Raw genomic sequence first — 119,567 nt, 5'->3', positions numbered from 1 at the left:
CCCCCTCTCCTCATCCAGCCTTCCCCCAGTCTCTCATAATAGCAGCAGGCAGAAGCATGCTTGTAGGGGACAGAGGGGGAACCTGAGAGAGAGGAGCTCAGAACATGTAACCCAGGGCCACCCCTTAATACGACTTTGCTGAGGTGCAACCTGCCCTGCAGGAATGTCCGTGACTCCTCCCACGGATGTCCCAGCAGGGAAGGCAGCACCACAACAGCTTGTATTGTTTTCTCAGTGTGACTGTTGCACTGGCAGACGGTGCAGCGTGACTGGTTGCAGGGGAAGTGATGGGCCCTGGAGGCAGCCTGTGCCCCATAGCATCTGCAACCCCTGCAACGATAGTATTCCCTACAGACTTACCTAAGATTAATAAAAGAAACATCTAAAGTAAATTTAAAACAGTGTTTGAGTACTCCTTTATACTGTATGACATCTTAAACACGGATTAAAATGGGTGTTACAGTGAAAGTGGTATTATGATGAAATGAGTAATTTTAATGCATTTTTGTGCTAAGAAAATATTTGGTAATACAGTAAGCAGTAGCAGGGAAGGTTATGGGTGATAGAAAGATGGAGCACTGTAAATCAATATTGTATATTATTATAAACTGGATTAATGCTGAGATTGTCTACATTGTATGCATTACATTATCTAGGATTTCAGTTAATCAATTTATGCTCTCTGTACTACATGCCACTGTATCTGTTATTGGTAATAATCTATATAAGTAATATTAAAGTATATATTGACACAATGGACACTGGAGAGCACAACATCTGTGAGTGCCCATAACATTTTACATTTCGCAAATGCGCATTGTCTCTCTGCCAGTGGTTGAAATACTACCATTACAGGAAATGCAGGTGTCTGCAGGGCTAATATGAGAAAGGTCATCAACCACCCCACATCCTGCAACAATGTCAGAGCATGTGCAGAGAAACTCAAACTGCCTCACTGTGTACATACTGGCCCCTGCACATGCTCAGAAGAGCATAGTGCTTAGGAAAGACACCACCACTCCTTCTAAAAAAATGTTTGCTGTGGAGTAACATAAACTCAGGAGTACTACAACATTAGGATCATCTCCTTCCTTTATTAATTTTATATTTTAATTTGTTTTTCATTAAAATACTGCTTGATTCATCCTCTTTGTGTGTTAAATCATAACAGTTAGAGGACACAGAAGGCCTGATTCAGAGCCGGACGCTCTGACCAGAGCGCTCGCTCTGAATCTGGCCCGTCCTACCTAAAATTGGAGCGGCCTCCTGGCCGCTCGCGTAGCTGTGGGTGACCAACCACAGCTGTAGCGAGCGGCCAAAAAGATGGTCGCGATGGTCAAGACCATCGTGACAATCGGGCTTGCGACGAGACCCTTGTGGTAGGGACTCATCTGCCGCAAGCCCGGAGTGCTTTTGGCTCTATCAGAGCCAAAAACACCCCCACTGACATCACTAGTGATGTCAGTGGGGCCGGACCCAGACGGTAGGCGTTCCCATGGGAACGCCTCAGTCTGGGCAGCCACGCCCCTGGCACACCCACCAAAGGGGGCGTGCTGTCAATCACCATCGACTGCACGCCACCTTTGGTGCGAGACCTGGAGCGACGGCTTCCCCATCGCTCGCCGGGTCTCGCGCATGCGCACGACGGAGCAGCCTCCGTCGTGAGCATGCGGACTTGGGCAACATCGACCCGCTTGCGAGCATACAGTGCTCGCGAGCGGATCCGAATGAGACCCAGAGACTGTCTTTATTATAAGTGTCCGTTTTGTGTGCTTCACTGATTTCATAACATTATTACAGGGGCAGAACTACTGGTGGTGCAGCTAGTGCACTGCATCTGGGCCCACAGTGATGAAGGCAGGCTTGTGTGATCTGCCGACAGCTGGGCTGTCAACTCACCAGTATGCAGTGCTGATTTTAAGAGCGGGCATTGGGTGAGTCGTGGATGCATACATAGCACTCCAGTGGCACATCCCTTTCCCCAATGGACCAAATCTTAACCTGCAGCTGCAACCTACTTCCTCCTGAGACCCAGAAACAATACTTGTGCCCGTATGTGCCTTGTAACCGGAGCTGCTGAATTTGGCAGCTAGAGCAGCAGCACTATACTCCTTTAGCTCTCTAGTCAGTCTAGAGTAGAGATGAGCAATTCAGTTTTCCTGGCAACCAAATACACACAAACTTTGGGGTTCTGAATTGAAACGAGTCTCAGATTGGATCACTTTTGTTGTTCTGAGTAGTACCAAGTCCTGGCTCGGGTCTTCCCGCAAGCCAGCACTCTGGTCTAAATAACAAATCTTGCGTGTTTTTTATTGTATATACTTTAAGTCTCTTCCTCAGTTGCCAAAACTGGTCAAAATTTACTGGAAATGAATGTCATTGGTGTTAATAATACTACAGCTGTTTTTATTGTTTGTTTTAAAAAAATTCAAACCAACACCAAAAAAGTCACCAGGCCAAACTATAACAATTGAGGATAGTTTTGCCAAAACCAAAACACGTGGGTCAGCATGCTTCTCTAGTCTAGAGTAGACTTTCTGCAGTTTATGTGACAGATAAGGAACAAATCAGCAGTTTCCGCCTCCCGCACTTCAATTGACCTGCCTTCTGGGTGCTACATGCAACATGCAGGGAAAATACCAAGGCGCTTAACATACAGTGTTATTGTGTATCTGCAGCAGTTAATAAAAAAAGGGGATGAATTGCAACCCCACAAGAGATCATAAAACAAGCAGAAACTGCGCTAGTATACACATAAAAATAGGCATAAATTTGAGGACTTCCGGTTCCGGGTTCATGGAGGAAGCAGCTCTGTGAGAGAGCTCCGTTTCACTCCCGGCAACATTCCTTTTTTCAAGACTATTTCAGCCTCCATAGCAGCACCTACCTTCTACTCCTGACTTGTGGATCCAGCAAGACATCGGCAGAGCTGTCTGGCCCGCCGGGAAATATAAGCAGACGCAGCTGTTAGCTGCGGGACTGCGGCCACATGGGCGATGCCGGAATGGCGGCAAAGTAAGAGCCGCTGAAATCTGCTCCCCCCCCAGTTACCTAGCAGTATTCTTTGTAGCAGCCGCTACTTGCCGTGGAGCTGTGACCGCGAAGGTGACGCCAGTCGGGGAAGACAGCAGGCCAGCACAAGATAAGTGCCGCCATTTTAGGCCCCCCCCCCTTACCTGGAAGAGTCTTGCAAGCCTTTGTTAGCAACGAGGTGTAATTAAGTGTGGGGTGCCAGACAGAAGTGGCAGCAGTGAAATAGCCACTATTGCAGGCTTCCCTGTGACATTTACCAGCTCCCACAGACTCCGGGACTTATTAATAGTTCGGTCTGGCAGACTGATGTGAAGGAGCATCTGGCAGCTTTATTAATAGCTGCGCTACAGCAGGACACGAGGGAGCCATTCAACACAATTATAACAGGGACAAGCCCTTCACCTGGACAGCGGATTAGCTGAACGCTGAACGCAGTGGGAGAATTATGTAGTGTACTACCCCTAACTTATCTCTTACTCTCACCCAGAAGAGGTCTGAGACCCCTGTTACCATTCTTCTCTATAGGTGTGCAATTACTGGTCACGCTTTAACTACCACCGCTGATTGACCGCAGTACTATTACAGTTGACGCATGCTGCCTATTTTCCACGGAGACGATGACATTCTGATCTCCCCCATTCTCTAGCTCTTTGTTTGAGCTCCCCACAGAAAATAGGGGGGATTTCATTCTTATATAAGTCTCCATAAGCGTCTTAGAATTATATTCTATTCATAACCACCAACACAAGCAGTGCGCAGAGTTGTTACCTTTAATATATATATCAACACATCTCAATTGTGCTTGTATGAAGATGTACCTGCAGTCCCAGGCCTCAGCTATCCCTAAACCTCCACGTCAAGAAAAACACCGTGTAAATAACGGCATGGCATCAGGTGACGAACCAGAGGTCACTCCACCAGCTCACAAAAATGTTGCGGCTCATGTAGAAGATCAGGCTCGTGGTCCTGCAGACTCTATTACCTATAGGGATGTAGTATAAGCAATCAAAACCACAATGACGCCTCTTCTCTCTCAAGCTGTGTCTGACATCAAAGATCAAATTCAGCAATTATCAATAAGGGTCTCTGACACAGAGAAAAAATTAGGGGCCACATTCCAGGATGTATTTGATTTAAATGGGCAAATGCAAGTTCTACAGAAAGATAATTATTACCTGCGAAACAAGTTAGATGACATTGAGAATCGCTCTCGACGCAACAACATAAGATTGGTTGGTTTACCTGAATCGATAAAAGGCCCAGCACTTGCTCATTTCGTTAGAAATACTCTCCCTTCTCTCCCAAGAAATTTCTGAGGTCTGTACGGACTTAGTTATTGAACGAGTTCACAGAATAGGACCCAATCCTAAACCGACTGACTCACGTCCAAGAGTGGTGTTGTTCAAATGTCTCAATTACTTGCACAAGGTCGCCTTCTGGACAGCCTCGTGAGCAAATAAATCCATCATATGGGAAGGGAAACGGCTATATATCTTCCAAGACTTCTCCGTCGAATTATCTAGAGCCCACAAGGCATTTTCACCGTTATGCTCACAACTAGTCAAAAATAAGCGCAAATTTGCACTCATCTACCCTGCTAGATTAAGGCTCTTCAAAGGAGATTCTTACAAGGATTTCACGAATCCAGATGATGCGGCCGGTTACCTTAATGAAGAATCACGAGCTTCAGCTGAAGATATTTCCGACCTCATCCCACCTTGATATTTTTGCTAGAAGCAATCTGATAAGATGTGTCATAGTGATTGTCTCTTTTTTATGCTTTATCTTCTCTCAGCTTCTCCTTTATCACAAATCTGGACTCTAGTATTCCTTGATAAGTACTATACTTAAGTTTATATCGCTCTAGTAAGCTCCTTGTATGCTCACTGTGGTCTCACATATATTTAGTGATTTTTCTATTTTTCTCTCTAAATTTCCGCAGCGTGTATATATATATATATATATATATATATATATATACTTTACATGATAGTTATTTAGATACCTTTATTATTACTATCATTATCATAGTTTTATGGCCGTATGATTATCGTCGCTATATGAAACTGTTACATGTGTTAGCCGGGATGTTGTGGAGCCCTCCTACCCGACATTCTTTGCAGATAATGTTGCTTCGTTTAGCAATGTTTAATATTTCAATGATAATTTTTCTTAAAATATTTGGAGGTTCCAGAGACGGTAGGGTCCCCCAGGCCTTATCTGAGAATGAGGTTTTGGGATACTCTCCTATCTCATTGATAATTCATAGATTGTTTTTTATAGATCTATGCATTTATATGTTTGATGTCTCCCCTCCCAGCCCTTGTGTTCTAGCCCTTCCCCCCTTCTTCTCCCTGCAGCTAATTGGATCTTTGCCTGTAATTGCATGGGACGGTCATCTTATTCGCTTTACTGAGGAAAATGATAGAGCTTAGAGTGGGCTCCTGGAACATTGGAAGTCTCAATTCCCCTGCAAAACATCGTAAGATACTTCTATATCTTTCTAAATTATGCATTGACATCGCTTTCCTACAAGAAACCCATCTCACACCACAAGAAGCGACTAAGTTGCAAATGCTAGGATGGGCGATCCTTGCAGCTGCCCCTTTCAATTCAAAAGCCAGAGGGGTTGTGATTCTCTACAAAAAAACTTGGCAGTTGGCTGTTTCCTCTACATACTCAGACCCAGAAAGTCGCTATACGATTGCTTCCATTTCCCTCTCTAATAATAAATTCACATTATGTAATGTTTACGCTCCAAATCAATATTCTAGAGCCTTCATGCAAAAATTACTAGCCGCACTGACTCCTTATTCCCACACATCTTTAATTGTTTGCGGAGATTTTAATTTAATCTCCTCCTCATTCCATGATAAATCCTCCTCAAATGCCCGCTCCACGTCTCTCCCTAAAATAGGAATACCTTTTCTCTCCAAACAGCTCTTGTTGGTAGACGCGTGGAGAGCACTTCACCCTACAGAAAGGGAATTTTCCTGTTTATCAGCAGCCCATCATACTTTTTCAAGGATTGATTACATATTAATTTCTTCCCCTCTTCTCCCTAGGGTTAGTATATCTGATATGGAACCTATAGCCCTGTCGGATCATGCTCTAGTATGGATCGTTTTGCATATACCTACTGATAGTAGCCCGACCCGCCAATGGAGATTCCCAAACCACCTTTCCAACTCTCTCACATTTTGTAATCATTTGGAGGCGGCTTGGGAGGACTACAAAATTCATAATGCCTCGTATGCCACTTCCGACCCTTCCCTTTTTTGGCAGGCTGCTAAAGCATTACTGAGGGGATTTGTTATTTCATATGTTTCCTCCCTTCGTAAACAACAAGCAGACAATTACATAAAATTTCAAATAGAACTTTCAGCCTCTTTCCAAAGATATAAACAATCCCCTTCCCTTTCTAATAAACAGGAATACCTCACTGCAAAGACTCATTTTGAAGAGCACCTAAGTATTATGGGTGATAGGTTGTTATTTTCGTCTAATTACCGTTTCCATAAATTTGGTAACAAAACGGGTCGCCTCTTATCCAATATTTTAAACAGTAATAGATCCCCTATGGTAGTACATCCTCTCAGAAAATCGAATAATTCACTTACAACGTCCAACTCCCAGATAGCGGATATAATGCACTCATTTTATGAATCCTTATACTCCTCCCCATTAAGTGAACAAGCCTCCTCAGATTCAACCCCTCCTTCAGATTTGGTTAACTGGAGTTCACTTCCTTACCCACAAATCCCTTCAGACTTAATTTCTTCGTTAACGAACCCTATTACTACGGCAGAGGTTACTAATGCAATTAAACATCTGAAACCGGCAAAGGCGCCAGGACCAGATGGTCTCAGTGGGGATTTTTATAGGCTATTAGGTCCAAAAATATCTGATGCCCAGACTTCTTTTTGTAACCATATAGTAACACAAAACTCTATTCCGGCCCATTTCAATTCCGCTTCAATCAAAGTCTTGCCAAAATCGGGAAGAGATTTAACATCCCTGGGCTCTTATAGACCGATATCCTTGCTGAATCAGGATTATAAAATCCTAACAAAAATTTTAGCTGATCGTGTCAAATTACTTCTTCCACATATAATACACCCAGATCAGACTGGTTTTATCCAAGGTTGTCATTCGGTCGTTAATGTTAGAAGAGTAATTTCGGCCCTTCACACATTATCTCAATCAAAAATGTGAACTCCAGGTGCTATTATTTCTTTAGACGCCGAAAAGGCTTTCGACCTTATCTCATAGCCTCATTTATTTCACTCCCTTGCTAAATTTGGTTTCCCTGATTGCTTTATCCGTTGTCTTAATATTTTATATAACAATTCACAATCTCGAATCTCATGCAATGGATTCTTATCCCCCCTTTTGATATTCTTAGAGGAACCAGACAGAGTTGTCCTCTGTCCCCCTTACTATTTGCCATTGCCATTGAACCCTTGGCAATTGCCCTGTGATTATCCCCCTGTTTCTTGGTATAGAGATTGGATCTGTGACCCTTAAGCTGTCCCTCTTTGCTGACGACATGATCCTCTTTATATCAAAACCGGATATATCAATCCCAGCTGTTTTAAATATCATGTCGTCTTTTGGCTCATTTTCAGGATATAAAATTAACCTAGACAAATCGGAAGTCATGTATTTGCCTATTTCTTCTTCCCTTAATGTCAGAGATTCTATTTTGTTTACATTTTAACCTCCCACCAACGAAATTAAATATCTAGGAATTCGTATCCCTTCTGATATCTCGCAACTGTCTAAAGTCAATTTCCAACCATTAATAAATAAAGTAAACACCTTATTAGTTTCCTGGAGACTCCTGCCTTTGTCCTTACTGGGTCGTGCAGCAGTTCTCAAAAGTGTGGTGTTTCCCAAAATATTCTATATTATGCAAATGATGCCGGTTGCACTCTCTACATTGGATATTAAACACATTCACTCTCTTATGTCCCATTTTTTATGGCAAAATAAAAGGCCCAGAGTGGCTACTAAAAAATTAATGACCCAGCGTGATAGCGGAGGCATGGGTATACCTGATCTCACCTCTTACTCCTTAGCAATCTTCTTTTGGTACATTCTGGATTGGCTAATGGAAACCTCTCATTACTCGGAATATCAGTTAGATTCTGCTTTGTTTGCCCCTTACTCCCCAGGAGCTTTGTTACACACCAAAACATCTGATATCCCGTCTCATCTCTTTTCAAATATATGTTTTCTAGATACTTACCTTTCCTGGCTTAAGATAAATAAAAAAAATGGGATGAAACCATCGTGTAACACCTTTCATTCCAATATGGGGGAATCCGGCTTTTCCCCCTTCCCTATCCAACACACAATTTTCATTGTGGAGAGAAAAGGGATTGCGGATCACTGCGGCTGTATTTGACCCTGGAGGGTTTTTAATGCAGTTCTCGACCTTACAAAATAATTACCAACTGCCCAATCACCAGTTTTACATGTTTTTACAATTGCGTCACTATATAACTTCATTACCCTTGGCAATGTCCTCATCATCTCAATCTGATCCATTTATTCCTCTTTTCAACAATCTTTCACATAATCCTTACCATTTAAAACGTATATATTCTGATTAAGTTAACAGCCCTTCTGAATCATATAGACAGCAGTTATTTAATTCTTGGAAACAATATATACATACTCTTGATTCAGCTGAATCAATATTTCTGAGATATAGCTCTTCTCTTAAAATATTGCAATCTTCTTATCTACAAGAGGTACATATCCGCACTACTTATCGAATGTATATTGCTCTGGCTCAGTGTAGACATATGATCGCTTCAGAATCAGGTTGTTGCCCCAAATGTCATGTTTCCACAGCCAAATTTATACATTGCTTTTGGGAGTGTGGCAAAATGAAAAAATTTGGTGTAAGTTAATATCATATCTAAATAAACCATTTTCCCTTTATTTAGTTCCAGACAAGTTGGCTTGTCTTTTGGCTAACTTTTCTGGCTGGGATCTGGGGGGACGGAGGAAGCAGCTAATTCCTTTACTTACACTTTTTGTAACTGTCGCCAAAAAGATCATTTTAATTCACTGGGTTTCACACTCAACACCTTCCTTAATGGAAGTACATCAGAAAATGCTCCAGCTGATGTATTTCGATAGAAGATCTACAATCCCTGATATTCAATCTGGAATAAAACGATTCCACTGGAAATGGGGTATCTATATTGATAGTTTGGAGGAATCATCTCAGGTCAAAATATATAAAATATTTGAGTCAACAACTTGGTTTTTATTGAGGAACTTGATTTGATCTGATCAGTCGACTAACCTCCCAGCGTATTTCCATTCCCTTCCAGTATTCTCCCTTTTTAGGGTGTTTACCACAATGCTGATTTTGATTCAAGTTGTTGAGGTTGTTGAGATACTCCAGTGTTCCAGACCCGATAATCGTTTAGTATTTCAATCGCTGTGATCCTCAGTCCCATATGATAAGTCCTAGTCCTTGCATCCAATATATATCTCTAATCCTCTCCTACTCTCCTCCTGTGTTTGCCTAATGTATCACACCTTCCCTTGTCTTGTAAGTCTGAGTCTGTCTTAGTCTGTCTCTGTTCCATATGTCTTTCATTACTTAATTCTTTTTATTGTATTTTTATTTTTGTTTCTTTTCTCCATTCCCATAGGATTCATTACTCATCAGGTTTTAAAATATTAGACCTTTATTATCCTCTGATATACCTTATAAGCACTTGATAGATATATTGTGTTCTTATCGAACGGTTGTCACTGTGTCCTTGTTCTTATAGTTAACGGATTTAAGGCTACATTATATGTAATATTTAGTACAAAATCTATTTGTATTCTCGGCTATGTAATTTGCCTCTATAAACATTGTTATACCAATGTTTGATTTATGGAACAAGATTTCTGTCTATTGTATATTCTGAAAAACTTAATAAAATGTTTTGAAAAAAAAAAAAAAATAGGCATAAATTTAATAGATCAGATGAGAATAACATTTAAAGATTATACAATACACAGTCGAATAAATCAAAAAACACATCTACAATGCGAGCAATATAAGGAGTAATGGAGCAATAAAAATGAAAATGAAAAATAAAAAAACGATGAAGTAAAAAAATATGTATAAATATAAAAATTGTTATATATTAGTACAGTGTTCTCCACTGATAATAAATGTCCAGCTGTACTGCATTCATTCCGGAATAAACGCAAGTAATATACAGCTTGCAAAAACTCCAAATGTCACAGTTGAAAAAAAGAGGGGGGTGGGTTTGTTTTGGATCCCTCAATTGAAATTAATCAGCTACCTGTGGTAAATACAATGTATCAGCTGTCCATATCATGGTCTGTATCAATTGGATTGTTGCAGGGCTAAAGAGTTCTTGTAGGAGCCACTTAAGAGCTAACAACCACAGAGCATCTCATCAGCCGTCACAGCACCTCAGTTCGGAGCGTGAGTATTACAGACTGTAGTTAAATGGAGCGGCTTATACTTGAGGATTGTACTCATGTTGTGAAAAAAAGTCATTTGGAAACCACACGTCTGGAGGGTGCTGGAGAAATACCAATAGGTGGAAGGCGCGGCCGCAACTTGATAGTGTCCATGGAGTGGAAAGGCAGCGGGTGCACAAACAGACCGGCAGGTTGATACTGGAGCCAGTAACAACAGCAGTGGCAATGGAGCAAAACTGGGCAGCTACGAATTTCGTCCCGGTCTCGACCCTTTTTCAAGCTGCTTGAAAAAGTCTCGAGACTGGGACGAAACGCGTAGCTGCCCAGTTTTGCTCCACTGCCGCTGCTGTTGTTACCGGCTCCAATATCAACCTGTCAGTCTGTTTGTGCACCCACTGCCTTTCCACTTTGTGGACACTATCAAGTCGCGGCCGCGCCTTCCAACTATTGGTATTTTTCCAGCACCCACAAGACATGTGGTTTCTAAACGGCTATTTTTCACAACGTGAGTACAATCCTCAAGTATAAGCCACTCCATTTACCTACAGACTGTAATACTCATGCTCCGAACTGAGGTGCTGTGACGGCTGATGGGATGCTCTGTGGTTGTTAGCTCATAAGTGGCTCCTACGAGAACTCTTTAGCCCTGCAACAATCCAATTGATACAGACCGTGATAAGGACAGCTGATGCATTGTATTTACCAAAGGTAGCTGATTCATTTCAATTAGTTGATCCAAAAAAAAAAAACCCCTCTTTTTTCCAACAGTGACAATTGGATTTTTTGCAAACTGTATATTACTTGCGTTTATTCCGGAATGAATGCAGTACAGCTGGACATTTATTATCAGTGGAGAACACTGTACTAATATATAACAATTTTTATATTTATACATATCATTTTTTTTACCTCATCTTTTTTTATTTTTCATTTTAATTTTTATTGCTCCATTACTCCTTATATTGCTCGCATTGTATATGTGTTTTTTGATTTATTCGACTGTGTATTGTATAATCTTTAAATGTTATTCTCATCTGATCTATTAAATTTATGCCTATTTTTATGTGTATACTAGCACAGTTTCTGCTTTTTTTATGCTACATGCAACATGCTCTAGATGCTGCAACCCTGGAAGCGTTAATTCACTGTAGTTAGGCTGATACAGTGTAGGACTGGGCTGATTCCATTCTCTTCAATGGTGTTCTCATTGCTAGACTTTGAAATGGAGAATGTCTGCTGTATAGAACTCTACACATAATCTCCCCTGCTGTAGATCAGTCTGTTTGGTAAACTGAGCCTCAATGACTGATCTCAGATCCTCCATTGTCATTGTGTAAGACTTGGTGTGCTGCAGTCATTTCTTCTTAAATGTATTAGTTTATAGCTTCATCAGTGTAGGACTGTTGGTTTTTGTATATATATATATATATATATATATATGTTTAAAACAAAACCCAAACCGCCTGCACTCTGTAACTGCAGCCCAGCAAAAGCCTTAGGAACACCACTCCTCCAGGTACACAGATAGACAAAAATAAGCGTTCCACAGGCTCTGTCGCAATATTCAAATCCTCTCCCTTTCTCTTGATGTGGTATTCTCAAGTATGGAAAATAAAAATATAATTATGCTCCACCAAATTATTCATGGCGTGGTGGGAGGCCCACCATGTGTGGATGGGCCATCCTTGTGGTGCCAGACTGGTGACATGGCGATGTTATATTGATGACATTATTTTTGTTTGGATGGGAGATCGTGAGTCCCAGAATTCATTTTGTCAACATCTGAATGAGAATACTTATGATTTTATTCTAACTTTCAACATTAGTCAATTGGAAGTTAATTTTTTAGATCTGACTGTATATATATAGAAGATGGAGAGATGAGGACTAAAAATTATGGAAAACAGACAGACTGTAACTCTTTTATCGATTTTAATAGTAACCATCATGATAATTGGTTGAGGAGTATCCCCCAGAGCCAATTCCAACAAATAAGATGTAATCGTTCAGAATTATCGGTGTATGAGTCGCAAGCTGATATTCTAGAGAATAATTTTGCATCCAAAGGTTATGACATGCAAATAATTAAAAAGGCTAGAATAAATGGTGCAAACTTAAATAGAATGGAGGCCATCTCTAATACTAAGCCGAAGAATGATGAGATAAAGAAAATGATTCCATTTGTAACCAAATACAACAGCCAATATAAACAATTGGAGAAAATAATAACTAAACATTGGAATGTATTAACCAACGACCCTGCTTTAAAAGATCATTTTTCCTCACAACCGAATTTTGTATATAGGAAATCACAAAATATAAGGGATAGAATAGTAAGGAGTGGTGTATCTGATCCCGTTTTATATAACAGAATTACTACAAAAGGTTTCTTCCGGTGTGGTATATGTAGTATGTGCAAATCATGCAAATCGAATACATCTAAGATTACTCATTACCATTCTAAATAAACTAATAAAAGCTTTTTAATAAAAGACTTCATTACATGCAATTCTAAATATTGCATTTACCTATTGGAATGCTCATGTGGCAGCCAATATGTAGGTAGGACCACAAGAATGTTGAAAACCAGATTAGGGGAACATGTGAGAAATATTAAAAAGGGGTTAGAAACCCACAATGTCTCACTACATTTTAAAACTACACATCAATGTAATATTAAAAATATGGGGCCTGATTCAGACCCACTCGCGAGCGGCTGTCTGCTCGCAAGTGGGTCGATGTTCTGGACTGAGCATGCGCACGATGGAGGGAGCTCCGTCGTGCGCATGCGCCAGACGCGACGAGCGAAGGAAAGTCCTTCGCTCGTTGTGTCCGATCAAAGGGGGCGTGCTGTCAATGTTGATTGACAGCACGCCCCCTTTGGTAGGCGTGCCGGGGGCGTGCCTCCCTGACGGGGGCGTTCCCACGGGATGTCAGTGGGAGTGATTTTGGCTCTGATAGAGCCAAAATCACTCCGGAGCTTGCGGTTGAAAACCTCAACCGCAGGCTCCGGCTCGCAAATTCGATGGTCGCGATGGTCTCGACCATCGCGGCCATCAAAATGCATGCTCGTATAGCCTGTGGGTGGTGACCCACAGCTATACGAGCGTCCAGAAGGACGCTCCATTTTCATGGAGGCCGGCCCTCATTCAGAGCGTGCGCTCTGCTCAGAGCGTACAGCTCTGAATGAGGGCCATGGTTTCCTTCTGTGGCATTAAAATTGTGGAACCAAATTGACACAAAGACAATAGAGAAAGTAGATTAGCACAAGAAGAAATGAAGATTATCTACGAATTAAAAACTCAAATACCAAGGGGTCTCAATGTTGACTTTGAAATGAAGTGGTTTTTATAATGTTTATTATGATTCACTTTAATCCTATTATATCATATTTATTTTTATGAAATATAATATATTTAGCTACACTATAGGCATTTTTGGTATATTTATATATATATATATATGGTTGAATAGGTGATTAATTGCATCTTATATTCTTATTTCTATATACCATGGCTGAATACATCCCCCCTCTTTACTTCTCTGGGTACACAGAGATTCTGGGACTTATTATCATCATTGATCGCACACAAAATGGTGCCCGCTCAAACACTAGAGCGGGGATAGCAAAGACAGCTCTCCATGCCAGATAAGACTCTTGGACGACTTCCGGTTTGCATTTCAACTATCCGGAAGTAAACAGCTAAGGTGGGGAAAGATAGGTAGCCTTTCATGCTGGAGAGATGATCTGAGGACTTCTAGCTTGCGGCCCACCAACCCAGACGTAATGCGGTTTAACAACACGGAGTGTATATGCATTCCTGTTCTCTGCTTATTAATTATTAGGACTGGATTTTAACGGACTGGGCAATACGGATTGTGCAATAAGTATTTATGGTTTGTTATTTGTTTACATTTATGTATATGTATGGTTTTGAGAATGTTGTTTTAATATGGTTTGATGTAAATTGGAGACTTTATATGTATATGTAGGGATAATTTTTAGTTATCTGTGAGATGGAATTATCCAGGTTTTAGTGGTTTCTAAAGGATGCTCCTCCCCTTTAATGAGGAGAAGGGGTATAAAAATGTGATATGAGATGGACATTATTACTTCACCCTGAGGAAGGACAAGGAAGGTCAGAAACGCGTTGGTGTATGTATTTTTTAGGACTTTTTTATTACAGTACTGGATCTATCCTATATTAAGATCTTAGGAAAAGCTTGGAGTGTCTCCAATCCAGATGGAGTAACTCTGTTTGCTACATGTAAGTTTCAGAACTGTTTTTTGGTTCACTTTTTTATTCTTATATATGGATGTTTTACTTGCAATAAATGTTTTAAATGGAAAGAAGATCTTCAATAAAGGACTCTTGATTTCCTACCTTGTACTTCTGTTTGAAGTACTGAGGGACACAAAGAAACCTTTTGGGGAATATTAATACCTGATCCCAGGTGAGTTAAATCCCTATGGGGACTATTTGTATCATATGCAGTGGAGATATCGCTATTGGTTGTGGTGAAAAGGATTAAAGAAACCCTTGTAGGAATATAGGGCACCTTAAATAGGTGAGTCCCTACAAAGTCATTCTATCACATAACAGCATCATATCTGTTTGGAGCTTAATTATATTTTTATTTTCCTTACTTGAGAATACCACATTAAGAGAACGGGAGAGGATTTGAATATTGTGCCAGCACCTGTGGAACGCTTATATATATTTATGATAAAGATGTGCGGGTTCGGTTTCACTTGGAAATGTTCGGATCTCAAAAATGGCATCACCCTATCACGTGGTTTGGGTAGCCAATAAGGTAAATCCGAACTAATCCAAACTTGTGATAATTTTGGCAAAAGGAACAGAGTAAAACCAAACACGCATTTCTCTAATTAATATATATATATATAAATATATATATATATACCGCTCGGTGGTACTTGTTATTGCACAAACCACACGGGTCAATCCAGGTCTTAACTTCAATGTTTTATAATATTTGCATCAATCAACATTTCCGTGTCCCTTCCTCAGGATTACAGCAATACATATGCATATACTCATATATACATACAATTTAAATGTTTAGTAAACATTGAGGATTGTTTTAAGCTTTTATTTAATCGCACTCCTCAGACTTTATTTACAAAGCAGCAGCATTTTGTAAGCTGCCACTTCCTGGGGGGTTGCAGGTAAAACTTAAAAATGGCACTTGCAGTCAGTATAAAGCACGCCGGGCTATAGGAACATATTAGTCAAACTTTATTCTTAGTGTCGGTTCCACAACAGTGGAAAAACCATGTTGAGGCCCTCTGTTCTCTATTTCAGGCCATAGCTGCGACCACATTTGGGATGAATAAGAGATCACCCAGTAACCCATAGGAGGTTGAAGCACATACTGAGCAACAGTGGAAATAATACGGCAACAAAATATTGGTGAAATATTAAAATATAGAAGTGTAGAGATCAAGAAACAGTGTATTAAAATAATTAGTAAACTATGACAGCTGCTGTCTCAATTTTATGGTCCTGTTCATCTCCTATCATATACGTGCTATGTTGCTTATTTTATTCGTATGAGGATGTGCTGATTGGGATTATATCACAGACATATATAGTGGAGTATAAAGCGTATCAACTTGACTATATATATATATATATATATATATACATATATATGTCTATGTATATGTGGAAAATGGGATGTTCTGTCCCTGCAGTTCAAGACTCCAACTAAAAATATATGAACCTTTTATAGATGCTTTTAGTGTGCCATATATCCATATATTATTAGTGGTATTGCAAACCAGACATTTTATAGACAGATTGTTATTGTCAAAGTCAAATAATTGGATATGATTGCTTACAATTATTATCTGACGATATAGTCGTCTATAGTCTGACGATGTGATGCCGGGACTACTTTGCATCGTGCAATCCTATGCGCACAAATGCAAATCCATCACACACATACACTGACGCACATAACTCACGCATATATATATATATATAAATATATATATATATTAGGGGTGTGCACCGGCCACTTTTCGTGTTTTGGTTTTGGATCTGGATCTTTCTTCGTGTTTTGGATCTGGATTGGTTTTGCCAAAACCACCCTTCCGTGTTTTGGGTTCTGGGTTTTGTGTTTTGGATCTGTATTTTTTTTAAAAAAGCATAAAAATAGTTAAAATCACAGACTTTGTGGGTTTTTCTGCTCCTATGCTATTATTAACCTCAATAACCTTAATTTCTACTCATTTCCAGTCTATTCTGAACACCTCACAATAGTGTTTTTATGTCCAAAAGGTTGCACCGAGGTAGCTGGATGACTATGCTAAGAGATACGAGTGGGCGGCACAAACACGTGGCCCATCTAGGAGTGACACTGCAGTGGCAGACAGGATGGCAGTTTGAAAAACTAGGCCCCAAACAGAGCATAATGCAAAGAAAAAAAAGAGGTGCAAGATGGAATTGTCCTTGGGCCCTCCCACCCACCCTTATGTTGTATAAACAGGACATGCACACTTTAACAAACCAATCATTTCAGCGCCAGGGTCTGCCACACGACTGTGGCTGAAATGATTGTTTCGTTTGGGCCCCCACAAAACAAGCTGGCAATTAATCTGTCCCTGCACAAACTGGCTCTACGGAGGCAAGATGTCGTCCTCATCCTCCTCATCCACCGATTCCTCACCCTCTTCAGTGTTGTGTACATCCTCATCCTCACAGAGTATTAACAGTTCCCCGCTGGAATCCACCACCACAGGTCCCTCTGTACATTCTGGAGGCTGGTCTCCCTGGAAGAGTTGATATTTCAATTTTATGAACATCATCTTCTCCACATTTTGTGGAAGCAACGTCCTATGCCTTTTGCTGACAAGGTTCCCGGCTGCACTAAACACTCTTTCGGAGTGCACACTGGAGGGGGGGCAACTCAGGTAAAATAGAACCAGTTTGTACAGGGGCCTCCAAATTGCCTCTGTTTCCTGCCAGTACATGTACGGACTGTCTGACATGCCTACTTGGATGCTGTCACCGCTGTAATCCTTTAACAGACAGACGCACGCTTGTCGCTGCTGCTTTGAGGATGCAGGTGCGGCTACAGCCCACACAATTCACAAAGACAGAAAAAAAAAGAAGAATATTTAGATTGTTTGTGGAGCGCACTTTGAGGGTTACACCACCCTTTAACAGACAGATGCACGCTTGTCACTGCTGCTTTAAGGATGCAGGTGCGGCTACAGCCCACACATTTCACAAAGACAGAAAAAAAAGAAGATTTTTTTTATTGTTTGTGGAGCGCACTTTGAGGGTTACACCACCCTTTAACAGACAGATGCATGCTTGTCGCTGCTGCTTTGAGGATGCAGGTGGAATCTAGACGGGATTTGGAACCAGGGACACACTACCTCCATCAATTGTCTAAATCCCACTGCACTAATGGTGGATACCGGATGCACGTCTAACACCAACATAGCAGTCAAGGCCTCAGTTATACGTTTTGCTTCAGGATGACTGCTGTCGTACTTCATCCTCCTCGCTAGGGACTGTTGGAGGGTCAATTGTTTAGTAAAAGTAGAGGTGTTCCTACTTCCTCTCTGGGATGATGAACAACTCCCAGCAGCAGCAACAGCACTAGGAGGAAGTGGTTCTTGATCTTTCCCTATTTTATTTTGATCGAGAAAGTTTGGTCCTCCATTTATGTTATATTGATATATACGTGCGGCTAAGGCGCACACAAACACAGAAAATATTTTTTTATTTTTGCTGGAGAGAAGTGCACTTTGTGGGATACACCACCCTTTAAGAAATGAGCCAGCCGGCCCTTTACTTATGGGACACAGGCGCATGCTTGGCGCTGCTCCTTTGTTGATGCATGTGCAGCCACAGTGCACACAATTCACAAACAGAAAATATTTTTTTATTTTGTTTGGAGTGTACTTTGGGGGTTACAGCACCCTTTAATGGACAAGCCAGCCGGCCCTTTACTTATGGGACACAGGTGCACGCTTGGCGCTGCTCCTTTATTGATGCATGTGCAGCCACAGTGCACACAATTCACAAACACAGAAAAAAAAAAATTTTGTTTGGAGTGCCCTTTGGGGGTTACAGCACCCTTTAGTGGTCAATCCAGCCGGCCCTTCATTTATGGGACACAGGTGCACGCTTGGCACTACTTTGTTGATTCACGTGCGGCTACTGCGCACACAATTCACAAACACAAAAAAAATATATTTTTTTATTTTGTTTGGAGAGCCCTTTGGGGGTTACAGCACCCTTTAGCGGTCAATCCAGCCGGCCCTTTATTTATGGGACACAGGCGCACGCTTGGCACTACTTTGTTGATGCATGTGCAGCTACTGCGCACACAATTCACAAACACAAAAAAATATATTTTTTTATTTTGTTTGGAGTGCCCTTTGGGGGTTACAGTACCCTTTAACGGACAAGCCAGCCAGCCTTTTACTTATGGGACACAGGCGCACGCTTGGCGCTGCTCCTTTGTTGATGCACGTGCAGCCACAGTGCACACAAATCACAAACACAGAAAAAAAATATTTTTTTTTCGCACTTGGGGGGAGCACCCCTGACAGACAGAGCACCCCCTGGACAACACTACAGCACCCCTTTAGGACTGGGACACTGCACCAGACTTTGGAGTGGACACAGCCCCTATGCAGAACTGACTGCACAACACAGTCCAGCCAGCCCCTATGGACTTTGAAGTTGTGGACACAGCCCCTATGGACAAAAGCAGCACAGCGCAGCACAGCACAGCACAACACTGCACTACACTACACTACACTACACATCCCAGCCAGCCCTAACTCCCACCCTCCCTCTTCACTGTCCACAGCCGAGTGAGAAAATGGCGCCGACGCGGGTACCTTATATAGGATCCAAAACCCGCGAGACCCGGAAGGCGGGATGATGACGTTTTGCCTCGATTTCAGATCCGAGTCAGGCGGGAAAAGTCGAGCCTGACTCGGATCGGCCTTGGATCGGGGGGGCTCGGGGGGGTTCGGATTTCAGAAATCCAAACCCGGTCTCCCCTAATATATATATATATATATATATATATATATAGATGCACATAGACGATCATATGTATATACTCACACGTACACGTAGACGCTCATATGCATATTCACATACAAACCTGCGCACATTTGCTAGTTCAATACACAGATGCACATATGCGAATGCATACATATAATAGAGTTCCCACACATTATAGTTAATAACCAGAGTTATTTTAGGTATTGCTAACTAATAAGTACAATGTAATATGTACTTAAACAAGATCTAAGGTTCAGAATACAGTGGACATGTCATGTTTGGTATCATACTAAATCCCTGTTTATTTGCAGACATCCGTATCTAATGTCAAAGAAGTTGCATCATGCGTCCACTAGTTATGGATGATAGGGAGTTATTGCTTAGAATGTTATTACTTATGTGCAGTGTTGTAGCCAGTTTCAACCAGTTGTTCGGCAGAAAGCTACACAAAGAAACCGTTGGAGGACTGAGCCATGCCCCTGATGACACTGTATGAACTGACCAATGACTAGATTATCCAGAAGCAAGAACCAATGGAAACCTGTTAATTAGTCCCTTCGTTAACTCTGAAACCTTTAAGGTATATAAGCTGTGTCCCGATCCCAGTGTAAAGACATCTTCTTGTGACCGCAGACTTTTGGATTGATGACTGTTGAAGCTGGATGATTGGCTAAGATCAGATCTTTGAAAATTTCTGAAGATGCCATGTTTGCATTGTCTGCACGATGCCATCTGGCGTAGTCAGTATAATATCATTGTGTACAGCACTATTTTAGGGTTGTGTACATCTGTCGTATTACTGCACACTGTTAAAGTCTTTACATAAAAAATGCGCATGAATACACATATATATTTAAAGACTTTATATATATATTTAAACATGCAAGGTTTGGTCAGTGCTCGGAAACAAGTCTTGTGGACATGTCTGTGACTAGTAATTGAAAAACACACACATACTGTGAGGTGCAGACAAGTGTTTTGAATGAACCATTGGGCCTGATTCAGAGCCGCTCGTAAGCGGCCGCTCGTTCGCTCCGAGCGATGTTTGCCCAACTGCGCATGCGTACGGATCGTTATACGCATGCGCGAACCAGTCAGTGCGGTCGAAATTCATGTGCTCGCAAAATAGCGAATGCCTGATAATTTGAGTGACAGAAAGAGGCGTATGTGGGTGGTAACAGGGGAAGGTGCTTGAAAATGGGGAGTGGAGATCCGATCGCAGGCGTGCTTAAAGGTCAAAACGGGCGTTTTATGGGTGTGCATAATTAAAACAGTAGTGTCATTGACCACGTCACTGGGTTATTTTATAGCCAGAACTGCTCGCAAAATTGTGGTAGCAAAAACCAACCACAAGAATAGCGAGCAGTTCATACCCTGGTCGATGTACTCGATTAATCTAATAAATAGCAGACATGACGTAGGATGCGAGCAGCCAGGGGGCGTAGTTTCCCAAAAAACAACTGCAAGTTTTGTTCGCTCATTCAGACCTAGAGGCGTGAACAGAACGCAAAGAGCGAACGGTTCATTTGAATAGCCACCCCTATTTTCTGGACGAGCGAGCGCTGATTGCGTCCGGCTCTGAATCAGGCCCATTGTCTTTAAGTCTGACTATCATTGTATGCCTAAAGGAACTAGCATTTACATTCCAAATATGCTGGAGAGGCCTTTGACTACATTGTGATTCCATCAAGTATTTGCTGGCCATCTCTTATCAGAACAACTCCATTGTCTGTCATCTTTGTACTTAGTTCAGACAGAAGTAATATCAATAATACCAGTTACTGGATAAAGCATATATATATATATATATACACTTAAATAATCGCATGTGTATCCACAATGCGTGCACACATATACACAGTTGCTATTGTAAATATAAACATACACACAGCGCATGTTTGCGCTGTACACAACCCCTGCACACAGCGCACCTTTTACGCAGCATGTAGACGCACAACGCATACTTACATATAATCATAAATATACATGCACTTATAAAAGGTTCCTTCACATTAAACGTAATATTAGAGGTTTTAGTAGCATATAATTATGTTGTGAAATGTATGTATATGATATTTAAGGTATAAAACATGGTAGACATGGCATGTTTGGTACTATACTGACACACTGTTTATTTCCAGATATCCGAATCTATCAGCGAGGGAGTCGCATCTTGCGTTCGATGGTAATGGATTATAGGAAATTATTGGTTAGAATGTATACTCTGTAATGTAGTGCCTTTAGCTAGCTTAAACCAATTAAAGAAAGACAATGTAATTTCAAGAGACTGTTGAGAATTTTGACATACCCTTAGTGAACTGTCCTTTGAACTACAGTGTACTACAAAGACCAAGAGCAAGAACCAATGGAATTATGTTTGTCTGTCTACATTGTTGTTATCATGATCTGTTAGGGTATATAACCTGTGTCCCGGTCCCAGTCAGTAGCCATTCTTCTTGGATGACCACAGGCTTCTGGAGTGACGACTGTTTACTGGGACCAGTGTGCATGCGTATGTATCAAGTTGTACTTTTTGTATTTAATTGTCTTTGCGCTAATTGTGATAGATCAAAGCGTGTAACTTACTTTTTGTTGCAATAAGAACTTTTTGTGCTTTGGAAACACAGTTGGGCTGGAAAGCAATTATTTATTGTGTGACAGGTAATGCTAAATAGCGTCTTGCGATTATATAGGGGTAACGACAATACGGTATTCATATGACTGTATACTGGGACCAGTGCGCATGCGTTTGTATCGGCCTGTACTATTTTCATTGCTTTTTATGCTAATTGTTAAATCTAACATCGTGTTACTTTTTACATAAATAACTTTTTGTGCTTTGGAACCACACGATTGGACTGGAAAGCAATTCTTTCTTAAGTGACTTGCAGCGCTAAATAGCAACTTGTGACTGATAGGAATCAATATTATATTTTTCAATATAGTGGCTATAGGGGATCAGCAGCCCTAACCAATAAACATATGCCGTGTGTGAAGTGTTGTAACACCACTGTTAATATTTATATAATTGTATTTCCCTTAAATCAGTATCCCCCTGATATGGTATTTTCCTGTACTGCAGCAATTATAATCACTCGTGATTGTAACTGGGAATTCAGGGTTGTTGAAATATATCTTAGCAACAGGCTATATTTGCCTGGTATGCATGTACTGAACAGTATAACTTTCACAGCCTCAGCTGTTTTGGCTGGCTGGCCCGATAAATCAAGAGATTTCAATCTTTCTCCTCACTCTGTCAGTATGTTAATTATTCACTGCAGTTAACTGTCTCCCTGCATAGTGGCATTTGTAATTGTCAGTAATTATAGCTGGGAGGTCAGGCTGAGGACCCTGCAGAAGCCAGTCCAGGGCGTGCCCCCTTGCAGGCAGTGGGCCTCCTCACAGAACTCAATTTAAAATCGGATTTCCATACGGAGATTCTGCAGAGGATGGACGCCAGTCTAAAACGGGTGGCTGAGGCCCTGGAGCAAAATGCTGCGGCCAACGTGACCATTGGTCAGGCCCTGGCGGAAAATACCAGGGCCAACATCCGCATCGCCGATGCCCTGGAGCAGCTCGTTCACCAGCACATGGTGGAGCCGACCTCCCTTCCTGCCGGAACATCTGGATCCTCCACCTCTGGCACAACATCAGCCAATCCTCCAAATGTGCCTAGCCCTGTGCCTAGTCCAGAGGCCACAACATCTGCCTCTGGACAGGCCAGCCCGATGGCATCCCGGACCCGGTCTGGCGCCCACCCTCCCCCATCCAAACGGGCGAAAAAACTGTGACAGCAATGGCGACTTTTCCCACACTCCTCCTGTGCTTGGCTCATATTCCTTTCTGGTCAAAACTTCCCTCTCCTTTCTTGTGAAATGTTTTTAATTTATTTTTGTACGTTTATGTTAGCAGTTATTGATTATTTATTTTTGATCAAAAGTATCTTTGCCAGAAAAAAAGAAAACAAAATATTATGCCAATTGGTTTGTGTTTAAACAATAAATTTATGATAAAAATCTGACATTGTATTGTGACATTATTGTACAAATGGGTTACATTTAATCCTGGCCCTAAAGGCAAAAAAGGACACAAAAAACCATTTCATTATTGTCACAATAGGCCATAAACAACAAATTGAGGCCAAAAAAAAACCCCAAAAATGTACGCCAATTGATTGTGTAATCCTGACATTAGCAGGTATGATTTCCACCTGCGTACGGTTTTGTGCTATCCCAATAAACTGCTTTCCAAACACATACCAAGCCGGTTTTCAATACAACACTAATTGCTTTTGTGACCACCCGCGATTAATCGCTGCAACATCATGGAGTCCCGGGACGGAGGAGAAGGCCATCGCCAATGTGGTCGAGTAATCCAGACCCTAAACTGTGCGAGCATTTTGAAGGGAAAGAGGATGTTCCAGTGACGTATGTGACGGTCCGAACACATTTGACGTTCGCATCTGCTAATGTATGTACGCCCCAAAAACGCCTCGCCACGCCTGCGTTTTTCCATCTCCACCCCCGTCAACACCCAAAAACGCCCTGTTCTGTCAATCACATTTGACATGTCACTTCCTGTACGCTATTTTAGGAACGAGAGAAAAAAAGCTCGCAATCTGCCGTACGCACATGCGCAGTGTAACACCGACGCATGCGCGGTTAGTCAACATCGGAACGCAACGAGCGTACTGTTGGTAACGTGCGGCTCTGAATGAGGGCCTCTGTGTGTATATTTGGGTCCTATTCCCAAGATATTTCATTATGGTATGCAATTATTCCAAAATACAGAATATTCCGTTATCCAAAATACCCCTGGTCCCAAGCATTTTGGATATGGGAGACTCAACCTGTACTACATTTGCCAAATTTAAGAAGAGGTTTGGAATTTCTAGAATACAAACTTCTGTCACTCAAATATTTTCTTTTTATGGAATTAGCCACTCCAATGGGGACCGATGGAGACAAATGCGTTCCTTCATTCTAAAGACTCTCAAAAGCTTTGGTTTTGGAAAGAAAAGCATTAAGGGGAAGACACAAAAGGAAGCGCAGTATTTGGTGGGATAATTTAGGAAGTTTCAAGGTACAGTATACAACAAAAATTGTAAATGGATACTTTAAAGACAAGGGGGTATATGTAATAGCCTTTGGACTGCAGGCATTGGTGCATACCATTCGAGGCTGCCTAATGTTTTAAAGTGGCCATTATTTATAAGGCAATATCAACCTGGTTATGCCTTTTAAATGACTGCTAATTTAAAACATCGGGCAGCCTCGAACGGTACTCGCCAATGCTTGAAGTCTGAAGCCTATTACGTATACCACAATGTGTATCATGTTTAACAATATTTTATGGTGTTACATGATTGACTTTTGTTTATTGTCTAGAGGCAAAAATCATCTACTCCATCTTCCATTTTCTTCATTAATCTGTATTTCCTTCAGAAATATGCTATGACCCAAATTAAATATTGAAACTGTTCCATAAATGAATGATTAACAGTTAATGAAGGCAACAGACATTTAGATGAGAGTATATCTCATACTGTATCTCCATTTCTGTTCCAGTTATTTCCTTAGATCCAGTCAAGAAGATTATGGACGCCTTCTCTAATGTACTTTGTTCCATAATATTTGGAGACCGTTTTGAGTATGAGAGGATGAGAGGTTCACCAACCTTCTTAACATCACAGAGGAATTTTTCTACACCTTATCCTGTCCGTGGGGACAAGTAAGTATTATGATTACAAGGCTTACAATGTGCAGTGAACGTATGGTTTACAGTGAACACAAACACCCAGGCCTGTGAGCCGGCTCTACTTTGGGAATACATTCGAGTATGTCTGAATTTTTAAAGCAGCAAGCATGATAAAGGCTAAACCAAGCTGTATTCCTGCAATGGCACCAGCTCGCAGTCTATGGGGTAGATGTACTACACTCCTGAAAGTGATAAATTGGAAAGTGATAAACTGCCAGGCACATGAAATATGACACATCTGATTGGTTGGCAGTTTATCACTGTTCAATTTATCCCTTTCCAGAGCTTAGTACATCTGCCCCTATTACATTTAGCTCTCTATGTTAGTTTGGTATTATAAAAATCCTTGAAATATAAATGCAATGCAGAAAATACATATGATTGCTATTTGTAATGACCACAAACAACTGTTCATAAATATACTAATTTTGCCGTAGCAATTAACTGCAGTGTTTTTCTCTCTATATACCATATATATTTAGGATTACAATTTCTCTGGAGTTAGGTTTCAGTAAGGCTTGTCCTATATAAAGCCTTAAATCACCATGCAGTACAAATAAAAATGCATTTATAACTTATTTATATTGAGGAAATATAGAGCATGAGCATCAGAGGCGGTTCTTACCTTCTTTTGGAGGAGGGGCTGCCTGTGCTTCAGTATTCCTCGGGCGCAATCCGGCCCATATCCATTGTGCATGCGCAAAAAGAAGCAGAATCAACTCTATTGTCATCAACAATCCACAATGCATGAATGGTTAACAAAAAATACAAGTGCCAATCAATTACTGAACATCATAAAAAACAAGAAACATTGCCTTAAAAAACACAGTACAAAAAAGAACTGAAATAAAAACCACAATCAAGCCTCATGCATGCGCAGTAAAAATAGCATCAGCACTTGGGGCTGCATCAGCTGCAGCCTCTAGAGCCCAAATAGGGCCGCTATAAAATAGAGTGCCTCCAAATTCAAAATTCTTTATCTGCTAATGGCAGTCTGGACTGGCAGTCCAAAGGAGGGAAAACTCCTCCCCCTGGGACTGCCTGTCTAAAGCATGATTAGCAGAAGCCAGTAATGCTTTTACTATAGCAGCCACAAGAGGAAGGTAGGAATGGTAGCTGTCATAGAGGGAGACCGGGAGGCTCACAGGGGAAATGCAGATTTTACTGAGGGTGGATTGCAGCTACTGATGAGCAGTATGAATAAGTCTGTCCTAGATAAAGTCTTCTATTGTAATATCATACAGGGAAAATATAATATCCCTCTTCACTTTGGGCCAGGTGTAGGGTTAAATATAAAATGCATCCATATACTTATGTAGCTGCAGCTGTATATTTATTTAGTTGCTTGTATCTTAAAATATGTGCCATGTAAAATCTAGTGATAAATTATCAGCCACACTAAATCATGCTTGCTGACCTTTGGCCCTGTTGTGAGCGTGGAGCAGCTGAAGTGGGCAACGCCGGGGGTGTGGTGAAGTAATTGCATCATCCTAGATTAATTATTATTATTATTATTATTATTATCATCCTTTATTTATATGGCACCACAAGTGTTCCGCAGCACCTTACAAAGTACATAGACATTTAAGTGAACAAGCAATACATGAGTTACAGTACAATACAATGCAGGATAAGGACAAGGTTTATATACAATGCTACATTAAGAAACAGGGCATAAGCAACCAGGTGTTAGGTCCCTGAGTGAGGAGTAGATGGCAGTATAAGGAGTAGCACCAGAGGGCCCTGCTCGTGAAAGCTTACATTCTAAAGGGGCGGGCCAGACAAACAGTTGTGACACAGATTATCAGCATTGTAAAGTGTGGGGCAGGGACAAGATGATGTGACTCATCCTGATTCACGTCATTGGCCTCTTGTATCGCCCACTTCACTCGGGATCTAGGCGGCCACAGCCAGGGTAGCAGCCAGTACCAGGAGATTCAACATCATGACAGTCAGAATTGCTGTCATACTAAATGAGTTTACTTGTGGTGGAGTATAGCATGGGGTATGAGTCGTCATGTTGATTTTTTCCACCTGGTTCACAGAAGGTTAATAGATTCTTTGAAGTACCTTCTTCATGATTTTACAGCTCCAGAACATTCTTCCAGGGGTTATGAACTACATCCCAGGACCTCATAAGAAGGTAATCACCCTCTCAGAAGAACTATCCTCATTTATATTCGAAAGAGTGAAGATCAGCCAAGAAACTCTGGATCCCAGCTCTCCCAGACATTTCATTGACAGCTTCCTCATTAAAATTGAACAGGTATGTCACTGCATAAACAAAATAATGTAACAAGTGGTTTTTGTGTTTCTCAATCATCAATTGCAATTCTCAAAGGCGAATACAGTATAACCTAAAATGTAAAAAAGAGAAAAAGAAAAAATATACACTGTAGTAAAAATTAATAATAATAATAAGCAGAATGATGTAATACATTTGTAAACTCCCTCTTTTAAGAACAAAATCAGGCACTGCTATGTCCTACAGATGCAGGTAGTTGCACAAGCAACGTAGAAGATATGGACCAGTATGGAATTCCTATGTTCTGAGGATTCTAAAAAAACAAAAGGTTCTGCTATAGACACTTACACTAATGTAGAAATAATATGTGTAACCTCTATCTAGGGTTAATCCAGCAAACAGGTGATATGACTATATGAACTGTGTTAAGAATTGAAATATAAGTATTGTTATATAACTATTATCTCTATTTAATGGTTAATATAAATAATATTGTACCACAAATATGTAATAATATGTGTACATATACATAATTGGTGGTGTGGGCCAGAATCATCCAGAAGGTTCAGGATGCCTAAAACCAGTTAGAGCTAGTTCTGTTCACTGTGCACACTGAGGAGAAGTGACAGTTGGAGAGAGGGGTCAGTTAGAGCTGAGCTGACCTGAGGTGACGACTGAAAGAGGCGGGAGTCTGAGTCAGGTACCTGATGTAGAGAGACGGAGCCCGTGCTCTCAAAAGTGGACAGCAGATGAGGAGAGGTGATGAGTGGCAGCTAATGAGTAGGGGGATCAGAGCAGATTTCTGCCCCTTTAGGCAGAAAGAGAGCTTACCTAATGTCTGAGGGGAGCAGCCAGAGCTGTCAGTAACTGCTGGTGCTGACTGGAATACGTCGGGAGAGGTCTGTAATCTCTCCACAGTGACAGCCCTATATTCTCTTCTTACTATACCCACTAACTTATACACGGAAAAGATCCTCTAACATATCATACAATGGGCATAACTGTGAAAGCAGAAACGTCCCCTGCAGCCCTCCTCAGTGATTAGTGAAATAAGACTGCAGTATCTGTGTATATCTAATACTAGACTGCTTACTACTATTATATCAGGGGCTCTGTGACAGAACGCAGCCACACAACCTGGAAGTCAGTCAGCTTCAGCCAGAGCCAGACAGGTGTAAGTCTTCTATAAACTCATTGAGGCATTCACTAAGTACAACAGCCTAAGAAACAGCCTGTGACCTTACATTAAGTTGCTGAGTTCACCTGCCTCACTCAGGATATATATAGACAATATTCACATAACATATAATTATATATACCCCTCAAAACTACAGCTGCAGGTGAACTTTGTGCATCACATCACCTATATCTAATTTGTAATACTATTCAGTGGAGGATATTCCCATGTGCAGTCATCACCTGCAGGAAGAAAACAAAACTATTATTTCATCCAGCCTTGATAAGTCCAGTGGCGGGCTGGGCCAGGGGGCAGGATGCCATGTGCCCCCCGGGCCGCAGCACCATGCGGGCCATGGGCCACGGGCCGTGGGCAGTCTGTGTCTCTGTGACACAGCTGCACTGTGCATGTAGCGCTAACCAGACAGAGTTCGGTCAGCGCTACACAGTGATTGACAAACACACAGCCACCAGTGCCGGCAGCTGTGTGTTTGTTTTGAGTGGCAGCCAATGAGAGTCTGTCAGACTGTCACTGACTGCTGCTGCGCCCACTGCCGGAGCAGCTCCATCTTCCTGCTCCAGCAGTGGGTAATGGGAGAGATGTCATGGCATCATGACATCTCTCCCATAATGCACAGTGGCCCAGCCCAGGAGGACGAACGGAGAAGCGGATGGCGGCCCTGGAGTGGGGATACAGGTAAGTGTTTTTTTTTTATTATGTGTGTCTACCGCACTACAAGGGGGAGACCACTACTGGGGGCACTACAAGGGGGAGAGCACTACTGGGGGCACTACAAGGGGGGTGGAGACTACTACTGGGGGCACTACAAGGAGGGGACTACTACTGGGGGCACTACAAGGGGGAGAACACTACTGGGGGCACTGCAAGGGGGGTGGGGACTACTACTGGGGGCACTACAAGGGGGGACTACTACTGGGGGCACTACAAGGGGGAGAGCACTACTGGGGGCACTACAAGGGGAGGTACTACTACTGGGGGCACTACAAGGGGGAGAGCACTACTGGGGGCACTACAAGGAGGAGACCACTACTGGGGGCACTACAAGGGGGGACTACTACTGGGGGCACTACAAGGGGGAGAGAACTACTGGGGGCACTAAAAGGGGGAGGGGACTACTACTGCGGGCACTACAAGGAGGGGGACTACTACTGGGGGCACTGAATACGGGCCACCACTACTGTGGGCACTGTATAAGGGGATTACTACAGGGGGCACAAGGGGCACTGCACAGGGGGGACCACTACTGGGGGCACTGTATAAGGGGCACTGCATAGGGGATCACTACTGGGGGCACCTCTGGAGGCCTGCATAAGGGGGTCCTCTCCTGGGGCACAGGGGGCACTGTATATGGGCACCACTACAGGGGGCTGTCCTATATCTTTATTTATACTTTACATTAATTCCATATGGACCCGCCTCCTCCCTGGAACACTTGAGGGGGGGGGGCACCAAAGCACGCACGTGCTCTGGGCACCCTAGCTACATGCTACTCCTCTGCCAGGGCCACCTGCATGCATTTGCCCCCCAGGCTAACAGTTGCCAGCCAGCCCCTGGATAAGTCCATATATATATATATATATATATGCATATATATACATCAACTTTCTTCACACAGTGATTGTTATGCTAACCAACTTCTCAGTATGGAACATGTAATGTGAAAGTAAAGGAGGATCAATAAGTTCTGACAGCCATTTATTTAAGGGTTAATACTTTAGCTGCCATATATTATCTCTTTCTGGTCCTTAGTTTGAAGAAGCAAAACAGTGGTAAAGGATTGACCATTATTTATTTTAAAGAACAATATAGTTATTTATATGTATTTACTAATATTGTGATAACAATGTAAGTTTATTAGAAAAGGTAAACCAATAGGTACAGAAACTATTAGAGTGCAAACTAAGCTGTGGGTGGGTAATGTGTATCTAACCTAAGAGTTTGTATACAGATATATATATATATATATATATATATATATATATATAATCCAACCAGTGATCGGCACTCTCCGTCATCAAATAACACCTTACCGGGTGCCCTCCGTATGTAATTGAAATAGAGCCAAGTATCGGTTACCGAAACGTTGAAACAGATTGGGCTGTTGTCCTCATAACTTTAAAACCGTGAGTGCCGCCGATACTTGGGTCTATATAGATATATATATATATATATATATATATATATATTCAGTATATACATTTAAGTTAGTGAAGGAAGCATATAACTAGATTATAGAATAAGAGTCCTCACCCATCTTAAAGTATGCAGTAGGAGGGTTATTTACTTAATCCATTTGTAAGTGTAGATATGTGCTTGTGGTTTAATGTAACATTGTGTAACTAATGTTACCATAATTTTTGTGTGATTTATGCATTATATTATTGTGCATCCTCAGTATAACCCTCTTTCATAGGATCTGCATCCTGAAACGTTCCAGCCTAATAAAGTCTGTATTTGTGTCAGATATACGTCATGAGTAATTTGTCTATGACCGGGTTTGGCAAAAGGGGAAAACCTTTCTCAAACACTCTCTCCCACAGATAGGGGTTCTCCCAAGCCAGCCCCTGGTAGCTAGATATCGTATATACAAGGCTTGGGTGGATGCACTATAGAATTAGCCCAAATGCATAGCAGACACACAGATAGTCTGAATACCCTAATTTAATAGTAAAGTAGAGTTACATATGAAACATTAACTCTTATAATTTATGACAATTCTCCTTTATTGCAAACCGTGTTCTCCCTAATATAATATTGGATAAAAAATAGTGTGAAAATGTTTATTAAGAAAGTTAATCATATTAGCTATAAAAAGTCCTCACTCCCGAGGTTCTGTAGGATACACATTTGACAATGTACTAATTTTATTCTTACAGTGTTTTATAATAATGTGTTGCCTTACATATATGAATGGTCAGTAAATAAATTGATCTATTATCAGTAAAAATTGGGACTTTTTTCATCATATTGATGTTGATACAATTTTATTGTAAACACATAATTTGTTATTGAATTTTAGAATTACTCAAGCATCCTGTAATTCAGGTTCATTAATGAGAACATTTAATTTAAAGAAATTGTTTTACTTATTCCTCAAAGCTTAGGAAGATATAAACAATAGGGTTGGGTATGGGAGACCGGCAGTCGGGATCTGCAGCCGGGATGCTGGCAATCAAGACACTGACAGCGGCATGCTCAGAATCCCAACAGGTGCTATGTAAGTATTCTAACCCTCCCTCTTCACCCCCTAACTCTCCCTTCCTGCATCCTAACCCTAACCCTCCCTACCCTACTCCCTAACCCTCCCTGTTAGTGCCTAAACCTAACAATCCCTTTTAGTTTCTAACCCTAACTCCCCTGTGGTGTCTAACCATAACCCCCCTGTCCCCACAGCCTAACCCTAACTCCCCCGTGGAGCTTAACCATAAGCCCCCTGTCCCCACAGTCTAACCCTAACCTCCCCCCTCCTGCAGCCAACCCTAAACCCCCCCAGTGGTGCCTAACCCTAACCCCCCTGTCCCAACAGCCTAACCCTAACCTCCACCTCCCATTGCCTTACCCTAACCCCCTGTGGTGCCTAAACCTAACCCTCACCCCTACGACAGTAGCTAACCCGGCCCACTATACTTACATTCAGGATGCTGGCTGTCGGGATTCCGGTGTCGGCATCTCAATTGATGAATAAAATCCCGGGTTGCACCATTCAGACTAGACCTGGATTGTCTACTTGGGACAAAAGACCCAGTAAAAACCCTGGTCAATTGCAGGGGCAGCAACCCGGAATATGTTCCTGGGTTGGTGCCTTTAAGACATACGAAAGACCCGGGTACATTGGCCAAGCCCTGGCAAAAACTAGGTATGTCTGAAAGGGGTTTTATTCACATATTCCTACAGTATTCTGTGTATATGACCAGATTGCTCCCCAGTTTAAAGTTGTTTGATTAACTACACACTTATGTCTTGATGCTGAGTTGCATGTAATACATACACACACTACATAGATATGGGAGCTAACCTCTGTCACTCTATTTATAATAAAACTACAACAAGTGATGCATCTAGTGCTTTCACATCTATAAAACCCTTTAAGGCGAGTGGGAAACCAATTTTTAGATTCTGGGGCCAGATTCTTATTCTTCTTGATAGTAACTTTCAATCATGGATCAATATTTCCATTTAATAGAGGATCTTGTTGTAATACATTAAAATAATTGATTAGGATATATTTAAATGCACCAGATTTATTATTAAATTTGGAAATGTAATATAACTGAGGTTCAGAATTAACCTGGAACCTATCATTTTTAGATCTACTCGTGTTCCTATGGACAAAAAGTTTTTATTTATCCTATTTCAATGCTTTATTATATGCAGATAATAACAATGTTTTTGGATACCCTCTTTTTCCAAAATCTTGAAATTATATATCTGCTTGATTTTTTAAAGGCGCAATAGTAGAACAATTTCGACGAAGCCTATTAATGCATTTCATTTGGTACAGCATGTACTGTATGCCAATGTGGTTGTGCATCATTGACATGATGTGCTAACCAGAGCAGAACATTCATGGAGGTTATGCCAATGGCTTCAGGAGCTATGTCAAAGAAAACTTTGGCACCCATAGGGGAGTGGCATGCGCCAGACAGGCTGCAAAATAATATTTACACAAACTGGTGGTGCACAAGCCTCCTGAGACATTTTGTTGGATATGGACTTGAATAAAGGGGCTTAATATTGGACCAGACAAACTGCATCACCATGTTTTTTAAGGCTGATGGGCAATATGTGGAAAAGGTACAGTGTAGTATATTCATCTTGAAGAGAAATGTAACCTCTGTCTGAGCCATGGGCCACTCACCGTGAATTCAAAGATTTTTCTTTAAAAAGGGAGACTGACCTCAGTATTTACTTGGAATGTGGATATGTGATTGTGTGCAATTTTTCTAACTTGGGGTCAAAAGTCATATTAAAGTTATCGCTCAGGATAAAGTGAACCTGGCCAAATGGATTATTTATTGGAATAAAGAGGCAAGAATGGAATTTGATGCAGATTGGTGCATAGCAGCAGAGCACTGTAAGAGCTTCTGGACTGACGCTATACTAGCCAGAAAAGAAGGAGGTTCCGCTGGAAGTGAGTTAGTATGTAGCAATGGGCTGTAGGGAGGTGGGCAGAGAGGGACAAAACAGGGGACGGAGTGGGGTAGAGCAGCAGATAGGTGGTGCACTGGATAGAGATGGGGCAGGATGGCATAGAGTGGTGAGTGGGATCGGGGAGGAGCAGGTGTGGGACAGGCCAGTATGGCACACCAGGAAGTATTTTTATACTTAAGTGTGGATTCACCAACATTGAGCCATATTAAATTTCAGCCGAGCCACGATACTTTTTCATGGCCCGACTTTTTCGCCTACTTCGTCTGTTTTGTAAGTGGAAAAGTATCACGCGCGTGCCCACTTTACCCCGTATTCAATTTGAAAGTACGCAAAAACGGGAACAGGCAGAAAGTACTGTCAGATTTGGGAAAATCAGCCTGACACCCCCCAAAAGATGCTCTGACATGGGGGTTCCCTATGGTACTCTCTGATTTGGCTTGCTGAAGGTATTTGGTGTTTTTAACGGGCTCAATAGCTGCTAAATAGCGTTTTTCTATACCTGATGCAGAATAGTATTCAGGAGGTTTTTTTGCAGAAAATAAGTTATCCCAGCAAATTTGGGGTACTTGAAAATGGGGGTAGGCATATTTAAAAGTTGCTAAAGTGAAATTGAAAAAATCATGAAAAATACACCTGCTGCAAGCACCTGCAATAAAAAAAAAAACACTTGGGGCATACTTGGGGACCCACCCAGAGTCAAGTTCGCTAGTTTTTAAGTTTGTCCCCCAACATTTTTCTTTTGCCCCAAAATGAAAGTGATTTTTTTGGGGTGTTCTTAAGTGTTTTTAAAAAAAAATGTGGGGACAGTTTAACTTTGGGGGACTGTCTGAAGGCTGCAAGGGGGTTCCCGCAATGTTTCACCCCAAAACCCCAATTCTGCACTATTTTCCGCCTAATATTCATATGCGAAACTTTTCCGCCTATTACATTGCACTGAGGCGGAAAGTCTTTCAAATTGAATGCGGGGTAAAAGCAAAACAGGTGAAAATGACGTCATCGGTGAAAAAGTATCGCGGATCTGGGCTTTTCGCCTCAAGTTGAATACAGGCTGTTATATTTATATATATATATATATATATATTTATATACACATATATATATATATATATATGACAATGCTAGTTTTTTATATAGCAAATACTGCTGCTTATTTATTGTTCGAGAAATATTTTAAATTGTTGCCATATATATACATGCTGAATACTATTTGGAGAACTTTGAACTCACTGATGTCTTTGCAGGAGAGGAATCGCCCCAATACAGAGATCAATATTAGGAACCTATTAGTAACAATCCATAACCTGTTTTTAGTGGGAATAGAAACTGTGAGCACTACCTTGCGCTATGCACTACTTATCTTACTGAAATACCCAGAGATACAAGGTAAGTAGATGGTGAAGCTGTAGAAGGGAATTAAAGACTGTTTCTGTTGTATAACAATAAATTACACTGAATGTTACAGTATGTTTAACTAAAATAAACAGAAATGCTATCTTTGTATTTTGAATATCAGGGATTCACAGGGATATAATGGATCTGTTACATCCAGTGCAAGTTTGATGCTGCTCATTTTGGGTCTAAAATGCTTCAGTTATTCAGCAGTGAATCCCTCAGGGAGGTTTGTACTTGTTGCTAAAAATTTTCAGGTTACACCCCGAGTTAACATCAGTTCTTAACTGGGTAGACAGTAAAAAAGTATGAGTACCGATTTAGTGGATGCTGAGATGCCAACAAGCAACCAAAGACTAGTACAACTGGAACAAAGGCACCAGGCTCAGGAGTACCAGATAATTGTACTGTATTATGACCTGAGGGGCTTACTCTGCCATCCGGAGCACTGTTCCTTGTAATGAATTTGTCACCAATTTGGTACAGGGATACCTACTTATCATCAATAATCACCTACTGCATCATAGGAGCTTTAGTCAATGCAACCACCAGGTTCCTACACATACACTTGGAACCGCTTACTTCTGAGTATGTGTGTTAACACTGCTGCAGCACCTCCTGGGTGATGATTGCTAATTTCCACTGACTACTTATTATGGTAAATTCCACTATGCTAGCAAGCATGGGGGAGCTCAGAGACAATGTGCCCAACTCAGGACAGCCAGAAAATGAATATTGTGCTTATCTGCTGGTCACAGGATACAACGCAGATGAAGGCAGCATTGAAGTAAGTGCAGATGTGAACTCATACACTATTGCTCATGAAGAGCCAAATAGCCCGGTCTCGGTGCACCAGGTCCCGGGCAACTTGGCCATGTTGATTGGCTCTTTACCAAAGATGTGCCTCCTATACATACAAATAAAACTACTGGAAGCTACAAAACTGTATTGCTAGTGTATGCAGACCACTGTGATTTGTGACAGTTGTACATCTGTGTGTGACTGAGTCTGAATCTGTGTAAAAAATAGAAATGTTCAGTTTGTTTTCTTGAAAAATGGGGTTCCGGACTACAGATAGACAGTATTTATTTAGACAATGTCTAGATAGACACCAGATGTTAGACAGTGAATAGTTACACAGGGGCAAAAGGTCGACATGGACAAAAGTCAGACACACTAAAGTTCAACATATAAGAAGGTCGAGAGGTACAGAAGGTTGACAGGGTCAAAAGTTCGACATGAAAATGGTGGATACATAAATTGTCAACACATTTTTTGTTTGTTTTTTGTTTATTGTTAGGGTTAGGCACTTTCTGGAGGGTTAGGGTTAGACACTTATCCAGAAGCTTAGGGATAGGCACCATGAGAGAGGGTTAGGGTTAGGCACCAAGGGGAGGGTTAGGGTGAAGATTAGGACTAAAACACACAAAAAAATTGTCAACCATTTTTGTGTTGACCATTTTCATGTTGAACTTTTGACCCTGTCGACCTCTTGTACCTGTCGACCTTCTTACATGTCGAACTTTAGTATGTTTGACTTTTGTCGCTGTTGACCTTTTGTCTCTAACTGTTGACTGTCTATCTAATTACTGTCTATCTCTTATACCACACCCTGAAAAATAAACACACCTGAACTTAAGGGTTCTGAGTCGCATTGATTCCCATGTCAGACAGTTCGGAGTCACTTTGGGGTTCCAGGTGCAACCAAATTCTGGCTTGGGTCTACTGTCAGTTTGGAACTCTGACTTAAAAACTGTACTCCAGTTTTTTATTGCATGTAAACAGGTCCAAATTACATGATTTTAGCTGTTTTTATAAAAAAAATATTGATTTTTAAAGAGAATCCGAACCAAAACCTAATCCAACCAAAACACTTAAGGGTGGTTTAGCCAAAACCAAAACATAAATAAATGCATTTAATATACTGTACACACTGAGGCATGTGTACTGTAGTGTCACACACCTAACCTTCTGGTGCACTTTAAAGACTCTGTAACATGACAAAGCTCATTCAGGAGCCCTTCCTATCAGTGAGCAGGCTATATAAAGTATATCCTATGTTGCCAGAGCTTCAGTCTATATGCCAGCCCTGCTACGTGTCCTTGTTTGGCATGGTGTTCCTTGTGCCCAGAATCTATTTCCAGTCCATTCCTGATGGTGTTATGCGCCTCATATGCTTCAGTTCATCTCAGCTTGAGGTTTCCTTAGTTCCTCATTCTGATCAGACATCCTCAGTGACTTATGCCTCTCTTTCATACTGTATGTCCCTTCCTGACAGTAATTTTTGCAGCCCATATACAGTAGGGTACCATGACCTCTGTGATGTGTCCATGTGGGTGTCCCTAGTGAATGCCTGTGCCATGCTACACTCTGTGCTCCCATAGTGAGTAGCACTAGACTGATCCATTACATCTTTTTGGGTTTCTGATATGTAGAAAGCATTGTGTGTTTAATATTGCAATATACAGAGCTGTGTAGAGGACACTAGATGAAGATACTATTAGTAGATTATCTTATTACACAGTCTTGATTATTTAATAATTAGTTACATTCTGTGTTTCTTAAGCTATTGTTATACGATGGTGGCTACATTTGTCTCTATTGTTCTGAATCCCCAATACCTATGTCTATTTCAGAAATTGTATTCCCTTATAACTACTTATCTCTACTAGAGGCACTTTATACTTTAGGTTGATTATGGCTAATATACTCTACAAGTCTTACTGTAAGTTTGGCTTTCAAGATTCTGGATTTAACAATATTGGAGAAGTGCCATTTGGCCTGTTTTCAATGGCTAAAATTAAAAAGCAACATTTTAATTGTGTTTAAGTATCTTCGCTTCATATTATCGTTTATAGAAATAACATTGGTATTCTGTGATTAGAGATAATTTATTCAATTATTGACAGTTTTGTTCTTCTTTTTCACTTATGTTTCAAGAGCATACATCCACTGTGATTACAATTTTGCATTTTTTAAATTAGCTCATTAAAATCCACCCAAATTTAGGAGAGAGAGAGAGAGAGAGAGAGAGAACAAGCACCTAATAGTGTAGTATATTATAGCATATTGTTCCTTATAGTAATATGCATATCAGAACTACACTTTCTGAAAGCATATCTGCAGAACGTTACTTCTCAGGTGTAGTTTATCTCCCCTGTTAGAACTTACTCTCATATATCATCACTTCAGATATACTGTATATTCTGTATGTTTTATATGCTGGATGATTATCTTTCCATCAAATATCTGCATCCAGCTAAGACTCAAAGATGAAGCATGTAATCATAGAAATATATCTCCATAGTGCAATATGTAAGTTTATAAATGGGAACATTTATTAAACATCATACAAGCAAAGAAGAAGACATACATAAAGATAGCTTATCTGTGTCAAAGGATATGGAATTCTCATCAGAGTCCAAGCGGTAAATTTACTAAAGTGAGAGTTTTAAGAAGTTTAGATGTTGCCCATAGCAACCAATCAGATTCTAGCTATTATCTTTTAGAAGGTGCTAGTTACATATTAAGTAGAATCTGATTAGTTTCCATTGGCAACATCTTCACTTCTAAAAACTCTCACCTTAGTAAATTTACCCCCAATAAATGTTAATTCCTCAGGATATGATGTAATCCAACAAAATTCCACTCTGTGGAAGAAGTAGTGGAGTTGTGTAGCCCCGACATATATTAAGATTTACTATAATATACTACATTATTAGGTTCTTTTTCTATATCCATCTCTATCTAGACTACTATATTGAGTGACCTACCTATTGGTCTCTTGAAGAACTGAGTTGCTACTCATCAACAAGTTATTGGGGAAGTGTTGTTTACATATTTTCTCAAATATTTGGGAACTGATATTATTACATTTTATTAACAGTGTATAAGTATGTCTTTCAAACCTACAGTACTTAAGTGTAAGGTATAGCGCCATAAGCCTTTCAGCATTATATATTATTATTAGCCTTTGAGCATGTTCTGTTTACTCAGATAAACTGGGATTAACACCAATTTAAAAATTTTTTTTTTTACAGATAAACTTTATGAAGAGTTTGATCGAGTAATTGGACAAGATCGAGTCCCAAATTTTAATGACCGGATCCATATGCATTATACACAGGCTGTGATTCATGAAATTCAAAGGTTTGGTGACGTTATTCCTATGAATCTGCCACATATGGTTACAAAGGACACCCAGTTTAGAGGATATCTGATCCCCAAGGTATGGTATGAACCCACTTTGTTTATATACTCTCCAATCAGCTTTTACTAAATTTAACAAAAGTAGAGATGACCCTCGTGTTTTGGTTTTGGATCTGGATTCATCTTCATGTTTTAGTTTTGGTTTTGCAAAACCACTCTCAAGTGTTTTGGATCTGGATTTATTTTTTTATTTTTTTAAAAGGAATAAAGCTATTTTTTAAACAGCTAAAAGCATGTAATGTTTGCAATCCAAAACCCGATATTCGGATTTAAAATCTGAATTTTGGACTGCTGGAAGATCAGAATTGCAACTCGGATTTATCAGATCTCCTCACAGATTAGAACCGTAACTCAGATCTGTCCAGAATCATGACATTTGGGTGGCTTTGGATTTCTGGAGAACCGAACAGCACATCTCTAACCAAAAGCAGTGAGGTCACTAAGAATATTTCCTAATGAAGAAATATCATATTAGTTCAAGTATACATCCATTCTGTCCAAGTTTTAGAACATAAGAACAGCTGTCACATGTTTCACATATTTTAAATATTGGTTCCTGAAAGGTATTTCCTTCTGAAAGTGTACTTACCTTTTGTGTCACTTTTCTTGTTCTCACTACAAGTAGTTAATGCAGAGGTGAACATGCATTTGTATCTGGAGTATATCTTGCCTGAATTCACACTACACATGCTTTGGAAATATGCATACACAAATGTGTACAATATAGAGCCATGGGCATTTTAATTGCATATATAAATATAAAATAATTGTCAAAATGTAGAAACATTTCACTGACATTTTGCTGTTGAGCAGGTACATTTTTAAATGCTGAGCATTTGCTAGGCAGCCCATGGTACATTACAATCTCCATACTGGTAGGTTTGCTATTCCTAGTATGACACTGACTTCAAGATGATGCTCACAAAGGAATTCTCTTAAGCTAGGTACACACTTAATGATGAGTGTACCCAGCAATGTGACAGGCGGTCTGTACACACTGGGTGATCCGGTGCCCGACCATCCAATATAGAGCTGCATGGGATCATCAGCCACGTCGCCTGATTTTACTGCATGTATAAAAGATCAGATGATGAGGCTGAATCGTCCAGATCATTTGCAACATTGTGTAGTGTGTAGGGGCCTTACACTAATAGTGTGCAATATTTGTCAAGATGCAGACACAATACAAAAGCAAACACTTCTCCCTCGGTAATCCCTATCATTAATCTAACACTAAAGTTCACTTCTCCACTAGACCGGCCAGCTTGTCCAGCATCGATTACCCCAACCACAGAAAATCAGCATCTTTATAAGCCCTAAGCTCCACCCCAGCTGTATCTTAATTGGTTGGGTTTAAACTAGGGGTGAGCGGGTTCGGATTTCTGAAATCCGAACCCCCCCCGAGCCCCACCGATCCGAGGCAGATCCGAGTCAGGCTCGACTTTTCCCACGTGACTCGGATCTGAAATCGAGGCAAAACGTCATCATCCCGCCTTCCGAGTATCGCGGGTTTTGGAACCTATATAATGTACCCGCGTCGGCGCCATTTTCTCACTCGGCTGTGGACAGTGAAGTGGGAGGGTGGGAGTTAGGGCTGGCTGGGCTGTGTAGTGTAGTGTAGTGTAGTGCAGAGTAGTGTTGTGCTGTGCTGTGCTGCGCTGTGCTGCTGTTGTCCACTACTTCAAAGTCCAAAGGGGTTGGCTGTGTTGTGCTGTGCTGCTGTTGTTAATAGGGGCTGTGTCCACTACTTCAAAGTCCATAGGGGCTGGCTGGACTGTGTTGTGCAGTCAGTTCTCCATAGGGGCTGTGTCCACTCCAAAGTCCTGTGTAGTGTCCCAGTCCTAAAGGGGAGCTGTAGTGTTGTCCAGGGGGTGCTCTGTCCATCAGGGGTGCTCCCCCCAAGTGCTAAAAAAAATAATATTTTTGTGTGTTTGTGAATTGTGTGCGCAGTAGCCGCACGTGCATCAACAAAGTAGTGCCAAGCGTGCGCCTGTGTCATAAGTAAAGGGCCGGCTGGCTTGACCGTCAAAGGGTGCTGTAACCCCCAAAGTACACTCCAGTCCAAACCAAAAAAAAAAAAAATTCTGTGTTTGTGAATTGTGTGCGCAGTAGCCGCACGTGCATCAACAAAGTAGTGCCAAGCGTGCGCCTGTGTCATAAGTAAAGGGCTGGCTGGCTTGACCGTTAAAGGGTGCTGTAACCCCCAAAGTACACTCCAGTCCAAACCAAAAAAAAAATTATTTTCTGTGTTTGTGAATTGTGTGCGCAGTAGCCGCACGTGCATCAAAAAAGTAGTGCCAAGCGTGCGCCTGTGTCATAAGTAAAGGGCCGGCTGGCTTGACCGTCAAAGGGTGCTGTAACCCCCAAAGTACACTCCAGTCCAAACCAAAAAAAAAAAAATTCTGTGTTTGTGAATTGTGTGCGCAGTAGTCGCACGTGCATCAACAAAGTAGTGCCAAGCGTGCGCCTGTGTCATAAGTAAAGGGCCGGCTGGCTTGACCATTAAAGGGTGCTGTAACCCCCAAAGTACACTCCAGTCCAAACCAAAAAAAAAATTATTTTCTGTGTTTGTGAATTGTGTGCGCAGTAGCCGCACGTGCATCAACAAAGTAGTGCCAAGCGTGCGCCTGTGTCATAAGTAAAGGGCCAGCTGGCTTGACCGTTAAAGGGTGCTGTAACCCCCAAAGTACACTCCAGTCCAAACCAAAAAAATAATATTTTTTGTGTGTTTGTGAATTGTGTGCGCAGTAGCCGCACGTGCATCAACAAAGTAGTGCCAAGCGTGCGCCTGTGTCATAAGTAAAGGGCCAGCTGGCTTGACCGTTAAAGGGTGCTGTAACCCCCAAAGTACACTCCAGTCCAAACCAAAAAAAAAATAATTTTCTGTGTTTGTGAATTGTGTGCGCAGTAGCCGCATGTGCATCAACAAAGTAGTGCCAAGCGTGCGCCTGTGTCATAAGTAAAGGGCCGGCTGGCTTGACCGTTAAAGGGTGCTGTAACCCCCAAAGTACACTCCAGTTCAAACCAAAGAAATTATATTTTTTGTGTGTTTGTAAATTGTGTGCGCAGTAGCCGCACGTGCATCAACAAAGTAGTGCCAAGCGTGCACCTGTGTCATAAGTAAAGGGCCGGCTGGCTTGACCGTTAAAGGATGCTGTAACCCCCAAAGAACACTCCAGTCCAAACCAAATAAATATATATTTTCTGTGTTTGTGAATTGTGTGCGCAGTAGCCGCACGTGCATCCACAAAGTAGTGCCAAGCGTGCGCCTGTGTCATAAGTAAAGGGCCGGCAGGCTTGACAGTTAAAGGGTGCTGTAACCCCCAAAGTACACTCCAGTCCAAACCAAAAAAAAAAATATTTTCTGTGTCTGTGAATTGTGTGCGCAGTAGCCGCACGTGCATCAACAAAGTAGTGCCAAGCGTGCGCCTGTGTCATAAGTAAAGGGCCGGCTGGCTTGACCGTTAAAGGGTGCTGTAACCCCCAAAGTACACTCCAGTCCAAACCCAAAAAAAAAATATTTTCTGTGTTTGTGAATTGTGTGCGCAGTAGCCGCACGTGCATCAACAAAGTAGTGCCAAGCGTACGCCTGTGTCATAAGTAAAGGGCCGGCTGGCTTGACCGTTAAAGGGTGCTGTAACCCACAAAGTACACTCCAGTTCAAACCAAAAAAATAATATTTTTTGTGTGTTTGTGAATTGTGTGCCCAGTAGCCGCACGTGCATCAACAAAGTAGTGCCAAGCGTGCACCTGTGTCATAAGTAAAGGGCCAGCAGGCTTGACCGTTAAAGGGTGCTGTAACCCCCAAAGTACACAACAGTCCAAACCAAAAAAATATATATTTTCTGTGTTTGTGAATTGTGTGCGCAGTAGCCGCACGTGCATCCACAAAGTAGTGCAAAGCGTGCGCCTGTGTCATAAGTAAAGGGCCGGGTGGCTTGACCGTTAAAGGGTGCTGTAACCCCCAAAGTACACTCCAGTCCAAACCAAAAAAATATATATTTTCTGTGTTTGTGAATTGTGTGCACAGTAGCAGCACGTGCATCAACAAAGTAGTGCCAAGCGTGCGCCTGTGTCATAAGTAAAGGGCCCACTGGCTTGACCGTTAAAGGGTGCTGTAACCCCCAAAGTACACTCCAGTCCAAACCCAAAAAAAAATTATTTTCTGTGTGTTTGTGAATTGTGTGCACAGTAGCCGCACGTGCATCAACAAAATAGTGCCAAGCGTGCGCCTGTGTCATAAGTAAAGGGCCAGCTGGCTTGACCGTTAAAGGGTGCTGTAACCCCGAAAGTACACTCCAGTTCAAACCAAAAAAATAATATTTTTTCTGTGTTTGTGAATTGTGTGCGCAGTAACCGCACGTGCATCAACAAAGTAGTGCCAAGCGTGCGCCTGTGTCATAAGTAAAGGGCCGGCTGGCTTGACCATTAAAGGGTGCTGTAACCCCCAAAGTACACTCCAGTTCAAACCAAAAAAATATATATTTTCTGTGTTTGTGAATTGTGTGCACAGTAGCCGCACGTGCATCAACAAAGTAGTGCCAAGCGTGCGCCTGTGTCATAAGTAAAGGGCCGGCTGGCTTGACCGTTAAGGGGTGCTGTAACCCCCAAGTACACTCCAGTCCAAACCAAAAAAAAAAATATTTTCTGTGTCTGTGAATTGTGTGCGCAGTAGCCGCACGTGCATCAACAAAGTAGTGCCAAGCGTGCGCCTGTGTCATAAGTAAAGGGCCGGCTGGCTTGACCGTTAAAGGGTGCTGTAACCCCCAAAGTACACTGCAGTCCAAACCAAAAAAATAATTATTTTCTGTGTTTGTGAATTGTGTGCGCAGTAGCAGCACGTGCATCAACAAAGTAGTGCCAAACGTGCACCTGTGTCATAAGTAAAGGGCTGGCTGGCTTGACCATTAAAGGGTGCTGTATCCCCCAAAGTACACTCCAGTTCAATCCAAAAAAATAATATTTTTTGGGTGTTTGTGAATTGTGTGCGCAGTAGCCGCACGTGCATCAACAAAGTAGTGCCAAGAGTGCTCCTGTGTCATAAGTAAAGGGCCGGCTGGCTTGACCGTTAAAGGGTGCTGTAACCCCCAAAGTACACTCCAGTCCAAACCAAAAAATATATATTTTCTGTGTTTGTGAATTGTGTGCGCAGTAGCCGCACGTGCATCAACAAAGTAGTGCCAGGCGTGCGCCTGTGTCATAAGTAAAGGGCCTGCTGGCTTGACCGTTAAAGGGTGCTGTAACCCCCAAAGTACACTCCAGTCCAATCCAAAAAAAAAATTATTTTGTGTGTTTGTGAATTGTGCGTGCAGTAGCCGCACGTGCATCAACAAAGTAGTGCCAAGCGTGCGCCTGTGTCATAAGTAAAGGGCCTGCTGGCTTGACCATTAAAGGGTGCTGTAACCCCCAAAGTACACTCCAGTTCAAACCAAAAAAATAATATTTTTTGTGTGTTTGTGAATTGTGTGCGCAGTAGCCGCACGTGCATCAACAAAGTAGTGCCAAGCGTGCGCCTGTGTCATAAGTAAAGGGCCGGCTGGCTTGACCGTTAAAGGGTGCTGTAACCCCCAAAGTACACTGCAGTCCAAACCAAACAAAAAATTATTTTCTGTGTTTGTGAATTGTGTGCACAGTATCCGCACGTGCATCAACAATGTAGTGCCAAGCGTGCGCCTGTGTCATAAGTAAGGGCCTGCTGGCTTGACCATTAAAGGGTGCTGTATCCCCCAAAGTACACTCCAGTCCAAACCAAAAAAATAATTATTTTCTGTGTTTGTGAATTGTGTGCGCAGTAGCTGCACGTGCATCAACAAAGTAGTGCCAAGCGTGCGCCTGTGTCATAAGTAAAGTGCCGGCTGGCTTGACCGTTAAAGGGTGCTGTTACCCCCAAAGTACACTCCAGTTCAAACCAAAAAAATAATATTTTTTGTGTGTTTGTGAATTGTGTGCGCAGTAGCTGCACGTGCATCAACAATGTAGTGCCAAGCGTGCGCCTGTGTCATAAGTAAAGGGCCGGCTGGCTTGACCGTTAAAGGGTGCTGTAACCCCCAAAGTACACTCCAGTCCAAACCAAAAAAAAAATTATTTTCTGTGTTTGTGAATTGTGTGCGCAGTAGCCGCACGTGCATCAACAAAGTAGTGCCAAGCGTGCGCCTGTGTCATAAGTAAAGGGACGGCTGGCTTGACCGTTAAAGGGTGCTGTAACCCCCAAAGTACACTCCAGTTCAAACCAAAAAAATAATATTTTTTCTGTGTTTGTGAATTGTGTTTATGCCGTAGCCGCATGTGCATCAACAAAGTAGTGCCAAGCGTGCGCCTGTGTCATAAGTAAAGGGCCGGCTGGGTTGACCGTTAAAGGGTGCTGTAACCCCCAAAGTACACTCCAGTTCAAACCAAACAAAAAATTATTTTCTGTGTTTGTGAATTGTGTGCGCAGTAGCCGCATGTGCATCAACAAAGTAGTGACAAGCGTGCGCCTGTGTCATAAGTAAAGGTCCGGCTGGCTTGACCATTAAAGTGTGCTGTAACCCCCAAAGTACACTCCAGTTCAAACCAAAAAAAATTTATATTTTCTGTGTTTGTGAATTGTGTGCGCAGTAGCTGCACGTGCATCAACAAAGTAGTGCCAAGCGTGCGCCTGTGTCATAAGTAAAGGGCCGGCTGGCTTTACCGTTAAAGGGTGCTGTAACCCCCAAAGTACACTGCAGTCCAAACCAAAAAAATAATTATTTTCTGTGTTTGTGAATTGTGTGCGCAGTAGCCGCACGTGCATCAACAAAGTAGTGCCAAGAGTGCGCCTGTGTCATAAGTAAAGGGCCGGCTGGCTTGACCGTTAAAGGGTGCTGTAACCCCCAATGTACACTCCAGTCCAAACCAAAAAAATATATATTTTCTGTGTTTGTGAATTGTGTGCGCAGTAGCCGCACGTGCATCAACAAAGTAGTGCCAAGCGTGCGCCTGTGTCATAAGTAAAGGGCCGGCTGGCTTGACCGTTAAAGGGTGCTGTAACCCCCAAAGTACACTCCAGTCCAAACCAAAAAAATATATATTTTCTGTGTTTGTGAATTGTGTGTGCAGTAGCCGCACGTGCATCAACAAAGTAGTGCCAAGAGTGCGCCTGTGTCATAAGTAAAGGGCCGGCTGGCTTTACCGTTAAAGGGTGCTGTAACCCCCAAAGTACACTCCAGTCCAAACCAAAAAATATATATTTTCTGTGTTTGTGAATTGTGTGCGCAGTAGCCGCACGTGCATCAACAAAGTAGTGCCAAGCGTGCGCCTGTGTCATAAGTAAAGGGCCGGCTGGCTTGACCTTTAAAGGGTGCTGTAACCCCCAAAGTACACTCCAGTCCAAACCAAAAAAAAATATATTTTCTGTGTTTGTGAATTGTGTGTGCAGTAGCCGCACGTGCATCAACAAAGTAGTGCCAAGCGTGTGCCTTTGTCATAAGTAAAGGGCCGGCTGGCTTAAACATTAAGGGGTGCTGTAACCCCCAAAGTACACTCCAGTCCACACCAAAAAAATATATATTTTCTGTGTCTGTGAATTGTGTGCGCAGTAGCCGCACGTGCATCAACAAAGTAGTGCCAAGCGTGCGTCTGTGTCATAAGTAAAGGGCCGGCTGGCTTGACCATTAAAGGGTGCTGTAACCCCAAAAGTACACTCCAGTCCAATCCAAAAAAAAAATTATTTTGTGTTTTTGTGAATTGTGCGTGCAGTAGCCGCACGTGCATCAACAAAGTAGTGCCAAGCGTGCACCTGTGTCATAAGTAAAGGGCCTGCTGGCTTGACCGTTAAAGGGTGCTGTAACCCCCAAAGTACACTCCAGTTCAAACCAAAAAAATTATATTTTTTCTGTGTTTGTGAATTGTGTTTATGCCGTAGCCGCATGTGCATCAACAAAGTAGTGCCAAGTGTGCGCCTGTGTCATAAGTAAAGGGCCGGCTGGGTTGACCGTTAAAGGGTGCTGTAACCCCCAAAGTACACTCCAGTTCAAACCAAAAAAATAATATTTTTTGTGTGTTTGTGAATTGTGTGCGCAGTAGTCGCACGTGCATCAACAAAGTAGTGCCAAGCGTGCGCCTGTGTCATAAGTAAAGGGCCGGCTGGCTTGACCGTTAAAGGGTGCTGTAACCCCCAAAGTACACTTCAGTCCGAACCAAAAAAATTATTATTTTCTGTGTTTGTGAATTGTGTGCGCAGTAGCCGCATGTGCATCAACGAAGTAGTGCCAAGCGTGCGCCTGTGTCATAAGTAAAGGGCCGGCTGGCTTGTCCATTAAAGGGTGCTGTAACCCCCAAAGTACACTCCAGTTCAAACCAAAAAAATAATATTTTTTGTGTGTTTGTGAATTGTGTGCGCAGTAGCCGCACGTGCATCAACAAAGTAGTGCCAAGCGTGCGCCTGTGTCATAAGTAAAGGGCCGGCAGGCTTGACCGGTAAAGGGTGCTGTAACCCCCAAAGTACACTCCAGTCCAAACCAAAAAAAAAATTATTTTGTGTGTTTGTGAATTGTGCGTGCAGTAGCCGCACATGCATCAACAAAGTAGTGCCAAGCGTGCGCCTGTGTCATAAGTAAAGGGCCGGCTGGCTTGACCGTTAAAGGGTGCTGTAACACCCAAAGTACACTCCAGTTCAAACCAAAAAAATAATATTTTTTGTGTGTTTGTGAATTGTGTGCGCAGTAGCTGCACGTGCATCAACAATGTAGTGCCAAGCGTGCGCCTGTGTCATAAGTAAAGGGCCGGCTGGCTTGACCATTAAAGGGTGCTGTAACCCCCAAAGGACACTCCAGTTCAAACCAAAAAAATAATATTTTTTGTGTGTTTGTGAATTGTGTGCGCAGTAGCCGCACGTGCATCAACAAAGTAGTGCCAAGCGTGCGCCTGTGTCATAAGTAAAGGGCCGGCTGGCTTGACCATTAAAGGGTGCTGTAACCCCCAAAGTACACTTCAGTCCAAACCAAAAAAAATTATTATTTTCTGTGTTTGTGAATTGTGTGCGCAGTAGCCGCACGTGCATCAACGAAGTAGTACCAAGTGTGCGCCTGTGTCATAAGTAAAGGGCCGGCTGGCTTGACCATTAATGGGTGCTGTAACCCCCAAAGTACACTCCAGTTCAAACCAAAAAAATAATATTTTTTGTGTGTTTGTGAATTGTGTGCGCAGTAGCCGCACGTGCATCAACAAAGTAGTGCCAAGCGTGCGCCTGTGTCATAAGTAAAGGGCCGGCTTGCTTGACCATTAAAGGGTGCTGTAACCCCCAAAGTACACTCCAGTCCAAACCAAAAAAAAAATTATTTTCTGTGTTTGTGAATTGTGAACGCAGTAGCCGCACGTGCATCAACAAAGTAGTGCCAAGCGTGCGCCTGTGTCATAAGTAAAGGGCCGGCTGGCTTGACCGTTAAAGGGTGCTGTAACCCCCAAAGTACACTCCAGTTCAAACCGAAAAAAATAATATTTTTTGTGTGTTTGTGAATTGTGTGCGCAGTAGCCGCACGTGCATCAACAAAGTAGTGCCAAGCGTGGGCCTGTGTCATAAGTAAAGGGCCGGCTGGCTTGACCGTTAAAGGGTGCTGTAACCCCCAAAGTACACTCCAGTTCAAACCAAAAAAATTATATTTTTTGTGTGTTTGTGAATTGTGTGCGCAGTAGCCACACGTGCTTCAACAAAGTAGTGCCAAGCGTGCGAATGTGTCATAACTAAAGGGCCCACTGGCTTGACCGTTAAAGGGTGCTGTAACCCCCAAAGTACACTCCAGTCCAAACCAAAAAAAAAATTATTTTCTGTGTTTGTGAATTGTGTGCGCAGTAGCCGCACGTGCATCAACAAAGTAGTGCCAAGCGTGCACCTGTGTCATAAGTAAAGGGCCGGCTGGCATGACCGTTAAAGGGTGCTGTAACCCCCAAAGTACACTCCACTCCAAACCAAAAAAATATATATTTTCTGTGCTTGTGAATTGTGTGCGCAGTAGCCGCACGTGCATCAACAAAGTAGTGCCAAGCGTGCGCCTGTGTCATAAGTAAAGGGCCGGCTGGCTTGACCGTTAAAGGGTGCTGTAACCCCCAAAGTACACTCCAGTTCAAACCAAAAAAATATATATTTTCTGTGTTTGTGAATTGTGTGCGCAGTAGCCGCACGTGCATCAACAAAGTAGTGCCAAGCGTGCGCCTTTGTCATAAGTAAAGGGCCGTCTGGCTTGACCATTAAATGGTGCTGTAACCCCCAAAGGACTCTCCAGTCCAAACCAAAAAAATATATATTTTCTGTGTTTGTGAATTGTGTGCGCAGTAGCCGCACGTGCATCAACAAAGTAGTGCCAAGCGTGCGCCTGTGTCATAAGTAAAGGGCCGGCTGGCTTGACCGTTAAAGGGTGCTGTAACCCCCAAAGTACACTTCAGTCCAAACCAAAAAAAATTATTATTTTCTGTGTTTGTGAATTGTGTGCGCAGTAGCCGCACGTGCATCAACAAAGTAGTGCCAAGCGTGCGCCTGTGTCATAAGTAAAGGGCCGGCTGGCTTGACCGTTAAAGGGTGCTGTAACCCCCAAAGTACACTCCAGTCCAAACCAAAAAAAAAATTATTTTCTGTGTTTGTGAATTGTGTGCGCAGTAGCCACACGTGCATCAACAAAGTAGTGCCAAGCGTGCGCCTGTGTCATAAGTAAAGGGCCGGCTGGCTTGGCCGTTAAAGGGTGCTGTAACCCCCAAAGTACACTCCAGTTCAAACCAAAAAAATTATATTTTTTGTGTGTTTGTGAATTGTGTGCGCAGTAGCCACACGTGCATCAACAAAGTAGTGCCAAGCGTGCGCCTGTGTCATAAGTAAAGGGCCGGCTGGCTTGACCGTTAAGGGGTGCTGTAAACCCCAAAGTACACTCCAGTCCAAACCAAAAAAATATATATTTTCTGTGTCTGTGAATTGTGTGCGCAGTAGCCGCACGTGCATCAACAAAGTAGTGCCAAGCGTGCGCCTGTGTCATAAGTAAAGGGCCGGCTGGCTTGACCGTTAAAGGGTGCTGTAACCCCCAAAGTACACTCCTGTCCAAACCAAAAAAAAAAATATTTTCTGTGTTTGTGAATTGTGTGTGCAGTAGCCGCACGTGCATCAACAAAGTAGTGCCAAGCGTGCGCCTGTGTCATAAGTAAAGGGCCGGCTGGCTTAAACGTTAAGGGGTGCTGTAACCCCCAAAGTACACTCCAGTCCAAACCAAAAAAATATATATTTTCTGTGTCTGTGAATTGTGTGCGCAGTAGCCGCACGTGCATCAACAAAGTAGTGCCAAGCGTGCGCCTGTGTCATAAGTAAAGGGCCGGCTGGCTTGACCATTAAAGGGTGCTGTAACCCCCAGAGTACACTCCAGTCCAATCCAAAAAAAAAATTATTTTGTGTGTTTGTGAATTGTGCGTGCAGTAGCCGCACGTGCATCAACAAAGTAGTGCCAAGCGTGCGCCTGTGTCATAAGTAAAGGGCCTGCTGGCTTGACCGTTAAAGGGTGCTGTAACCCCCAAAGTACACTCCAGTTCAAACCAAAAAAATAATATTTTTTGTGTGTTTGTGAATTGTGTGCGCAGTAGCCGCACGTGCATCAACAAAGTAGTGCCAAGCGTGCGCCTGTGTCATAAGTAAAGGGCCGGCTGGCTTGACCGTTAAATGGTGCTGTAACCCCCAAAGTACTCTCCAGTCCAAACCAAAAAAATATATATTTTCTGTTTGTGAATTGTGTGCGCAGTAGCCGCACGTGCATCAACAAAGTAGTGCCAAGCGTGCGCCTGTGTCATAAGTAAAGGGCCGGCTGGCTTGACCATTAAAGGGTGCTGTAACCCCCAAAGTACACTCCAGTCCAAACCAAAAAAAAAATTATTTTGTGTGTTTGTGAATTGTGTGTGCAGTAGCCGCACGTGCATCAACAAAGGAGCAGCGCCAAGCATGCGCCTGTGTCCCATAAGTAAAGAGCCGGCTGGCTCATTTCTTAAAGGCTGGTGTAACCCACAAAGTGCACTACTCTCCAGCAAAAATAAAAAAATATTTTCTGTGTTTAGCCGCACGTATATATCAAATCGATATAACATAAATGGAGGACCAAACTTTCTCCGATAAAAATAAAATAGAGAAAGATCAAGAACCACTTCCTCCTAGTGCTGAAGCTGCTGCCACTAGTCATGACATAGACGATAACATGCCATCAACGTCGTCTGCCAAGGCCGATGCCCAATGTCATAATAGAGGGCACATACAATCCCAAATGACAAAGTTCAGGAAAATGACCTTGAAAAAAACATTTAAATCATCTAAAGAGAAACGTAAACTTGCCAATATGCCATTTACGACACGGAGTGGCAAGGAACGGCTAAGGTCGATCCCTAGTATGTTCATGACTAGTGGTTCAGCTTCACATGACAATGGAAGCCCTCCTCCCACTAAAAAAATCAAAAGTGTTAAGCTGGCAAAAGCACAGCGAAGAACTGTGCTTTCTAAGAAGATATCACAAATCCCCAAGGAGAGTCCAAGTGTGGTGGTGTGTCACACGCCAGCTTGGAGACCCCAGAATCAGACCCCGTCGCTTACCTGTGCGGGCGCTGACCCGCGCTGTCTTCCGGCTCCCGCACTGTATGCTGTTGTCCTCTGGAGGGTCCCGCTGCTGTGCTGCTCCCACGCCGGCTCCTGCTCACCCCTGGTCCCTGCTGACTACCTCCAGGAAGCGCTGTCCTCCGGTCCATGGGCGCGGCCATCTTGGATTGCCCATGTGACCCCACTTCCACCAATGAGGAGCCTTCTCCTTCTCTCTCAGCCTGTCAGCTCCCAGTGTCCACTATAAAAGGATCCCCAATGCTCACACAAGTTGCCAGTGCAACTAGTTTCTTAGTTTAGCTAAGTAGCCTTCCCACTGCGCTCCAGCTGCTCCATGTAGCCTCTCAGCTACCAACGTCTACCCACGGCTATCCAGCCACTCCACGTAGCCACTCAGCTACCAATGTCTACCCACGGCTATCCAGCCGCTCCACGTAGCCTCTCAGCTACCAACGTCTACCCACGGCTATCCAGCCGCTCCACGTAGCCACTCAGCTACCAACGTCTACCCACGGCTATCCAGCCGCTCCACGTAGCCACTCAGCTACCAACATCTACCCACGGCTTTCCAGCTGCTCCATGTAGCCTCTCAGCTACCAACGTCTACCCACGGCTATCCAGCCGCTCCACGTAGCCACTCAGCTACCAACGTCTACCCACGGCTATCCAGCCGCTCCACGTAGCCTGTCAGCTACCAACGTCTACCCACGGCTATCCAGCCGCTCCACGTAGCCACTCAGCTACCAACGTCTACCCACGGCTATCCAGCCGCTCCACGTAGCCACTCAGCTACCAACGTCTACCCATGGCTATCCAGCCGCTCCACGTAGCCTCTCAGCTACCAACGTCTACCCACGGCTATCCAGCCGCTCCACGTAGCCACTCAGCTACCAACGTCTACCCACGACTATCCAGCCGCTCCACGTAGCCACTCAGCTACCAATGTCTACCCACGGCTATCCAGCCGCTCCACGTAGCCACTCAGCTACCAATGTCTACCCACGGCTATCCAGCCGCTCTACGTAGTCACTCAGCTACCTACGTCTACCCACTGCTATCCAGCCACTCCACATAGCCACTCAGCTACCAACGTCTACCCTAGGCTATCCAGCCGCTCCACGCAGCTTCCTAGCTATCTCGTTACTGCCGCATTCCTCAAACCCTGTCAGTTCGCTGCACCCTCTCATGCGGAGAAACTTCATTAAGCCAAGCCTCCTCCAGCGAGCGTCTGTGCCAAATAATACAGATCCAAGGCCCAGTCCGGGAACACAGCTCCTAAATTCCACAGTTGTGACAGTTTGCACTGGCCACATGGACTCGGCAAGTGGTCAAGGATCTGGGATAGAAGCCTCGCAGGATGTACTATCCCGTCTGGAAAGACAGGAGACCTCTCAGGCTCAGCTGATCCAATTTATCCAAGATATGTCGTCACGCCTGGACAACATCCAGTCCATACTGGCTCATCCCGCTCCCGCTGGCTCCCAAGCTGCCTCTCCTCCTGTGGTGTCACCTGCTCCTCCGGTTCTACCTCCTGCTCGTCTTCAGCTCTCCCCTCCGAGCAAGTTCGATGGCAACCCCAAATTATGCAGGGGTTTTTTAAATCAATGCGAAATCCAATTCGAGCTACAATCCGCCAACTTTCCGACGGCCAGAACCAGGGTGGCATATATCATCTCTCTACTCTCTGGCCAAGCACTCGATTGGGTCTCGCCCCTTTGGGAGAAGTCGGACCCCCTGCTCTCCAACTACCCCGAATTTGTTGCTACATTTCGCTAAATCTTTGATGAACCCGGAAGAACCACCTCCGCATCAGCTGATATTCTACGCCTCCGTCAGGGCAGCAGGACCGTTGGCCAATACGTAGTTCAGTTCCAGACTCTGGCTTCAGAAGTCAATTGGAACGAGGATGCCCTCATCGCTGCCTTCTGGAGTGGCCTTTCTGAAAGGCTCAAAGACGACCTAGCTTCCCGTGACCTTCCAACCAGTTTGGATGGGTTAATCTCCCTCTGCAACAAGGTGGATCTCCGTCACAGGGAGCGTGCCTTGGAAAGAGGCAGATTTGATCGTGGAAGGCCACATCCAGTTTCCCGCTTACCCTCTCCTCCTCTGGGCGAAGAACCCATGCAGGTCAACCGCTCTCATTTATCGGCTGAGGAGCGTCAGAAAAGGCGGAGGCAGAACCTCTGTATGTACTGCGGATCTCCGCAACATTTAGTTAAAACTTGTCCCATTCGTCCGGGAAACGCCTCCTCTTAACTTATGAAAGAGAGGTTAAGTTAGGAGTTGCCATTGAATCACAAAGGAAGTCTGATTCCACCATCCAGGCTCATTTAAAGTGTCCTCGAGGTTCCAAAGCTGTACTAGCTCTCCTGGATTCCGGAGCGGCAGAGAACTTTGTCACTACTGAATTTGTCCAGAATCATCAAATCCCCATGGAAGCGTTGCCTTGAGTCATCACTTTAACCGCCATCGATGGTAGTCGCATTTCTAGTGGAACCATCACCCATCGTACAACACCACTTAAACTTACCATTGGGGTGCTCCATTCCGAACAACTTTCCTTCCTAGTGATTCCCAAAGCCTCTCATTCTTTAGTCCTCGGATTACCCTGGCTACAGAGACATTCACCTCAAATCAATTGGACCACCATGCAAATAATCTCCTGGGGTTCCAATTGCTTCAAAGGTTGCCTTCAGTGGGTAATACCTATCAGATCTTCCGTTGTACAGGATTCTGCAGACCTGCCCAAAGCCTACGATGGGTTTCAGGACGTCTTTTGCAAACAGAGCGCAGACCTGTTACCTCCCCATCATGATTGGGACTGTCCCATAGATCTGATTCCCGGGAAGAATCCTCCTAGGGGCCGAACCTATCCTCTATCTCTCCCTGAGACTCAGGCCATGTCGGAGTACATTACGGAAAACTTAAATAAAGGCTTCATTCGACCTTCCACGTCTCCAGCAGGGGCTGGCTTTTTCTTCGTAAAAAAAAAAGATGGTGGCTTGCGCCCGTGTATTGACTACCGGGGTCTTAATGAAATAACTATTAAGAATCGCTACCCTCTTCCTCTCATCACAGAGTTATTTGATAGAGTCAAGGGAGCCACAGTTTTTTCCAAACTCGACCTAAGAGGAGCCTATAATTTAATTCGTATCCGTCCAGGCGATGAATGGAAAACGGCCTTCAACACCAGGGATGGGCACTACGAGTATCTTGTTATGCCCTTCGGCCTCTGTAATGCTCCGGCCGTCTTCCAGTTTTTCGTCAATGAAATCTTCCGGGACCTCTTGTACAAGTGTGTGGTCGTTTACTTAGACGACATTTTGATTTTTTCTCAAGACCTCCAAACTCATCGAGACCAGGTCAAACAAGTCCTTCTGAGGTTACGGTCCAGTCAACTGTTTTGCAAATTAGAGAAGTGTCTGTTTGAGGTCTCAAGTGTACCATTCCTAGGATACATTATCTCCGGAACAGGCCTTCAAATGGATTCGTCAAAACTACAAGCCATTCTTGATTTGTCTCTTCCTTCTTCCTTAAAATCCATACAAAGATTCCTAGGATTTGCCAATTACTATCGCAAGTTTGTAAAAGGTTTCTCGACTCTGGTAGCTCCGATTACAGCCCTCACCCGCAAGGGAGCAGATCCAACTATATGGCCCGTCGAAGCTACCTCTGCATTTCAACTTCTTAAGCAAGCCTTCATCTCCGCTCCCATCTTAAAGCAAACAGACTCCACCCGGCCCTTTATCCTGGAGGTGGACGCATCCTCTGAAGGTGTCGGTGCAGTGCTCTCCCAGTGATTTAAAGATGAAAAACTTCATCCCTGTGGTTTCTTTTCCCGGAAGTTTTTGCCTGCAGAGAGGAACTACACCATTGGAGATCAAGAGTTACTCGCCATGAAACTAGCCCTCGAAGAATGGCGATATCTTCTAGAAGGAGCTCATTACCCCATTACCATTTTTACTGACCACAAGAACCTCCTTTATCTTAAATCTGCAAATTGCTTGAACCCTCGTCAAGCCCGGTGGGCAATGTTTTTCTCCAGATTTAATTTCAAAGTCTCCTATCGCCCCGGTTCACAAAACCTCAAAGCCGACGCACTCTCCCGTTCCATGACGAGCAACCCTGATCTACCCATGGAGCAGCCCCAACCAATCTTGAATTCCGCTTCCTTCGCCTCTACTCAACTATCTTCTATACCCCCGGTTGGGAAGACTTTCGTCGCTCCGGAACTCCGCAAGAGGTTACTGCATTGGGCTCATGCTTCCCGGTTCTCTGGTCACCTGGGTATGGATAAAACCCTAGAATTTATCCAGCGGTCCTATTGGTGGTCTTCGATGAAAAAGGACATCAGGTCTTATGTGTCTTCATGCATCAAATGTGCCCAACACAAGATACCTCGGCGGGTTCCACACGGTCAACTCCAACCTCTTGCAATTCCATCTAAGCCATGGACTCACCTATCTATGGATTTCATCTCTGATCTTCCTCCATCTCGGGGCCACAACACAATTTGGGTTATCGTGGATCGTTTTTCTAAAATGGCTCATTTCGTACCACTTACTGGGCTTCCGTCTGCACCTCTACTCGCCCAGAGCTTTATAAAAGAGATCTTCAAGCTCCACGGCCTTCCTCAAGAGATCATCTCCGACAGGGGAGTACAGTTCGTAGCGAAGTTCTGGAGGTCACTCTGCTCAGCCCTTCAGGTAAAACTCAAATTTTCTACCGCTTATCATCCCCAGACCAACGGTCAGACCGAAAGGGTCAATCAAGACCTGGAACAGTTCCTGCGCACTTTTGTCTCCTCCTCCCAAGATGACTGGATTGAACTTCTTCCTTGGGCCGAATTTGCCCACAATAATCATTATCACACATCCACCAGCTCAACTCCATTTTTTACAGTTTTTGGTCAACATCCTCGAGTGCCAGATTTCCCTCTTCTTCCCACATTAGATGTGACTGCGGCCAAAATGTCCCTTCAACGATTCTCCAACATCTGGGAAAAGGTTCGTTCCTCTCTGACTAAAACGTCAGCCCGGTACAAGAGAATTGCTGACCGCCAAAGACGAGCGATTCCAAGTTTCCGACCTGGGGATATGGTCTGGCTCTCTACCCGAAACCTAAGACTCCGAGTACCCTCTATGAAATTTGCTCCACGATTCATTGGTCCATTCCCAATCATCAAAGTCCTGAATCCTGTGGCTTACAAGTTAAAGCTTCCTCCATTTCTTCGCATTCCAAGTTCCTTCCATATTTCTCTTTTAAAACCACTAGTCTTAAACTGATTTCAGAAGGTCCTGCCTAAAGCTTCTAGTGTTCAAACACAGCAGGGAGAGGAGTTCGAAGTTGACAGAATCTTAGATTCCCATTGTCGATACAACCGTCTTCAATACCTTATCGACTGGAAGAATTATGGTCCGGAGGAACGAATCTGGATAAATGCCTCCGATGTCCATGCACCCCGTCTGGTCAAAGCGTTCCATGTGAAGTTTCCTCATAAACCAAGGAAGTGTCCGGTGGCCACTCTTGAAGAAGGGGGTACTGTCACACGCCGGCTTGGAGACCCCAGAATCAGACCCCGTCGCTTACCTGTGCGGGAGCTGACCCGCGCTGTCTTCCGGCTCCCGCGCTAAATGCTGTTGTCCTCTGGAGGGTCCCGCTGCTGTGCTGCTCCCACGCCAGCTCCTGCTCACCGCTGGTCCCCGCTGACTACCTCCAGGAAGCGCTGTCCTCCGGTCCATGGGCGCGGCCATCTTGGATTGCCCATGTGACCCCACTTCCACCAATGAGGAGCCTTCTCCTTCTCTCTCAGCCTGTCAGCTCCCAGTGTCCACTATAAAAGGATCCCCAATGCTCACACAAGTTGCCAGTGCAACTAGTTTCTTAGTTTAGCTAAGTAGCCTTCCCACTGCGCTCCAGCCGCTCCACGTAGCCTCGCAGCTACCAACGTCTACCCACGGCTATCCAGCCGCTCCACGTAGCCACTCAGCTACCAACGTCTACCCACGGCTATCCAGCCGCTCCACGTAGCCTCTCAGCTACCAACGTCTACCCACGGCTATCCAGCCGCTCCACGTAGCCTCTCAGCTAAACAACGTCTACCCACGGCTATCCAGCCGCTCCACGTAGCCACTCAGCTACCAACGTCTACCCACGGCTATCCAGCGGCTCCACGTAGCCACTCAGCTACCAACGTCTACCCACGACTATCCAGCTGCTCCACGTAGCCACTCAGCTACCAATGTCTACCCACGGCTATCCAGGCACTCCACGTAGCCACTCAGCTACCAACGTCTACCCACGGCTATCCAGCCGCTCCACATAGCCTCTCAGCTACCAACGTCTACCCTAGGCTATCCAGCCACTCTACGCAGCTTCCTAGCTATCTCGTTACTGCCGCATTCCTCAAACCCTGTCAGTTCGCTGCACCCTCTCATACGGAGAAACTTCATTAAGCCAAGCCTCCTCCAGCGAGCGTCTGCGCCAAATAATACAGATCCAAGGCCCAGTCCGGGAACACAGCTCCTAAATTCCACGGTTGTGACATGGTGGTTGCGATGCCTGACCTTCCCAGCACTGGACGGGAAGAGGTGGCTCTTTTCACCATTTGCACGCCCCCTGCAAGTGCTGAAAGGAGCACCCACAGTCCACTTACTGATATGCAAATTGAAGAAGTCACTGTTGAAGTACAACAGGATGAGGATACTGGTGTAGCTGGCGCTGAGGAGGAAGTTGGCGAGGAGGATTCTGATGGTGATGTGGTTTGTTTAAATCTGGCTCCGGGGGAGACAGTTGTTGTCCGTGGGATGAAAAAGCCCATCACGGTCATGCCTGGGCAGAAGACCAAACATTCCACCTCTTTGGTCTGGCAATATTTCTATCCAAATCCAGACAACAACTGTCTTGCCATATGTACCTTATGTAAAGGTGGAATAAGTAGGGGTAGGGACGTTAACCACCTAGGAACATCCTCCCTTATACGTCACCTGCAGCGCGTTCATAATAAGTTACTGTCAAGTTCAGAAACTTTGGCTAAGACCGTAAGCAGTCCAGGGACACCTAAATCCCGTTGTCCTGTTGTATCCAAGCACCTGCAAACCACACCGTCAACTCCCTCCTCGTCAATTTCCTCCTTAGTCAGGATCGGAAGTAGTCCTGCAGGCCATGTCACTGGCATGACTGACTCTCCTATCCGGGATTCCTCCGGAGGATCCTGCATTGCTACGCCTCCTGCTGCCGCTGCTGCTGTTGCTGCTGCTGGGAGTCGTTCATCATCCCAGAGAGGAAGTAGGAACACCACTACTTTTACTAAACAATTGACCCTCCAACAGTCCTTAGCGAGGAGGATGAAGTACGACAGCAGTCACCCTGAAGCAAAACGTATAACTGAGGCCTTGACTGCTATGTTGGTGTTAGACGTGCGTCCGGTATCCGCCATTAGTGCAGTGGGATTTAGACAATTGCTGGAGGTGGTTTGTCCCCGGTTTCAAATCCCGTCTAGATTCCACTTCACTAGGCAGGCGATACCGAGACTGTACAGAAACGTCAGAAAAAGTGTCCTCAGTGTCCTGAAAAATGCCGTTGTACCCAATGTCCACTTAACCACGGACATGTGGACAAGTGGAACAGGGCAGACTAAGGACTATATGACTGTGACAGCCCACTGGGTAGATGTATCACCTTACGCAGCAACAACAGCAGCGTCACCAGTCGCAGCATCTCAGAAACGCCAGCTCGTTCCAAGGCAGGCTACGCTGTGTATCACCAGTTTCAGTAAGAGGCACACCGCCGACAACCTTTTAGAGAAACTGAGGGAAATCATCGCCCAGTGGCTTACCCCACTTAGACTCTCCTGGGGATTTGTGATATCTGACAACGCCACCAATATTGTGCGGGCATTACATCTGGGCAAATTCCAGCACGTCCCATGTTTTGCTCACACAATAAACTTGGTGGTGCAGAATTTTCTGAAAAGCGACAGGGGCGTGCAGGAGACGCTTTGGGTGGCCCGAAAAATTTCAGGCCACTTTTGCCGTTCAGCAACTGCGTGCAGAAGACTGGAGCGCCAGCAAACACTCTTGAACCTGTCCCGCCATCACCTGAAGCAAGAGGTTGTGACGCGGTGGAACTCAACCCTCTATATGCTTCAGAGGATGGAGGAGCAGCAAAAGGCCATTCAAGCCTATACATCCACCTATGACATAGGCAAAGGAGGGGGTATGCACCTGACTCAAGCGCAGTGGAGAATGATTTCCGTGTTGTGCAAGGTTCTCCAGCCCTTCGAACTTGCCACACGTGAAGTCAGTTCAGACACTGCCAGCTTGAGTCAGGTCATTCCCCTCATCAGGCTTTTGCAGAAGCAGCTGGAGAAAGTGAAGGAGGAGCTAAGATGGAGCGATTCCGCTCGGCATGTGGGACTTGTGGATGAAGCCCTTCATTCGCTTTGCTAGGATTCCAGGGTGGTCAATCTGTTGAAATCAGACCACTACATTTTGGCCACCGTGCTCGATCCTAGGTTTAAAGCCTATGTGGTGTCTCTCTTTCCGGCCGACACAAGCCTGCAGAGGTGCAAAGACTTGCTGGTGAACACACTGTCAGCTGAAGCGGAACGTGACACGTCAACAGCTCCTTCTTCATTTTCTCCCGCAACTGGGGCTGCCAGAAAAAAACTTAGGTATCCTAAGCAACCCGCTGGCGGTGATGCAGGGCAGGCAGGACCAAGTTTGGACATCTGGTCCGGACTGAAGGACCTGGCAACAATTTCTGACATGTCTACTGTCACTGCATATGATACTGTCACCATTGACAGAATGGTGGAGGATTACATCGGTGACAGCATCCAAGTAGGCATGTCAGACAGTCCATACCTGTACTGGCAGGAAAAAGAGGCAATTTGCAGGCCCCTGTACAAACTGGCTCTATTTTACCTGAGTTGCCCCCCCTCCAGTGTGTACTCCGAAAGAGTGTTTAGTGCAGCCAGGAACCTTGTCTGCGAAAGGCGTAGGAGGTTGCTTCCACAGAATGTGGAGAAGATGATGTTCATCAAAATGAATTATCAGCTCTTCCAGGGAGACCAGCCTCCAGAACGTACAGAGGGACCTGTGGTGGTGGATTCAAGTGGGGATGAGTTAATACTTTGTGAGGATGAGGATGTACACACTGAAGAGGGTGAGGAATCGGTGGATGAGGAGGATGAGGATGACATCTTGCCTCCGTAGAGCCAGTTTGTGCAGGGACAGATTAATTGCCAGCTTGTTTTGTGGGGGCCCAAACGAACCAATCATTTCAGCCACAGTTGTGTGGCAGACCCTGGCGCTGAAATGATTGGTTTGTTAAAGTGTGCATGTCCTGTTTATACAACATAAGGGTGGGTGGGAGGGCCCAAGGACAATTCCATTTTGCACCTCTTTTTTTTCTTTGCATTATGTACAGTTTGGGGCCTAGTTTTTCAAACTGCCATCCTGTTTGCCACTCCAGTATCACGCCTAGATGGGTCACGTGTTTGTGCCGCCCACTTGTGTCGCTTAGCATAGTCATCCAGCTACCTCGGTGCAACCTTTTGGACATAAAAACACTATTGTGAGGTGTGAGATGTTCAGAATAGACTGGAAATGAGTGGAAATTAAGGTTATTGAGGTTAATAATAGCATAGGAGCAGAAAAACCTACAAATTCTGTGATTTTAGCTGTTTTTATGCCTTTTTTCAAAAAAATACAGATCCAAAACACAAAACCCAGAACCCAAAACACGGAAGGGTGGTTTTGGCAAAACCAATCCAGATCCAAAACACGAAGAAAGATCCAGATCCAAAACCAAAACATGAAAAGTGTGAAAAGTGGCCGGTGCACACCCCTAGTTTAAACCCATATTTTATTCTCCCTGAATCTGACAACACCCACCTTTTCTACAGAAATTTTTATAGGATGTTAAATAGCCGAGGAGTTCTGTTTAAATTATATGCAGCTCCACACTGAGACCTGCCAGCTAGAGTGTGAGCAAAATTTCCTTGAAACAACTATGGTTGCCATATATCTCTCTTCCTAGCTTCACCAAATCAAGCAGCATGGACTCTGTGGGGAGGAAAAATGTTTGGGATATCAAATCCATGGAGGGTGAAGTTATGAGGCAACAAGCTCTGACTGGCTGGCCAGCTACAGAATAAGCCATGACTAACTCACAGCCAGCATGGAATTTTAAATATGCAGTGTCTCCTCTGCTGGTGCTGGAATCTGTTGCTCAGTCCCAGCACTGACCGCGGAACACATCTCTACATTAGCAACTGTAAACATTATCTACACTTGCTTCTTATACATGCCCTTGATCACTCACAGATAATATGCATTCCCCTATATGTACAGTCTGCATCTTCTCCCCAGACTGCTTGGGTTTGCACTTGCACAAACATACCTTCTGTGTACTTGGCTTTCATTAAAATGCCCCCATCAAAAAGCATTTCAACTATCCAGGTCAGGTAAGATGGGCATAAGTGACAGTGTCACAAATCTGCATAGGTACACATGAGTCTGCACAATGTTTTTGGCATGTGCAGTGTGAACACACACAATGTACACTATGCAATCTGCCATAGTATTCACTCTGAAACAGCCCCCTAACTGAATTTTATTTTAAAATTGTATTTATGAAGCCCATATATGGATAAATGTTTCTAGGTTATAGTAATTAATATCATCTTCCTTCAGGGTACTGATATCTACCCTCTGCTCTGCACTGTTCAACGTGACCCCAAATATTTCTCTAAACCATACAAATTCAACCCCAACCACTTCTTGGATGGCAACAATGAGTTCAAAAAGAATGACGCCTTCATGGCTTTCTCTGCAGGTAATTCTCTACATAACAGTCATAATCTCTGTTTTAACAGTGTAACAAAAGAAACACACCAACCAGACCATCCTCTGAGAAAATAGATTCCCTAACCACTAAAATGTATCATGGTTCTTTTGGCTAATACATAGCTGGGATAATTCTTAAAATAAACAAAAAATAGTATTACTAATTATAAAAATATACATTAAAGCTTTATGCCTCAGAGATGTGACTGTTTCCTGTAGATTTGATAAGATGAAAAGTGGCCTAACCCACAAAATGGTTGTCTCCATATCCAACATAGAAAATAAATTTTTCATTGTCGCTAAGATATTTTATGGTGAAACAATGATCACTCCGTAATAAGATTGACAGGAGAGTTCTGAAAGAGACAAAAGGATTATGCACACAAAAATGAAACAACCACTACTATTAAAAGTAAGTTCTGCAACTAGATTTACTGGTGCTTTAAAATATCCAAACAATTCTTATAAAAATATATATTTTTAAAAATGTATTTACTACTTGCATTAAATAAATAGAAATAGAAAATAAAAAAAAGTATAGATTGGCGGCCAGTGCTGAGACTGAGCATTGGATCCCAGCACCACCGGCAGAGGAGCTGCTACTCATTAGTGCCAGATGTGATTGTCAGGAAATTGATGAGGCTAACACTTGGAGACAAACAAACTTTGCATTGCAAATCGTTAGCCAATTGTTGTATTTTTATGATAATTTCCATATAGCTTTTAAGTTTACACAATTGAACCAATGAGTTTTAAGTCAAGGAATTGTTAAGAGGGTCACATACCCATAAAAATATATTGTTGATTTATATATAAGATGATTAAACCCCAATTTACTTCTGCAATTTTAGTTGAGAGCACCAAATCATCACAAATATATTATATAAATTAATTAATTTTTTAGATACAGTATTTAAATTGAAACATACTTATTTTTTTACAGGAAAAAGGTTCTGCCTTGGGGAGGGCCTGGCTCGAATTGAAATTTTTATTTTTCTTACTACCATTTTGCAGAACTTTAAATTGACTTCAAAGACTGAATTCACAGAGTCCGATATTGCTCCAAGAATGACCGGTTTCTTAAATGCCCCAATCAATTATGAGCTATCATTTGTACCTCGTTAGAGATACTGTCCTTGTAACAATGTCTATGAATATTCTTATATTTCTGCTCACATTGAAGCTTTTGAAGCCAATTATTGGATTAAACATCAACATAAAGATTATTCTAGGGTAATTCAGAGGCTTCATGCAGGAGCTGAACTTTGAATTTCATAATATACAGTACTTGACACTTATGATACCGGTGTCCACACTCCCACCAGAAAACATGGCCTCAGGAGGCCATCACTAAGATTGATAAAGGGAAAATATGATAGTGAGTTTTTGAGTGTTGAACTACATACAACATTGCTTTATTATTTTTTTTGTTTATAAGGCATCACAAGGGTTCTTTAGCAACATACAAGGAGAACTAAAAGTTGCTTAAGTACAGACCAACACAGAAAAGTAAAAATTTCACATAGTTGTATAATTACAATGCACAATTGTGTTGAGAAAATATTTCATAATAAGCAAAAGTGGGGAATGTTGCTGTGGACAGAAGTATGGAGCACTTTACTTTAGTAGTTCTATATTATTATAAAATATATTATTGCTGAAAGTCTATATTGTATTTATTAAGTACATTAATAAATACATCAAAAATTTAATTTAAACAACAGATGCTCTCTGTACTGTATTTTTTATGTACTTGCTATAGGTATTACCCTATATCATAATTATTTTTAAAATATACAGTGATACAATAGACACTGGAGATAATTTAGAAACCTCAAATTTGATATAAATGCACATAATGGTCTAACAGTGGGTGAATGGTATCCTACAGAATGTGGCGCAAACCTAGTCGTGTATGGGTTAATGGAAAGTACTGAGTTGGAGTTTTAAAATTGTTCCTTTATTTACAGTTAGTGTAGAAATATTGTGGTTTGACCACATTTGTAAAAGGTCTTAACAATTGTATAAATGAAAGGTAATTTAAAACAATGCGCTTGTTCAGATTGTGAATACACACATACTGTAAATACATGAACCCACATGAATTATGATATGACAGAGATAAAACCTTAAGATTCTACAGTTCTGTAAGTAAAGGATCAATATTTTTCATTACCACATTGTCAAAATTCACAAAGTCCTCAAAGCTACCTTTTGCATTGCATCGTTCACTGGACCCTCAGGAGTCACATAATTTTAGTCATAAACTCTCTATCTTCAAATCTCTCCTTTTATGTTACCCAATTGTTTTAACCATGAATAACTTCCTTCAAATCTTACATTAGGAACACAACACAGTTTCTAATAAAACACAGAGAAACAACTAGCAAGACACATATGCATTACTCGCCCTAGATTTTTCTGTGTTCTTTACCAATATATACTGTGACATGGGAATTGAAATTCCATCTTAACAGATATGGAGAATTCCAAGTTTTACATTGTGAATGTATTAATTACTCTATCTATTTTATTTAAAACATAATTGTTTTTTATTTCAAGATTCCTTTTATCTTCAAGCAATGAGTATGGCCATGGGCACCATTTTTGCACCCATCTATACCAAACTCTTTATGAGGATTTTGAAATCCACCATGTGGAGGGGGGTTATTCTGCAAACTTACTGCTCTGTAGATGTAAAATGTATGACTTATTTATAATTTGGGATAGGTTCCTTGACACTGCACTTTAATGTATCAACTACCTAAACACGATCACTTACAAACTCACCTTCGCCCAAACTTTCTGTAGGACCTCCATGAACTTTTTAGATGTAACCCTCACTGTTAAAGACGATCAAATAATAACCATGAACTACTGTAAATCCATAGATTGCACATCTCCTGGAAAACAATTAACCCAAAAGGAGAACTACTCCATGTTAAAAAAAAGTTCTTCTACATTAGATTTATTCTATACATAAGCCAATTCCATACTGGAACATATTGGACATATGCATATCCAGACTCTCCATTGCAGAAAGCTTTAGAATTCTTCAGTTAATAGATAAAAATTAAAACATTCTTAAATGTCACCTGTTTGGACTTCATTTTCAAATTTAATTGTCAACTATATCAGATTGAGAAAATAATAAATAAAATGTATGCCAAACTACACTAGGATTTCATTTTTCATTATTACATTTTAGATCAAACTACTTTAATTTTAGAAAATCTCCTAGTTTCCAGATATTTGACACCTTTTACACATAATTTTATACTCTCAGCCAAACTGATTACCTGCCAAACACATGTGTTTGACAGATGAAACAAAAACATGTAACAAATAGTTTTTCTTGCAGCTAGTCTTTCTATGATATTGGCTACCTGGGAAGATCTTTGTTCCCTTGTTTTTTACTGCAACAGAGATGTGATGACTGCAATGAATATTATTTTGTATATGACTCTGCATACCACACTGACAAGATCTTACAAATGTGTCCACACACATATATCCTACATGCGCTACAAGTCAAGTTACAAATAATGCAAAAGTTATGTGAGACTTAGTAGCGCCGAGCATATTTTCTTGCAACTTTTTCCATTAAAATGTGTCTTATTTGCAAGGTGATATGAATAGGATGTACAAGCATCTTCAGCTAATTAAAATGATATGCTGTATGCCTGTATTCTGTGTGCAACTGCAGATATATCTGCATGTGAACTGTTATATTACAGTGTCACAGCCACTTACATATCTGTATTAGCTTGTTAGTGTGGTATGCGGGGTCATATATAAGATAATAATGTAGTGGGCACATCCTTATTAAAGTAACAGGCAAGGGAACAAGGATCTTAACAGGTATCAAATTTGAAACTCATTAGCTAGACATCTATGGATGCATTCGGGTAAATGTCATTCCACTTTGCCTCTGAATAATTTTACCTGAAAAACAATATGTAGAAGACCCATCACTGAACTACCATTGCTAGGGGCCTGCATTTCTTGCCTAGCCAGCCTTCTGACATCTTATGAGGGAATACAGAACTCAAGGATACTGAAAGCTGACATTTTACGCATGTGCATACCTGAATTTTATTTACACATAGATTCATTCATTTGTATAAGAGCAGGTAATATTTATTCATTCATCACATTGGGTCTCATGCCAGATACAGGGCTTTCAATCAAGTAATGTTTTCATTAATAGAGACAATAGTTTATAACTTTCTCTGAGGAGTTATCATTGTGTACATAGATCTCCTCCCCACCAGACAACAGAGATTTTGGGGAAATGCTTTCATACCTGTAACCCTTGATTTGTAGTCTAGACCTGATGTCTCTAAAGCAGTGGTTCTCAAACTCGGTCCTCAGGACCCCACACAGGTCTTTTTTTGCAAGTCACCCAGCAGCTGCACAGGTGTAGTCATTACTCACTGACACATTTTAAAAGATTCACAGGTGGAGCTGATTATTTCACTTGTAATTCTGTGAGGAGACCTAGAAAACATGCACTGTTTGGGGTCCTGAGGACCGAGTTTGAGAACCTGTGCTCTAAAGCAAGAACTGAAACATGACCTCCAAAAAACTTTCAGATCAGAAATGACCACCAACCATATAGATATCTCTTGTGTAGCAGCTTAGCTCTCCTCACTGGAAGACACTCAGGTGGCCCAATAGTATAGAAGACCATTATGTCACCAGCACATAGACTTCAATATATTATCAAGATACTTGGACAAGACTGAGACAACTGGATTTTATTTAATAAGATCCATAGAGATCTATGTACACAGGGCTCACAAGTGGTCAGACCAAGAGATATCCTCTTCATTATTACTACCTCATAAAAAATTGTCAGACACACCAGTTGCATAGAAGGCGTTGATTTAAATGTTTGCTGGGTCCACATTTACCAGTGCCTTTTATTATAATACTTTTTACCAAGACATCTATGCCCCCTGATTGATGCTCTTCAAACCAAGAATATTAAATATAAGTGTGGCTTCCTCTGAGTCTCCAAGTACAGAACATTAGAAAGCAAACTGTTCTTAATATTGCTGATGACATAGATAAATTCACTGAAATTCTTGAAATGTAAAAAATATTCCTAACCAATTGGCTCTCTACCCATTCCCCCCTGGAGCCCCAAGTGATGCCACTCTCCAACTAGTGGCATACTGTGAACAAGAATTAGATATACTGGAGAAATGAATCAGGCCAATCTTCTTCTGTGGTCATCTGAGAATGTTTTACTTTAATTGCCTGCTGTTTGCTCTTACTGTTCTAGCAATGTCAATCATTTGTTATTTGTTAATTCTTTTAGTATTGTTCTTCTGTCACACTTGAGCATGTTCTAATCTTTCCTTCACAAGATACTAGTATTACGATTATACATTACGGTGAAGCACTTTTTATTTGGGTGCTTCACCATTACAAATGACACCAGGCAGGGAAGACTCTTTTCAACGGTAGGTTTGGTTTTGTTTATGGAGGTGCTGGCTAGGTATATATAGATAAACATGGATATCAGTGGTATATCTGTTGGGCATGGGCATAACCACCATAGGTGCAGCTGCTATGGGGACCAGAGCTGAGTGGGGGTCCATCTTCTTTGTCAAAGTTACAAGTGTTATATACATTTTTTTCCATTGGGTGGTACATAGGGGTCCTTACAAACTTTTGCAATGGGGCCATCAAATCCTTATTTATGCCCCTGATGTTGGAATTATTCCTGTGATATCCTTCCCACCCATACAGATGAGGCACCATATATCCAATTTAAGATTAATTACATCAACTCTGTCATTCTTCATATTACTGTCAACTTTTCACCATTAGGAAAAAACATGGAATCTGAGGCCAAAAGTGCCAATAATGATTTTCCACTTTATACCGTGAACATATTACTCATCTTGTTGGTTTGATTAGGGTGCTCAAGTCATCAAAAAGGAGGGATGGTACTCATGCCTTGTCTTTCCTTTCAAACACTGTTTGGTGAGATTTGGCACACACACCATGCTGTGTGCATGGGACAGTGAGCTATTTCCCAGGACTCTGCGAACTGGATTTTGAGGAGAGCACCACCAAGTTACTCCTCTAACTAATCATGGCCAAGGTTATGGGCCTACCCACCATATCCAGGTAACCTCTTTATGGTAGGTCCCTAACATACTAGGGTTCAAATTCAGAGTGCAAGACACCTCCAAACTGGCCCAGCTAAGCCACCGCAGGGCACCACCATAGTATATATGCAGCAGTGGCTGCTCTTTACTATCTCTTTTACACTGCACTTTTCTTACTATGGCGGTGCCCTGGGGATGCTTAGCTGGGCCACTTTGGAGGTGTACTGCGCTCTGCATTTGAACCCTAGTATGTTAGGGACCTACCCTAAAGAGGTTGCTCCCTAAGGTAGAGGTAGGTACCAAGATTTTGCTAAAAACCTCTATTGATTGCAAAATGTTATTGCATTTATATATTATCAATAATTTGGAGTTGTGCACCTGAGATTTGTCTGTTTCTGTGCCTGCAAGTAGTCTCATCAGGTAGCACCTCCCATTATATATATATATATATATATATATATATATATATATATTTATATATATATATGTTTAGGGTGTGTGCAGTCCAGGAATCTTTCCCATATTCTCCTATAGGAACAGTTGAGTGTCTCTGTATGCAGCTGCCCTCAACAACAGGCCTGGACACTCCCATAACGAACTCCCATAAGACTCCCATAACACTCCCAGACCATCTGTGTGTATCTTTTTAACCACCACCCTGTTACTTCCCAGTCACTGTCCAGAAACACCCTTAACATTTCTGATACTGTGCATTTAAATCTGTACTGTGACTCTGTATGTTCAAAGTTAGGACTCATGTGCACTGTGATTCAGACACATGCGCATATGAAAAACAATACTCCACTTATTCCGACATCACCGCTGCGTCTGACTTAGAAACAGGCCCAGTGTTAGCTAGCATGACCAAGGTCAGAAAATAAAGCTATGTGGACTACATTTGCAAATGTATAGAGAGGTACTGCAGCAGATATTTATTATGCCTCATTTAGTTGCCCCTTGTTAAATAGCTCTGATACCAAAAGATGTGTCAGTCCTCAGAAAACAGCTGTTTTACTACATTTTTTAGCTTAATAAATAGCTCTCTTTGTTTTTAGTCATAAGAACATGAGCTAAATGTACTGTAATAACTGACATGAAAATATGCCTTTAGCTCAAGTCAGTTGATTGAACCAGATACTCATTACACTGTAAAAGGTATTAGGCAATGGTGTGTGAAAATCAATCTTGTGTGTGCACAGCCTGAATTGATAGGTCTACTTCTGGAATGTATATTAAAGTGAATTTAAAAAATGTGACCTGTTCTTGAAATATAACAACTAATTTTTACATAAGGACACAGACATGTTTGTGTAAATGTAATGACAAGCTAAATTATATGCCCCCTTTTTTGTTTTGTTAATTGACTTACTCATTGGTACTGTACATACGACTGTTTTCTTGTTAACCAATGTAGCATAGTTATGCACAACAATTTTGTTTCTAAAACACTGCAACCAATCAAATATTTGCTTTTCTTAAATTGCCCTGATGGAAATTATAAGGGCACAGTCGTGCCTTTATATTTAGGCTGATTCGAAAAAAAACCCAGAAGTCTCCCATAGAGAATTCCTGAGAGGGGGCATGGTATTTTAGGGGCTACATCTCAAAAGCTATTGGATGTACCGAGCTGAAATTTGGCTTGGACAAGTAGAACTGTTGCTCGGTGCTGCATGCCAAATTTCAGGGAACAAAATAAAAAATTAGGATTTGAGAGTAATCTAAAGTTTAAACAGTCAGATTCTTTGTCCACTTTCAGTTAGGACCACTTTTCTGCTGTAGTCTATGGGGGATTTTTGGGAAGGCATGAATCAGGGTAGAGGACGAATTTAGACTTGGGTTTGTTTTATTAGGTAGCTTTTGTTCCAGTGTAGGGCCTTTTGGGGTTCAAGTAATTGAAAAATTTACAGTTTTAAACTATTACCTCACAAATGCCCCATTATATAGATAGGGAGCTTCAACTTGTTGCGCAGCCTCAGTAAGTGGCCTACAGCAGGGGGTGTGCTGTGGATTCACCTGGGTGCACAAAGATGGCTGTCCTTTGCGGACATTAGCAGTGATGGGACCTGGCAGAGCTAGCGGGCATTAGCGGTGACTGAGACCCGGCGAAGGTAGCGGGCATTATCGGCAGTGGGGACCCGGCTTAGGTGCTGGTGTTAGCAGCGGTGGTGTGGGCATTAGCAGCAGTGGCAAAACACGGTGACAGTGTGGGTGGCGGGAGCCGGTGGCGGTGCTGTATTGGCGGCAGGCATGAATCCGAGAGGATCCAGTCCCTGCCAGCTATTCTGCAGAGTTCTGCCTCAAAGCCATTTTTTAAATTCAAAGATGGCCACCATGAGCCAATCACAGCTCGCAACTTCATTGCACAGTTTGCAGCAGTTCCCATTTCAAAAATGGCACCTCAGCACCATTTTTGAATATAAAAGAAGGCCACCGCTAGCCAATCATGACTTGCGTCATCATCGCCCCATGGCAGTCTGACTCCAGGGAGGGAGTGTGAGGAGCTCCCGAAGACAGAAGATGGTGGAAGTTGTAGTGGGCGGTGGCCATGCAAAAGAGCTCAAACGCTGCCACCCACTAGGTGAAGAGGACACCAGAAGCCCTGGGGAGGTGGCAGCTGTGCAAAAGAGCTAATTGGCTGCCACCCCCCAGGTGAAGACATCAGAAGCCCTGGTGGGTTGGTGCCCACCAGGCAAAGATGCCGGAAGCCCTGGCAGGTTGGCATCTGTCATTCAAAGATGCCAGAAGTCCTGGCGGGCTAGCGTCTGCCATGTGAAGTAAACGGAAGCCCTGTAGTGGCAGCAGCCCTGCAAAAAAGCTGTAAAATGGCATAAAATAAACTCTTTAAATATTAAATTGTATTGTTTTTATTTTAGCATTTTCTTTACTGGTGGACTACAGGTGCCAGCGGGTCCATAATGCCCTGCTTGCTGGTACTTGTGGTTCTTCAAGTACCAGCATGTGGGAGAGACATGCTGTGACCAGTTTTTCACCTGCAAGCAGCAATAGTTTTTTACATTGCACTTTCCACAATCTACCTGGCACCACCTCTAAGGGGTGCTGGGGAAATCCCCGGGCTATCAGCCTAGGCCTGGGGTGCCCTGAAGAGGGAGACCCCTTTATGGGGGTCCCTAGCTTTCCAGGGATCCCCAGCCTGAGCTGACTAGTGGTCAGGCGTAATGCTTTGGCTGGGGGACCCAGTGAAAGGGTTCCACTGGCTGTGGCATTATCCCACCACTAGAAAAGGTCTTGTGCTGGTTATGGCAAATACAGGGGACTCCTATGTTTTTTGTCCCCTGTATTTCCAAAACCAGCACTGGCTCAGCTGAGCCCAATGCTGGTTGTGTTAAATACAGTGGACCCCTTTGTTGTTTGTCCCCTGCATTTTCACAACTAGGACATAGACTGCATGTGTGTATTCAGATTTGCACCCGATTCCGTGAATTAGCAGCTCCACCATTTTGTGAGTGACAGCAATCTCACTCTGTGAGAGTGCTGAATCTGCAGATAACATAGTGTGTGATTGCATACCATATCTGTATTGTGCAAGGAACACATCCACTAAGGTGTCAGCATTAATGATCGGAATTTCATTGCTTTTTTTAGTTTGAGTGGCAGAAATTCAATATGTTTTGTGAAAATTCAGATCATGTCTAAGAAGCCTTAATGGGACATGTGAAACCGTAAGGTTTTAAGTCTATAGAATAGATATTTGATTGGCTGGCATAAAATATGGCACTTTTGTGTTAAGCTTTTTGCAATAGACCTGTCATTGACACACAGTCACTTGTGAAGGACAAATGAAGAGAGTATGTAGAGAAATAGTCTGCACTTTAATAGGATCAAAATACACAAAAAAGGGGCTGCTAGAAAAAAGCAGGCCACCCCACCTGCGTGGTAAAGACTGGAAGAAAATAGATACTTTCCAGCGCTCACCCAAATGTGACACAATAAAATTAATATATTATAGTCAATAAGTATGTAACAAATGAAGTGAGTAAAAAGTATTTATTTTGTTAAAGTAACAGTTTAGACATATGAAATATAACCAATTGGTTAAAACAAACACAATATGAAATGATAGCTAAAAAACTCAAATAACAGCTAAAAATTTGTTGATTCAGCGACACCGCTCTTTGGACCTCATTCAGAAATGCGAGCGCTCGCTCTGAATGAGGGCGTCCGCTTCTATGTTTAGAGCCGGTCTCCTGGCCGCTCGCTAGGCTGTGGGTGATAACCCAAAGCTTTAGCAAGCGGCCAGGTTGATGGTTGCGATGGTCAAGATCATTGCAACCATCGGGGCTTGCGACGAGACCCTTGTGGTAGGGTCCCATCTACCGCAAGCCCCAGTGAGCTTTCGGCTCTATTAGAGCCAGAAGCTCACCACTGACATCACTCGTGATGTCAGTGGGGCCGCCCCCAAACGACAGGCGTTCCGTCGGGAATGCCTCAGTTTGTGTAGCCACCCCCCCACCTACAAAACGGGGCGAGCTGTCAATCACCATCAACAGCCACCCCTTTTGTAGTGAGTCCCGGAGCGAGAGAATTTCTCTCTCGCTCTGGGGCTTGCGCACGCACAGTGCGTCCGCTGCGCGTGCGCAGGGCCTCAACATCGACCCGCTTGCGAGCGCATAGGCGTTTGTGAGCGGGTCTGAATGAGACCCTATGTGTGCATATACTACCAGGTAAAGATATGTAATAGTTATCTGAATGTATCGCCTAATACTGGTATACAACATCAATTTGACAATACAGGACAAAACAAAACTCTCAGACAAAATGAAGCACTATCAACATACCCCTAGACGTATACCTCATTATTTATTGCAAAAGGATGTAAGATCACGCATATTTGTGAAATTGCAAGTTGGAGTGCCGGAAACCAGAGACACTATATTTGCACCAATTCACCATAATTCAGACTCAAAATTTATGATTCCCAATTGATTACCCTCATCCTGTTTAAGTATTAGAGATGTGTATTGATCTCGGCTCTAAACCTATCCTCATATTTTAGTTTTGCTAAAAAAGATTGCATTGTGTTTAGGCATTGGCTTTGGATTTCATCATGTATGTTTTGCGGCTTTTGTCCCTAAACTAGAATTAATATAATTAACATTCATTTAAACTAAGTTTTTTAATGACCATCTCACAACTTTCAATAACTTCACCAATATTGTCCAGAGGCTGCATTTAGCTAAATAACTAAAATTAGTGACAAAGCAGTAGTTCAAAAACACAGCTCACAGATTTCATTTTGATTGATCACTGCTCATGTACTGATATGATTTGGTAATGAGAAAAATATTTTATTTAATGCAAATGAAGCAGCAGTAAGAAAAATAGTGTAAAGAAGGTTATTTGACAGAATGAGAAACAACAAGGTGTGACTTGCCCAGAAGACAAATGGTGCAAAACAATTACGTATGTCATGATAATCTAAACATTATACAGCCGATGTGGCATCATTATAAAAATTTTAAATGGGAAAAATTAAGGTCCTTTGACAAAACAAGAAAAAAACAAGTTGGGCTTTGCCCAAAAGTAAAATGGTGTGGTAAAGCCATTTGGCATACAACATAGTGACAGAGGCATAGCAGTGACAGACTGCTCATTTATTTAAAGCATCATGTCTGGTAAGTGTTGCAGAATGTTCATTGTAAATAAAGATACACCAACAAGTTAACCAAAACCCATACATTTTAATGTAAATTAAATAGCAAAAGATTGAACTGTCTTTAAGCGCTTCCACTCAACCTTATATTATTAATTAAAAATGATATGCACATTTTTTTTACATCAGTAGCATGTAACGTTATTTTGTGACAGAAGTGTCACAAAATAACATTACATGCTGCTGAAGTAAAAAAAAAATGTGCATATCATTTTTAATTAATAATATAAGGTTGAGTGGTCTTGGTTTGTTTGGGCCCCCACAGAATAAAACATTTTGGATTTTTTTCTTTTTGTTTGTAGGACTGTAGATTAGACAATTTTTTTAAAAAAAAGATAGTACTATACTTTGGTCTAATACTGGTCATCTTCCTCAATGTTGACAAGGCCATCAATGATGTCAAAATCATCATCACACAACATTCCTTTAGCTCATTTACACTACAAACCAGTGTTAAAGATTTAGGGCCTTAGTTATCAATGAGTTTTATCATTTACAACGAGTGATAAAACTCATTGTGTCGGGTAATGGTGCTCCAGCCAATCAGCTCCCAACTGTCATCTGTGTGAAAAATGACAGTTGGGAGCTGTTTAGCTTGAGCACCATCATACGCAATGAATGATAAAACTTGTTAATAAATAAGGCCCTTAGTTTGTAGTTTGTCACCACAGTATTCTTTATACAATTTTTAGTAATTTTCATGAGCACCAGTTTTCCTAAATTTTTGGAAAATAACCTTCAATGATGCTCACTCACAATGTTCCCAGCTGTACTAAACACGGGATGCAATTGGGAAGCCAGCTGAACTTATACCGACAGCCGGCTTCCTGACTGTCATGTCCCGGCGAGGGTGAAATGCCCGGTGTCTAAATGTAGACGCCGCTCATTTCTCTGACACCGGGAGACCGGTGCCCGGCATCCCAAAAAAAGGGATGCCGGGCGCCACGAGTGGACAGCCACGGGGGGGGAGGGTTAGGTTTATGGCTCCCGGGGGGTACTTAGGGTTAGGCTAGGGGGAGGGAGGGTTATGGTTAGGCACCCCCCACGGGGGACTTAGGTTTAGGAAGCGGGGAAGGGGGGGGTTAGTTTTAGGCACTTAGAGGGGGGATTAGGGTTAGGCACTTGGGGGGAGGTTAGGGTTAGGCACCCCTAAGGGAGGGTTAGGGTTAAGGGGGTAGGTTAATTAATATTTACCTAGGGACGATCGGGATTTCCAGCTCTGTCCGCCTGCCGCTGCCGGGATCTGTTCCAGTGTCGGGCTGCCATGCGGCCGGCGGTATTTCATACCGATTCCCTAAATACTCTATCACAATATACATTGTAGTGTGGGCTTTTACGTGCACCATAGCTGGTTTGTACAAAGGGCTCCAAATTGCCTTTTTTACTCCCATAATTTAAAGGGACTGTTTACAATGCCAATCTCCGTAATTTATATACAGTAACCCTCAAGCATCCTACTAAGACATTGTAATAAAAGAGAGATGTGATAGAGGTGTCAATATATTTCAAAATTTAATTCAAGCCTAAGCAGATGGAAGACTCTTCTTTCACATTGGTGCAATTTTTTAGTTTTCTGGCAGTAGCATTTGTGGGAGATGCTGAAGGAGGGGACATATTGGGCCAAATGTAATAGGGTGAGAGATTAGAAAATGTGAGAGTTCAGCAGTAAAACTCTCACACTGATACATTGATCGAGCTGTATTTTCAAAACAGGAAACACCTGGATGAGATTTTTTTGAGTCTGAAAAATATGCAACTTTGCATGTTCTGTACTTTATTACATTGGATGAGTTTAAAAATGTTACTATTACATTTGGCCCATGATGTGTGACTTCAGCCAATAACTTGCATACATAGTACCTCTCTCCTCATCTGACATACCCCCTCTCCTTGACCAGCCTGCCCCCTCTCCTATGTCCCACCCCCTCTCTCCTCATTTGCCTTCTCCCTCTCCTCATCTAGCCTGCCCACAGTCTCTCATAGTAGCAGCAGGCAGAAGCATGCTTGTATGGAGGCAGAAGGGGAACTTGAGAGAGAGGAGCTCAGAACATGTGACCCAGTGCCACCCCTTAATACTACTTTGCTGAAGTGCTGCCTGCCCTGCAGGGATGTCCATGACTCCTCCCACGGATGTCCCGGTAGGGCAGGCAGCACCGCAACAGCTTGTATTGTTTTGTCAGCGTGACTGGTTGCAGGGGAAGTGAAGGACCCTGGAAGCAGCCTGGGCCCCATAGCAATGATAGGTAAGTCCGTAGGCAAAATGAAGATTAATAAAAAGAAACCTCTAAAGTAAATTTAAAACAGTGTATAATTGAGTACTCCTTTATACGGTATGACATCTTAAACACAGACTAAAATGGGTGTTACAGTTAGAGTGGTATTATGAGTAATTTTAATGCATTTTTGTGAAGAAAGAAAAAGAAAATATTTGGTAATACAGTAAGCAGTAGCAGGGAAGGTTATGGGTGACAGAAAGATGGAGCACTGTAAATCAATATTGTATGTTATTATAAACTGGATTAATGTTGAGATTGTCTACATTGTATGCATTACATTATCTAGGATTTCAGTTATCAATTGATGCTCTCTGTGCTACATTCCACTGTATCTGTTATTGGTAATAATCTTTTATATAAGTAATATTAAAGTATATATTGACTCAATGGACACTGGAGACCAAAACATCTGTGAGAGCCCATAACATTTTTTATTTTGAAAATGTACATTATTGTCTCTCTGCCAGTGGTTGAAATACTACCATTACAGAAAATGCAGGTGTCTGCAGGGCTAATATGAGAAATGGTCATCAAACAGTCTGGCTATTTTCTGGAAGGCATTTTTCTGCTGATTGAGGGGTCTTGTTACAGGGTTGAGTTATGGTGGCAGCGCATCGGTTTAGGCCTTGCTTGGCGGAAAAGAACGGCACTTGGAGTTAGTTTATGCTAATAGTTAGGCTTAGTGGGTGCGCTCTCCTTGAAGTGGAGTAAGGTGACAGCCAATTTTCCTGGACAGGAAATGGCTATACCACCTAGACGGATGGTTGAATATAAAGGAGAGTTGATCACCAATACTTGGCCTGTGTGTGTTTGTTTGAGCTGTTTGAATGTTATTGTCCTGTGTGTTCTTTTTGTGCCGACACCATTATTATTTTTAACTGACAGTCTAAAATTTAATGACTTGTCAAAAATAAATTAACAAAAATGTTTAAATGCCAACACTGTTGTCTGTGTCTTTATTTTATTAGTTAAGTGTCATTTTATTGATGACGGTTATTATATGGTAACACAATAAAATCCATTATTGAGTTTATTCCAAAACCGTTTTTTCATCTCTCTCTGTTATTTAAAAGTAGGGCTGTGCACCGATCCCCGTGTTTTGGTTTTGGATCTGGATCTCCCATGGTTTTGGATCTGGATTGGTTTTGTCAAAACCTCACCTCCGTGTTTTTTAATTTTTCGGTTTCGGTTTTGGATCTGGATTTTCTCTTAAAAAATTATAAAAACATCTAAAATCACATAAAATTGGTCTGTTTTTGTTCCTACAGTATTATTAACCTCAATAAAATTTATTTCCACTCGTTTCCAGCAAATTTTGACCACCTGACAGCTCACAATATTGATTTTTTCATCTAGTTAAGGGCCAAAAGGTTGCATCCAGCTAGCTTGCTGTCACGATTCCTAGGCAGAATCAAAACTAAGTGATAAATAGAGTTGAGGACTGTGCAAAGATGATGTTTGGGGTACCCCTTGAGGATTGAAGAATTGACAGTTGATAATTGATACAATAACTGACTGAAGTAAGAGAATTGATAGTTAATAGTTGGTGCAGTCACTGGCTGAAGTAGGAATAGTTGATACTTGATAATTGGTGCAGCCATTGGCTGAAGTAAGAAGAGTTGATATTTGGTGCAGCCACTGGCTGAAGAATTTATAGTTGGCACAGCCACTGTCTAAAGTAAGAATAGTTGACACTTGATAATTGGTGCAGCCACTGGCTGAAGTAAGAAGAGTTTATACTTGATAATTGGTGCAGCCACTGACTGAAGTAAGAAGAGTTGATACTTGATAATTGGTGCAGCCACTGGCTGAAGTAAGAAGAGTTGATACTTGATAATTGGTGCAGCCACTGGTTGAAGAAAGAAGAGTTGATACTTGATAATTGGTGCAGTCTCTGGCTGAAGTAAGAAGAGTTGATACTTGATAATTGGTGCAGCCACTGGCTGAAGTAAGAAGAGTTGATACTTGTTAATTGGTGCAGCCACTGGCTGAAGTAAGAAAAGTTGATACTTGATAATTGGTGCAGCCACTGGCCAAAGTAAGAAGAATTGATACTTGATAATTGGTGCAGCCACTGGCTGAAGTAAGAAAAGTTGATACTTGATAATTGGTGCAGCCACTGGCCAAAGTAAGAAGAATTGATACTTGATAATTGGTGCAGCCACTGGCTGAAGAAAGAAGAGTTGATAATTGATAATTGGTGTAGTCACTGGCTGTTAATTGTTGATGCAGCCTCCGGGCTGAGTAGTAGTGGAATACAGAGCAAGTTGCAGCCATTACAGCCTTGAGGGCTGGTGAAGAATGACGACAGTTGGCTTTTGGGCCGTGAAGCAGTATCCGGCCTTTGGGCCATGTAGCAGCCTTGAGAGCTGAGAACCCTTGGCTGAATGTCACTGTTGTGCAACTTGTGCTGCTGGGTTGACACAATAAGCAGCAGTTGGTTCAGAATTTTATTTAAAAAAAATTATAAGGGCATGCAGGAGATACTGTCTGTGGTCATTACAATTTCTGGACATTCATAAACCATAACATTAAAAATTACAGAAAGCAATGCCCCAAACAGCACATAATGGAAAGGAAAAAGGTGCAATATGGAATTGTCCTTGGGCCCTCCAACCCACCCTTATGTTGTATATATGAAACAGGACATTCACAGTTTAACAAACCAATAACTTCAGTGACAGGGACTGGCTGAAATCATTGGTTTGTTTGGACACCCACAAAACAAGCTGCCAATGTGCAGTGGACATTGGTGGCAATGATCCCATACACAAACTGGCTTTACAATATAGGTAAGATCATATGTTGGCATCATCATCGTCATCCCCTTCAGTGTGTATTGTACATCCTCTTCTTCACACAAAATTAATTTGTCCCCGCTAGAATCCACCTTTGCAGATACCTGTGTGTTTTTTTTTACTTAATTACTGATAAAGGTCTTCCTCGTGGAACTTGAAATTAATTTTGATGAACATCATCTTTTCCACATTCTGGGGAGGTAATCTCCTACGACGATCACTGACAAGGTTCCCAGCTGCGCTGAAAACTCTTTCAGAGTACGCACTGGAGGGTGGGCAACTTAAGTACAGCAAAGACAGTTTGTGTAAGGGACTTCAAATTGCAACTTTTTCCTTCCAGTAGTGAAAGGGACTGTCTGACATGTCTATTTGGATGCTATACCTAAAATAGTCAGTCATCATTCTCTGAATGGTGACTGTATCAGACAAAGTCACATTAAATATGTCAGTCATTGTAGGCAGTTCTTTCAGACCCAACCAGATGTCATTAGCTTTTGCTGACTGATCTGCAGCACCACCAACAGTGGGTATCTTAGGAAAATGTAGTTTTATCCTGGCAGCTGCATAAACTGAAGGAGGAGAAGATGCCGTGCCACGTGCCACTTGAGCTGACAATTTTTTCACCAACAGCTCTTTGCATCTTTTCAGATTTATGTCTGTCAGAAAGAAAGACACAAGGTTTAACTTAAACCTAGGATCAAGTATGGTCGCTAAAATATAGTGATCTGATTTCAAGAGATTGATGAGCCTTGGATCCTGGCAAAGTGAGTGAAGGGCTTCATCTACCAGTCCAACATACCTAGCGGAATCACTCAGTTTCAGCTCCTCCTTCAGTTTCTCCAGCTGCTTTTGCAAAAGTCTGACTAGGGGAATGACCTGACTCAAGCTGGCAGTGTCTGAACTAACTTCACATGTGGCAAGTTCAAAGGGGTAGAGAACCTTGCGCAACATGGAAATTATTCTCCACTGTGCTTGATTAAGGTGCATTCCTGCTCCTCTCCCTATGTCATAGGCCGAACTGTAGCCTTGGATGGCCTTTTTCTGCTCCTCCATTCGCTGAAGCATATAGAGGGTAGAATTCCACCTAGTTACTACCACTTGCTTCAGCTGATGGCAGGGCAAATTCAACAATTCTTGCTGGTTCTGCAATCTTTGGCACAAAGGTACTGAATGTCGAAAAATGTCCAGAAAATCTTACGCCCACCGAGAACATCTCCTGCACACCCATGTCATTTCTTTAAAATGTTGCACCACCAAATTAATTGTGTGAGCAAAACATGGGATATGTTTGAATTCACCCACTTGTAATGCTCGCACAATATTGCTGGCATTGTCAGAAATCACAAATGCCGAGGAGAGTTCATGTTGGGTAAGCCATTTTGCAATGATTTCCCTGAGTTTTTCTAAGAGGTTCTCAGTGGTATGCCTCTTAGTGAAATCAGTGATACACAGAGTAGCCTGCCTATGAATGAGCTGGCATTGTTAGATGCTGCTGCTGCTGTTTACACTGTTGGAAGCAATACACCTACCCAGTGGGCTGTCATAGTAATGTAATCTTTAGTTTGCCCTGTCCCACTTGTCCACATATCTGTGGTTAAGTGGACAGTGGGCACAACAGCCATTTAGAGGACATTAATAAGGTTTTTTTTAATGTCCATGTACAGATTGGGAATTGCTATTCTAGAGAAGTGGAACTTAGAATGGACATTGTAGCAGGGACAGAGGACCTCCATTAGCTGTCTAAAACCCACTGCATTAATCGTGGATACTGGATGCACTTCTAATACCAGCATAGCTGTTATGGCATCAGTGATCCGCTGTGCAACTGGGTGTTTGCTGTCATACTTGTTTGCCAATGCAAAGGATTGGGTGACAGTCAATTGTTTGCTTGAACTTCAACTACTAAAAGTTGTATTTTTTCAGGTCCCCTTCTGGGATGAAGATCCACTCATAGCAATAGCAGCAGCAGGCATAACACTCAAGGATCCTTCTGAGGAACAACCAATAGGAGAGGAGTCAGTCCTTATGATATTGGATGCAGGACTACTTCCGATCACAAATGAAGATGTTAATGATGATGCAATTGTTGGTGGTGGAGATTGCAGGCACTTGTATCCAGATAGAATGGAGCAGCTAGGTGACACTGGACTGATTGTTGTTCATTTTTTGTCCCCAAAGTTTCTATGCTCATTCCAATTTTATGAATGCGCTGCAAGTGATGTAACAAGGAGGAGGTTCCAAGATGGCTAAGGTCTTTACCTCTCCTCACTGTTACAATGCAATGGTTACAAATGGCTTGCCAAAGGTTGTTCGGATTTGGGTGGAAATGATTCCACACATGAGATGTGGATTTTTTGGTCCTTTGCCCAGGCAGTTCAACAATGGGATTTTTACCACCATGGGCAACAACTGTTGCCTTATTTACAATTTGTACACAGACCTTCTCGGTATCAACATTCTCATCATCATCAACATCCTCATCATCCTTGTTGTTATCGCCAACTACATAAATATCCTCCTCATCCTCCTCATGCAATTCCACAGAAGCATCCTCGATTTCTACATCAGCATGTTGACTTGTGCAGCTCATCCCCACATTTGCAGAGGGCACTCAAATGGTGGAAGGAGGATCCTCTTCAAGTATTGTATTAAGAATGGCAGGCTCACACATGGCAACCGCAGACACACTTGGACTCTCCTCTGGGATTTGTGATTTTTCAGAGCACACAGTTGGTTCCGGTGTCTTACTCGTCTTAACAATTTTAATTTCTTTTGTACCTCTCCTACAGCAGAGGGGCTTAAATCATCACTAGAACCACCAGTCATAAATAATAAAGGTCAAGGCCTTATACTTTCCTTGCCACTTCATGTAGTGAATGGCATATTGCCAATTTTTTTTTCTCTAAAGCTGACTTTGTTTTACATTTTTTTTTCATTAACAGGGTAAAAGTTGATTTTTTAGCCTGGCTTTTTGGCCTGACTTAAGCCCTGGTACATTGGCCTTCATAAATGATGGTGACGGCCTTGCATCGTCATCATGACTGCTGCCGGCAGCTACAAGACTGGTATGTGGATCCTGTTCTCCTGTCATGTGACTGTCCTCCGTACTCACTGCAGTCTTACAGCAGTGTCACCATGCAATTATAGCGCAGATAAGTTGTGGCTGACACACACAAACAACCACACAAAAAAATGTTTTTATTTTTTTCACTGGTGGTGTGGCTAACATGCACACACAAAAAAAATGTTTTTATTTTCAACCTAGTGGTGTGGCTAACATGCACACACAAAAAAATGTTTTTGTTTTTACACTCCTGGTATGGCAGGCTAACATGCACACACACAAAAAAATATTTTCACACTGATGGTGTGGCTAACACGCACACACAAAAATTTGTTTTTATTTTTTTTACACTGGGGGTGAAGAAGAGCACACCTGATGGACAGAGTACCCCCTGGACAAAACAGCAGAACAGCCAGCCAGCCCCAATGGACAACAGCCAGCCAGCCCCTATGGACTACAGCCAGCCCCTATATGGATTAATATGGACAACAGCCAGCCAGCCCCTGTGGACAACAGTCAGCCAGCTCCTATGGACAGGACAACCTCAAAACAGCCAGCCAGCCCCTATGGAAAACAGCCAGCCCCTATGGACAGGACAACCTCAAAACAGCCAGCCAGCCCCTATGGACAACAGCCAGCCCCTATGAACAGTACAACCACACAAGTCACAACAATTATGCACAACAGCAGCACAGCACAGCTCCCAGCACAACCTCACAAGTCACAATTATGCACAACAGCAGTGCAGCACAGCTCACTCTCTCTTCACTCTCCACAGCCAGAATGAAAAATGGTGGTGATCGCGGGACCTTTATACAATCCAAAACCCATGAGAATCCAACAGCTGGATGATGATGTTTTGCCTCACTTTTAGATCCGAACCAGGTGGGAAAACCCGAGCTGGCTCGGATCTGCCTCGTATCTGCTAAGTTCGGGTGGGTTAGGTTCTCAGGGAACCGAGACCACTCATCTCTATTTAAAAGCAGTCAAAATAATACTTAATGTATATCACAATTTTAATACTATGAGCCAAATGTAATAGGGTGCGAGTGTACAGGCAAAAACCAACTCGCACCTTCTCATGTTTTTTGAAGGTACAAGTTAGTGCCGGGACTCGCAATTGTGAACTTTTGAGCTCAAGTCTACTACCCTATGTTTTTGTAAACTCACACCTTTTTATGTGACTAGCATTAAAAGGTGTGAGTTATACAGAAGTCTTCACAGATCAGTGAGACCCGTGAAGGCTTCTGTGGGTAAAAATATAAGTATCACTAACATTTTGAGGTGCCCCCTCCCCCAGAAGCATAACTAGCCCTGGGTTCTGTAGAGCCTGTGCTGATTTTTAAAATACAGGGGACAAAATGTATAGGGGGCCCCTGTATTTTAAGAACCAGCATCGGGCTATGTAAAGCCTGTCCTGGTTTTAAAATACAGGGGTCAAAATACTTAGGGGTCCCCTGTATTTTAAGTACTAGCACAGAGCTTTTCAAATCCGGTTCTGGTAGTGAAAATACAGGGGACAAAATGAGTAGGGGTCCCCTGTATTTTCCATAACCAGCACTGGACTCTTTCTAGCGAAGGTGGGGGGTGGGGGTAATCCCCTGGCCGGTGTGTGCCAGGTTGATAGTGTAAATGTGTGCTGTAAAAGATAGAAGTGAACATATTGTCTTTTGCAATAGAACTACAGGTCCAGCAAGCCTATCCCACATTCTGGTACTTGGAGAACCACAATTACCAATATGTGGGGCACTACGGGCCCACTGGTACCCTTAGTTCTACTGCAATTTTTTTTAATAAGCACAGTACACACACATTGTACATGTTATATAAACATACATGCACACTCACATACAAACTCACACTAACTATCACACATACTCACCTAGTATCCCTGTAGCTAATCACATCCACTTCTCCATGTAGCATCCATACGCACCTCCACATATGCGTTGATAACATTCTCTTCGGTCCATATATGCACCCAGGGGGTTAAGAAAAACAAACCAATCCATTACAAACAGGAGGAAGGGTATGTTTGCACATACCCTTCCTCTGCTCGAATGACTGGGAACCACATGTGCCCAGTCATTGCAGGAGCCACCAGCCAATCAGCATGCACCTTTGTAGGAGCTGCCCAATGATTGGCTCTGCACGGACAGCCTGTCTCCCTCATAGACTTCAATGTTGGGAAATCTCCATTGAAGTCTATGGCGGGAACCGCTACATTGTATCCTTTTCTGGTAACTGCAATGTTCACCTCTATTTACCTGACCAGAAGGTTTCAGGATTTTTTGGGGCTTATTTTTAACTTTATAGATGCCTACATGGACAGAAGAGGACATGATGAATGCATAGGAGGAGGTGAGTATGGATTTTTTTTCAGGTACCCATGGATGCTATGTGGAGAAGTGGATGTGATTGGCTACAAGGATACTAGGCAAGTATGTGTGATAGTGAGAGTGCGTGTGTATGTGAGTGTACATGTATGTTTAAATAAAATTGTACTATCATGGCATGTGTACTCTTTATTTTACAATGTATTTTCCAGGTGAACTACAGGTACCAGCAGGCTGGTAATGCCCTGCATGCTGGTACTTGTGGTTCTCCATCAGCACTAGGGTGCCCTGGAGAGGGGACCCCCTTTATTGGGGCACTCCCCATCTCCCCGGCCTTGGCTGACTAGCAGTCAGGGGTAATGCTTTGGCCAGGGGACCCGGTAAAAGGTTTCCCTGCCTGTTAACCTGCTGGATAGAGTCCAGTGCAGGTTATGTAAAATACAGGGGACCCCTAATCATTTTGTCACCTCTATTTCCACAACCAGGACTGGATCAGAAAAGCCCTGTGCTGATACAAAAAATACAGGGGATCCCTACGCATTTTGTCCCCTGTATATTAAAAACCAGCACAAGCTCTAAAGAGCCTGGGGCTGCTTATGCTTTTTGAGAGGGGCTATACATATTTATTTTTTTTAACAATTTTTATATATACACACAGAAACATGCTTATATCTCATGAATATGTATATATAAAACACAGTGCAGAAACTCAGTACCAACAAGTAAATAAAGAATAATTTTAATAACTCACATTAAATGTGCCAAATACACATATATAAAACTCAATATAAAAGCAGGAATATTCAAGTTAGAGCTGATACCAGTGACAAAAATGATAATTATAAGCCCATGTATACCATAGCATACATATTATTTATGAATCAAATTCCCAATGGGAATTAGTCCGTATAAGCTGGAGTATTAAAAGTTCTGCCCTCTACTGGAGGCCTCCCATAGTGCTTATCCAATAACCAGGAAGATATCCCAATATAAAAATCTCATGGATATGTGCATGTTTCTGTGTTACTCTGACCTGCTCAGGATAAACTCACTATCCTGAAGCTGGTCTATTGTTTTTGCAATTTCTTAGGCAGTAATATGTGCGAGTGAAGCACTCGCACTGTATTGCATTGCCCGAGTTCTATCTAGAGAATGGGAAAACATCTGGATGTGAGATGGTTTTTTGCGAGTTATAGTAAAGCCTGAAAAATATGAGTTTTACTTTAATCACACCCTATAACACTTGCGAGTGAGTAAAAAATGCGGGTTTAGTGCTAAACTCACATTTTTTAAAAAAAAATTGCAACCTATTACATTTGGACCTATATTTTTTTGTTTTCTGGTATGCTTTGGAAATTTAATGTATGCACATTAAGCCATTACAAATATCTTAAAAATGAGTTAGTAATGTATGCTACAAATCAGCACTTGTACAAATTATGTGTTTTCTTTTCATATTTTATAGTTTTTTCTCTTTGTCTTCTTGTCATGTAAGCTTTAAAGTGTGTGTAGCAGATTTTGGAAATAGAAAGGTTCACAGCTCTTTTCTATTGATTTTTTTGTATGGAAAATGTACAGTGAACGTAATAGACTTTATTGACCTGTTTGAAATAATTTTTATAACTAATTTATAAATAAAGTGTGCAGAATAGAATTTTGACATTGAAAGCATATGCAATAGCTATCATTTTTAATCTAAAATGCTTTTACCTTTTAAATATCACTCATTTTTTTTCTTTTTTATATATATATATATATAGATGAATAATGAGTGCTTGATCAAAGTCCATTTTTATTCATACTGTTTATATACACTTGAGAATTGTTTTAGGGTTCAAATTAAGGGTGGGACACTGTAAGGATAACACACTATGCAATTTTTTTTTTTGGCACTGGCAATTGTTTGCATGCACATGAAAGAACAGGTCTTTGTGAGAACTGTTTTGGGATGCAGATTACCATTGGGGCACCAACGCACACACCATCGATTACACCGCGCGCACAAAAAAAATGGGCATGGTCACTTGAAATGGGGCGTGTCAACATGACACACCCCTTTATTTTCACGCTGAACATTCCTATCCATATGCACCTTAACCCCAGTAGTGCCCCTTATACAGTACCCCCAGTATGCAGTTGTGGTCCCTCTTAAGCAGGCCCATAGTAGTGCCCCTTATACAGTACCCCCAGTATGCAGTTGTGGTCCCTCTTATGCAGGCCCATAGTAGTGCTCCTTATACAGTATCCCCAGTAGTGGTCCCCCTTATACAGCCCCCAATTAGTTCCCCTTATTCAGTGCCCCCAGTAGTGGTCCCCCCAAATGCAGTGTCCCATGTAGTGTTCCCACTTATGCAGTGCCCCCAGTAGCAGTCCCCACAATGCAGTGCGCCCAGTAGTGGTATCCCCTTATGCAGTGCCCTTTATATAGTGCCCCCAGTAGTAGTCCCCCCCTATGCAGTTCCCTTTATATAGTGCCCCAGCAGTAGTCCCCCCCTATCTAGTGCCCCCTGTAGTGGTCCCCCCAGTGCAGTGCCCCTAGCAGTAAGCCCCTTATATAGTGCCCCCAGCAGTAGTCCTCCCCCATGCAGTGCCCCCAGTAGTGGTCCCCGATGCAGGCCCCCAGTAGTGATCTCCCCTATCCAGTGCCCCCTGTAGTGGTCCTTCCTATTATTGCCCCCAGTAGTAGTCCCTCCAGTGCAGTGCCCTAGTAGTAGGCCCCTTTTATAATACCCCCAGTAGTAGTTCCCCCCCTAGTAGTCCCCAGTAGAAGTTCCACTTCCCGATTAAGTGCCCCCAGTAAAGGTCCTCCCAGTAATGGTGCCCCCAGTAGTAGCCACCCCCCTCCCCCATTGTGCCCCCACCCCCAGTAGAGTTCCCCCCAGTAGTATCCACCCCCCTCACCCACTGTGTCCCCAGTAGTGCAGACAGGTTTAAAAAAATATACAAATATACTTACCTGAATCCATGCTGCTGCTCCAGACAGCGATACCGCTGCCGCCGCCGCCCGCCAGTCCTCCCGGGCTGGCGTGCTCAGCATTATGGGAGAGACATCATGATATCATAACGTCTGTCCCATTACCCACTGCAGGAGCCGGATGGAAGCCCGGCTCTTGCAGTGGGTGCTGCAGCAGTCAATGAGAGTCTATCTCTCGCTGGCGGCGATGCGTGTGTTATGCACAGCCTGAGCCCGCCTCCTAGCGCTATTTGGCAAGCGCTCAGGGGGAAGGGAATGGGCTCAGCTGTGCCGCATAGGACCGGAGCTAGAAGCCTAGCGCTGGTCCTGTGTAAATGTGTAGCGCTGACCGCACTCACTGTGGTCGGCGCTACACTGGCTAACTACGGCGCCCAGGGCACGCACCCTGCTCGACCCCCCCTAGTTATGCCACTGGTCACACTTACCAGACATCTACGTCTGTCTCCAGATCTACTTATTAAACTCCTAACTCCTCCATACCTAACTCCTCCAAACCTAATGCTAATGGAACCCTAATGGTGCTCTGATGCATACTTGCCTACCTTTAATTTTCTCTCCTCGCGAGAAACCTGGGGAGAAGAAGCAGGTGTGTGGCGATGTGGGTGGGGCCTGATGGTTTGCGTCATTATGCCCCGCCCCTCATGATTAATTACCGTGAATAGCACATATTTAAATAGGGGCAGGGCCAAACAACATGATTCTTATAGAATTGCGTCATTAGGCCTCGCCCCCTACTCAAGGAACACTCAATCTCCTTTAAGATTCTCCCCATTCTGCCCACTGTACTAGTAAGTGGGCAGGAATGTGGGAGGAGTGCCTACTCTACCGGGGGTGCAGGGATTACCCGAAAAATTGTGAGCCGCCCGAGATTTTCGGGAGATAAGGCATGTATGCTCTGTTGGCTTTCTAAAGTGTCGATTTAAAAAAAAAAAACAGTTCCTCTCCCTCCGCTCTCCTGTGTGAAATGGTGCCCGATTACAAGGGAGGGACCTTCATATGTAATCCAAAACAAGCGAGATCCGACACCGGGATGATGACATTTGCTTTTCTGTTTTTACGAAGTATCAGTTTGTAACACTTGTGACACTTCTGTTCATATTTATACCCAATATTTAAAAGGGCAATGCTTTTACTAGCAAAACCAGGCACATTGGGCATAAAGACGTACATAATAGCCGGGTTCGTAAAAAATAAACCCCATGGCCTAATTTTGGGACCCAAACTTGGCGAGAAAACCTGGAACAGACTCAGGATCACTTGGAACCTCTAAGTTTGGGTGTATTCAGTTTCCAGGAAACCGAACCTGCACATCTCTAGTTTAAACATGGCATAAACAATAAAAACATCACTTCAACATCCATAGCACTGCAAATTTAGTGTAACTACAGGTAACCCTTTTCCTTCATTAATTTTACAGTTATTTTTTTTTGTTCACTAAAACAGTGCTTACCTTATCCTTGATTACAACAACTTTAAACATGTATGAGATTCTAAGACATTACATTCCACTGGAACTTTTCCACAGTCACTCCACCCTGGCTGTTGGCTGGTGCATTCATTTCAGCTATAATTGATCTGGCAAGTACACAATAGTAGATGTTAACTTTTTGCAGTCGTAAGGTAATTGCCAAACATACATACATATACATATATATCGTTCTGAACATGAAGAGGCTCATTGCTCAGAACTCACCATGGATATCTCAGTGACTGCAGCGTTGATCATAATACTCATCTCCTGCTTATTTTTCTATTCGACTTGGAACACAATGTATAGAAAACGTAACCTCCCTCCAGGTCCGATTCCTATGCCTTTGATTGGAACCTTGCTGTATATAAAAAGAGGTGAAATGGTGAATTCCTTAATGAAGGTCAGATGTTTCAGTTATATTGAAGTCTAAAATAATGACATAAAAATGATATAATATTTTTACATTAAATGGATAAGTTAAATAATGAGCTTGGCAGGCTGAGGAGTAATAATATACAAAATAAAGGTTACTGTTAATATCTCTAACCTGTATTACAGCTGTGGGAGCGATATGGATCAGTGTATACTCTTTACTTTGGCCCACGACGAGTAGTTGTCTTGAGTGGATATGAGGCTGTAAAGGAAGCACTTGTTGATCGAGCTGAAGAATTTGGCGCTCGAGGTCCTCTACCTATCATAGAGGCTTTTACCCAGGGTTATGGTAAGGGAGATGTACTGTTGACTGTAGTTGTGTATCCTTATTTTGAATATAAATGATTGGCTCTTATGGCACTCACCAAATTTACAGAACTAACAAAACTGAAAGATACTTCAGCTTTGACATTGTTCCTAATACAGTATTCATACTAGGTATAGATTGTTTAAGGATATATAGTGACATGTACTAAGCCTTGGAGAGCAATAAAGTGGATGGAGATAAAGTACCAACCAATCAGCTCCTAACTGTTACTTTACAGACTGTGTTTGAAAAATGACAGTTAGGAGATGGTTGGTCGATACTTTATCACTCTAAAAGGCTTAGTACATCTCCTCCATAATACCAAAAAATAAAAGCATCACTATGTGTTCAGAGTTTGGCAGCACATGCGTTTAAAAAGTATAAATCAAATCTGTCTGCTTTTTGCTTCATACAGATGTTTTGCCAATATACTGTACACAGTATACAGTTTTGCTTATTTGTTCATATGATACAGTATGTGACTGATATGTACTTTTTTACTGCACTTGTCTGTTGCCTTGATATAACATTCTGTGGCTTTAAGTGCTGTACATGTATCTAAGTAGCTAAAAAGTCACACATCGCATTCGTGGCTATTCAGATGCATGGAGCTGCACGGATTTATAGCTGTATTATGGGAGCGGCACAGGCCTGCTGCATAACTGGTTGCAAACTCAGATGCTTAACTACTTACATTAGAGGCCATACTCTTAAAGAGAATCTGCACTTAGCATGTGACATGTGCAAGTTTTGATTTGTGCATCCAATGGTACTGTATCATCTAAAGATGCACAAAGTGGGTGTCCCAGCCCTTGCACATTCAGATTCATGCTTGTGCATCAGGGGGGAGGGGTTTTATTAATATTAGCATAAAGTCCCAGACTTTACTACAAAAGACACTAAAGCGTTTGTAGCAGCCTGCAACTATGAATCAGCCACTTTCTCTTACAGTTTGAGATGTATCAAGCCTTAAATAGAGAAAGAGTAGTTGCGCAAAGCAACCAATCAGCTTCTAACTGTTATTTCAAAGACTGTGCTAGATACTGTAACTGACAGAAGCGGATTGGTTGCTTTGAGCAATTTCTCCACTTTCTTTCTCTAATGCTGGGCATACACTCTACAAATATCTGTCAGATATCTGTCCAATCTGTCTGGTGGGAAGAAAAATCTGGTCCATTTTCTAGTGTTTGGGAGCAAATTTCTATTGTTAATTGCTCCCATACATTACCAGATTTTCATTCCAACCAAGCAGATTGGACAGATATCTGACAGATAATTGTAGAGTGTATGCCCAGCATAAAGCTGGGCATCCACTATCCAAAAATTTTTTTGCGATTTTTGCAAATTTTAGAAAAAAAACAACTAATTAACCAATTTGTCTGAACAACCATTTTTGGCTAATTTCCAGTGTTTATGAGCAAATGGATGATTGTCATTTGCTCCCATACATTACCAGGTTTTCATTCATTCATGTGTTTGGATGCAGCAGAGGAACATGCGGTCATTCACCAGATTGTGTAGTGGGTACAGACCGCACCGTATGTCATTCTGTCGCATCTGCAGTTGGCCAGGTACACCGGTCATCTAGTGCGTACCCAGCTTTAGAGAGAACAACTTAGTAATACAGGCTCACATTGTACACTGTTCTTCTGTCAAGAGTAAATAAAATGCAAGTGGCCTGAGAAAAATTTTATATCATTCTACTTTGAAGTTTGTTTAAGAGTAATTTAAAATGTAACAATTTAAACAATTTTGGAAGCCCTGAAAACATAAAAAAAATCTCAAGAAAAATTTTGTTTTATAGTAAAATCAGAATCCAAAGTAATTACTACATTTGCCAAATTTAATAAGAGGTTTGGAATATCTAGAAAGCAAACGTCTATCACCCAAATATTTTATTTTTAAGGAATTAATCACTCCAATGGGGAACGATGGAGACAAATGCGTACCTTCTCTGTAAAGACACTCAAAAGCTTTGGTTTTGGAAAGAAAAGCATTGAGGGGAAGATACAAAAGGAAGCACAGTATTTGGTGGGAGAATTTAGGAAGTTTCAAGGTACAGTATACAACAAAAAATTTAACTGGATACTTTAAAGACAAGGTGGTATATGTACTGTAATAGCCTTTGGACTGCAGGCATTGGTGCATACCATTCGAGGCTGCTTAATGTTTTAAAGTAGCCGTTATTTATAAGGCAATATCAACCAGGTTATGCCTTTTAAATGACTGCTAATTTAAAACATCGGGCAGCCTCGAACGGTACTCGCCAATGCTTGAAGTCTGAAGCCTATTACATATACCACAATGTGTATCATGTTTAATAATATTTTATCGTGTTACATGATTGACTTTTGTTTTTGTCTAGAGGCAAAAATCATCTACTCCATCTTCCATTTTCTTCATTAGTTTATTTCTGAAGGAAATACAGATTATGACCCATGTTAAATATTGAAACTGTTCCATAAATGAATGATTAACAGTTAATGAAGGCAACAGACATTTAGATGAGATTATATCTCATATCTCCATTTCTGTTCCAGTTCTTTCCTTAGATCCAATCAAGAAGATTATGGACGCCTTCTCTAATGTACTTTGTTCCATAATATTTGGAGACCGTTTTGAGTATAAGGATGAGAAGTTCACCAACCTTCTTAACATCACAGAGGAATTTTTCTACACCGTATCCTGTCCATGGGGACAAGTAAATATTATGATTACAAGGCTTACAATGTGCAGTGAATGTATGGTTTACAGTGAATACAAACACCCAGGGCTAAAAAAAAAATAGCTTGCGAGTCAGCTCTAGTTTGGGAATACATGCGAGTATGTCTTTATTTTTAAAGCAGCAAGCATGTTAAAGGTGAAACCAAGCTGTATTCCCGCAATGGCACCAGCTCGCAGTCTATGGGGGAGATGTACTAAGCTCCTGAAAGTGATAAATTGGAAAGTGATAAACTACCAGCCACTCATCTGCTGTCATGTTACAGGCTGTGTTTGAAAAATCAAAAACTATTATACAATAATAAGGAGCGCAAAAAATATATCAAGATATCAAAAAGATATTTAATAAACAAAACATATATCTATAGACACATTCATAAAATAACAGTTAGCACAATAAGTATTAGTATACATTAAAAGACATACTGATATATCCTCAGAAGTAGTTAATAAAATGAAATTAATGAACTCTGTCTAATGAGAACTCAATTTTGGGAGCAGTCAATTAGTGTGCTTTTTAGACAAAATGATGTTCAGTTGCCTTTATATGGATAGTCTTATCCTTCTCTCCAGAGAAAGTAATTTCACCATCTTTATAGTTATTGTCCATAAATTAATCCATATTAGCAGCCCATAGATGACAGAAGATTTTAAAGTCAATCTTACCACTGTTGCTGTTGGAAATAGTGGGGGTTCTGCTTAATCAATCTCCACTGTTCTATAGAGTATGAACTGCCACTGATGAGGGCAGTAAAGCTCTGCTTCCTCTGTTGCTGCTGTTCCTGGATGCAGGCTGACAGTGGAGAGGAATGACACACTTCACAGGAGGGAGCAGGATGAAAAGGACACTTAGCCAGCTTCTGGTCAGGAGACCTGATATTTCAGCAATAAGTCGTCTTATGCGGCTGCTCTAAGACGGAGTGTCCCTGTACCTTAACACGTTTCTCTGCTATTTAGGGTAGCAGTTTCCTCAGAAGGCAAGAAAATAAGTGTAGTCAGTGTGTTTGAAAAATTACAGTTAGCGGCTAATTGGTTGGCAGTTTATCACTTTCCAATTTATCACTTTCCAGAGCTTAGTACATCTGCTCCATGACATTTTGCCCTCTATGTTAGTCGGATATTATAAAAATCCTTGAACTACAATGCAATGCAGAAAATACATATGATTGCTATTTGTTATGACCACTAACAACTGTTTATAATTATACTATTTTTGGTTAGCAATTAATTGCAGTGTTTTTCTCTCTATATACCATGTATATTTAGGATTACAAGTTTCAGTAAGGCTTGTCCTATATAAAGCCTTAAATCACCATGCAGCACAAATAAAAATACATTTATAACTGCATCATCCGAGATTGTTTATTATTATTATTGTTATTATCCTTTATTTATATGATGCCACAAGTGTTCTGCAGCACCTTACATAGTACATAGAAAAATAAGTGAACAAGCAACAGGTGACTTACAGTAGAATACAATGCAGGACAAGGTTTATATACAATTCTACATTAGTGATCATAACACTCCAATAAGCATCAGGGCATAAGTAACCAGGTGTAAGGCCCCCGAGTGAGGAGTATATGGCCATATAAGGCGTAGCACAAGAGGGTAGAGGGCCCTGCTCGCTTACATTCTAAAGGGGCGGGGCAGACAAACAGGTGTGATACAGGTTATCGGTATTGTAAAGTGTGGAGTAGGGCCGGGATGATGTGATTTATCGTGATTTGCATCATTGGCCTCCTGTATCGCCCAGTTCACTCGGGATGTAGACGGCCACAGCCAGGGTAGCAGCCAGTATCCGGAGATTCAATGTCATGACAGTCAGAATTCCTATCATACTAAATGAGTATACTTGTGGTGGAGTATAGCATGGGGTATGATTCGTCATGTTGATATTTTCCACCTGGTTCACAGAAGGTTAATAGGTTCTTTGAATCTTGTTATTCAAGTGTCTTCTTCATGATTTTACAGCTCCAGAACATTCTTCCAGGGGTTATGAACTACATCCCAGGACCTCATAAGAAGGTAGTCACCCTCTCAGAAGAACTATCTGCATTTATATTCGAGAGAGTGAAGATCAGCCAAGAGACTCTGGATCCCAGCTCTCCCAGACATTTCATTGACAGCTTCCTCAATAAAATAGAACAGGTATGTCACTGCATAAACAAAATAATGTAACAAGTGGTTTGTGTGTTTCTTAATCATCAATTGTAATTCGCAAAGGCGAATACAGTATGACCTAAAATGTAAACAAGAGAAAAAGGAAAAATATACACTGTAGCAAAAATAATAATAATAATAATAATAATAATAATAATAATAAGCAGGATGATGTAATACATTTGTAAACTCCCTCTTATAAGATCAAAAGCAGGCATTGCTACAGTATGTCCTACAGATGCAGATAGTTGCACAAGCAAAGGAGAAGATATGGACCAGTATGGAATTCCTATGTTCTGAGGACTCTGAAAGAAATAAAAGGTTCTAATATAGACACATACACTAATGTAGAAATAATATGAAACATTAACCCTTATAATTCATGACAATTCTTCTGTATTGCAAACATTGTTCTCCCTAACATAATATTGGATAAATAAGTCTAAAAATAGTGTGAAAATGTTTATTAACCACTTGCCTGGCATGGTCATATCAGATACGACCATACCATACTGGGCTTTCCTTGACATGGTCATATCTTATACGACCAGTCAGAAATGCCAAGTGTGCAGCTGCGGGAAGCTAATCTTTCAGCAGCCGCCTATCCTACAGGGACCTCATCAACACTCTAGCCTACACCTCAGACTGGTGCCAATCACCACTGATCGGCGGCCCGGTGGTACCTCTCACCCGGCGTCTGCAGAGAGAAGCAGCTGCAGGGGAGACATTATGTCAGCAGCGCCTCCCCCTTCTCTGTACCCAGCGGCTGCAGGAGAAGCAGCCGCTGGGGAAATGAGATGTCAGTGACACCTCCCCCTTCCCTGTACCTTGCAGCTGGAGGGAGAAGCAGCCGCCAGGGGAAACAGGCTACCATCGGCGCCTCCCACCTTGCTGTACCGGACTGCTGTAGGGTAACGCAGGCTCAGGGAAACAAGCTGCCATTGGCACTTCCCCCTTCTCTGTGCCCGGCAGTGGCAGGCAGAACCAGGGAGATGCCACCAGGGAAACATGCTGATATTGGCCCACCAGCTCACTGAACCCGACAGCTGCAAGGAGAAACAGCCGCTGGGTAAATGAGATGTCAGTGTAACTTCCCCCTTCTCTGTACCCGGCGGCTGCAGGGAAAACATGCTGATATTGGCACCTCCCTTTCTACACTGATCCTGGCAGCTGCAGTGAAGCGCAGATGGAGAAACAGGCTGCAAGTGGCCCTCCCCCTCACTGTACCTGCAGAGAGATCAGCTGCCAGGTATAAGCCAGCCCCACAGTTTGTACATTATACCCAGGCAGGCAGCAGCTGCCGAGGAAAGCCAGCCTGCCTCCACTCATTGAGTAATAGCAGTCCCTAGGGATGGCCATCAACCATCGATGTTTTCAAACATTGATAGTGGCTGGCTGATAACTAGGTTTCCCATTAATGGCATAGAACCATGGGTTGGGTATGGGAGACTGGCAGTCAAAACACCAACAGCGGCATCCCGATGTTTAGAATCCTGACAGGGGCTATGTAAGTATTCTTAGCCTCCCTCTTCAACCCCTAACCTCCTTTTCCTGCATCCTAACCCAAACCCTCCATACCCCACACCCTAAGTCTCCCTGTTAGTGCCAAAACCTAACCTTAGTGTCCAGCCCTAACCCTCCATGGTGCCTAACCATATCCCCCCTGTACCCACAGCCTAACCCTAACCTCCCCCCCTTGGTAGTGCCTAACCCTAACCCCACAGCCTAACCCTTACCTCCCCCCTCCCACAGACTAACCCTAACCCACCTCCATGGTGCCTAAACCTAATGCTCACCCCCACGGCAATAGCTAATCTGACGTTTTCATCTCAACTGATAAGTAAAATCCTGGGTTGCAGCACTCAGTCTAGACCTGGATTGTCTTCCCGGGACAAAAGACCCAGTAAAATCCCTGGTCAATTGCAGAGGCAGCGACCTGAAAATATGTTCCTGGGTTGGTGCCTTTCAGACATACAAAAGATCTGGGTAGTTTGGCCAAGCCCTGGCAAAAACTCGGTATGTCTGAAAAGGGGTTTTATTCACATATTCCTACAGTATTCTGTGTATATGACCAGATTGCTCCCCAGTTTAAAGTTGTTTTATTAACTACACACTTATGCCCTGATGCTGAGTTGCACGTAATACATATACACACACTACATACTGTACATTACGATCAGTATGCAATGCAATTCTAATTTTCTGAGCTGTACAAGTCTTTATGTAGATAGTGGGCATTATGTGTTGTACTCCTACCATCCTGAGACCCTCAGGATTACCTTCATGACAAATAGCGAAATGTTGGGAAACACTATGTAAATATTATAATATTCAATCTATACTCTCTAAATCTCAATTTTAAAGAGCGTGTGGTCCTCCCAAGGTATTGCAGAACACAAGGGCACTGGAATACGTATATGAGTGCTATCACGGTTAATGAATTCATTTATTCTAAATTTTTCTCTGCTTATATGGGAGCTAACCTCTGTCACTTTATTTATAATAAAACTACATGTGATAAATCTAGTGCTTTCACATCTGTAAAACTCTCTAAGGGGAGGGGGTATCCAATTTTTAGATTCTGAATTGGAAACAAAACGTAAATCTTTTAAAAACACTAGGGGCCAAAATACTTTTAAGATTCCTTTTCTTGAAAGTAACTTTCAAACATGGATCATTATTTCCATTTAATAGAGGATTTTGTTGTAATACATTAAAATTATTGATAAGAAATTTTTAAGTGCACCAGATTTATTATTAAATTTGGAAATGTAATATAACTGATGATCAGAATTAACCTGGAACCTATCATTATTAGATCTTCTCATGTTCCTATGGACTAAAAGTTTGGGCCTGATTCAGACCCGCTCGCTAGCAAGCGGCCGCTCATTGCAGACGATGTTCGCTCATGTGCGCATGCGTGTAGTTCGCAGTGTGCGTGCGCAAACTAGTACGAGCGATCGGAATGTGCTCGCTCGCCCTGCCAAGACTGGCCAGTGGAATAGGTGACAGGAGAGGCCGTTTGTGGATGGTAACAGGGGCAGGGCAGTAGTAACGGGGGAGTGGAGGTGTGAACGCAGGCGTGCCAGGGTGTTTCAACGCCGTTTCAGAGGTGTACATAATTAACAGACAGCGTCAGAGTACACGTCACAGGCGTACCAGGGTGTTTCAATGCTGTTTCAGAGGCGTACATAATTAACAGACAGCGTCAGAGTACACGTCACCTGGTTGATTTTTACACTGAACTGCTCGCAGTGCTTGCAGTAGGGTACAGTCAACCGCAAGCAGTGCTGTCTAATCCGATGGTTCCCGATGTACCGATGGTTGTATATACTTCCTGGAGATGACGTACATTAGTGGGCGGCAATAGACAGGCTGGTGGGCGTCTGGAAACACAGTGATCGCTTGCCAAGACATAGTGTGCGTGATTATGTCTTGCTGTGCGAGCACCTGCCTTGACGTCACTTAGATGAATTTACATACGCAGGGAGCGAGCGGCCACATCTAGCGAACGGGTCTGAATCTGGCCCTTTGTCTTTATCCCATTTCAATGGTTTATTATATGCAGATAATAATAATGTTTTTGGCTACCCTCTTTTTTAAAAATCTTGAAGTAATATATCTGCTTCATTTTTAAAAGCCGCAATAGTAGAACAATTTTGATGAAGCCTATTAATGAATTTCATTTGGTACAATATGTAAGGCTTATGTGGTTATGCATCACTGACATGATGAAGAGGCTTTGTCCCACAAAGCTGCTACCTGAAATGTGACCATTCTTATTATTATGTGTCTGATCAATTTACATGAGTGTTTGGGGACATCAGGCATTGGTAGGGAAAGAAGGATAAGTTTTGGATTATGTGGATTTGAAATACTGGTGATGGTGGAGATCAGAGTTATAACCTCCAATCATAGAAGTTGTAGCATGGGGTAAGTCTATCAGATATGCAAACAAAGATCATGGCTGTCCAAAATTTCTCCAGTATGGATCTGAGGAATTTGGGAAAATGCTGCATAGTTTGTTTGAAACATAGTACAAGCTAAAGAAAATAATATTTCTAAGCAATTTCCTTAATATAAATTTTGATGGGAGATTGATTCCTTCCCAAATGACAGACCAGTCCTTTGTGTCCAGTTCTTCACCAAACTCTAGTGTAAAAATATATCCATGTTGTGACATAATTTATTTTATTGTAGAAAATGATCTACTGTACCTCAGACTTTTGACTGACTGATAAAAATCTGTCAACTAGTACTGACGAAACTGTCCCTTCACAAAACCTAGATTGAACTTCCAATTTGCAAAGTTGGGGAAAACACCTGATCTCAGGAGGTTGTTTAAAATAAGTTTGCCTGCTTGGGGCCAATTGGGATTTAAAGGCCTATAGGGAAAGTTGGGTTGCCTGACAGGAGAAGTACTGGGGTAAGAGGCAAACATAGATTACACACATTATTGCAGCCAAACCAGATGGCTAATGACAACCGAATAAATTGGTTAGATTAAGTTCAAAAGGGTCTTCGTGCTAACTAGAGCAGAACACTCATGGAGATTATGCCCAAGGCTTCAGGATCTATGTCAATCCAAACTTTGGTACCCATAGGGGAGTGGCATGCGCCAGACAAGCTGCAAAATAATATATACAGAAACTGAGGGTGCACAAGCCTCCAGAGACATTTTGTTGGATATGGACTTGAATAAAGGGGCTTAATATTAGACCAGACAAATTGCATCACCTTGTTTTGCAAAGAAGATAAGGCTAATGGGCAATGTGTGGAAAAGGTACAGCTGCCTTGTAGTATATTCATCTTGAAGAGAAATGTAACCTCTGTCTGAGCCATGGGCCACTCACCGTGCTTTCAAAGATTGTTCTTTAAAAAGGGAGACTGATCTCAGTATTCACTTGGAATGTGGATATGAGAGTGCGTTCACTTTTTCTAACTTGGGGTCAAAAGTCATATTAAAGTTATCACCCAGGATAAAGTGAACCTGGGCAAATGGATTATTTATTGGAAAAAATAGGCAAGAACAGAAATTTGTCCAGATTGCTGCATAGCAGCAAAGCACTGAGAGCTTCTGGACTGACCCTATACTAACCAGAAAGGAAGGAGGATCTGCTGGGAGTGAATAAGTATGCAGCAATGGGCTGTAGCATGGTGGGCAGAGAGGGAAAGAATAGGGGGTGGAGTGGGGCAGAGCAGCAGACAGGTGGAGCACTGGATAGAGATGGGGCAGGATGGCATAGAGTGGAGAGTGGGAACGGGGAGGAGCAGCAGAAAGAGAAGGGGTGGGACAGGACAGTATGACACACCAGGAAGTATTTTTATACTTAAGTGTGGGTTCATCAACATTATATATATATATATATATATATATATATATATGAGGCCAACGGAGAAGCTGCACTCATGAGCCTCCAGTATTGACAGCTGTTGGGGTGTGCCGTCTCAGGGAATCCTTTCTGCTTGTTTTCCCAAATATATATGTAATCACAGGAGAGCACTCACCAGACTTTTCAATATTTATACCTAAAAATTCCAAAAAGTTTTATTAGCTTAAACAAGCATAGTCGACGTTTCGGCTCCACATGAGCCTTTGTCAAGACAAGTAAAGTAACCCACCAACTGTCTCAAACACAAAAGCTTATATACAGTATATATATATATATTTATATATATATATATATATATATATGTGACAATGTACATTTTTTATATAGCAAATACTGATGCTTATTTCTTGTTGGAGAAATATATTAAATTGTTGCCATATATAATATATACATGGTGAGCACTATTTGGAGAACTTTGAACTCACTGATGTCTTTGCAGGAGAGGAATCACCCCAATACAGAGTTCAATATTAGGAACCTATTAGTAACAATCCATAACCTTTTTTTAGCTGGAATAGAAACTGTGAGCACTACCCTGCGCTATGCACTACTTATCTTACTGAAATACCCAGAGATACAAGGTAAGTAGATGGTGAAGCTGTAGAAGGGAATTAAAGACTGTTTCTGTTCTATAACAATAAATTACACTGAATGTTACAGTATGTTTCACTAAAATAAACAGAAATGCTATCTTTGTATTTTGGATATCAGGGATTCACAGGGATGTAATGGATCTGTTACATCCAGTGCAAGTTTGATGCTGCTCATTTTGGAGAGGAGTCTAAAATGCTGCAGTTATTCAGCAGTGAATCCCTCAAGGAAGTTTGTACTTTTTGCTAAAAATTTTCAGGTTACACCCCGAGTTAACATCAGTCCTTAACTGGGTAGACAGTAAAAAAGTATGAGTACCGATTTACTGGATGCTGAGATGCCAACAAGCAACCAAAGACTAGTACAACTGGAACAAAGGCACCAGGCTCAGGAGTACCAGAGAATTGTACCTTGGGGGCTTACTCTGCCATCCGGAGCACTGTTCCTTGTATTGAATCTGTCACCTATTTGGTACAGGGATACCTACTTATCATCAATAACACTGGGCAACAAAAACATTTTTGGAATGTTTCCTTTACTTCATTAGTGAAATCTTACTAATTTTGGGGAGAGAATAACGAATATGACAAAGAAAAATATTTATTAGCTCTAGTTTCTGTGATATACAATAGGTGGAAGTTTTTATTTTAACGGATTAAGAGAAAATGATACATTTTAATTACATATGATAACAACATTGAAAGTGCATTTGAATTTTTTTTAATGACAGTTACATTCTAAGAGTTCTACATTTATGGAAGAATACCTTGCAGGTAGTTTGGTGTGAAAAGAATCATGTGGTCGCTTCATGAGATCATTTTCTTTTGGCTTGCCTCTTGTAAGTGAGTTCCGGAGCATCCCTACACAGAGACCAGCAATAACCCGCAAGCATTGCTTTATTCCAACGTCCCTGATATATTTGTTCCATTACAGAAATATCCTGATGGTATCTTTCTCCGTGTTCATCACTGACATCTCCACAATTAGGAGGGAAAAAGTCTAGGTGGGAGTGGAGAAAATGGATTTTAAGGGACATGTTGCATCCGAGTTGATGGTATTTTTCCAGAAGTACTGTCATCAACTGAGTGTAGTTATCATCTCTTTTGTTGCCTAAGAATCCATGAATAACTCCCTTTAAGGCTTCCCAAGCTTCCTTTTCTTTCCCCTCCAAAACTCGGTCAAACGCAGGATCCTTTACAAGTTGTCGAATTTTTGGCCCAACAAAAATACCTTCCTTAACCTTTGCATCACTCATTCTAGGAAATTTGTCTCTTAAGTACTTAAAGGCCTGTCCTTCCTGGTTCATACCTTTGACAATTTTTTTCATCAAACGCCAGCTTTATTTGAAGGGGTGGAAGAAGAACATCTTTTGGGTCCACGAGAAACTCAGCAACTAAATTTTTCTCGCTAGAGTCAAGATTTCTTGCAGGCCAGTCTGCTTGAATGTAATGTGATTTCATATCCCTACTGTCCCACATACATAAAAAGCAGCAGTATTTAGTGTACCCCAGTTGCATTTCTAAGAGTACAGCGATGACTTTTAGATCGCCACATATTTTCCTCTTGTGTTCATAATTGAGTCGAGGAGGGCTGTCATGTTTGCATAAGTCTCCTTCATGTGAACTGCATGACCAACAGGAATAGAAGGAAGACGGTTGCCGTTGCGAATCATTACTGCTTTCAAACTAAGCTTGGAGGAGTCTATGAATAGCCTCCAGTCAGTTGGATCATGGTTCAAATTCAAACATTTCATCAAGCCATTAATGTCGCAGCAAACAACCAGGTTGTTTTTTTCTAAAAAAAAATGGAAGCAGATCCCTCTGATGTTCTCTGTACCGTGAGACCCTAACGTCACGTTGGAGAAGATTCCATTGCTGTAGTCTTGACCATAGAAGTTCTGCCTTCTCCTTTCATAAGTCAAGGTCTCGAATGAGATCACTCAATTTCCCTTGAATCAGTTGGTGTATCATCTTTTTCCACAAAATCAGGGTCATGGGATGTGGAAGGCTTGTTGGGTTCTTCATCTTCCACACTGTCTTCATTTTCTACTTCAAGCTCATAATGTTGGGGTGGAGTAGGAACCGGTAAACTATCTGAATGTGGAATAGGTCGTATAGCAGAAGGAAGATTCGGGTATTGAACTGTTCCTCTTTTCTTCATGGACAATCCTGAATTTATAGGTGGAGTCAAGCAGAAATAACAGTCATCTGCATGGTTTGTAGGCTCCCGCCAAACCATAGGCACAGCAAAACCCATAGATCTTTTTTTATTTTTCAGCCATTCTCATAGTATAACTGAACAAGAGTTGCAACATATATGTGGAGCCCATGACTTATCCTGGTTTCCTACCTTCATACCAAAATAATGCAGATAGGCAGTCTTCACAAGAGTTGACAGATTGTGTTTCTGTGACGAAAATGTTATTTCACCACATATGTAACAAAAATTATTCACTAAATTTACACATATTCGTGGCATTTTGATTTGTCAAAGTGTACTCTTCAAAAGCACTCCAAAACCAGAAATTCTGAAAAAAGAAAAACAGAAACAATATTAAACTCACAGTCACAGCAACAGTAAATATGTTTATAACCTACAAACACCTGAGAACGTTATGTTATGTCAGTTGAGAGGTGTGACAACTCCCAAAAACAAAATTTCCCCCAAACTAAAAATGTAGACTCTAAAAAATTACATGTCACTGTATCTCCAAAGCAAGACCTAATCGGTCATTTTTATGGTGATTTTTTAATTCAGCAGGTGAAAATAAATAAGACTACGTCCTAGCTTGGGTATACTGTCAGTTTGGAACGCAGATTTAAAAACTTTACTCCGGTTTTGGATTGCATGTAAACAGGTCTAAATTACATGATTTTAGCAGTTTTTAACCCATTTTTTTTATTGATTTTTAAAGGAAACTGAATCCAAACCAAAACCTAATCCAAACCAAAACACTTAAGGGTGGTTTAGCCAAAACTAAAACAAGATGATGAATTAGAACCAAAACCAAAACACTGGGGTCCATGCACATCTCTACATAAATAAATGCATTTACTATACTGTACACACTGAGGCATGTGTAGTGTCACACACCTGACCTTCAGGTGCACATAAAAGACTCGGTAACATGACAAAGCTCAGTCAGGAGCCCTTCATATCAGTGAGCAGGCTTTTAAAAGTATCTCCTATGTTGCCAGAACTTAAGTATATATGTCAGCCCTGCTACGTATCATTGTTTGGCTTCATGGTGTTCCTTGTGCCCAGAATCTATTTCCTTTCTCCATAGTTCCCCATGCCACAACATTTTCAGTCCATTCATGCTGATATGCGCCTCATATGCTTCAGTTCATCTCAGCTTGAGGTTACCTTAGTTCCTCATTCTCATTAGAAATCCTCAGTGTCTCATGCCTCTCTTTCATACTGTGTGTCCCTTCCTGACTTCCAGACTAATTTTTGCTGCCTATATTCAGTAGGGTACCATGACCTCTGTGATGTGTCCATGTGGGTGTCCCTAGTGAATGCTCATCTGATGCAACACTCTGTGCTCCCATAGTGAGTAGCACTAGACTGATCCATTACATCTTTTTGATTTTCTGATCTGTAGAGAGAATTTTGAGCATAATATTGCAATATGCAGAGCTGTGTAGAGGACACTAGTTGAAGATACTGTTAGTAAATTATCTTATTACACAGCCTCGATTATTTAATAATTAGTTACATTCTGTGTTTCTTAAATTATTGTTATATGATGGTGCTACATTTGTTTCTAGTGTTCTGAATCCCAATACCTATGTCTATTTCAGAAATTACATTCCCTTATAACTACTTATCTCTACTAGAGGCACTTTATACTTTAGGTTGATTATGGCTTATATACACTACAAGTTTAAGTTTGGATTTCAAGATTAAGGCTTTATAAATATTGGGGAAGTGCCATTTGGCCTGTTTTCAGTGGCTAAAATGAAAAAGCAACAAGTTTGAGGATCTTCGCTTCATATTACCATTTATGAAAATAACATTGGTGTACTGTGATTAGAGATAATTTATTCGGTTATTGACAGTTTTGTTCTTTTTCACCTTTGTGTCAAGAGCATACATACATAGTAATTAGAAAGTGTGGGTATTTAATGTAGAAATACATGTGACAATACAAATAAGTGAAACAATAACAGTATTGGTAATGGAAGCAAATTCCCTACATCAAACGCTCTCAAGTATCTAGTACAGTAACACTTTGCAGTAATAACGTAGCAAATAGATAAGTTAAGCAATGGCAGTATTGATTTAGAGGGCGACCTCCCCACATCAGCTGTTAAATGGACAGAATGCATCTTAAGCAATGTCCTCCTGTGACTAGGTATATTAGTTGTACAGTGTGTATATGTGAGAATATACACTGTAGGATGATAGTAGGTAAGTGCTTGTAGATGGATTGTGCAGCTTTGCGTATAGTTCCATTTGGCCTGTTTCCAGTGGCTAAAATGAAAAAGCAACAATTTAATGGTGTTTGAGCATCTTTGCTTCATATTACCATTTATGGAAATAACAATGGTGTACTGTGATTACATATAATTTCTTCGGTTAATGAAAGTTTTGTTCTTTTTCACCTTTGTGTCAAGAGCATACATACACTGTAATTACAAATTTAGGAGAGAGATATGACAAGCACCTAATAGTGTAGTATATTATAGCTAATCTTAATATATTGTTCTCTATAATATTATGCATACCAGAACTACACTTTCTGAAAAGCATATCTGCAGAACGTTACTCCTCAGGTATAGCTTATCTCCTCTGTTAGAACTTTCTCTCATATGTCATCACTTCAGATATACTGTATATTCTGTATGGTTTATATGCTGGATGATTATCTTTCCATCTAATGTCTGCATCCTGCCAAGACTCACAGATGAAGCATGTAATCATAGAACTATATCTCCATAGTTCAATATGTAAGTTTATAAATGGGAACATTTATTAAACATCACACGTACATGCAGACATACATAAAGATAGCTTATCTGAGTCAAATGATGTGGAATTTTCCACATCATTTGTCCAAGAGAGGTTAATTTCTCAGGAAATAATGTCATCCAACAAAATTTGACTCCGTGGAAGAAGTAGTGGAAGTGTGTAGCACCAACATATATTAAGATTTACTATAATATACTACATTATTAGGTGCTTTTTCTATCTTCATCTCTATCTAGACTACTATATTAAGTGATCTACCTATTGGTCTCTTGAAGAACTGAGTTGCTACTCATCAAGTTATTGAGGAAGTGTTTTTTACATATTTTCTCAAATATATGGGAACTGATATTATTATATTTTATTAACAGTGTATAAGCATGTCTTTCAAACATACTTAAGTGTAAAGGTATAGCGCCATAAGCCTTTCAGTATTATATATTATTATTAGCATTTGAGCATGTTCTTTTTACTCAGATAAACTGGGATTAACACCAATTTAAACACTTTTTTTACAGATAAACTTTATGAAGAGATTGATCGAGTTATTGGACGAGATCGAGTCCCAAATTTTAATGACCGGATCCATATGCATTATACACAGGCTGTGATTCATGAAATTCAAAGGTTTGGGGACCTTGTTCCTATGAATCTGCCACATATGGTTACAAAGGACACGCAGTTTAGAGGATATCTGATCCCCAAGGTATGGTATGAACCTCTCATTGTTTATATACTCTCCAATCGGTATATTTACCAAAAGTATACTCTCCAATGAAAAAGCAACAATTTAATGGTGTTTGAGCATCTTCGCTTCATATTACCATTTATGGAAATAACAATGGTGTACTGTGATTACATATAATTTCTTTGGTTAATGAAAGTTTTGTTCTTTTTCACCTTTGTGTCAAGAGCATACATACACTGTAATTACAATTTAGGAGAGAGATATGACAAGCACCTAATAGTGTAGTATATTATAGCTAATCTTAATATATTGTTCTCTATAATATTATGCATACCAGAACTACACTTTCTGAAAAGCATATCTGCAGAATGTTACTTCTCAGGTGCAGCTAAATTTACCAAAAGTAGAGATGACCCCCGTGTTTTGGTTTTGGATCTGGATTCATCTTCATGTTTTAGTTCTAGTTTTGCAAAACCACTCTCAAGTGTTTTGGTTTTGGATCTGGATTTTTTTTTTTTTAAAGGGATAAAACATTTTATTAAACAGCTAAAATCACCTAATATTTGCAATCCAAAACCTGATATTCTGATCTAAAATCCAAATTTTGGACCGGTGGAAGATCAGAACTGCAACTCGGATTTATCAGGATCTCCTCAGGAGATTAGAACCGTGACTCAGATCTATCCAGTATCATGACATTTGGGTGGCTTTGGATTTCTGGAGAATTGAACAGCACATCCCTAACCAAAAGCAGTGAGGTCACTAAGAATATTTCCTAACGAAGAAATATCATATTAGTTCAAGAATGCATCCAGTCTGTCCAAGTCTTAGAACATAGGAACAGCTGTCACATGTTTCATATGTTTTAAACATTGGTTCATGGAAGGTATTTCCATCTGAAAGTGTACCTACCTTTTGTGTCACTTTTCTTGTTCTCACTAAAAGGTGGTTAATGCAGAGGTGAACATGCATTTGTATGTGGAGTATATTTTGCCTGAATTCACACTACACATGCTTTGGAAATATGTGTACACAAGTGTGTACAATATAGAGCCATGGGCATTTCAATTGCATATATAAATATAAAATAATTGTCAAAATGTAGCAACAATTTCACTGACATTTTGCTGTTGAGCAGGTACATTTTCAAATGCTGAGTATTTGCTAGGCAGGCCATGGTACATTACATTCTCCATACTGGTCGGTTTGCTATTCCTAGTATGACTCTGGTTTCAAGATGATGCTCACAAAGGAATTCTCTTAAGCTGGGTACACACTTAACAATGCGTTTACCCAGCAATGCGACACACAACCCCAGTGCTGACAGGTTTACATATCGGGTGGTCTGTACACACTAGGCGATCTGGTGCCCGACCGTTCAGTATGTTGGCCCCCGCCACATAGAGCTGCATGGGATCATCAGCTGTATCACCTGATTTTACTGCATGTATAAAAGAGCAGATGATGAGGCTGAATCGCCCAGATCATTAGCAACATTGTGTAGTGGGTAGGGGCCTTACCCTAATAGTGTGCAATATTTGTCACGATGCAGACGCAATACAAAAGCAAACACTTCCCCCTCGGTATTCCCTATCATTAATCTAACACTAAAGTTCACTTCTCCACTAGACCAGCCAGCTTGTTCAGCATCGATTACCCCAACCACAGAAATTCAGCATCTTTATAAGCCCTAAGCTCCACCCCAGCTGTATATTAATTGGTTCAGTTTAAACCCAGATTTTATTCTGTCTCAATCTGACAACACCCACCTTTTCTATAGAATTTTTTATAGGATGTTAAATAGCCGAGGAGTTCTGTTGAACTTATATGCAGCTCCACACTGATGACCTCATTCAGAGGCACTCGCAAAATGCGAGCGCTTGCTCTGAATGAGGGCGGCCGCATGTATTTTTTAAGGCGGCCCACAGCTTTAGCGAGTGACCAGGAGATGGTCGCAATAGTCGTGACCATCGCGACCATTGTTGCTTGCGATGAGATCCTTGAGGTATGGTCTCATCTACTGCAAGCCCAAGGGAGCTTCCTGCTCTGACCAAGCAGGAAGATCCCTACTGACTTCACTGCTGATGTCAGTGGGGCCACCCACAAATGGTCAGGCGTTCCTTAAGGAACGCCTCCGTTTGCCCAGCCACACCCCCTTCCACATCTCTACATTGGCAACTGTAAACACTATCTACATTTGCTACTTACACATGCTCTTGGTCACTCACAAATAATATGCATTCCCCTATATGTACAGTCTGCATCTTCTCCCCAGACTGCTTGGGTTCATACTTGCACAAACATGCCTTTTCTGTACTTGGCTATCATTAGAATGCCCCATCAGAAAGCATTCCAACTATCCAGGTCAGGTGCAGGTGGGCATAAGTGACAGTGTCACAAATATGCAAAGGTGCACATGAGTGTGCACAAAGTTTTTGGCATTTGCAGTGTGAATACACACAAGGTACACTATGCAATCTGCCATAATACTCACTCTACAATGAAATAAAAATATTTTTTGTGATTATGTGCATATTCAGATTGAAATATGCAGCATATGTATTAAAGGGAGGTTCACACAACTACTCAAATAGAATAACAGATCAGAAATAACGTGTCAAACAAAAAATGTCTTCTATTATTTTTCCATCTTTTTCGTTATTTAAGAAGAACTTTTTTAGAGTTAATTTCCTTATATATTTTTGCGTATCAATATACAAGTCAAAAGCATCAACATCGCCAGTTAGGGTAAACTTAAGCCCCTTTTGTAAGACTCTTTCTTCAATGGGGGTTAGGCCCTACAGCTTAGATTAAAACATTTTCCTACATTATCAAGCAGTTTTTCTGGACTTACAGTTAAACTTTTTTCCTCTTTCTGCATACCACCTCTCTTCGTTTCTTTTTTTTTGTTATTATTTAAAATATTTTCCTTGTGGTTCTTTGATCCTGCTGTAAAATAGAAGTTGAGGGTGTTGATGGAATTTCATGGTCTAACACCTGATATCTATTAGAAGTTCTCAGGGTACTAAAATCCCTTTTACCTTGTTCAGGTGCATAATTAGTAGCATAAGTGGGAAATCTGTGCTCCCTCCAATTAGCATCTAGTTTAAACTTTATCTTTATATCTAGGTGTTCTACGAGAATTTTCAAAACTTCAGATATTCCTCCTTTTTTCCTAAAATTTTTGTTTTTCCTGATACTTCTTTTAAATAATTTGTCCTATAGCTTTCCAAATAATTCCTTTTTGGATATACAGTCCTATATGTATTTTCCTTTTTCCACTCATTTGTATTTATATAGTTCCCTATATTTATCCTTTTTGGACCTATTTTAACAGTTGGTTGCCCTCTTTTATATACTCCTATACATTCATAATCAGTATCTTCAACCAGATTACAATCTCTTTGGTAATTCTTAATTTTTTTGTCACATAACTCTTTAGTATTTCTTTTTATTATATACAATAAATTATTTTCTGCTTTCTTAAAATCCTCTAACTCTCTAAAAGGATGTACCATTGTTTGTAATACATTTCAATTTATATTATCTCATTCCAATTGTTACTGGTGGAATATATGCTGGAATCATCTTTTACCATATGATTTATCTGAATGAGGAGGACCTATATGGATTGATCTACAAATCATTAAAAAAGTATAACAAAAAAGGTTTTACATATTCACTATGATTCTGGATTTTTAAGGGTGATTATCCTTTTTTATGATTACATGATTACAGGTTTTTTGCACAATCATTGCATTATATTATTTCTGATATAGTACTCTGCAAAATTGTATTTAAGAAGCCCCATATATGGATAAATAGCTCTAGGTTATAGTAATGAATATCTTCTTCCTTCAGGGTACTGATATCTACCCTCTGCTCTGCACTGTTCACCGTGACCCCAAATATTTCTCTAAACCATACAAATTCAACCCCAACCACTTCTTGGATGGCAACAACGAGTTCAAAAAGAATGACGCCTTCATGGCTTTCTCTGCAGGTAATTCTCTACATAACAATCAGAATCTCTGTTTTAACAGTGTAACAAAAGAAACACACCAACCAGATCATCTTCTGAGAAAATAGATCCCCTCAACCCTAAAATGTACAATGGTTCTTTTGGCTAGTACAGAGCTGGGATAATTCTTAAAATAAACAATAAAATAGGCCTGACACCTGCACACATTGAAATTAAATATATTTTATGTATTAAAAATTAAGAAAATATACAGTATTACTAATTATAAAAATATCCATGAAAGCTTTATGCCTCAGAGATGTGACTGTTTCCTAATATTTGATAAGATGAGAAGTAGCCCAACTCACAAAATGGTTGTCTCCATATCAAACATAGAGAATCCATTCTTCATTGTCGCTAAGATATTTTATGGTGAGACAATGATCACTCCTTAATAAGATTGACAGGAGAGTTCTGAAAGAGACAAAAAGATTATGGGCCTAATTCAGACCCGCTCACGAGCACTGAGCGCTCGCAAGTGGGTCGATGTTGGCCAAGTGCGCATGCGCACGACGGAGGCGGCTCCGTCGTGCACATGCGCGAGACCCGAATAACGATGGCCAAGCCGTTGTTATTGGTCTCGCACCAAAGGGGGCGTGCTGTCGATGGTGATTGACAGTACTCCCCCTTTGGTGGGTGTGCCGGGGGCGTGGCTCCACAGATGGAGGCGTTCCCATGGGAACGCCTACCATCTGGGGCCGGCCCCACTGACATCACTTGTGATGTCAGTGGGAGTGCTTTTAGCTCTGATAGAGCCAAAAGCACTCCAAGGCTTGCGGCAACGAGACCCTACCGCAAGGGTCTCGTCACAAGTCCGATGGTCGTGATGGTCTTGACCATTGCGACCATCATTTTGGCTGCACGCTATAGCTGTGGGTGGTTATCCACAGCTATGCGAGAGGCCAGGAGGCCGCTCTTAAATTCAGAGGGATGGCCCTGATTCAGAGCGAGCGCTCTGTCAGAGCATCCAGCTCTGAATCAGGGCCTATGCACAAAAGAAAAAAACAATGGCTACTATTAAAGAGGAAGTTCTGCAAATAGATTTACTGGTGCTTTAAAATATCCGAACAATTCTTATAAAAATATATTTTTTTAAAAATTGACTTACTACTTGCATTAAATAAAGAGAAAGAGAAAATAATAAAACAAATAGTATAGATTGGCGGCCAGTGCGATGGACTGAGCAATGGACCCCAGCACCGCTGGCAGAGAAGCTGCTACTCAGTAGCGCCAGATGTGATTGTCAGGCAATTGATGAGGCTAACACGTGGAGACAAACAAACTTTGCATTGCAAATTGTTAGCCAATTATTTTATTATTATGATAATTTCCATATAGCTTTTAAGTTACACAATTGAACCAATGAGTTTCAAGTCAAGGAATTGTTAAGAGGGTCACATACCCATAAAAAAATATTGTTGATATATATAAGATGATTTAACATCAATTTAATTCTGCAATTTAGCTGAGAGCCCAATTTTATCACAAATATATTTTATAAATTAATGACTTGTTTTATATACAGTATTTAAATTAAAACATACTGTACTTATTTTTTACAGGAAAAAGGATCTGCCTTGGGGAGAGCCTGGCTCGAATGGAACTTTTTATTTTTCTCACCACCATTTTGCAGAACTTTAAACTGATTTCAAAGACTGAATTCACAGAGTCCGATATTGCTCCAAGAATGACAGGATTCCTAAATGTCCCAATCAACTATGAGCTATCATTTGTACCTCGTTAGATATACTGTCCTTGTTACATTATCTTACAATATTCTTACATTTCTGCTCACAGTGAAGCTTTTTGAACCCAATTATTGGATTATACATCAACATAAAGATTATTCTAGGGTAATTCAGAGGCTTCATCCAGGAGCTGAACTTTGAATGACATAATATACATTACTTGACACTCATAATACCGGTGTACATACTCCCACCAGAAAACATGGCCTCAGGAGGCCATCACTAAGATTGATAAAGAGAAAATCTGATAGTGAGTTTTTAACTGTGTTGAGCTAGATTCAACATTGCTTTATAATTTTTTGTTATTTATAAGGCATCACAAGGGTTCTGTAGCACCGTATAAGGAGAGTTAAAAGTTGCCAGACCAACACAGAAAAGTAAAAATTTCACATAGCTGTATAATTACAATGCGCAATTGTGTTGAGAAAATATTTAGTGATAAGCAAAAGTGGGGAATGTTGCTGCAGACAGAAGTATGGAGCACTGTACTTCTGTATTGTTGTATATTATGCTGAAAGTCTATATTGTATTTATTAAGTACATTAATAACTACATCAATAATTTAATTTAGTCAACAGATGTTCTCTGTACTATATTTTTTCTGTACTTGCTATAGGTATTACCCTATATCATATATATTTTTATACTATGCATTGATACAATGGATACTGGAGATCATTTAGAAATCTCAAATTTTGTATAAGTGCACATAATGGTCTAAAAGTGGTTGAATGGTACTCTACAGTATGTGGCGCAAAACTAGTTGTGTATGGGTTAATGGAAAGTACTGAGCTGGTGTTATAAAATTGATCCTTTATTTACAGATGTGTAAAAATGTTGTGGTTTGACCACATTTGAAAAAGGTGTTAAAAATTGTATAAATGAAGGGTAATTTAAAACAATGCACTTGTTCAGATTGTGAACACAAACATACTGTAAATACATGAACCAACATAAATTATGATATGACAGAGATAAAACCTTAAGATTCTACAGTTCTGTAAGTAAAGGATCAATTTTATAACTCCAGCTCAATACTTTTCATTACTCTATCTTTAAATCTCTCCTTTTATTTTAACCAATTGTTTGAATCCTGAAGAACTAAAACACAGAGAAACAAATAGCAAGACACATATGCATTACTCGCCCTAGATTTTTCTGTGTTCTTTACCAATATCTACTATGACATGGGAATTGAAATCCCATCTTCACAGAAATGGAGAATGCCAAGTTTTACATTGTGAGTGTATTATTTACTCTATCCATTTTATTTAAAACATAATTGTTTTTTATTTCAAGATTCCTTTTATCCACCATGTGGAGGGAGAGGTTATTCTGCAAACCTACTGCTCTATAGATGTAACATTTATGACTTATTTATAATTTGGGATAGGTGCCTTTACACTGCACTTTCATTTATCAACTACCTAAACATGATCACTTACAAATTCACTTTCACAAAAACTTTTAGTAGGACTTCCATGAACTTTCTAGATGTAACCCTCACTATTAAAGATAATCAGATGATAACTATGAACTACTGTAAGATTTAAATAATTATCTTCATTTTGAGAGTGCACATCATAACTCATGGAAAACAATTTGTCAGGATGCAGCCTGGGATCAGCCTTTACTCACCGCTGAACTAGTGTCTTTAGGCTCTGAGGCATTCAGATGCCAGTTGTAGTGATGGGCTTGGGCAGAGGATTCTCTCCGGGGTCCGTTAGGACTTCCATGCTTGCATCCTGACTCCCGTGCATGGGTACAGCCATGTTGGTTCATCTCACCTGATCATTCTCCTCCAATGGCAGCCCTGCAGTCTCTCAGCTAATTTCACGAACCAAAGACCAGCTGCCTAGGGGTATTTAAGTCTGACTCCCGCAATTGGAAGTTGCTGATCGACATCACTGTATGACTGCACACAGTCATTCCTGGTGACAACCGTTCTATGCTTCAGAAGCTGTGTTGCTTTCCTTAGTGTTCCTGGCTTCCGGTGATCTCCTATGTCCCTTGTGTACTTTGTCCCTGTGTTAAGTACAGGTCCCATCTATACCTCCAGTGCATCCCAAGTAGCATCTTGGTGTACATTGTTCCTGTATTCCAATACAAGTCCTGTCTATACCTCCAGTGCAACCCAAGTGGCATCCTTGTGTACTTTGTGCCTGTGTTCAGTACAAGTCACGTCTACACCTCCAGTGCATCCCAAGCAGCATCTTGGTGTACATTGTTCCTGTATTCCAGTACAAGTCCTGTCTATACCTCCAGTGCAACCCAAGCGGCATCCTTCTGTACTTTGTCCCTGTGTTCAGTACAAGTCCCATCTACACCTCCAGTGCTTCCCAGGTGGCATCCTTGTGTACTTTGTCCCTGAGTTTCAGTACAAGTCCTGTCAACACCTCCAGTGCATACCAAGTGGCATCTTTGTGTACTTTGTCCCTGTGTTTCAGTAAAAGTTCAGTCTATACCTCCAGTACGCCTCAAGTGGCATCTTCATGTATATTGTCTCTGTGCCTCAGTATAACTTCATCCCCACACATACAGTATGTTTCCAGAGCATCTTAGTGTATTCAGTCCCTGTGTCTCAGTACAAGCCATTCCTCTGTGCTATTTCTAGTGTGGGATTGGCCTGTAGTCTTCATTTTCAAATTTAATTGTCAACCATATTGGATTAAGAAAATAATAAATAAAATGTATGAAAAACTACACTAGGATCCAAGTTTTCATTCTTGCATCTCAGATCAAACTACTTTTATTTCAGAAAATCTCCTAATGTCCAGATATTTGAAACCTATTACACATAATTTTATACACTCAGCCAAACTGCTTATCTACCAAACACCTGTGTTCTACAGATGCTTCAAAAAAATTTAACAAATACTATTTCTATTGGCAGAAAAGTTTTGATATTAATAAATGTATTAATGGTGATTCACGATTTCTCATATATGTACTCTACTGCAGTTATTCTAAATATTATGTAAAGGGAATAACCAGACCTTCATAAAACATTATATGGAACGTCATAGAAAAATGCTAAACAATGTTAAGAACCATATCTTTCCTAAACACTTTGAATATTGCCACCAGAGCAATGGTAAGTGTTTAAAACTAATGAAGTGAGCACTTCAATCATAGAAATAGAATAAGTTATGGAGTCACACTTACTTGCACAGACTGGGAAAAGTTAAGATATGAGGGAGGCTGCAAAGCAGGTTCCCACTGAGAGAGATGCCACTGGGCAACTACATGCTTCTCAGTATATGGGTTCTTGTAATCCCAGCCACTGGCGCCTGTGACTTGATGATCCCGGGTGCTCAGCCTGATGTGTCCTCGACCAATGTGGAAGGGCGCAGTGATACAGTAAGTCACTTGCTCTAGTAGGCACATCAACAGGATGGAGCATATTCTATGTTTGAAAAAAATTGGGTGCTGGGAGAAGAAATTCTGCCTTTTTGCACTATTAAGACCAATCCCTAAAGGTCTAAATAATTGGTAACCAATAAATGAATATAGAGATATGTGCAAAAATGGGGGCAATATCTCTTATAAACCACAGGTGACAGTTTAAAATAAAGATAGATACTTATCTTAAACTGTCTCATATGCTGCTCATTTTGTTGCTGCTGTCACTCTTTCACATAAATACAAGTCGTTCACACAGATATGCAAAAAACATAGTATCATTGTGTTATACCCTTTAAAATCTCTGAAATGCATACAACTGCAGAATATCCTTATCCAACTTGCTATTTTTAACCATACACAATACTATGAACATGAATATATGTTCATTCAATAAATCTTTCTAATAATCCCTGTCCAGCTATACATTTGGAGCATACATAATCTTGTGAGAGCAGATAGATGCTGGGTGATTAATCACAATGTCCACACCCCACTAGTTGATAATAAAGTCTCACAAGGTAAATCTTGTAGGGGTAACTTAAAGCGTTTTTCTTTTAGCTCATTCCTCTTTTCATATATGTCCCCAAAACATTTCCATCAGGTAACACACCTGACTTACATATGGTATTTGCTGTTGTAAGCTTATAGCAGTCTCTTTTCCCCAAGGTAATAGCTGAAATGACACCTCCCCCTGTAGCTAGGAGATTCCACTTAGTTTAACAGGTGATATGTTTTGCATACCATACTCACGTATGGCACGGAGATGATACACGTATCTGGGTTTCTTTCATTCACATAGATTCCCACAGGTAACGTAGTTTCGTCCATAAATAGCATTTATTCAAATGTAAAAATTATTAAAAAAAAATAATAAGAAAAGTCTTTGGTACAAAAAAGATGATGGAGCATACGAGTCTGCACTGGGATGCAGTGAGGCATGTGCTGTGGAGCACCAAAAATTGGTTTAAAACAGCTCTAATGAAAAAATTACAGAGCACATACCTCAATGAATTCCCACAGTGCAGAGTCTTCTATTTTCCAGCCTCCAAAACCAACGCGTTTCGAGATTATTCTCTTTATCAAGGTATGGAGGTGTATTAGCATGTCTTCTGTTTTTATACTAGTTGACAATCCAATTATTCCCATGATACATAAATTGCCATAGGTTCACAAAAGTATTGTGAATCCTCCAGGAAGGCCGATTATTGCCAGCACGGAGTCTCACTTCAAACATGTCATCTTTTATAGATGGGATTTTGCAACCATTAGTGGTAAAAAATCACTCTTATTTCAGAGACACAGGAGATGCCCTTAAAAAAATCAAAGAGTTTAATTGGACAGAAAACACAAAATTGGCATCAGCAGATGTAACATCTTTGTATACGTGCATACTCCATGAAAATGGGCTAGAAGCGATATCTTGGCCCTTGGACAAAACCACTTTACTTTCATCAAGAAAAACTTTTATTTTAGAAGCAATAAAGTTCATCTTGGAAAATAATTATTTTTTCTTTAATGGTGACTTCTATATACAAAAAACCGGGACCGCTATGGGCACGAAATTTGCCCCAAGCTATGCCAACCTCTTTATGAGTTACTGGGAGGAATCATACATCTACAGTGGCATAGCTTGGGGCACGAGTCTTATTAAATGATATAGATATATAGACGATGTGTTACTCATGTGGGATGGGACAGAGGAAACTTTGGAGAATTTTTTTAACCTTCTCAATACAAATTATATGAATATAAGATTCACTCTCACACATAGTTGTGAACGGATTAATTTTCTAGACCTAACAATTTATGTGGAAGATGGCACTATTCATACGAAAACTTTAAGAAAACCCACAGATGTTAACACGTTTATACCCATGGATAGTCAACATCATATCCAATGGCTTAAAAGTGTCCCGAAAAGCCAATTCATCTGAGTCAAGATAAACTGTAGTAAAGATGAAGTATGTCAAGAACAAATGACTCGAATGAAGAAAGACTTTATAGAAAAAGGCTATAACTAAGAAGATCTCGAGAGAACTATAAATGAAACCTTGAAAAAGTACAGAATTCATCTCATTGAACCAAGAGAAAAGGTTATTGACAAAAATAAAGATAAGGCTTTGGACAAAAAGAAGATGGCTCTTATTACCAATTATGATGTCCAACATAAACAAATGGAAGGACTGATGTATAAGTATTGGCATCTACTACAAAGGGACCCCATTTTGAAAGACATCATTCTGGAGAAACCACTCTTTATATATAGGAAATCAAAGAATTTAAAAACACATCTTGTAAAGAATACTTTACCAGTTATGACAAGACAACTAGTCCGTACGAGGGGTTTCCACAGATGTAGAGTCTGTATTGGATGCAGGTACATCCAAGACAATCATTAAAAATACAATGAAATAGAGGTCAACGGAACCAAAATGAAAATTAGAAACCTAATTACATGTCACACTGCCAATGTATGGTATCTAGTCTAATGTTCCTGTGGGCTTGTCTATGTTGGATGCACCACTAGACCACTTAAAGTCAGGATATCTGAACATCTGCAAAGTATAAGGAAAGGTCTTTTAACACATCATTTATCTAATCATTTCAAAACGGAACATAATAGCCTTGGTCGCACATATTCAAAGATTCGTAGGGGTGCAACACATCAAATCCTCTACAAGAGATAAAAACACAAAAAGAAAACTTCTAAATCAGAGATGAAAACCATCTTCAATCTCAAAACTTTAAACCCGAGAGGCTTAAATCAAGATTTCGAGCTAAAATGGTTCTTGTAATTGAGGCTAAACTTTCCAACTTTATTCTCTTTTTCTAATAAAATAAACCTTCCAGTGATATTTCAAGGGCACATCACAAAGTATAGACTGTCTACTATTCTAATATGTCTTAAAATATGTTTTACTTATTTTTATTATTTTATAAATCACAAACTATTGAAAATTGTTGATATTAACACACATTTCTGATGTTGAATTTCATATGTGTAATTGACTGTATTTTAAAAATCTGGTTTACATGTAGTCACTATTATGTGACATGATGGTACAATAGAAGTACATGCTGGTTTGGGGCAGTTTAGACCATTGAACAATATTTAGAGAGGCTGTTCATTTAGTCTGTGTTCCAGCCCTAGTAATGGAAAAACCGCAGTTCTGGTATTCTATGACTACTGACTGCTTGTCATGTACAATTCAAACCTGCAGTTCTGAATATCACTAAAAGAACCAGATTCTAATTAATATGACAGAGATAATTGTAGTTCTGATTTTAAAAAGGACTACATTTCCCAAGCATCTTTGCGGCCGATTGAACACTCCCACTTTTGTAGTTCCAATTAGGAAAACCAACTACATTTCCCAACTCCCCCCGTGGGTGTCCAGACATTTCCGTATGTGGAGTCTTAATAGAGAAAAGGAACTACACTTCCCAAGTATCCCCGCGGATGTCTGGATACTTCCT

The 119,567-nt window shown here is 41.6% G+C and overlaps 1 protein-coding gene across 1 annotated transcript; it reads left to right on the top strand.

The window, feature by feature from the left end:
- The first annotated feature begins 24,499 nt into the window (after window positions 1-24,499).
- Window positions 24,500-112,681, top strand: LOC148502857 (cytochrome P450 2G1-like). Its single transcript, XM_088449272.1, has 15 exons — window positions 24,500-24,647; window positions 25,133-25,295; window positions 27,412-27,588; window positions 35,158-35,299; window positions 39,346-39,533; window positions 62,783-62,924; window positions 89,866-90,050; window positions 90,209-90,371; window positions 92,296-92,445; window positions 92,930-93,090; window positions 95,085-95,261; window positions 101,106-101,247; window positions 106,747-106,934; window positions 110,778-110,919; window positions 112,500-112,681. Exons 3-15 carry the CDS (start codon window positions 27,436-27,438, stop codon window positions 112,679-112,681), a joined length of 2,115 nt encoding a protein of 704 aa, XP_088305398.1. The 5' UTR covers window positions 24,500-24,647; window positions 25,133-25,295; window positions 27,412-27,435.
- Window positions 112,682-119,567: the final 6,886 nt, after the last annotated feature.

The sequence above is a fragment of the Taudactylus pleione genome, unplaced genomic scaffold (assembly GCF_031769625.1).
Source record: "Taudactylus pleione unplaced genomic scaffold, aTauple2 ptg000481l, whole genome shotgun sequence".
Classification (NCBI taxonomy): domain Eukaryota; kingdom Metazoa; phylum Chordata; class Amphibia; order Anura; family Myobatrachidae; genus Taudactylus; species Taudactylus pleione.
This window is presented reverse-complemented; position numbering and strand designations above follow the sequence as displayed.

Bases quoted from the DNA above. Each gene is read 5' to 3' on its own strand.
- LOC148502857 (XM_088449272.1), top strand. From the start codon at position 27,436: ATGAACTACATCCCAGGACCTCATAAGAAGGTAATCACCCTCTCAGAA. The intron at 35,300-39,345 runs GTAAGTAGATGG...TTTTTTTTACAG, and splicing joins GAAATACCCAGAGATACAAG to ATAAACTTTATGAAGAGTTT. The intron at 93,091-95,084 runs GTAAATATTATG...ATGATTTTACAG, and splicing joins TATCCTGTCCATGGGGACAA to CTCCAGAACATTCTTCCAGG.